The 144,179-nt window shown below is 40.5% G+C and overlaps 5 protein-coding genes and 1 non-coding gene across 7 annotated transcripts; all 6 read left to right on the top strand.

Moving 5' to 3' along the window:
- The first annotated feature begins 20,186 nt into the window (after window positions 1–20,186).
- LOC143850646 (uncharacterized) lies at window positions 20,187–21,760 on the top strand. The gene is made up of 2 exons (XM_077359866.1): window positions 20,187–20,697; window positions 21,753–21,760. The coding sequence occupies exons 1-2, from the start codon at window positions 20,187–20,189 to the stop codon at window positions 21,758–21,760; spliced, it is 519 nt and encodes a 172-aa protein (XP_077215981.1).
- A 7,646-nt stretch (window positions 21,761–29,406) lies between these two features.
- On the top strand, window positions 29,407–31,780 carry LOC143851772 (uncharacterized). The gene is made up of 2 exons (XM_077361256.1): window positions 29,407–30,941; window positions 31,064–31,780. Exons 1-2 carry the CDS (start codon window positions 30,641–30,643, stop codon window positions 31,405–31,407), a joined length of 645 nt encoding a protein of 214 aa, XP_077217371.1. The 5' UTR covers window positions 29,407–30,640; the 3' UTR covers window positions 31,408–31,780.
- A 6,943-nt stretch (window positions 31,781–38,723) lies between these two features.
- LOC143851956 (transmembrane family 220 helix protein) lies at window positions 38,724–40,978 on the top strand. The gene is made up of 3 exons (XM_077361470.1): window positions 38,724–38,894; window positions 38,982–39,302; window positions 40,845–40,978. The coding sequence occupies exons 1-3, from the start codon at window positions 38,795–38,797 to the stop codon at window positions 40,913–40,915; spliced, it is 492 nt and encodes a 163-aa protein (XP_077217585.1). The 5' UTR covers window positions 38,724–38,794; the 3' UTR covers window positions 40,916–40,978.
- A 3,565-nt stretch (window positions 40,979–44,543) lies between these two features.
- On the top strand, window positions 44,544–98,710 carry LOC143850645 (uncharacterized). Its single transcript, XM_077359865.1, has 10 exons — window positions 44,544–44,768; window positions 46,240–46,401; window positions 48,697–48,840; window positions 86,057–86,212; window positions 86,484–86,645; window positions 86,962–87,084; window positions 94,038–94,184; window positions 95,328–95,726; window positions 95,840–96,598; window positions 97,181–98,710. The coding sequence occupies exons 1-10, from the start codon at window positions 44,544–44,546 to the stop codon at window positions 98,708–98,710; spliced, it is 3,807 nt and encodes a 1,268-aa protein (XP_077215980.1).
- Window positions 98,711–106,695: 7,985 nt separating this feature from the next.
- TRNAE-UUC (transfer RNA glutamic acid (anticodon UUC)) lies at window positions 106,696–106,769 on the top strand. Its single transcript has one exon. It is a non-coding gene; the product is annotated as a tRNA-Glu (tRNA).
- Window positions 106,770–107,686: 917 nt separating this feature from the next.
- LOC143849992 (S-adenosyl-L-methionine-dependent methyltransferases superfamily protein) lies at window positions 107,687–123,118 on the top strand. Of its 2 annotated transcripts, XM_077359326.1 has the most exons (7): window positions 107,689–107,847; window positions 107,966–108,062; window positions 109,955–110,093; window positions 118,018–118,100; window positions 118,715–118,849; window positions 118,918–119,022; window positions 122,780–123,118. In XM_077359326.1, the coding sequence occupies exons 1-7, from the start codon at window positions 107,771–107,773 to the stop codon at window positions 122,906–122,908; spliced, it is 765 nt and encodes a 254-aa protein (XP_077215441.1). In that variant the 5' UTR covers window positions 107,689–107,770; the 3' UTR covers window positions 122,909–123,118. The 2 variants fall into 2 exon arrangements, with proteins under 2 accessions (XP_077215442.1, XP_077215441.1); XM_077359327.1 differs by lacking the exon at window positions 118,715–118,849 and having other exon boundaries at window positions 107,687–107,847.
- The last annotated feature ends 21,061 nt before the right edge of the window (window positions 123,119–144,179 follow it).

The following is a 144,179-nucleotide window of genomic DNA, read 5'->3' as shown; positions in this document are numbered from 1 at the left end:
GCAGATGAAAGGGGCAGCTGAAATGGTGGCAAGAGGGCGGAAGTGGTGGCTGATGGTGGAGGTGTGGTGGCTGATGGTGGTGGGGTTTAGATCAGGTAAAAATGGGTTTGATGTAGGAAAATGGTGGCTGAGATGGGGATCATGGTGGCTGGCCTGAGAAGATGAGGCGAAGGTGGAGGTGGCTGCACTTCCTTCTCCTCTCTCTATCTCCTTCTCTCTTGGCTGCAAATGAGGTCCTCCCTGTTGGGAGAGAAAAATGAAGAAGACCTCTACAAAGCCCTAATCGATGGGTTTTTAAGAGAGAAATGATATACTCATACCCCCCTCGTCTTCCTAGGGACAACCACCTCTTAGTGCATTTGTGACTATCCTTTTGCAAAACAGGGTTGTCTAGGTTAGAAAAGGGAAATGATATATTTTTGCCCCATTTTTGCCTAGGACAGCCCCCATGTAAAATATCTTGTCCTTTTTCATTGCTAATGGGGTGTCTAGGGAGAAGATGGGGTGAGACAAATACTCTTCCTTTTTGAAATGCTAATAGCCCCACCATGTTTTGATAAGTGCACCAACTTGCCCATCTTTTCTTCTATGTAAGCTCGAAAGGGTACTTTGAGAACAAAATAGTATTTTAATGACTCTTAAAGCAAACCAATAGGCAGGATGGGTTAGTGAAATTATCAAAACAGGATTGTACGGGTAAGCCACGGAGTTTGGGGACCGCAATAGGGGAGTGCCAATACCAATGCTCAGGGGTATTTTTGTATTTTTTTTTAAATTTTTGTAAAAATGAAAGAGAAGGTCGGGGCAATTGAGTGGAGAAAATCAATAACATTCGGGGTACACTAGGGCTTTTAGAATATTTTGAGAAAAAAATGGTTTTCAAACAGGCACTTCCGAATTTTTCGGGTTCTTTTTACAATTGGACCTCGATTTTTGGAAATTACGGGACTCAGTTTTCGGGGCGCTTCGGGAATTAATTCTATTTTGGGAAATTTGGTTAGGTCAAAATGGGGTGTCTGCACCCGCCCTTAATGGTCTCTACTTTTTTATTTTCAAATTTCATAGCGTCGCGGTCAACCGACCCATGGCGATCACCTGGCGAGGGCTACCTATTTGAATTAAAAATTGAGCTCAAACACAATCCGCGGTCGACCGGCCCTATGGCGGTCGCTCGCCCAAACCATGCTAGATTATTTCTGCTTTGACAGAAATATATCGGCAGTCGCCCGGGACGCCTCGGTTGACCGGCCCCCTCTGTTTAGGCAAGTGCTGGATTTCCAGCCACATTTGCCGCAGTTGCCCGGGACACCCCAGTCGACCGGCCCTGTATAAAATTCCATTTTAACTTATAAAAATCAAGGGCTTTGGGCCATGGTCTTTAGGATTTAGTCCAAGGTTTTCAAACACAATGTTGGGTGTGTGGATGGTTTCCAAAGATATAAAAATTAATTATGAAAACCATTTGAAAAACCTTTTGAAAGTGCAATCTACATAAAATCAAGAGGACTCTAAATACAATCTAAAAAAGTAAACCTTGAGTCTTCTTGGATTGTATTGGCTCCTTGGCACTTTCTTGGACTTGTTCAACTTGCGAGTGACCTTCTTCAGCTTGATCTGGTTCTTGTGACTTCCTCCAATCTTCAATACATGTTGAAAGGTACATGAGGTGTCACCAAGGCAGGTTCATCTCCAAGCTTCTACTTGACACTTTGCTAGGCAGCTTGTGGGATCTTCATCTTGAGCTTCTTGACTTGAACATCTTCAAATGATGATGTCTTCACAGTGTGTGCAAGCCCTTTGATCATTGTGTGTATGGATCTGTAAGCCATGTGTTGTGATGAGTTGTGTAATGGCAATATGATATGTAAATTTCCTATCTAAGGCACAACACTACCAAGCAACACATTAGTCCATAAAAGCTAACCAATATTGGTTTGCTAGCATCAAAACAAGAAGGTAAGGTGAATGATTGAACCCATGGGAACCCTTAGACTTACATTATGATCGGCTCCAAATCTTACGATCGTGAGATTGAAAACTTACTATTTGAATGTTAACATTGATTGCCAGATCTTACGACCGTAAGTTTTAAAACCTATGATTAATGGTCAAATCTTTTTTTTTTATTGGTAAGCTAGGATCGAACCTGAGACCTCAAGGTTGAGAAACAAAGCCCCCACCATTGAGCTACAGGCACAACCCCTATTAATGTCAAATCTTACAATCGTAAGATTTGAAACTTACTATTAAGTGCCAAATCTTACTATTGTAAAATTTGAAATTTACTATTGGTCACAAAAGTTACAACCGTAAGATTAGCAATAACATTGTAAGCTGAGCAAATTTGTGTTGTTACTGGGTTTTTAAATTGGATTTTTCTGAGTTCTGAACGAGTATGTACTGGGGTTGATCTGGGTGAGTTGTAAGGTTCACAAAGTATGGAATTCCACCACTTTTGGCTTCTACAAAGAACTGTTAGTCAACTTCTTCAGGCACCGAAACTTTTCCGGACTCCTCATTGGAACCATCCTCGCGGCAACCTTTAATTAGTCTAAACTTGGAAAAATGGGGTGTCTACACAAGGTTGAACCCTTTACCGCCTATTCAATCACCCACAACTCTAATCAACACCATGTACTATCGATTGCCCATCATAAAGTAGGAAACTCGGGAAAGACAAGCAAAATACCCTCTTTATGCACCCCGATCAATCTAAACTACCATAGATTGAATAAAACACTTTTTTTAAATAAAAAAAAGACAATTAGATAATAAGTACCTCGTTGCGAAACTCCACCTCAAACGAAAATCTCCCAAACAAGCATTCTACCTTCTATTGTTCTTCTTCATTAGATTGACCAACGGAGATCTTATACTATTTGTAGAAAAATTTGACGGGCAAAAACAGATCTGATCAGACGCAAATTAATAGAAAGGAACAAACAGAAAGATGTACACACTAAGATTTTATTTGGTTCGGCCAAGATGCCTATGCCCACAGGTGAGACCACAATCTTCGGCCATGAGAAATAAATAAAAAGATTACAATGGGATTGAACCATAGCCCACAAACCGCAACCCATTTACTTTGTCTTCTCAACCAAGAGCTTACACAAGAACAATGAGAAAAGAAGATCCCCTCTCGATTTCTCACCACAAGAGAAAACCCCTAGAATAAATCTCTCCTCCCACTCACATTCTCCCTGTCACCAAACTCTTTTCTATATATATGTATATATCGTTCGTGCGTGCGTGCGTGCGTAATTTCTCCAAGGCCAAGACCTAGTTCTAGTCTAACTAGGAGACCCATAGACGAACTCCTCTTTCTTTCGTGGTCCAACTGGACACTATGCTCTAGAACAATCCTAGTTACACTAGGTAACTAGCACAAGGAGAAACCCACATAGAGTGGGAAACAAGGCAAAAAACTCAACATATGGAATCCTTACCTCAGAGAAACATAGACAGAGAAAATTATTTATGTAATTAAAGAACATTCTGAAAGAAAATTATGAGAAATGTTACTTGAAATTTTCGGTATTAGAATTCAGTAAAGATGACCCACATTGTAACTTGTACTGTAAGTGCTACTTCTCATGTTATATTTGAATTTTTATCACTGAGAGTGACTATTCTACCCCACATGTGTTTGTGGCTCCATGCTCCCTTCTATAGATGGCACCCCTTTTGATGTCACGATCCCTTAAACAACTGCCCACATAGAAACAGTCAAACACAAACTTACATACCTCAAAGGAACCATTGTCATGTGACAAACTTACCGTGGCCGAACCCACGCTGTCTTTGAGGGAGGGTGTTAGATGACATAAAAACCTTAATCTTCTGAATCCTCAATCAAATCTCAGTCCATATATGGTCAATCTGTTTCAGATAAAGCAGGAACATCTACTGCATATCTGTCTATGATTTATATCCCTTGGTCTCTCTTGGTTCTTCTATTACACATGTATATAAAATGAGAGAACATCCAATTTATAGCATATACACTGGACAAGGTAATATGACAATGGGGATTAGCATTGGCAGTGCCTTTAAGTTGCAACTGATTTACTAACCACCAATTGAATTTGAGGTCTCTATCTTTTGCCCATGGAATGGTTTGTATTCAATAGCCATGATAAGAACTCAGGAAAAAAAATCAATGTGAAGATAAGTTTCAAGAACAATGGACAGCTTCAGCTCAAATACAGAGTAAATAATTCCATGAATTTAACTTCTTGGTTAGAGAAACATACCTTCAACACACTTTAGAAATTCTCAAAAAATGCCAAACAAGAAGCATATCTATTATGAAGCAACACATTACCTTTGCACATTAGTAGTCACCAAAAGGAACCCACCACCCTCAATTTCCATCTTTTAGACAAATCTGTCATCATTGTAATAGAAATTTCCTATAGTCATTAGATTTGCATATTAGTTGTCCTTCACAAAATGCTTTACTATGATAAAATTACATACCCTTTATTTCTTTCTACCTCGATATCATTTCACTATCTGGTTGTAGTAGGTTTCTCCACTGTTCTACATAGGGCTTTATGAAAGTCCTCCTCCACCAGACCTCGAAGGCTCTCTGAAGATTTGGACACTTGTCACCAACCTTCAAGAAACTACCCTACCACGAGAGCAAAATACTCTGGTTTCAGTGAGATGGAGTCAGAATTGTCTAACCAATCCCTTCCTCCGCCAAATTTTTGTCAAATGTTCTACACCCATGCTGTAACCATCTATAGTCATCAATCAGTGGCTGCAACCATGTCTGTAACAACAACTTCCGAGTGTCCTTCGACGGAATTATGTATATTTTCATTGTAAATGTCCATAGAACCAATGTTTAGGAGATTGTTTCCCCTTAGTAGCTTCAATACTAAGGATTCATCTCACGGAGGCTTCGCTCCTCGTTGCTTTTCAGAATTGTTGAAGACTGTTGTAAGGTAGTTTAGTCATTACATGTATGTCTGAGGCATATTATAGTCATTGTACCTTGTTGCCTTAGTTCGGCCTATATATATATCATACTACATGGGAGCTCCCTAGTGGAGACTCTCCATTCCTCTTCTTCTTCCTCTCTTACCCTAATCTCCACACTTTCTAACATGGTATCAGATCAAATATCCTAGGGAAAGGAAGAAGGAAAGAAGATTCATCTCTCCTCACACCATCCATCTCACGCATCTCTCTCCATGCGCGTTTGCACATTTTCTCATTTTGGGTTTACGGCGTCTGTTTTTCCTCTTTTGCGCATTTGCGCATCTCAGCATTCTTGAAAATCTCTCTCTCAAATTTCTCGAATCTCTCTTCCTATACTCTCTCTCTCTCTCTCGCAAACTTTCTCCCTCTCGTATTTGTGTTTTTGCGCAAATATGCAAATCCCTAAAATCACACCTCAAAGATTGCGCAAACCCATTTTGGGGGTTACCTTAAATCCATTCATCCCAAATCTCTCTAAAATCTCTCTCTTATTCTCTCCCTATATTTCTCTCTTTTTATTTCTTTTCTGACAATCTCTCCATCTCTTTGTTCTGCATTAGCGCAAACCCCTTCTTGGGTTTTCCGTAACCCCCCAAAGGAAAAACAAAAAAAAATAAAAAAGAACTCTTACCTCTCTCTCCCTCTCTCCCTCTCTCCCTCTCTCTCTCTCTCTAAGGCCATAACCAAACCTTTCCCTTTGCCATAAAAAAAAAAAAAACAACAATAAAAATCTCAGATTCCTTTTGGGTTTGCCGTATCTTCCTCCGTTTTTATTCACCCATTTATTCCCCATCTCTCCATCCATCTCCAAAACTCCACCCGAAACCTTTATTTTCTCTTTTCTATATTTTTTTTTTGGCTTGTATGGCCTTTGTCTTAATCTCCAAGGTGTTTGGAGAAATGTCTAAGAGAGGTGTTGTACCTTGATTGTCTTCATTTCGTTGAAAGTTGAAGGCCTTATCCCTCAACTCGTGGGGCAGTGTTGAAGACATCATATAGTTCCATGGATGGAGTATTGTCTTGTTGTCTTGTTGTTTGCCTCACTTGTTGTTGTATTCTTGTTGTCTTTGGGTTGATGTAGTTTCGCCCTCTTGTTGGAGTCTTGTGTTATTGTCATGTCTACACGATGTGGTTTTGTCTTCCTTGTTGGTTGGTTGGTTGGTTCTTTTTGTTGCTTGTTGTCTCCTTCTGCTTGGTGTTTTATGTTCTTCACCATTCTTTGTTCGTAGTTTGTAGGATTGGTTGGTTCCTTCTTCGTATTCTCTGTTGGCTCCGTGCACGCCTGGTGTTTCATGTTAGTGGCTTCTTCGCATTGTTAGTTCTTCTCGCTGTTAGATGTTCCTTCTTATTATTATTGGTTGGTTCCTTCTACATGTGTGTAGTTCTCTTGCGTAGTTTACAAATTCATCGTGGTTTGAGTTGTAATCCACTTGTTATTGGCTTGCTATATGCCCGGTCGTTAGTGTTGCTTTTGTCCTTATCTGCCCCGGGTGATGATGTCCCGCGTCGTTGGTATGTGTTCTCTTTAGGCGACGGTGTCCCCCTTTGGCCTTGTCTCTCCGGGCGACGGTGTCCCCCGTCGTTGGTCAGTTGTCTCTCTAGGCGAAAGTATCCCCCGTTGGCCTTGTCTCTCCAGGCGACAGTGTCCCCCGTCGTTGGTTGGTTGTGTCTCTGGACGAGAGTGTCCCCCATCGTTGGTCAGTTGTCTCTCCAGGCGACAATGTCCCATGTTGGCCTTGTTTCTCTAGGCGAGAGTGTCACCCGTCATTGGTCAGTTGTCTTTCCAGGCGACGGTGTCCCTCGTCGTTGGTCGGTTATCTCTCCAGGCGACGGCGTCCCCTGTTGGCCTTGTCTCTCCGGGTGACAGTGCTCCTTTTCGTTGGTCGGTTGTCTCTCCAGATGACGTTGTCCCCCATTGTTAATTAGTTATCTCTCTCCAGGCAAAATTGTCTCCCTTCGTTGGTTGGTTCTCTCACCCTTCTGGTGGTGGGAGTTCTTCCTCTATTGGCATAGTGCTACTCAGCTGATGTCTCTGCTGATGCTACTTTGTCATTGTTCGTAGTGAGCTCCTTGGGCGTTCTTATTTTGTTCGAGGCTCGTTGTTGTCCCTGCCGAGGCGTCTCCGTTCGATCGTTGGTGTCTAGATTTGTCGGTCGTGCTCTGATTCAGGGGGAGGCCCTGTTGTGATAGCTCTCATTATCATAAAGATTCAAGGGGAGTTGTTGTTTTTTTATGGCTATTGATCTCGTTGCTGCACTCACTTTGGTCATTGCTATTTTTATTATGTTTTTCATTATGTATTCACCACACCAGCTTGATTATATTTTGTGTGTCGGTGTTCTCTCCAAGCTTGTTGTGTATGAGAAGATTATCTTTTTTGTTGTATGGGTATTTTAGTTGTTGTAGTTTTCTTTGTAGCAAGCTGTAGTTCCATAGTATTGTTGGGTATTCGATCCTCACCGCGCCTCCACAAGTATATACACTCCAGCTTGAGGGGGAGTGATGAAGAGTGTTGTAGGGTAGTTTAGTCATTACATGTATGTGTACGGGGTATTATAGTCGTTGTATCATGTTGCCTGAGTTGAGCTTATATATATATTACATGGGAGCTCCCTAGTGGAGACTTTCCATCCTCTCCATTCCTCTTCTTCTTCCTCCCTTACCCTAATCTCCACACTTTCTAACAAGAAACAAATGCATTATGTGGGCAAGTGTATCATTGGGAGGGTTGGAAATATCACAAGATATGTGTTTCAACATTGGGCTAACTCGTTTGCCATCACTCCTGGTGAAGAGTGTGTTAGAGGGTATTTTAGTCATTACATGTATGTCAAGGGATACTGCAGTTTTTGTAAAAGGTTGCCCAACTTTGGGCCTATATATACATTATTTACATGGGAGAACTCCTCAGTGGAGAATCCTCACTTTCTCCCTCACTCTTCTCCTTCTTCTCCTCTCATACTTATCTCTTAACTTGGCATCAGAGAAAAGATTCTGAAGGAGGAAAGAAAGGAAGAAGAGTCCACTCCCTCACGTCATTCTCCCTCTCCCATCTCATCTTTTTTTTCTTTTTTTCCAATAGCTGATCCCTAGTGTGTGTGTGCACCCCATCCCAAAAACAAAAACCCATTTCTGCAATCGACTCTCTCTCTCTCTCTCTCTCTCTCTCTCTCTCTCTCTCTCTCTCTCTCTCTCTCTCTCTCTCTCTCTCTTCATAAATGTAGGGAACTCGGCTTTCACATAACACTCTCAACCCCATCCTCTCCATCCCTTGCGCGATCCCCTTAATTCTTTTTTTCTTTTTCCGTAATGCGACCACCCTATTCTTGCGGCACTACCAACCCTTGCCTTAGCCCTTTTTCCCCTCTCTAGTGTCGTAAACCCTGTTGAGAGTCATCATTGACTCTATACATGATGCAAGAGGGGACGGGCCGACACGGTGCACCGAGGACCGATGTGAGGCCTAGGTAATTGAGTCCTAGTCACACTAGGAGATTAGTTAGGAATCTCATTTGAATAAGTTACTAATTTGTGTTTATGAATCCCAGTTAATCTAGGAGTTCTGATAGCTTCAGGACTTTTGGTTAATAGCTATTTCAGATTTTTTTTAGAAGTTTAGTTATAATTGGAGGAGTTAGACGTATGGTGTTTTACTTCTAATAGGCTTTGGGTTTAGTTTTGCCTATAAATAGAGGAGTGGGCAAAACATGAATGAAAAATTGCAGAGAGAGTCTCAAAAGTGTTGTGTCATAATTGAGAGTGAGGGTGTACGGCTTTGTGCCTCTATTATTATATTGCGAAATTTCTCTTTCTCTCTCTCTGTCCATCTATTCTCCTTTGATGAATTGTTGTGGGTTTTGTTATTTTTGCTTCTTGCTTTGTTCTTTGATTAAACAGGTGATATCAAAAGCTTTGTGCTTTGATCCTTGTTTTCTACAAGTGGTATCAGAGCTACCGGTCTAGGAGTGGTGTACAGACATCGAATTCATATGTGAGGGGCGGTGAACAATCGTTGAAGAAGCCACTAGTCTGGGACTAGTGAAAGATAGCCAAATGAAGGAAGATAAAGCTTCCAGGGACAAGATACAACACATCTGCGCTCAAGGATCAGACGTAGAAGTTGTAGATCTGGGATCCGACTTCAAGTTTATCACTTGTCAAAAGTTTCTCACTGCTAGTGGTTATTCAATAGCGTTGTCGGATTGTAGTTTGTTTGGGAAGTTCACATACAATAAAATTTTGGATGAAGGAACCAGGAGAGTTCAGTCACTTTCTTCGTCTTGAGATGGATCGAACAGAGAAAGGGATATTTATAAGCAGAAATATGTCGGAGATCTACTCAAGCAGTTCGGGATGGCCAAGTGCAATCCAATTGCCACTCCGATGGAGATTAATGCAAAGCTTCGAGTAGAGGAAGGAGAAGAACTTAAAAGTCAAAGTATCTATCTCCAGCTAGTGGGAAGTTTTATTTATTTAACTATCTCTAGACCCGATATACCACAATCGGTCATTATCGCAAGCCGATTCATGCAGAAGCCGAGGAAACCACACCTTGATGCAGTTCCTCGAATACTGAGGTATGTAAAAGGCACAATGGATTTTGGTATTCTATGAAAAAGGTGGTGAATATGAAGTTGTGGGATTTTGTGATGCGGATTACGTCGGAGATCTTTCCGCACGGAGATCTACTGCGGGGTATGCTTTTAGCTTGGGATCGAGAGTCATTTCAAGGTGTAGTAAACGACAACCAACTATGGCGTCACAAGAGAGCGTATGTTTAATGCAACTGATGGAAGACCAACACCTAGATATCGATTATACCGTAGGATTGTATTGTGACAATGAGAGTGCGATCAAGCTTGCGGAAAATCCAGTGTTTCATGCCAGACCGAAGCACGTGAAAGTACATCACTTCATCAGAGAGAAGGTGCTTCGTGGAGAAATTTCCCTTATGTTTGTTCGTTCAGATGATCAAGTTGCGACAGGTCGGCATGGCGCTATGCGGACCGACATGACGCCGAGGAAATTGAATCCTAGTCAAAGTAGGATATTACTTAGGAATCTCATTTGAATAAGTTACTAATTTGTGTTTATGAATCCTAGTTAATCTAGGAGTTCTGATAGCTTTAGGACTTTTGGTTAATAGCTATTTTAGATTTTTTTTAAAAGTCTTGTTATAATTGGAGGAGTTAGAAGTATGGTGTTTTACTTCTGATAGGCTTTGGGTTTTGTTTTGCCTATAAATAGATGAGTGGGCAAAGCATGAATAAAGAATTGCAGAGAGTCTCAAAAATGTTGTGTGGTAATTGAGAGAGGGTGTACGAATTTGTGCCTCTATTATTTTATTGAAAAATTTCTCTCTCTCTCTCTCTCTCTCTCTCTCTCTCTCTCTCTCTCTTTCTCTCTTCTCCTTTGGTGAGTTGTTTTTGTGAGTTTTGTTATTTTTGCTTCTTGCTTTGTTCTTTGATTAAACAAGTGGTATCAAAAGTTTATACTTTGATCCTTGTTTTCTTCAACCCCCCCTCCCCTTCACCCCATATGGTTTGTCGTAAACTCTCCTCTCCCCTCAATCTTGCTGTAATATCCAAATCCCACTTTGTCGTACACTCTCTTATCCCCCAAATCCCTATCCAAAATCCCAAATCTAAACCCCAAGTCCTCCTCTACCACATATTTTCCCATGTTCTCCATTAAAAACCCCCAATCCCTCCATCCACAACCTAAATCTTCCTTTCTTTCTCATTTGAATTCCCATTTGAGGAAGAAATCTTCTTCCCAAATCCCATTTGGCATCCCAAACCCTAAGTCCCTAAAACCCTAACACTTCTTATGAGTCTATTTCGCTTCGTCTTCCGGGAGGGATCCCTTGCAAATCCTACCCCCCCCCCCCCCCCCCCCCTCCACATGAACAGCTTCTGTTGGAATATGAGGGGTCTCAACCGACCCTCAATCCACCATGAAATAAAAGATATGTTATCTTCCCTCAAAAAGGTGGCTCATGCTTTACGTTCGAAGGTTGAAGCTGTTCATCGCCGAGTTGTGGCTTGAGCGGCATGAGACATGGGATTGACCTACTAATGCTACTGGAAATGATAGGGTTTTACCATATTCTCCATCCAAAACCCCAAATCCCTCCATCCACAACCTAAATGTTCCTTTCTTTCTGTTTTGAATTCCCATTTGAGGAAGAAATCTTCTTCCCAAATCCCTTTTGGCATCCCAAACCCTAAGTCCCTAAAATCCTAACACTTCTTATGAGTCTCTAATCCAAACCCGTTTTGTAATTACCATTTGTAGATCCATGATCCATCCATCTTCCAAAAAAAACAAAAAAAATAAAGAAAAAGATCCCTTCTTTGGCTATTCTTTTCTTTCTTTTCTCATTCCATTGCCCTCTTTCTTGTTCTGTTCTTGATCTTATCCTTTTCTTTTCTGGTTCTGTCACCATAAATATCATTTACAACCCATACCCCTCTCATTTTAAGTATCAAATTACCTAGAAGATCCACCGAATTTACGAAGCATGCCATCGAGCCCTAGAAAATGATATTTTCATTCTCTTTTACACATTTTCCTTCAAAAAACAATGCCAGTACCTAATTTCTCTACAAACCACGCCCTAAATATACACGAAATCCTTCCTTCTATGGTTAGAATCCTAGATCTTGCCTTTTGGACCTCCCTTTCACAAAAAAAAACCCAATTTTTCCCTCTCAAAGTCTTTCCAAATAAACCCAAATCAATCCAAAATCCCTAATCCCTACCTAAACATTCCTTTACCACACAAAAATATTCCCAACCAACCCATTTTACTATGACTTCATTCCAAAAGTTTGCCCAAATCCAATTCAATTAGATTTTAAAAAAATCCTAATTGAATCTCTAAAGAGGGCATTATTTTTCTTCATTTCACCTATAAATACTCTCCTTTGCTACTTCTTCTAGACACGAAATTCACAAGAGCAAAGCCTTACACAAAGCTTTCAAGCTCTCAAACCATCCTTCTTCCTCAAGCTTTCTACATTTTCTTCACTTTATTTCTGTATTTTCTCTATTTTACACTCTTTCACATTTTTTTCTTCATCATTTACACTGGGGCAGCGGCTTTAACGCCGTCTTAACGGCCTTCAAACATCCCCTATACAAGAGTCGATACAATCTTCTTGTCTATTCCAACCCGGATTCAAGACACGGGCCTCGAAGGTCATCTCTGCAAACAGGGAAGGATTAAACCCCATTATCTTGGTTCATTTATTTTATTTGTTGAGACCTTGCTCAATTACTATCATTTTATATCTGTGTGAAATTTATGCTCCCATAATCCTGCTTCTCTGCAAATTATCCCTACTAAGAGGCACCCAAGTTTTAGCCCCCAGGTTTACTTGCACCAAACTCCACGTAGCATATACTTGAATTTGTTTTTCACCTCAAAATTAATATTAGGGACCTGCACATCTTGACTTTCAATCAAAGATTTGTTCCTTACGTTGTTTATAGCACAATATTTGCATGATCTAATCACATAATTTTATCTCGGCCTAATAGTACTGAATTTGCATGATATGATCTCAGCCCGCTCATAGTACTAAATTGTATCTCAGCTTAGTAAATCTCCTGGTATATTTATCTTTTGCTGAATTTAAGAACATCAAGATCCCAATTCCAGATTGTACTTTTCTCATAATCACATATCTTTTGTTTACTGACATGCTTTTATTCTTTTCAATCTGTTATATCATTATTGTTTATATGTCTTGATGTTGACGCATCTTGTGCAATTTTGCAACTCAAAACGCCTATTGTTACATAGATCAGTTTCTTGCACTTTGAATATCATAGCCTGAAATATCATTTTGCTGAAATTATCACTGTTATCTAGACAAATATAATTTCTTGGTTGTATAGTTGTACCTACCAGATCCTGTAGCACTTTGATACTCAAAACATATTACAAGACTTATCCAAACAGCTAACAAACATCGCTATCACCGTCTATCTCTTCGAAGCATACTGTAATTCGCACCTTGGAACTTGCAACAAGCAGCGCGACCAAGTGCTACACTGCTAGGACAGCCAAACAAAACAAAAATCGCTCCGCTATTGTACATCGGCCTTGCAGCTCGCTGATCAAACAAAGCTCTCCGCAAGAGGTTAGTAGCTTAAAACCTGCTCGCATTTAAGCAATTTAAACAAATTGCTTTAAACAAATTGTGAACCTCACCAATAAGCCACATCCTCCTATATCTGTTCCAAAATTTAGGTCCTAATCTTAAGCCTTGAAACCTTCTCTCACCCAACTTAAGTTACAAACGTTTACTTGCTTTCAAGATTAAAATCCCAAACTTCAAAATTCTTCAGTTACTAGTTTCAAAGTTTCCAAATTTCAAACTTATTTAATCTTTTAAACTCCTTTGTTTTCAGCTTGCTCTATACAAACTAATATGTTCCTTCAAAATCACATGTATTGTATTCAAATTCAAAACCAGGGATCTAGAACTCAAATCCACCTGCTCTTCCTCTGATATAACGAACTGTATAATCACAGAATAACATAAAATAATGTAGAAAAAAGCATTTAAAGTCACAATAGGTAACCTAAAATTTAAAACCTAAGCTTGATCTACAGAAACTAATATGTTCGTTCAAAATCACATCTACGGTGTTCAAATTCAGAACCAGGGCTCTAGCCACTTACTCTTCGTCTGATATAACAAACTAGGTCTATCATATAATCACAGAATAGCATAAAAAATGTAGAGAAAAGCATTTACAGTCGCAATAAGGAACCTAAAATTCAAAACCATTCACTCTTCCCCTGCAACAGTGAACTGGGATTTCTGTGGGAGATTAGAGGACTCCAACTTTCAGACTAAAAACTGGATGAGATTTCAAAAACCAGCAACCATAAACACAAATCCTCTATTTCAAAAACAACTTTTACTTTCCCCTATGTAACCATGAAATGGGTTAAAGATAAAATCTCAGAAAGTAAAATGCATTCAAATCCAAATCAACCGTGCAATGTGTCTTTCCAAGTCCACTTATGAAATGGGTCTTTTTTTCTGGGTCCATTTACTCATCTTTAACCGTGAACTAAATTTTCTTCAACATTCATTTGGAACAATTCTTTTTTCTTCTCCACTAGCTGTTTCTAATGATTGAAACAAACTTTGATGCCGAGCATCAAGGAAACCAAAGATGAGAATTTACAGTAGATTGATGGGTGTTTGGGGTGGTTTTTAAGAGGAAAAACAGAAAAGAATGTGGTTTTGGGATTTTTTAACTTTACCAGATGGGAATGTTATTGCTTTATGGCGTGGGTCCGAGGCAAATGATATATTCGTCCCTTTTTCTTACTTAGTACAGCCCCTCTTTGTGTAAAAGAGTAGTCATAAACAAGGTTTAAAATTTGGGTTTCGGGGGTAATTTTGGTCCACACCAAAACCGAAATTTTATCTGAAATTCGGTAGACGCACTCAAAATGTCATTTTCTTGGGCCAAAATTACCGAAATTTTGTAAAGGAATTAAAATGGCAAATGATAAATGCGCTCCTTTTCATCACTTGGGACACCCAGCATCAGTGTATCAATGACTGCAGAGTGGCTGATGTACTTCACATCAGAAGGATTCAACAAATTTGATTGCCACGTACACTGCAGTTGGGTGTTAGATGAAAAGGGGCGCATTTATCTTTTCCCATAGAAAATTGATATTTTATCAAGAATTTTGCCAAAATTTCTGAACTTTCGACTGAAATTTGGTAAATTTCGACAATTTCAGTTTCGGAACGTTTCAGTTTCGGTCCTCACCGAAATTTAAAACCTGGGTCATAAATAATTAAATACAATGGAGGGGGCAGTTCCAAGTAAGATCAGGGAGCCAATATATCCCTTAACTAAAAAGAAGGGAAATGATATCAGACAAACCAAGTTTTGATATTTGCACTAAACTATCTTGTCTTTTATTACTTAAAGAGATGTCAATGGTTATTAGAGTTCCCGAAAAGCCCACAAGCCTATTAAAAAAGAAAAGACGAGATGGGTTTATGTAATTATTAAAACATGGTAGTGCTGATATTAAAAAAGAAAAGTAGGCTCTAGACATTTGCTTGCGACCCCTGGAAAGTGATATATTTTCCCCCTTTTCTTCCCCAGCCAACCCCCTCTAGTGTATTTATGATTACTCTTTTAAGAGTGAAGGGGTGGCCAACGAAAGAAAAGGGGGCAAATATATCATTTCCCTTGTCAATAGTCAAGTAACCTTTGTGAAAAAAATATGCATTTCTCTAAGAAGATCTCCAAGCTTCCTATCTAAATTGAATAAACAGATTGGAGTCTAAAAGCACTTTCACACGCGGCTATTTCATAGTGTTGGGGGTAAAAAATCGGCATTCACAGTACCGACCCTCAAACCCCTTCTCCATTACTCAACTGGATCAATACAACCCCCGCAGCAACACTCAGTAACGAACATTGATTGGGCTTCCTTGATACTTCTCCCTTGAACGGTACCGAGTTACAAGGGTAATCAAACACAATCGTGGGGATCTCGCCCCCAAAAGACTAATCCGGACAGCCGTTACACGTAAGGCGCAGGTTTTTAATTCAAAACATCCCGCCTAAGTCACAATCCACGATCTCCGCCTAGAATCATCGGAAGTCATATTTCCACGATTTTATTCTCCAGTCATCACGCTCCACGTGGGCTAAATCAAAGGTATGATTGATATCCCCACGATTTTATTCTCCAGCCATCCCGCTCCACGTGGGCTAAATCAAATGTACGATTGATATCTCCAAGATCGTGGAGTCCCTTATAAAAAAGGGGGCTACACACTCAAGCAAAGGGATTCAACTCTCCCCCTCTCCTCTTTTGGTCTGGTAACTTGGCTTAGCCCTCTCCCATTCCCCGTCCATTGTCTGTGATTGCCCATCCCTGACTTGAGTATCGAAGTGGCCGTCCGGAGCCACAACTTTGGGCCCACTGATGCTTTTTCTGTGAGCGCAGGATTATAGGTTCTGCGAAACTAGTTCGTGCAGTCAAATTTTGGGCGTCATCAGATTGGCGCCATCCGTGGGACCGACTATGCCAAAGTCGAAAGCTACCTCCCAACCTAACGGTGGAATGGTTACGAGAAGCCAAGCAAGTCAACGAGACCGCGAGCCACCGGAAGAGACGGGAGAGATGGTTACTTCCGGTGACACTCTGGTAACAATGACCGTCTTCGACCAACTCACACAGCAACTGGGAAGCGTCGCCGCCGCCCTCCAACAAGTACTCCAAAGGATCCCTCCCCAACCGGCAGCGCCACCTCCGCCTGCAAACCCGCCGGACAAAGGAATTCTTCCTGTCGAGATTTCAGAGGAGCAGGGATCCTCAGAAGGATGGAATCCTCAAAGTCAAAGACCCCGCCAACGTCAACAAGGGTCTGCCTCAATCACCAGCTCGCCACCCGACCATCGTCGTGATGATCGGCATCGAAGGGGTGACAACTAGATGATGGAACCAGCTAATCTAGCCCATCGAAACGAAAATCAGATACCACCGCAAATAAGAAGCCCGGCGAAAAACATCCAAGCAGAAGAAAACCCCACCATCATGGCTGACCTCCAGCGTCAGATAAAAGAACTTCAACAACAAATGAAGGCACAATGTGATCCGGACCTCCTGGTGGAATGGGATAGCAAGATCGCTTCCCCGTTCACCCCAAGAATCGCCAATGCCATCATCGCTACGAATTCAGATATGCCTCGGTTGGACCTCTATGACGGGTCATCTGACCCTCTTGAGTTTCTCCCAACCTATCGTCGTGCGATGGTAATCAGGAATGCTTCAAATGCCACGATGTGCAAAGCCTTTTCCGCCTACCTAAAGAAAGACACCAGCAATTGGTACAACCGATTAAGGCCCAACTCCATCGATTCATTTCACAAACTAGGAATGGAGTTTGTCACTTACTTCATTAACAGTCGGCCCCAAAAGAAATCGGCCGAAAGCTCTTCTGGCTCTACGGCAAAGAAAGGACGAAACATTACGGAAGTTCATCGGTCGGTTCCAAGTGCAACTACACCAAATTAACGAACCGAACTTCGATATGGTTCGCGCCGCACTCCGCCATGCCATCCGAGATAGAGACATGAAAGTCGCCTTGAATGTGAATCCCCCTCACAACCTCCAAGAACTCATGGCCACTGCGGACAGATACATCAATAATGAGGAATCATTTGCCATGGAAAGGGAATTGGAGAACACCCGAGGAACGGAAAAATGAAAAGACGACTCTAGGATGCTGCCGAGTCATAAGCAGACGAGACATAACGACCGACAGATTCGTCGCGCCCCAAATCCCCAGTTTGATAGGGTCAACTACACTCCATTGAACAACACCATCTCAAATATCATGTATGAAATCGGTGATAGAGAACCCATACACTAGCCCGAAAGAATGAGAAATTCAGGAAAAGGTAAAAGCTCTAAAAAATATTGTCGTTTTCACCAAGATCATGGGCACACCACCGACAATTGCTATCATCTGAAGAATGAAATCGAAACACTCGCAGGACCGGGGCAGATTGACCGTTACCTTCAAAATCCCCCAAGGAGCCAGCAACGACTCCGATCCAAAATACACCGGCCGGAGGAACATCGTTGCTCGCCAAACCACCGTGCAGAAAGCAGTAGGCAAAGAGCTTCGGATCAGGAGGAAGCACCTAAGATTACCAGAAATATCGACACAATCTATGGAGGTCCGGCGTCCGGAGGAGTGACCGATGAAGGACGCGCTCTTTATGTGGGACAAATCAACTCCATAGGAAATCCCTCCAAGAAGTCAAGAACGGATCCAAGTACCAGTGTGCCTATCACCTTTACCAAGGCAAATTATGGAACGATAGATCAGCAGCATGATGACGCTGTAGTAGTCCGACTCACTATCGCCAACTTTAACGTGGGGTGAATCTTGATAGACACTGGGAGCTCAGTCAATGTCCTCCATCAGGATGCCTTCACCAAAATGGACATCAATGGTGATAGGCTGGAGCCTGTTGACTGGTCCATCTTCGGATTCTCCGGTGGAGAAGTCAAGGTAGGCTGGAGCCTGTTGACTGGTGATAGGCTGGAGCCTGTTGAATGGTGATAGGCTGGAGCCTGTTGACTGGTCCATCTCCGGTGGAGAAGTCAAGGTACGAAGGAAAATCAAACTCCTTGTAACATTTGGTGCTCACCCGATCCAAAGCACCATCATGCAAACCTTTGTAATAGTTAGCGTCTCTTCCACTTATAATGGAATCATCGAAAGGCCAGCGATGAATGAACTGGGGGCAGTGGTTTCCACTGCCCACTTGAAAATAAAGTTTCCTACAAAACTCGGTGTGGGAGAGGTTATCAGCGAAATCACTGCCCACTTGAAAATAAAGTTTCCTACAAAACTCGGCGTGGGAGAGGTTATCAGCGACCAAGAGAAAGCCCGCGAGTGCTACGCCGCTTTGTTGAAAAAGAAAAAGGCCGCAAAAGAAACCTTCTCCATAGGCGGTACCGACCCTCGAGTTGAGGTAAAGCAAGGAGAACAGGTCGAGGAACTCACGAAAATTCCCCTGTTCCCCGGTGCTGACGAACAAACCGTCCAAATAGGGAATTCCCTCCGATGTAGCGGTCCACAAACTGAATGTAGACCCAAATTCCAAGCCGGTCAAGCAAAAGAAACGTAATTTCGCCGTCGAAAGACAAAAGCACATCAAGGAAGAAGTAGATAAACTCCTCGATGCCAAATTCATCAAAGAGATTCGCTACCCCGAGTGGCTTGCCAACGTTGTGATGGTCAGGAAATCCAACGACAAGTGGCGAATATGCATAGATTTCACGGATCTCAACAAAGCATGTCCCAAAGATTGTTACCCGTTATCGAGGATCGATCACCTCATTGATGCCATCGCCGGGCATGAGATGCTAAGCTTCATGGATGCCTTCTCCGGGTACAACCAGATTCAGATGTACGGTCCCGACATTCCAAAAACTTCCTTCGTCACCGACCAAGGATTGTTTTGTTACGAAGTCATGCCTTTCGGCCTCAAAAACGCTAGCGCCACGTACCAACGTCTCGTCAATAAGATTTTTGCCGAACAAATTGGGAAGAACATGGAAGTATATGTCGACGACATGCTCGTTAAAAGCCTCAAAGCACAGAACCATATCGCCAACCTTGAAGAGGCCTTCACCGTACTCCGACGAAACCGAATGAAGTTGAACACCACCAAGTGTGCTTTTGGGGTTACCTCCAAAAAATTCCTAGGCTTCATGGTTAGCCAGCGAGGAATTGAGGCCAATCCCGAAAAAATAAAAGCACTTTTAGAAATGACAGCACCGAAGGAAGTCAAAGATGTACAAAGACTCACCGTCAGAATCGTGGCCCTCAGTAGGTTTATGTCTAAATCTGCCAAAAGGTGTCTGCCCTTCTTTAAAACTCTCCGAAGCGTGAAAGACTTTCGATGGACAGAGGAATGTCAGACGGCCTTCGGCCAACTAAAGGCATATCGCAAAGCACTTCCGTTACTTTCAAAGCCGGTACCGGGGGAGGATTTGTACCTGTACCTAGCAGTCGGGCCCGCCGGGGTAAGTTCTATACTTGTTTGGCAGGAAGGAAAAACGGAACAACCTATTTACTATGTTAGTAGAGTGCTCCATGACGCCGAAATCCGATACCATGAGATCAAAAGATTCGCCTTCGCTATCGTCATATCTGCGAGAAAACTCCGTCCATATTTTCAGGCTCATCCTGTTACCGTACTCACTGACCAACCCCTCCGGAAGATATTGCAGAAGCCCGACACTTTGGGATCTCTGATTAATTGGGCGGTTGAATTGGGCGAATTCGACATCCAAATAAAGCCCCGTCCAGCGATCAAGTCCCAGGTGCTGGCGGATTTTATTGTGGAGCGTACGGTACCGATAGAGGAATCCGAAGAACCGACTCTGAGCCAGTAGAGCCAAAATCCAATATGGATGTTGTACGTGGATGGCTCCTCCAATGGCTGGGGCAGTGGTGCCAGCCTGGTATTAACAGGACCGGACAATTTTATTGCTGAGTACGCCCTACGCCTAGATTTCAAAGCATCCAATAACGAGGCGGAAAACGAAGCTTTGATCGCGGGAATAGCTCTCACCACCGAATTACGAGTCAATCGGATCAGAGTCCACAATGATTCCCAATTGGTGGTCAGCCAGCGAAGCTAAAGAAGAGCGGATGATCAAATATCTAGAAAAGGTGAGAAAGGAAATCTCCACCTTTGAAGAATTCCAGATAGTACAGATTTCCCGGACTTTAAATACCCGCGCTGACATTCTCTTCAAGATGGCCTCGTCCGGAATGTTCGAAACAGGAAACATCTATACTGAGATCCTCCCTCAGCGTAGTGTTGAGAGAGAAGAAGTCCTACAACTCAACGAGGAACCTAGTTGGATGGATCCTATAGTACGATACTTAAAAGATGGTGTCGTACCCTCGGATAGAAAGGAAGCTCGACGCCCGGTTGCCAAGGCCGCCCATTACATCTTCGATGGACAGGAGCTGTACAAGCGGTCCTTTTCATGGCCTTTATTGAAATATCTCCGACCCTCCGCTGCTAAACTCACCATGAGAGAAGTCCACGAAGGACTCTGTGGCGATCACTCAGACAGGAAGGTATTGGCTCATAAGATCCTCCGCCAAGGTTTTTTCTGGCCAACCCTCCAGCAAGACGCATCTAATTTCATCAGAAAATGCGAACAATGCGAGAAGTTCGCTACCGTACCTCATCTCCCTGCAGTTCCCTACAAACTCATCTCCAATCCAGTCCCGTTTGCTATGTGGGAATGGATTTGTTAGGGCATTTTCCTAACTCGGTCAAGGGACACCGAATGATGTACGTTGCCATTGACTACTTCACCAAATGGGTCGAGGCCAAGGCAGTGAAGAAAATTACTTCAAAAGAAACGGAAAACTTCTTCTATCATGATATCATTTGCAGGTTCGGTATTCCGCGGGTCCTTATGACTGACAACGGAACCCAATTTGCTAGCCGACGGTTCAAAGATTTTTCCAGAAAACTCGGTATCGATCAACGGTTTACCTCAGTCGGTCATCCACAAGCTAACGGACAAGTGGAAGTAACCAATTGAACTCTCTTACAGGGGTTGAAAAAATGCGCAGAAAACGCCCTGGACTTATGGGTGGACGAATTACCAAATCTCCTCTGGGCCTATCGAACTACCCCCAGAACTGCAACAGGAGAATCGCCATTCAGTCTCGCCTTTGGGGCAGACGCGGTCATACCCGTTGAGATTGGGGCCCACTCTCGAGGCTTGAAGCATACAATGAAAGGGCCAATCCCAACCACCTAAGGAGCAGTCTCAACCTCGTCGAAGAAACTAGAGAAAAAGCCAGAGTCAGAATGGCCGCGTATCAACACAGAGTCGCCCGATACTACAACTCTAGGATGAAGGAAAGAGCAATAAGGACGGGCGACTTGGTACTACTACGATCCGAAGTCTCCAACCCTCGCAACTCGGGAAAATTGGCTCCCACCTGGGAGGGACCCTACCGCGTATCCCGCACTCTCCAGCCAGGGTCGTACCAACTGGAAGACTTAGAAGGCAATCCCATTCCCCGCACTTGGCACATTTTGAATCTGAAGAAATTCTACCAGTAGGCAAGAATGTAATTCGTTTTCATTTCCTTATTTCCAATAAATCTATGTGTTTGTTCTTTGTCTTTGTGATATTGCAGACATGTAATCATTCTCCCCAAGTAATAAAATCTCCTTCTCGATTCTCCATCCGCAAGAGCAATTACTTCCCAACATCGACAAATCTCCAAACTAAACAAGCTACAAACGAAGGATCAAGGATACGACCCATAAACCGGTGCCCAAAGAGGCCCGGTAGAGAGTCTATCTACTTGAAAGATACGACCCATAAACCGATGCCCCAAGAGGCTCGGCAGAGAGTCTATCTACTTAAGAGATACGACCCATAAACCGGTGCCCGAAGAGGATCGGTAGAGAGTCTATCTACTTAAAATATACAACCCATAAACCGGTGCCCAAAGAGGCCCGGTAGAGAGTCTATCTACTTAAAAGATATGACCCATAAACCGATGCCCCAAGAGGCTCGGTAGAGAGTCTATCTACTTAAAAAATACGACCCATAAAATGGTGCCCGAAGAGGCTCGGTAGAGAGTTTATCTACTTAAAAGATACAACCCATAAACCGATGCCCCAAGAGGCTCGGTAGAGTCTGTCTACTTAAAAGATATGACCCATAAACTGATGCCCCAAGAGGCTCGGTAGAAAGTCTGTCTACTTAAAAGATATGACCCATAAACCGATGCCCCAAGAGGCTCGGTAGAGAGTCTGTCTACTTAAAAGATAAGACCCATAAACCAGTGCCTCGAAAAGCACGGTAGGGAGTCTATCTATTTCAAAGAAATACACCAATATTCTACGAGGTTTAATAGAAAACTCACCATCACCAATAAGGGGTAAAAACATTTTAGTTACATCACCATAAAGAAAGGATTGCCTCGAAAGGCACCTTCCACCCATATCAAAATAAGATTAAGTCTTTTACAGAACAAATTTATAAGAGAAGTGAAAAGAAAAACACTGGGTCCCGACCCTTAGACATCTTTTTCCGAGTTTCCTTCTGCATGACGATCAGACACAGGCGGCACAGAGGATTCCACTCCCAGAGAGGCAACCGTAGGATCTGCCACGTTCGCTTCAGTCACCTCAGAATCCTCTCCCTCGGAAAGTTCGGTCCCCGGTGGTCCCTCCAACCTGTCGACGGGAAATATGGAGTTTATGGCCTTAACCTGGTTCCGGTAGTCAATGAACCCCTTCGCCTCAAACTCCAGGACGTAAAGTGCCATATCCGTTTGATACTCTTCAGACTGACGAAACTCGGCGACCGTCCGAGACCGAATCTCTTCCTCTCGTTGCGCAACCTCGTCCCGCACCTTTTCGAGGTTAGCACGGATCTACTTTTCACAGTTAAGCTCATCCTTAACCCTCTGTAGCTCAGCCTGGTATTCTGCGTGGAGCTTTTTCGCATCTACCAAGGATTCCTCGAACACTTTCCTATCGATCGCCCTCGAATCCGCGTGATTCTTCACCTCCTTGGATGCGTGAGCATAGAGAGATTGGTACTTATCAATGCGCCGTGAAGCATGGGAACAAATATCTGACAACTGTAGGCAAAAAGAGAAAAGATAAATATTTGCAAAGCCTAAAGGACATTCGGAGAATTAAAAATAAAAGTGCGCACCTTCTTCGCCAAAGCGACCATGTCTCGGCCCAAGGCGTAGTGCGAACACTTCTCCATCTCCACCGAGTCCTTTGGTAAGACACTTGTCATCGCCATTTCTACAGCCACCCTAGGGTTACGAAGGGCAGAATCGTTGGTACCAACCTTCCAGTTAGGCTCGAAATAAGACCCATGTTGGGTCGCTTGATCCTTTAGAAGGGTCACCGGCCGAAAACGAGCCTGCATCCCATCGCAACATTGATGGGCAGGGTCTCCTCAGTCACAATTGGGTCTTTACCTTTAAGACCCTCCCCCTCTGCCTACTTGTCCTTCTTACTAGGGCTCTTCCCCTGCAAATTCGCTTGTCGCTTGCCATGAACGGGCCTCTCCGGAGATGCAACATCCTTGGACCCTACGGTCAGAGCCGGCCCTTTTCCAGCCTTAGCCGCCTGGTGCTTCAAGGCTCTCTCATGTTTTTGCCAAGCTACTTCCTCGGGTTTCAGTCTTCTCACCTCCTCCATCACCGAAGCAGAAATATTAGCGCCCGAACCTTGCGCCGCCATTTCTATGATAAAACCAGGAAACAAGTCACGACACGATAAAAGGGAAGCAAACAAAATCACGGAAAAGAATATCGGAAGAGGGAATCACCAGACTGACTCTCGTCAACGCTCGTTTCATATTCCTCCCCCCTTCCTCACCTTCGTCCCGAGCCTCATCCTCCGAATCTACCACAACGTTGCTTAGACCAAATTTGACCAATACTCGTTTGGACTTGAAATCCCGAACATCAAACCTCTCTTTTCCTGCTTCCACACCCCTACCTACAACATCGTTGAAAACCAGCTGACTTAAGGTTCCTAAGGAAAACTTCAATCCCATTTTCTCTTCATTGGGCTCTCTCCAATCGAAGGGGAATCACCACTCGGCTGCTTGAAGTGGCTTCACAAAAAAGAACTCGTTCTTCCACCGTTTAATGGAAGATGGAGCTCCGCCCATGATCATCAGCGTCCGCCGCTGGGCCACATCTACCCAGTCCCCTTTCATCTTCATAAGAAAACATTTCTGAATAACATCCAAGGATAGTGGGGCCTAGTGGTGTAAATGGATATTCGAAAATTCGATTATCGTCTGCATCCGAATCCGTTTACAGCGAATATTATCCGGATCCGTTTCAAGCGGATATTATCCGAATCCGTTTATGAGATATCCGGCTCTTAGCAGATGCGAATCTGGTAAATGGTATATCTGATCCGTTTAACATCCGAATCCGAGAAGTAAATCGTTTTTATTTATTATTAATAATATCATTAATATTTATTTTTAGTAATTACACACTATCTTTTGTTTCTAAAAGAAAAGTGAATTTTCTTTTTAGAAAAAAACAAAAACAAAAAGTCTTTTGGGTAGGAACTGAAGTAATCTCTCATTTTAAGGGCATTCTTGGAGTTTGACGTGGCTTTATAATGTGGGTTGTAGGATGAAAGAGACAAATGGATGATGGTGATTGAAAGAAGATGTCATAGTTTCTAGAGAATTCTAGAGCAAAAAGGACAGTCATTGATGGTAAATGGACGGCTCAGATCAATTTTCCAACTTAGGGTTATATAAAAACCCAAAATGCAATTAAAAGAGGGGATTTCTAAGGTTTGCAAGGAGAAGCAAGAGAGAGGAGAAAGGAGGAGGCTGAGACACCATCTTAGGCATTCCTTGGTGCCTTCAATCCCACTAAAATCCCACCGCCGCCCCTCTCCACCTTCTCACAGCCACCTCCATCACCGCCAGTCACCTCCATCTCTAACTCAACCCCCATCTCCATCCCCATTTCTCTTCATCTTACACAATCAGCACTCCCACTTCCCATGTTCAAAATAGCCCAAACCCATTCCATCTATACATAAAAAAATAAAAATAAAAAAACCCCAAAGACCACTACCAACACCATCATCCATCCCCACCGCTTCTCTCTCTCTCTGCCTTTGTTTTAAAAGGAAAAAGAGGATCTCATATATTTTAGGGTTTGAGAGTTAATTTTGTGAAGAGAAGGTAGAGGTCTAGTTTTAGGGTTTTGAAAATTTATTCGAGGAGTAAGAATGAGAAGAAAGATAAAGTGCTGCAATAAAATGTTCGAATTTATTGGATAAACGGATACGGATAATATACGAATTCCAAAAATATCCGACGGATACGAATTCGGTAATAGATATTAAATATCCGTCAAATTCGAATCCGAATCCGAATTCGGATAGTGTATACTGTAATCGAATTCGGATATAGCCATATCCAATTCGAATTCGATCCGTTTACACCCCTAGTGGGGCCCTCACCATTTTACTTTTTACTATATACGCCAAAAGACCTCTCCACCCATTTGGAAAAATCTGGGACGGTGCCAGGCCAAAAAAATAAAAAAAGTCTCAGAATCGGGTGGAGAGGGAAGCGAACACCAGCCTCAATAACCTCTTTGTAGAAGGCAGTCTCTCCCTCCACAATGCTGCTACACGCCCGCTCGTTGGAAGCAGGGAGCCGAACTTCATACTCATCCTGAATATGATATTTCTCCCGCAACGCCAAAGATCCGAAGTTTGGAGAATGCCCGTTGAGTTCATGGCGACTTCAGGACGATATGCCCCACCAGGAGGCACGTACGGCTTATGAAGCTCCACCGACTCCCTAGCAAGACACCTAATCTGGACATCCATCGGTGCTGAACATGAATCACTCCTATCCTCAACCAACGCAGCAATCACGGGAGCATCACTCGGCACTGATTCTGCCGCACCTGAGGGTTCGAGGGGAAGAATCGGATCTACCTCATTTCTTGGACGTGGCGCTATCCTCTTCCGAGACCCTCCACTCCTCTCAATCATCGTGCCACCACCTACTTTCTGGGCCCTAATTTTACGTCTCTTCGCCGACGGTTGCTCCGGTATGCTCTCCACTTCCATCTCCGACGAGACCTGGGGAGAAGAGGATGATTCCTCCATTCCCACGGGCTCAATCGACCGATTCTGTGAATCCGTGTTCTCCGACATTACTATTTTAAAGAAATGAAATGAAATGATTGGGTTGAGAAACGTACCGGTGAAATTGGAGGGAAAAGCTATGAAGCTCGTCGGAAAAGACGAACCAGTGCCTTGAAAAAAGGGAGAAATCGGATCGGAAAACTTGAAATCTTGCGGATCCTCGGCCAACACGGGAGAACAAAGTAAAATGGAAGACCACGACAGAAAAAGGGAAATGATCCACCAGAAAAAGGAAACCTTACACCGGAAAACCCGTGAGGTTCTCGCCGGAATGAAGGAAGAAAAGAAAGAGGGAGAAAATAGAAGAAAAGTGAAAAATGGGTGGACTTTTATAGACCTTCGCGGGGGAAAACCCAAAAGTCACGTCCCTCTGACGTTACACGCCATGTGGCACTCTCTAACCCGCACACGACTTTTAAGGGCATTAAATACGCTGTTTCCTCATCATTATTTAAAGCGCCAAAAACCGCCGTTACCCAAGAGTCACAACCGTCACATGTGTCTCTTCGAGGTACCCTTCAAGACACGTCAACAAGCACTCAGAAAGCAAAGCTTCCCCTGGTGCCGAATATCGTTTGATAAAATTAATCACGCAATACAATCAAGTTGTGTGATATCTACGCCAAGATCAAGGTTCACTCGGGACCGAACGTTCACGCTTGTGCCGTGAGCGTAACTCCAGCGATGCACCCTCGCATGGTGATGCATAAGTTGTAATATTCGACTCCGATTATTATTAAACAATATATTTACCATACATCTACGTACTACTTGCAGTATTGAATAAAAAGCGTGACTAGGAAACATCGGAAATAACAAAGATCCTTTTATTCACAAGTAAAAGAACCTTTACAAAAGGAGGGCTTCTAGGCCAAATGCGAAAAAAGAAAATACACTCGGGACCGTGCTGAACTATGGCTAACTACAAAAGACAGAAAGAAACTATGAAGAGTCGACACCAGGAGCTTCAGTATCATACGGCTGGTGAACCACCTAGCGTCGGACCTCACCATCGCCACGGCACCCACTTGGCACAATCTTCTTTACCCCAGAAGGGAGCTCAATTATGACAGAGCCAAGGTCATGGCCGAGGATGAGGTCATTCTGCCAGATTCTCCTCCGGCTCCTCCTCAGGGTCCTCAGGATCCTCCTCTGGCGAATCCTCCTCTAGATGAGGCTCGAGACCAGGGGATACATATCCGACCCTCGCATCGCCTTCTGTCACCCCTTGTAACATCGCCTTCAGAGCTTCGTTCTCCATCTCCAATTCTCCAACCCTGGCTCTCAACCGGTGAACCTCCGTGCCCTTTGAAGAAGCTGGTCCACCACCTCGTGCTCTCTCTCCATCGCGTGCTTCAGTGACCGCTTGTAATTAGCGACGAAACTCGGAATATCACTAGGAGGAAGGCAATTCCCAGCGAGCAAAAAATTCGAACCACTACCAGGTTCAGCCTTCCGCTTCTTCTTGCTTTGTGAACCATGGTCCACCCCTTCCATTCCGGCCATAGGAGAAGCCACAGGAGAAACCTTCACCACGTTAGTTACCATTTCCGGTGAACTAGGTTCTATCGCTAGTGAGCCTTTCAGCCTTTACGACCTCCTTGTTCTACGGACCACCGGTTCTCTATTGACGGGATGGTTCCCGTCATCTCCGTCCGAGAGCGACTCCACTTCCACCACCGGGGCTATCGCCCCTAGTTGTTCTTCGCCCGCAAACTCCTGAGACATTTTCCAAACAAATAAAGCACAAAAAAGAAAAATGTGAAAGGAAGCAGAGAAGAAAGAAGAGGAAGCGACGAAGGATCCCTCCCCCGCTCCCTCATTTATAGGAGCGACTGGGCGGGAAAATCAAGCGAGATTAAATGATCCAGCCGATTTTTTGAAAACACAGTTAGAGGGGAAATCGAATAGTCCCGCCAATTTTTTAAGTAGTTTGAGAAAACCCAGGCGGAAATTTAATTCGCCCACCGCTTCTCGAAAACACATAATGGTGGGCACGAGTAGGAAAATGTGCATCATCATGAACCATCTCATCAAGGTCCGTGACTATCGAGTGATGTGACGCACCAGATTCACTCACCAAAGTCCTGCCAGAGACACTTCAACTCCATCATCTTTAGAAAATCGGCACCGGCTCACCGCTTGAAAATTTAGGTACTTCCTCGACCATTAGAAAGGGACAAGAAAGTAGGGGGGCAGTATGTTGGGGGTAAAAATTGGCATTCACGGTACCGACCCTCAAACCCCTTCTCCATTACTCAACTGGATCAATACAACCCCCGTAGCAACACTCAGTAATGAACATTGATTGGGCCTCCTTGATACTTCTCCCTTGAACGGTACTGAGTTACCAGGGAAATCAAACACAATCGCGGGGATCTCGCCCCCAAACGACTAATTCGGATGGCCGTCACACGTAAGGCGCGGTTTTTTAATTCAAAACATCCCGCCTAAGTCACCATCCACGATCTCCGCCCAGAATCATCGGAAGTCATATCTCCACGATTTTATTCTCCAGCCATCACGCTCCACTTGGGCTAAATCAAAGGTATGATTGATATCTCCCCGATTTTATTCTCTAGCCATCACGCTCCACGTGGGCTAAATCAAAGGTACGATTGATATCTCCAAGATTGTGGATCTCCTCCCCTATAAAAAAGGGGACTACGCACTCAAGCAAAGGGATTCAACTCTCCCCCTCTCCTCTTTTGTTCTGGTAACTTGGCTTAGCCCTCTCCCATTCCCCGTCCATTATCTGTGATTGCCCATCCCTGACTTGAGTGTCGAAGTGGCCGTCCGGAGCCACAACTCCGGGCCCACTGACGCTTTTTCTGTGAGCGCAAGATTACAGGTTCTACGAAGCTAGTTCGTGCAGTCAGATTTTGGGCGTCATCACATAGCATGCTTTTGCAAATCACTAACAACACAACTTTTCAAACAAACATTTAGCCTCTTTTATTAGGGTTTTTATATAGTGCCCGAGCGTCAAGTATCATCAAAGCGGTACCACCCTTGATATTTGATCCAACAGAAGCCCACTTTTTAACAGGTTGTTGTTGGATCAAATATCAAGGGTGGTCAGTTTGACGTACCGCCTTCACAGGACTTGACGCTCGGTCACCATATAATTTCTCCTTTTGTTAAAGCATCACAATAATCAAGATCATTTTATTAATCCCACAAGGACATTGGAATCAGATCTACATGGCAAAGCCCACACCCCATGGAAATCCCTGTTTGCAAGCAAAGAAGCCATGAAAGTCTCCACCAATCTCAGTTTTATTCGTCCAGAGGAGGAGAAAGAAAACATGGAATTGCTTTTTCAGGATGAAGAAACTCAAGCTTCAGGCAAATGGCCTAGTCGGCTACTTCTTGGGTAGAAAGCCCTACTTCCTCTCGCTTAGAGAAAGCCTAAGTCGCGAATGGAACCTATGTGGAGATCTCCAACTATTCACCCTTGAAAACGGATTTTTCCTTTTTAAGTCTTCAAATTCGGATGATTGTGCCTGTGTTCTGGAAGATCCTAGCCACAACTATGGTCGTAGGCCACTTATTCTCAAACGCTGGGATCCTGATCTTATTCTAGACATCGATTTCCTATCCGAAATTCCGATATAGATTCGACTTCCAAGGCTCCATCTTAAGTTTTGGTCACCCCACTGCTTGAGCCAGACTGCTAGCTTAATCGGGAAACCGTTGTAAATGGACAGAGGCGACCAGACTTAACTACGCTAGAATGTGTCACGCTCCAAACCCCACCCTGGGCGTAGGATGTGGCAGGGCCGTACACCTGCAAGACGAATCCCACAAATGTACAAGGCTACAAAGCAATAACAAAATAACCTGACAATTCATAACTGAAATATCAAAGTTCAATTAATTCGGACCCATTAAAGTCAAATCAAATCTCATCTCTCTCCAAAGAGTCAAAGAGGAAATAAATAATATGGTCTTTACATCTTATTCAAAGTACTCACTTCCTAATGAACTGAAAACAAATAAGCTAATCTCTGAATCAAAATCCAAATTCCAAAACTAAGCGTCCTGTTCCTCGTTAACCTCACGAGGGTCAAAACCTGAAAATATTTTATAATCACAGTCAGCTGAAAAGCTCAGTACATAATAAAATACTACTCTAAGTACAGTCTAAGCATGCCAAGGTTTAATATGGTTCAGATATTAGAGTCAAAGCAGAAGACTGATTTCACAGCTGAATAATAGGCACAAGGTAAATATGTGTGCATGTCAAATATGGTTCTGAATTAAAGTGCAATAAGCAATTCAAAGTCTAAGTTCTGATCAAAGTCAAAGGTTTTCAGAATTCAAATGCTATGGTCAAAGCCATATGGTGTTCAGAGTTCAAATATACTTCAGAATCATCGGCATGGCCAGAAGACATGTTATTGTTTATCCACCGACAATCAACGGTGTCAGAAGACATGTTATTGCTTATCCACCGACAGTCCACGGTGTCAGAACTAGTTCTTTAAATTCAGATACAAGTCGACAGGGCCAGTGTTTTATCTCACTGACGGGCCAGAAGTTCCAGTGTACTATCCCTACGGTGGGTCCACTGTTGCCAAATGTTTTACCCCCATATGGCAGGGTCCAGAAATCATCCAAGCCTCCACAGAAGTGTTCAAAAGGTAACAAGGGTTCATGTTCAAATAACTTTAATTATTCAAATGGTTCCAATGATTCAAAGTTCTAAACAGTAGCTTCGAAGGTTCAAAATTCAGAACATATATTCATAATGGTTATTTCAAAGATTCAGGATTCAGAACAGTTATTCCAAAGGTTCAGAGTTCAGAACAGTTATTTCAGAAGTTCAGAGGTCAGAACAATTATTCCAAAGGTTCAGAGTTCAGAACAGTTATTTCAGAGGTTCAGAAGTCAGAACAGTTATTTCAGAGGTTCAGAGGTCAGAACAGTTATTCCAAAGGTTCAGAGTTCAGAACAGTTATTCCAGAGGTTCAGAAGTCAGAACAATTATTTACGAGATTCAGAGGTCGGAACAGTTATTCCAAAGGTTCAAAGTTCAGAACAGTTATTTCAGAGGTTCAGATACTTCTAAATATTCGAATAGTTCTAAAGATACAAAATTCAAAATGATGGTTCCAAATGATGGTTCCAAAGGTCTAAAGTCCAGACAGATATTCATACAGTTGTTTCAAATGTTCTAAAGTAGCAGTGGGTCAAACAAAACGGCATGCTAGACTTAAAGCAAATTCTGAGGTTCAAAGGCATCAATACAAGTTTCCAAAGTCAATACCGGTTCAAATGAGAAGGGTTTATAATACCCAAAGTAGTACGTTATTACGTACCTCAAAGATGTTCGATTCCTTTCTTAATTCGGATTACGATTCAATTTCCTGAACAAGACATAAGTAACAAATAAGGGCCCTTAAAAAGTAACCCATTCTATGGCTGTTTTTAGTATTTTGGTGATATCATCATTGTAACATTTTCAAAACTTATTGAAACTATTTTTAACAGAAAGATGACGTTTACGGCATACCCGTAGAGTACAAGAACGTCAAAAACGGACAAAAAACGAATAAGTTACGAATTTTCGAAGTTTTGGAAATATTGTCGCGCCGGCCGTCCGAAAGTGACGGACGTCCAGGATTACGGACGTTCGAGAATTGCGGACATCCAAAGTTCTACTGTCGCCAAATGTGGTAATCACGGACGTCCGCCATTTTCCGGACGTCCGCCCCACGCACAAACCCAGATTTCTCAAAAACGCAATTTTTCACCTTTTTTTACTAAAACGGCCATAACTCCTTCGTTTGACATCCGATTCGCGCGTGGTTGGATCTGTTGGACTCATATCAACAAGAGGAATCCATCTAATCCAATTCCATGCTCGAAAATTCTCAAATAACAAGGGTTCTATGGATACAAACAAATTGATCTTGAGTTCTTTGGGGGGTTCAACACGAAACGAATCCCATGGAATCCAAGATCTACCATGGAGTTTGCCATAGACTAAAACCAAGGCTCTAATCACACATCTTTTCACATCAAACCCCAGTTTAGGGTTCTTTTCATTCGTTTAACCATTAAAGATTAATAATCTTACCTTGGTTTGCGATCACTTTTCTTAAATCGCCTCTTCCTTTTTTCTCCACGAAGATCTTTTCTTAGGGCTGCAAAGATGGTTTAGGATTTCTTAATCTCTCATAAGATGTATTTATAGGCTTTATTAGGAAGCCCTAATCTGAGTTAACATGAATAGACAAAAATGCCCCTCTTTTAAAGAGGGTGACGAAAATTTAAGTGAGGGGTATTTTTGGGTATTTACATTCTACCCTCCTTACAAAAATTTCATCCTCGAAATTTACTTATCACGTACCTAAGTTCTCAAGCAGAAACAGATATTTCGATTTCATTTTCTCTTCCAACTCCCAGGTGGCTTCACGTTCTGAGTGTTTCCGCCATTGAACTTTCACATATAGAATAGTCCTTCACCTGAGAACTTGGTCCTTACGATCCACAATATGAACAGGCTGTTCTTCAAATAACAGATATTCTTTCAGATTCAGAGGTTCTAATTCAATCACATGATTCGGATTCGATATGTACTTTCGTAACATAGACACATGAAACACATTGTGCACTCCAGACAATGATGGAGGTAAAGCCAATCGATAGGCTACTTTTCCAATCTTTTCTAATGTTTCATGTGGTCCCACAAATCTTGGGCTAAGTTTTCCTCTAACTCCAAACCGCATCACTCCCGTGGTGGGTGACACTTTCAAAAGTACCTTATCTCCGATCTGAAATTCCAATTCTCTTCGTCTGACATCAGCATAACTCTTTTGTCGGCTCTGCGCCATGCGAAGATGCTCTCTAATCAAATGGATTTTGTCCACTGCTTGCTGAACCAAATCCGGGCCTAAGAGTTTTCTTTCACCCACATCAACCCAGCATATGGGTGATCTGCACTTCCTTCCATAAAGGGCCCCAAAAGGTGCCATCTTAATACTGGCCTGATAACTGTTATTGTAGGAGAATTCAATCAAGGGAAGATGGTCATCCCAAGATCCTTTCAAATTCATAACACTAGCCCTGAGCATATCTTCTAAAATCTGAACAATTCTTTCAGATTGCCCATCTGTCTGAGGGTGGAAAGATGTACTGAATTTAAGGGAAGATCCCATTGCTGAATGTAAGCTATTCCAAAACTGAGATACAAAACGAGTGTCTCTATCTGATACAATGGTTTAAGGCACACCATGATACTTCACTATCTAATCCACATATAACCGGGCCAACCTTTCAGATGTCAAGCAAGTTCTAATAGGTATGAAATGAGTTGTCTTTGTCAATCTGTCCACAATTACCCATGCGGAATCATTGCATGAGGGAGTACGAGGTAGAGTTGACACAAAATCCATTGTAATCTCCTCCCACTTCCATTCTGGGATGGGAAGTGGTTGCAATGTTCCGGGTGGTCTCTCATTGTTCTGCCTTAATCACCTGACAAGTCAGGCATTGAGATACATACTGAGCTATTTCTCTTTTCATATTATTCCACCAGAAATTTCCTTTCAAGTCCTTATACATTTTTGTACCTTCAGGGTGTACAGAGTAATGCGAACTGTGCGCTTCCTTCAAATTTTATATTTCAAAATAGAGTCATTCGGAACACAAATGCGGTTACTATACATCAAGATACCGTCATTGTGAGTTCGAAATTCAGATTCAGATCCATTTTATAACTTATTTCTGATTTTACAAAGTTCTTGGTCAGATTCTTGAGCTATTTTGATTCTTTCTTGCAATGTGGGCCATACTTGGAGTGCTGACATCCGTACCCCAAAGTTTGGACCACAAATTTTTATTTCTGATCTTCGGAGGTCTTCTAAAATATACTTCTGAAAAGTGACTAAAGTTGCCAAATTCACGGACGACTTCCGCTTATGGTTAAGTCGTAGTCTTTCAACAGTTCTAGCCAACGCCTCTGTCTCATGTTCAATTCTTTCTGCTTAAAGATATACTTTAGACTCTTATGATCAGTAAAGATTTCACACGGTTCTCCATACAGATAATGCCTCCAGATTTTTAAGGCAAACAACGGCTGCCAATTTCAAATCATGAGTTGGATAATTCTCTTCATAAAGTTTCAACTGACGTGAAGCATACGCAATCACTTTGCCATTCTGCTTCAACACACATCCTAAGCCTTTCTTCAAGGCATCACTGTAAATCACAAATCCCATTGCGCCAACAGGCAAAGTTAGGATGAGAGCGGAAACTAGTCTCTTTTTCAATTCCTGAAAGCTCTTTTCACAATCTTCAGACCAAACAAATTTTGTCCCTTTCCGTATCAAATGGGTCAAAGGGGTAGCCAAACGTGAAAAGTCCTGAACGAAACGGCAGTAGTATCCTGCCAATCCCAGAAGACTACAAATTTCAGGAACATTATTTGGCCTATTCCATAATGTTACTGCCTCAATCTTCTTTGGGTCTACTGAGACACTGTCTTTAGATACCAGATTGAGTCAAGCCAGAATTCACATCTCTTCACTTTTCCATAAAGCTTCTCTTTTCTTAAGGTTTCTAAGACAACTCTCAAATGATGCTCGTGGTCGGATTGACTTCTAGAATATATCAGAATGTCGTCAATGAACACAACCACGAACTGGTCTAATAATGGTTTGAATATCCTATTCATTAGATCCATAAAAGCTGCCGGGGCATTGGTTAAATCTAATGGCATAACAAGAATAACACTGGTTGGATCCATTGGACTCAGATTTCTCCAAAACGCGATTTTTCACCGTTTTTTCACTAAAACGGCCATAACTCCTTCGTTTGACATCCGATTCGCGTGTGGTTGGATCCATTGGACTCATATCAACTAGAGGAATCTATCTAATCCAATTACACTCTCGAAAATCCTCAAATAATAAGGTTTCTATGGATACAAACAAATTGATCTTGAGTTCTTTGGGGGTTCAACACGAAACGAATCTTAAGGAATCCAAGATCTACCATGGAGTTTGCCATAGACTAAAACCAAGGCTCTAATCACACATCTTTTCACATCAAACCCCAGTTTAGGGTTCTTTTCATTAGTTTAACCATTAAAGATTAATAATCTTACCTTGGTTTGCGATATCTTTTCTTGAATCACGCTCTTCCTCTTTTTCTCCAAGAAGATCTCTTCTTAGGGCTGCAAAGATGGTTTAGGGTTTCTAATCTCTGATAAGATGTATTTATAGGCTTTATTAGGAAGCTTTAATCTGAGTTAACATGAATAGACAAAAATGCCCCTCTTTTAAAGAGGGGAAGTGAGGGATATTTTTGGGTATTTACAGAATGTGCATCCAAGTCAGTGCAAACCAGCAGCTTCCCGATTTGATCAAGCTCAACTCATCTAGTGGAGAAATAATTCAAAGAATTGTTTATGACTGGAAGTCTAAAGCGTGTTTGAAATGCAATGATTTCAACCACTCCCTTGAGGACTGTAAGATCCCCCAAAGTCAGCCTTCCCAACCCAGGAAAGAGTTGAGGCCGGTGCAAAAAATTCAAGAAGATCAAGAGGTATTACATGATAATGAATGTAAGTCATTTCAAGTAGACATCAAGAATTCCCCAGAGCAGAAATCAGTGCATCCAAAGACTTCATAATCTCGAAATATTTACCCTCACACAAACTGTTTTGAGGTCCTTGATGGAATAGAGAATGGTCAATCTGCCGTTGAAGCTCACATGCAAGAGGATTCTACCCAAATCATGACACAAAGTCTCTCCATCGGGCGATGGTTGGCAAAAGGTTCGAAAAAAGAAAGGAAAATCCTCTCCCATTGACTTTAGGCCGGCCCCTCTCGGCATTCTTCAGTCCCTATCTAAGCTTTCCCAATTTGGGAAAATCGCCTAACTTGGGGTATTTTTTGGTTTGGTGATATCTCCTTTAGAGATAATTTGTGTTTTCATGATGGTGTAGCGGCTTGCACCCCCTATTTTGTGTTTTATTTGTTTTCCCTATCCTGTTTAGGATTTGTTTCTCGGTTCTTATTGTTGTATCCTTTTGTTTTATCTTAATAAATCTGGTAGGGGTCTTGCCTGACCCCAGCTTTCCCATCAAAAAATCATTTTATTACGTTTAGGTGGAATTGTACTTTGTGCTTTCTATTTGATAGTATGCATTTTCTTAAATATTGGAAGTAAGTCCCTTTTATATAGTACTTTTTCGAAAATCCATTCCATATACTTAATAGACTAAGCTTATTCTAGTTTCTATTCCAAAATTAGCCGCATTTATGTTGGTGTGTGAGAGAATATGCTCTAAATTGCCAATGTCTAGCTGTCTTTTTTCCTGTTGTGTGTAGGCATAACAAAATGCTGTCGTTACCTATGCTTCTAAAAACACTGATGTTTAGGAAGACTTAACCCACAACCACTTGCTCTACTTGAACACGAAATGATGCACTTGTCACTAGGGAGATGGAGTGAGCATAGTTAGCAAAACTCCGTTTTAAGCGCCGTTTTTTTCGTTTTATTGGTGTGTTGTTTAAAACTCTGTTTAAAACTTTCACAACAAATAAAACTCCGTTTTTTTTAGGCAAACGTTTTAAACACGTTTTAAAAAAATGTGTTTTGTTAGTGTGTTGTTTAAAACTCCGTTTAAAACTTTCACAACGAATAAAACTCTGTTTTTTTAGGGAAACGTTTTAAACACGTTTAAAATGCGTTTTAAACGTTTTAAACACATGGGCCAACTTTCCAATTTTACCCACACCATATTTTGTAAATGACAAAATTCTAAACTTCCGTTTTTTGGTTAAACAAATACCGTATTAAACTCGAATTTTTACCGTCTCGTTTTTTTGGTTTTGCTTACTATGGGAGTGAACAGACAAAACCAAGCATTGGACTTTGGATGGCATACTTTCCCATCTCCTTTTGACTTCTTTTTGCATTATTTCAAGCTCTTGGACAGGGACCATGAACCCCATATTGAAATATAGTATTTTAGCCCTAACGTCAACTCTTACTTCTTCATAAAAACTCAAAACTAAGTCTTAATGATCATTGTCGTTATCTAATGGACTACATCCATTTAAACTGAACTTTTTATTGTTGGACCTAGGACGGTTCAATTCAATTGAATCATGACCCATGTACCGCAAGCATGAGCCGAGAAATCTTCCTCATCGTGACCTAGACATGAATAGATACAATCCAAAGCGTACCAAAAATTCAGGGAAAATTACATTTACGCCCCCTCTAGTTTCTGACACATCCACTTCCACCCCTATAGTTTAAAACGTGACAACTACACCCATTGTAGTTTCAATTTGTATGTGGTAGGCCCCTCAGTTGACGGTTTGTCCACAGATTAAAGGGTTAGGATGATCCGATGGAGCTGATTTTTGGGGCACACTCTATCTATGTCAGGGCCCATCAAATGAACGCTTTCGATCATCCAAACAATGTGGGCCCTTACCAAAAACACAGTAGGCTCACATTGTTTGGATGATCCAAAGCGTTCATTTGATGGGCCCTGACATAGATAGGGTGTGCCCAAAAAATCAGCTCCATCGAATCATCCTAACCCTTCCTGTGGGCGAACCGTCAACTCAGGGGCCTACCTTATACAAATTGAAACTACAGGGGGTGTAGTTGTCACATTTTAAACTATATGGGTAGAAGTAGATGTGTAAGAAACTAGAGGGGGTGTAAATGTAATTTTCCCAAAAGTTTATTATGTTCTTTTTGTTCAAATAATATATATTTATGGTAAAATAGAGTTAAGAAAAACAAATCTCTCTATTATAAACAGGTCCATTTTGTAAGTTTGTGATGAATCACATTAAAAAAAGACAAACAAAAGGGTGAAAATGATGATGGGTCACAACGTAAGCCCAAAAAATCAATTCCATAGGTTGATCCTAGCCCTACGATCTATAGAGAAATGGCATATAATGAAAACCTCTGTAGATCGAATGGTTGGGATCATCCTATGGAAATGATTTTTGGGGCACAATGTATTTGGCCCATCAAATCGACGGTTTGGATCATCCTATGGTGTAAGCCGTACAATACTTTTTTGAAAAATACTGACCGGCTTACACCTAGGGGTGGCAATGGTTCGGTTTCAGTTCGGTTTGACCCCCAAACCGAACCAAACCGAAATTTGAATCGGTTTGGTTTTACCAAACCAAAACCGAACCAAAACTGAATTTTTGGTTCGGTTTCGGTTCGGTTCCGCCAATTTTGCCACCCTTTACTCATAATAATTGCAGTATCAAACCGAACCAAACCGAAATTTGAATCGGTTTGACCAAACCGAAACTGAATTTTCGGTTCGGTTTCGGCTCGGTTCCGGTTCGGTTCGGCCAATTTTGCCACCCCTACTTACACCATATAAAACCTCTCTCTCTCTCTCTCTCTCTCTCTCTGGCAACGTTGACTATTGCCTTCTTCTCCTTATTGCCATTTCATTCTGGTCATTCGTTCATTTTTAAAACTCTGAAGAGAAACAATGGCAATACCCTCAAATCGATCTTATCTATTCACTTCATTTTCTATATTAATGGTCTCTCTCTTTGCTTATTCTGCAACTGTTCAGTTAAATGACCCAGGTATTCCATTTAAACCATTTCCCAATTTCTCATTAGATTCTAAGATTCAAATCTCTAACTTGTGTTTTTTTGTTTTTTATTGCTTAGATTGGTACTTGTGGTTTCCTCTTTATTCTATTGGTTCTGCTGTTAATCTCCTCAATATCAGCTTCCCATCTAAAACAAGCAATCAAATGGCCAAACTAGCTTTTGGGGTGGGAATTCTTTTGTTTTTGAAGGTTGTGATTGAAGGCTATATGTATGGATTAGCTGGGATTTGGTCATTGGATATGGGTGAGAGAGTAGTGAGAGAAAAAACGGGAAGTGGGCTTGTTGTGGCCTCCATGTTTCTTCAACTGAAAGCTTCTGCAATTACAAAGGACCCCAATAGGAGAAAGAGAGATGAAATTGGAAGATATTTGGAATGTGGTAAGCTTTTTTCATTTTAGTTTTCTCTTTTATCTTTTTATAATCTCACTTTGCCTCTTTTGAAAGATTGGAAACAATATCCTTGAATAAATAGTGCCACTCCTTGCAAGATTTGCGTAGGGGCTGTACTGGCTCAAAAGATTAGGGGGGGTCAATGGACCCAGATGGTCCGATGGACTATCCGAATCCGAACTTAAACAGACAGAATTTAGATATATTATAAGGACACATTTCGGGACCCTATCTTAGGATCCTAAATTATTATTGATCCGATCCAGACAACTGAGCATGGTTTTATATTTTGACCGAAATCAGAAATTTTGGAATTTCGGATTTTGATCGAGACCGACACCAAAACCACCCAAAACCGAAATGGTCGTTTATTTAGGCTGAAATTTCGGAATTTCGGCCGAAATTTCATTTTTTCTGAAATTTGACCCAAATTAATTTAATATTTCACCAAAATTTCAGTAATTTCGGCCGAAATTTAATAATGAATAAAATATTGCTTTCGATTTTTGTACCAAATTTCGACCGAAACTTCAAAATTTCAAGGGTCGAAACCGGTACCGAAACCGAAATTTTAAACCTTGCAACTGACAAAAGCCTTTGGGACAGTCCTAAATCCAATTGTATTATTCTATTTACAAAAACATCCTCTAATTTTTTTATAACTTTAATTGTTATTTTAGGGGTATTTTAGTAAAAAAAAGTCGCGCATCTTTTGAACGATTCCTATTTTTATTAATTTTTCATTCATCTCTCTCAAGTTTCGAGTCACCCTCCTTTCTTCCTTCTCTAACCATTGACCCTAAGTCCCTAGTGCACTGCATTGACCCTAAGTCCCTAGCACAGCTGCAATATTACAGCTGCGACTCACCCTCGCTGTTTCCACTCGCCTTCTGAGAATTTTAACTTTGTAAAATGTAAGCATGACTTACTAGTGCACCTTCGATTTGTAGGAAGTACGATCCAAAGATCACTTTGAATCCTATATGACCGACCAATAAGAGATTTGAATGTATTGTGACTAAGAAAAAGGTGGTTCCTATATGACTGATAAATGGATCTGTTGACACTCTTACAAAAGATCAATGGTGTTTTCTGATTTTTTTTACGGGCATTTCACGATTTTTCAAAACTAAATGACATTCAAATTAGGGGTGCCCATACCCGAATCCAATAAAAAACACAGTGGGCCCAATTGTTTGGATGATCCAAAGCGTTCATTTGATGGGCCTTGACATAGATAGGGTGTGCTCAAAAACTCAGCTCCATCGGATCATCCTAACCCTTCAATCTGTGGACGAACCGTCAACTGAGGGGGCGTACCTTATACAAATTGAAACTACAGCAGTGTAGTTGTCACGTTTTAAACTATAGGGGTAGAAATGGATGTGTCAGAAACTAGAGGGGGTGTAAATGTAATTTTCCCTTCTTTTCTTTTTTTTTTGGATATTTTGATGTTTAATATACATAGGGGAAATGGTGTATGTAGTTGTTGATTCCCTTTTATTTGTTTTGGATGATGATTGTGTTTAGGGATGGCACTGCTGCTGGTTGTGAGCTTTGGGCTCTCCTTGGCCTTTTTTGTATTAGTAAAGGAGATATAAAGCATATGCTGTCGTTCTTTGTAATGATTTGTAATGAATGGAAAATGAAAAGGTCACAATGCCAATCCTCAAGAATCTTATTTTTATCATCACCAGGCATAAAAGCTTTAGTGAATCAAGAGGCTGCTGTTTGGTATATATGGTATAGGACTGTGAATAGGGGCAAATCAGGTTGGGTTGGGTTGGGTTGGGTTGGGTCGGATCGAAGCCAACCCGCACCAAACCTGAACCTGACCTGACCCGACTCTCAACCTGATGAAGTCTAATCCGTCTCCACCCGAAAAATTAATATCTCAACCTGAACCCGACCCAATATCCCAATTCAGGTCGGGTTGAATTGGTTTGACCCGGCTATGGTGGTATCTTTCCCCTTTAGGTTTTTATGTTTTAAAAAAACAAAACAAAAAAATGATGTTTTTTTTTAAATGTCGGGTTTTGATGTGGGTTTGGTCAACTGAACACGGCCCGACTCAGGTTCAACTTCCTCACCCCGAACCCAACTCAAACACAACCCATGCTGTAACTTTTTTGGTTGAACCCGACCCAAATTGCACCCCTAGTTACTGCTACGTTGGTCCCTTTTTCTATTCGGAGTATTTTGTTGATTCCACATGTTTAAAAAGAGGGGTCTTTTACGGGCTTTGTGCTCACTTCTCCGTTTGTCGATTGACACCTACTAAAGGATCATCCGGTCGGATGAGATACCAAAGTGCTACTCCGACATATGATGCTCCTAAGCTTGGATGGGAAATTGAGTGAACGGAAAAAAGGTTGCCCTTTTTTAGAATATATGGGGAGAGCAACCTCAATGTTGAACCCATTTGGAAGAGCGCGCGTGCCTGCTCACTCTTGTTGGAGCCTTCTTCTCCAAAGATACAAACCCCTAGCCCCCAGAGAATCCCAACAAGAATCCAATGGAGTTCAACTAGAGTCGCCACCTAGGATGAAGCGCTTATGGCCCATGCATGACACTGAATCTATTGTCTGCATCCCAATAAAGACCGGTCTCTAAATGTCTTGGTCCTTGGTGAGTTTAAGAGTCTCCATGGGTTCAAGTAGTTTTAGGTCCTTCAAACCAATTTTCTATCAAATTTGCTTGTCCTTATATTAGGATAAGTCACTTCAACAAACAGATTTCCAAGCAAAAAATAAATAAACGTTTTGCATTATTACCCTTCGAATGGGTAGTTTTTGTTTTAGATAGATATTGTATCTTGAAATCTGTTAAGGTTTCTGTATAACATGAAGAATTTCTAATTGAAAATGTAATACTTGGCCCACCCACACACAATTAGTAGAATTTGGTGTCATTATCAAAACCATTTTATGAGATATTTTTATAATAGGGTGTCATTATCAAAAACCAATTTATGATTTATTCTTAGACTGAGGCTCCATTATATCAAATAAGTTGTGATTAATTCTTAGAATGGGTTGTCTTTATCAAAAATCAAGTTGTTGGTTATTTCCTTAAAAGGTCCTTATCATTATTAAATCAAAGTTTGGGTTGGACGGTTTTCACAATCAGTATGTTGTGAGTATGAGAGACAGAGAGAGTGAAAGATATTTTAGGATATCTCCCATAAGGTCATAACCGAACAACACCCCACTCCCACTCTCCCTCTCCCTCTCCCATAACTCTCACAACCGATCACCCATTCCTACTTACTCTTCATATTCCATTTAAAGATCCCACCCCATCTCCATCTAGTTCTCTGCCTAATTCTCTTATAACATACCCTCATTCCCATCTTTTACTCTTCTTCCCTATCCAACACTCTCTCTTCAACCCAAGAGACAACCGATCACAGCCACACCCCATATTTCCATCTCCCTAGTCCTCTCATCTAATCTCAATCGGACACCCATTCCCACCTGTTAGACCTAAAATCGGTAACAGGTACAGCAGTGGCGTAAGAACTGAGAGCGAGTGACGAGGGAGGTTGAGTATGAGTCCTGTGGTGAGTGCTTAGTCCTGCACAAGGCAAGCGAGGTCAGAAGACCAGACCGGGTTTTACTCCGGACAGGCCCTTCGACACTCAAGTCAGTATGAGCAGGAGTGAAGGGGAGATGTCTAAGAGTTTAGGGAGAGAAGGGATTTTCGTATTACCCATTAGTCTGAGCTTTAGTCCCCTATTTATAAGGAAAATCTGTTGAGGTGTCCTGGACAGGTGTCCAGGACAGGTGGCGGCCTGTGAGAGGCTGGATCTCACCTACTCTGAACAGGTGGCAGCCTGTGAGAGGCTGAGTCTCACCTACTCTGGGACAGGTGGCAGCCTGTGAGAGGCTGGGTCTCACCTACTCTGGGACAGGTGGCAGCCTGTGAGAGGCTGGGTCTCACCTACCCTGGGACAGGTGGCAGCCTGTGAAAGGCTGGTGTTTTCACACCCCATCAGTTGCCCCCCAGTTTTCCAAGTCATTGAAGGACTTGGGAAAGTGTGATCACTCGTTTTTCTGGATGGGGAGACGTTGTTCGGGGGTGAATTGAAGAATTTAGCACGGAGTCCGGAGTTCGCAGTCCGGAGTACGGAGTTCGCAGTTCGGAGTACGGCTTCAACCGGACTGGCTCCTGGCGCATTACAGAATACATTATATCCAGTCCGGAGTTCGCAGTCCGGCGTCCGCAGTCCGCAGTCCGGAGTACGGCTTCAACCGGACTGGCTCCTGGCGCTTTACAGAATACATTATATTCAGTCCGGAGTTCGCAGTTCGGAGTCCGGAGTTGGGAGTCCGGAGTACGGCTTCAACCGGACTGGCTCCTGGCGCATTACAGAATACATTATATCCAGTCCGGAGTTCGCAGTCCGGCGTCCGCAGTCCGGAGTACGGCTTCAACCGGACTGGCTCCTGGCGCTTTACAGAATACATTATATTCAGTCCGGAGTTCGCAGTTCGGAGTCCGGAGTTGGGAGTCCGGAGTACGGCTTCAACCGGACTGGGTTCTGATGCTTCATAGAACGCGTTATATCCAGTACGGTTTTTTCCGGACTGAATTTTGTCTTCTAGCGGCCAGTTCGGTGCGGACCGGACTGATTTTTGTCGTCTTGTGAGAACGCGTTATATCCAGTACGGTTTTTTCCGGACTGAATTTTGTCTTCTAGTGGCCAGTTCGGTGCGGACCGGACTGATTTTTGTCGTCTTGTGAGAACGCGTTATATCCAGTACGGTTTTTTCCGGACTGATTTTTGTCGTCTAGCGAGAACGCGTTATATCCAGTACGGTTTTTTCCGGACTAAATGCGGAGTGCGGAGTGCGGAGTGCGGAGTGCGGAGATCCATCCTTGGGACGTGAATGTTTACGCGCGTGCTTGATCGTATTGATGGTGGGAGAATGTGTCCGTCATAAATAGGGGACACGTGGCGCAATCCGGATGGCCTCGAGATGCGTGCATCGCATTTATTGCCCCACCGCCTCTGAAAAACTATATAAGGAGGTTTACCCCCCTTCACTTTTTACTTTTTACTTTTCATCCTTTTCCTCTTCTTGCTCTGGGAGTTTCCACTTCTCAGTTCGCAGCTCGCAGTCCACAGATTGCAGATCGCAGTTCGCAGCTCGTAGCTCGCAGTCGCGTTCCAAGATCTTTTAAGAGCTCCACTCACCGGTATTCCTCTCAGCCCTTCCTTTTACTATGTCTGGTAGTACTTCCAATTCCGAGTCCGGTACGGGGTCCTCCACTAGCAGTATTTCGGAGTTTAGGATGCCTCAGGAGCCTGTAGTGGCTAGTCCGTCTGATAGGATAGACCTTGTAGATAGTGACGACGGAGGGGATAGGGATGAAGTGTTCTTAGATCTGAATGCCACTCCACCCTTGACTGGCAGTCTCCCGCAAGCAGGAGGGAGTGTTGAGAGCGACGTTAATGAAGCGTCCACAACATTCCTTCCTGGCCGGGCGGTGGAGGTGATCGCTAGAGCGCGGATGGATGCCGATCCAAAATACAACTTGCGAGCTCTAGTCGAGGAGAACTACCTCACCAGGTCTATGCTGGGAGATATCAGGGATAAATACTGTGTGCCCCCGAGATTTGAACTGAGGGCAGCTATAGAGGGAGACAGAGCCTGCAACGAGAGCCAGGATCTCTGTATTTATGAAGAGTCACTGAGGGCAGGACTCCGATTTCCGTTGCACCCCTTTTTCTCAGCGGTGCTATGATACTACGGACTAGCCCCGGCCCAGGTAGCTCCGAACTCATGGAGATTATTAGTTGGGTTTTTATACCTCGTCCACGGTCGGTTAGAGAGGAGTGTGACTTTGTCACTGTTCCGTGCTTGTGCACACCTGAAGAAGCATAAAGAAGGGGGCTAGATCTACATTAGCCAGCGCCCTGAACGGAAGATAATCACTGGCATTCCTTCGTCGATTCACTCGTGGAAGAATAGATTCTTCTATGTTGTGGATCAGGAGGCCAGTGAGCCCTGGTCCGTCCCTCTAGTGTGGGACACTCCAGATACCTCAAAACTGAGTCGAAAGCCGCTCCTCGAAGGTGAGGACAGGATAACATTCGCCTTGATGCGGAAGGAGATCGAGCAATCGGGCCTCATCCGTTGTAAGGAGTTTTCTGAAGAGGCAATTCTGGTCGGGCTGGGCGTGAGTGCCGCGACTCCAGAACGTATGTAGCTAGACTTGTCTATGCAATCTGTTTATTTTTTATATACTTGCTTCTGACCGTTGGCTGCTCATTTGTCTTGCAGAGATGAAGAAACAATCAACCGTCGAGAAAATCAGGCAGGGAGCTCAACCGCGGGCACAAGAAGGTGCTCAACAGGCACAGCAGGAGCGCCAGAAGAGAAAGGCGACTGTACTGGGGAGTCCGGCCCCGTCACAGGGCACTCCTCCCCCATCCCAGAGGCCCAAGACTAAGGTGAAGCTAATAGGCCCCTTTGCTCAGGGCGGTGGCTCTTCTAAGTCCGGTGGTGCTTCTACCGGAGCCGGTTCTGGGGCTCGTCCTCCTACGGGGATTAGTGAGCACGTCTTTCGACCCAATTGGGCCGTTCTGAAGGATGACACTGCCCTAGGCGAGAGCCGAGTAGCAGCAGAGCTCATGAGCAAGTGTTTGCTGCAGAAGGACAAGCAACAGGTCCTTTACGAGCCGCCAGCTACAGGAGAGGAGGCTGTGTTATCCTCAGCTTACCAGGTAAGGAAGTGGTGCTTCGATTTGCTAACTTTCTGCCCATTTCTTCCTTTCACCATACTGATGCCTGTTTCTTTCTGTTTCTTTCTTCAGATCTTGCTCTACTATAATGACTTCAAGGAGAAGAGTAAGAGTTTCTCCCAAGCCATTACTGCATCTGAAGAGGTGAACGGAAAGTTGGCCGCTGAGGTGCAGGAGCTTCAAACGAGCATCGGGCGAATAGAGGAGGAGAGGAGGTTGTTAAAAGAGGATCTGGCCGCAGAGAAGAGGAAACTGGCCAAGGCTGCTGAAGCCATGGAGGCTCAAAGAGGAAGAGCTACTGACAGGCAGGAGAAGGCAGTGAAAGAGGCCACAGAGGCAAAGGAGGCTGAACTTTTCAGCCTGTCGAGCGAGGCTTATAGTCTTGGATACTACGACTGCCTCTAGGAGCTCCAGGCCTGCAATCCAAACCTATTGATGCAGAACATGACTCTTCCTGCCAAGCCGAAGATTACTGATGAGGAGCCAGATACTCCTGCTGATGCTCCTGCTGACATCACCTCTCTTCCAGATGCTTAGAATTTTTTTTTTTTTTTGTTTTGACCTCTTTTTGTAATGGTCCTTGAGACCCTACAGCTCTTACCAGCATTTTTAAAGTGAATTTTGTAATGGCCCTCGAGGCCCCACATATTCTGATCAATGAAATCACATTTGTCTGTCTCTGATACTTCTCAACTGAGTGATTTGCTTGACTTTGTCTTTTTAATTTTGATAACCTGTGAATGAGGCTGTTGATAGTCGAATTGTGACGAACTGGTCTTTTAACAAGTACCCAAGTTTTGTGAACTGGGTTTCTAGTGAGTACCCAAGTTTTGTGAACTGGGTTTCCAGCGAGTACCCAAGTTTAAGAACTGGGTTTCCAGTGAGTACCCAAGTTTTGTGAACTGGGTTTCCAGTGAGTACCCAAGTTTTGTGAACTGGGTTTCCAGCGAGTACCCAAGTTTAAGAACTGGGTTTCCAGTGAGTACCCAAGTTTTGTGAACTGGGTTTCCAGTGAGTACCCAAGTTTTGTGAACTGGGTTTCCAGTGCGTACCCAAGTTTTGTGAACTGGGTTTCCAGTGAGTACCCAAGTTTAAGAACTGGGTTTCCAGTGAGTACCCAAGTTTTGTGAACTGGGTTTCCAGTGCGTACCCAAGTTTAAGAACTGGGTTTCCAGTGAGTACCCAAGTTTTGTGAACTGGGTTTCCAGTGAGTACCCAAGTTTTGTGAACTGGGTTTCCAGATATAAAAGTGACACTGAATTTGCAAGAAGATTATTTATTCATAACAACAAATATACAAATTTACAAGATCACCTTTTCACGCCGGATAATTCGACTACTGATAATATTTCCTGAGTTTTTGGAGTTCCATGCGTGGGGTAATAGGTGCTCCTCCAGTGTCTCTAGCTTGTAGCTTCCTGGCCGGATAACTTCCTTCACTCGATAGGGTCCCTCCCAAGTTGGGGAAAGTTTCCCTACTTTCGTCGGCTGGGAGACGGCTGCCTTTCTCAGGACCAGATCCCCTGTCCTGAATTCTCTGGGGCGAATTTTGGAGTCGTGATAATTCGACACCTTCTGCTTATAAGCGGCGACCCGGATTCGAGATTCCTCCCGGATTTCTTCTAGTAAGTCGAGATTGGCGCGGAGTCCGTCGCTGTTCAGTTGCTCATGGAAACTGATGACTCTGGGAGATGGGGTGCCTATATCAACAGGTATCACGGCTTCGGTTCCAAAAGAGAGGTTGAATGGTGATTCACCAGTCGTCGTGCGAGGAGTGGTGCGGTAAGCCCACAGAACATGGTAGAGCTCATCTGCCCATCGGCCAGCTTTTTCATCCAGCCTCTTCTTTATCCCTTGAAGCAAGATCCTATTAGTTACTTCCGTTTGCCCATTGGTCTGGGGGTGAGCAACCGAAGTGAATCTCTGTTCAATCTTTAGGTCAGAGCAGAACTTCCGAAAGTTCCGGCAGTCGAACTGTTTGCCGTTATCTGTGATTAAGGCACGGGGAATCCCAAATCTGCAGACCACTGCCTTCCAGAAGAAATTCTGTATATTCTGCTCAGTGATCTGGGCTAGAGGTTCTGCCTCCACCCACTTGGTGAAGTAGTCGATTGCCACTACTACGAATATGCGCTTTCCGGAAGCCGGTGGAAAAGGACCCAAGATGTCCATCCCCCATACTGCAAAGGGGAGTGGACTGATAATTGGGGCCATCGCCACAGCAGGCTGGTGGATGGTGGGGGAGAATTTCTGGCACCTCTCGCACTTTTTAACCAGATTCAGCGCGTCTTGTCGTATGGTGGGCCAATACAATCCTCTGAGGAGTACCTTGATCGCCAGGGCTTTGCCCCCCAGATGTTCTCCACAGATTCCTTCATGAGTCTCTTGCAATGCGTACGCGGCGTTACTTGGTCCCAGACACTTCAGGTACGGGAGAGTGTAGGACCTTTTATACAAAATGTCACTGCTGAGAGAGAATCGGGCGGCTCTCTGTATCACCTTACGGGCTTCCTTCTTATCTTCGGGAAGTTTCGCGTCCCGTAAGTAATGAATGATCTCATCCATCCAGCACGGCTCGTTCTCCACCTGCATTATATCTGCGGCTTCTCTTTCGATGCTAGATCTTTGTAGGAATTCCATACGTATGCTTCCAAGAGTGGTGTATCCAGAAGCAGCCAGCTTCGACAGTACATCTGCTTTGGCATTTTCTGTTCGTGGTACTCTGATGACCTCGAAACTGGCAAACCGGCTGGAGATTTGATGAACCTTGGCAAGGTACTTAACCATACGCTCATCTCGTGCTTCGTAGACCCCTTGGATCTGATTTGCTACCAGCTGTGAGTCGCAGTATGCTTTTAATTTCCGGGCGCCGGTCTGAATTGCTAGGTTCATTCCGGCAAGGAGGGCTTCATATTCTGCCTCATTGTTGGACGCACGGAATCCGAATCTCAGAGCATAATCCGCAGTGAACCCCTCAGGCCCAGTGAGGATGAGGCCTGCTCCACAGCCGTTTTTATTTGAAGAACCGTCGACATATACTTCCCAAGTTGGTGTGCTGGTCATGGAGTCCTGCTCTGCCGGCGGTTGCAAGATTTCTGTCTGAGTTTCTGCTATGCATTCGTCAGGAACCGCTTTCTCTGCAATTGGGAGTAGTGCCGTTTCAGGGTCGGCGACTTGCTGGGGGATGGTGCACTCTGCTACAAAGTCTGCCAGTACTTGGGCCTTGATGGCTGGCCTTGGAGCGTACTGGATGTCGAACTCGCTCAGCTCTACGGCCCATTTCACAAGTCGTCCGGAGATATCTGGTCGATGGAGTACTTGCCGAAGCGGCTGGTCAGTCAAGACCTTTACAGTGTGAGCTTGAAAGTACGGTCTTAATTTTCTTGCAGCCATTACCAGCGCGTAAGCCAATTTCTCGACCCGCTGGTACCTTGTTTCTGCGTCGTGAAGAACCTTGCTGACATAATAGATTGGTTTTTGCTGGCGGTGCTCTTCGCGGACGAGGACAGCTGCCAGTGCCGTGGAGCTAACGGAGAGATATAGAAATAACTCCTCACCTGGCTCCGGCTTTGTTAATAATGGCGGGGAGGACAGATACCTTTTTAGCTCGTCGAAGGCAATCTGGCATTCTTCCGTCCAGGGCGCAGTTTTGAGGCCCTTAACCGCACTGAAAAAAGGCAGGCATCTCTCCGCCGATTTGGAGATGAAGTGACCCAACGCCGCTATCATTCCCGTGAGCCGCTGAACTTCTCTGATGGTTCTTGGGGCGGTAAGCTCTATCACAGCTCTGATCTTCTCGGGATTTGCTTCTATCCCTCGCTGACTCACCATGAATCCCAAGAACTTCCCCGAACTGACACCAAAAGTGCACTTGGTGGGGTTGAGTTTCATGTTGTGCTTCTTGAGGACCTGAAATGTTTCTCTGAGATCAGACACGTGGTCCTGTGCGCTTCGACTTTTGACCAGCATATCATCCACATACACTTCCATATTTCGGCCGATCTGGTTCTGAAAAAGTCTGTTCACCAGCCTTTGGTAAGTAGCTCCGGCGTTTTTGAGGCCGAAGGGCATGACTCGGTAGCAATAAGTCCCTTGATCTGTGACGAATGAGGTCTTTGGTATATCCGATTCGTACATCCTGATCTGGTTATATCCGGAGAAGGCGTCCATGAAGCTCAACAGTTCATGACCCGCTGTGGCGTCGATGAGCTGATCGATCTTCGGGAGCGGATAACTGTCCTTGGGACAAGCCTTATTCAGATCAGTAAAATCGACGCAGGTTCTCCACTTTCCATTAGTCTTCTTGACTAGGACTACGTTTGCTAGCCAGTCCGGATATCGAATCTCGCGAATGAAGTCAGCCTTCAGAAGCCTCTCCACTTCTTCTTTTATTGCCTGTCGCCTTTCAAAAGCAAAGTGTCTCCTTTTCTGTTTCACCGGTCTGCAGGTTGAATCGACACCAAGCCTATGAGTGCTGATCTCTGGATCGATGCCGGGCATATCGGCAGGAACCCATGCAAAGACATCTGCATTGCCCTGGAGAAACTCGGTGAGTTGATGTTGAATGCTACTACTAAGGGAGGAACCGATCAGAGCGACTTTCTCACCGTCCTCCGGGCACAGTGGGATGGAGAGTAGGTCCTCAGCGGGTTGAGTACCCCTGAGTTCGTCCCTTACATCAAGCAGTTCGATTGGCAGTGATTCCACTGCGTTTTTTCCTTTCAGTGCCATTGCATAGCACTCCCTTGATTGAGGCTGATCTCCGCAAACTTCCCCCACGCCATTAGGGGTTATGAATTTCATTTTTTGGTGGTAGGCTGAGGCGACTGCTCGGATCAGATTCTGGCCAGGCCGTCCCAAGATAGCATTATAGACCGAGGTGGCCTTCACTACCAGGAAGTTAACCATGGCGAACGCTTGACATGGTGAATCTCCGACAAGAACAGGGAGCTCGATCTGTCCTACCACTTTTACGACCTCTCCGGAGAAGCCAAACAAATCTGAGTTCGCCGGCCTTAGACGGTCGTCGCCTATCATCATTTTCTCGAAGGCATGGTAGTATAGAATATCCGCTGAGCTCCCGTTGTCCACAAGAATTTTCTTTACCTCCCAGTTAGCAACGAGCATGGTTAACACCAATGCATCGTCGTGGGGCAAAATAAGGCTGTCCAGATCTGCGTCCAAGAAGGAGATCTCATTCTCCCTTCTTGACTTTTTGCTGGTTGTGTGAACGGCGTTAACTTGCCGTGCATATGCTTTTCGAGCAGCAGAGGAGGTGCCCCCAGCGGCTGGTCCGCCCATGATTGTATTGATAACCCCCCTTGGTTGAGATCGGGGTGCCTCAGGCTGCGCGTCGGTGACCTGAGAAGTCTTATCCTGAGGAGGGGGCTGCTGTGATCTTCGAGGGCTACGGCCCTGGGGACTCTTTCCTTTGCGCTCTTGGGTGCGGCCGTCATTCTGGATGTATTTTTTCAAATAACCCCGGCTGATCAGCTGCTCAATTTCTCCCTTGAGCTGCCAGCAATCCTCTGTGTCATGGCCGTGGTCCTTGTGAAACCGACAGTACTTTGAAGGATCTCTTCTGTTTCCCTTGGAGATCATTCTAGGCGGCCACTTCACAAACTCCTCCTCACTGATCGCCGCCAGTATGTGCTTTCTAGAGGTATTGAGAGGTGTGAAGTTCTCTTCTCTTCTCTGAGGGGGTGGAGACTTCTCTTTCCTGGGAGGTTTATCCTCCCTACGCTGTTTAGGCAGATTCTTCTCTTCAGAGGTTATCCTCCGGTTTGAATTAAGAGCTGCCAGTGTTTCTTCCACTGTTATGTACTCTTCTGCCCCGGCCATGAGATCCGCCAGTGAGTGCGGATTTTGCCGAGCCACCGCTCGACGAAAATCATCAGATCTTGCACCGGTGAGGAGTGCGTTCATAGCCGCTGAGGGATCTAAATTGGGCACCTGTAGTGCCTCCCTGTTGAAGCGGCGGACGAACACCTTCAGGGGTTCATTATCATCCTGTCGCAAGGCCATCAGGGATGCAGTCGTTTTCTTCGGCCTACGTCTACTCATGAAATGGCGGACCAGATCCTCTCCAAAATCATCGAAATTGTTGATGGAGTTTGGTTTGATCCTGGAGTACCAGTCTCTTGCCGCGCCAGTGAGCGTCGTTGGGAAGGCTCTGCAGATGAAGCCGTGGAGGAGCATCATTGTTCTAAATGTCTCCAAATGATCCACGGGATCGGTAGTGCCGTCGTACTGAGGGACAGCAGGCATTTTAAATCCTCTGGGTGCTGGAGCACTCAGGACATCACTAGTGAACGGCGTTCTGCTTGAGAACGCTCTGGAGGCGGGCCGGCTCTGATCCTTCGCCAATTCCTCTATTCGGTGGTTCATCTCCTCCATTCTCTGTAGCAGCGGATCCGTTCTGCGGTCTGGGGACCTGATTCTTCCCACAAATGGGCTTGCCGCAGAACCGGACTGACTTTCCGGACTCCTACGACGAGGCCGAGATTTTGCCGGTGGCAAACGATCTTCGTGAGGCCGGCGCCTCTGCGTGGAGCGAGACCGCGATCTTTCGCGGTGATGAGGTTCTGTCTGGGCGTGCCTCACTATGGGGCGATAAACTTGTCTAGCGGAGTGATGAGTTCTGCCCTCCCCATGACGTGATGACTCTCCCCTGTGGACTCCTTGGGCAGATCGCGGGGCCTCTGGAGGAGGTGGAGGGGGTGCTTGAAGTAGTTGTTGGTACTGACCAACAAGGGCCGTCATCTGCTGGAAGAGGGCTTGGACTTGCTCCGAGGTGGGCACGGGATTGTGATGCTCCGAGCGAGAAAGGCTTTGGTCGGCAGAAGCTGCCACTACCATCGAGGCGATTCGACCGCTCCGGGTCCTACGAGGTAGCGCGGCTTGGTCGTTCTGCGCAGAAGCTAACCGCGCACTCTTGCGCCCTGCCATTTTGTAAGTGAGATGTAAGAACAGCTTTTAGTTCTTTGTCCCACGGATGGCGCCAATCTGTTAGACCTAAAATCGGTAACAGGTACAGCAGTGGCGTAAGAACTGAGAGCGAGTGACGAGGGAGGTTGAGTATGAGTCCTGTGGTGAGTGCTTAGTCCTGCACAAGGCAAGCGAGGTCAGAAGACCAGACCGGGTTTTACTCCGGACAGGCCCTTCGACACTCAAGTCAGTATGAGCAGGAGTGAAGGGGAGATGTCTAAGAGTTTAGGGAGAGAAGGGATTTTCGTATTACCCATTAGTCTGAGCTTTAGTCCCCTATTTATAAGGAAAATCTGTTGAGGCGTCCTGGACAGGTGTCCAGGACAGGTGGCGGCCTGTGAGAGGCTGGATCTCACCTACTCTGAACAGGTGGCAGCCTGTGAGAGGCTGAGTCTCACCTACTCTGGGACAGGTGGCAGCCTGTGAGAGGCTGGGTCTCACCTACTCTGGGACAGGTGGCAGCCTGTGAGAGGCTGGGTCTCACCTACCCTGGGACAGGTGGCAGCCTATGAAAGGCTGGTGTTTTCACACCCCATCACCACCCATCTTCATCTCTTCTCCCACAAGAGAACATCTCCACCCCATTTCTCCAAGAAGCTAGAAATCAAGGGCATCTTTGATCATGTGCAAAATATCATAGCTGAAAGGTTTTCTCCATTCAAAATTTCCGCAATACATGTCGTTTTACATCTATCTCCAGCAAGTTAGTGTTGTTATGGAGAATTTATCCTACTTTAGTGTTGCAAAAAACTGATTTAGTGGTTGGACAGAAATGAGAAGAAGATAAGGAGATGCTTCAAGGCGCATAAACGGTTTCCTTAAGACGATATTCGCCCCCACCAATAGTGTGCATAGGGGACCATGAACTCCCCTCTAAGATAGAATGAAGCCCGGTTCCAAACCGATTGCTTGATGATGTTCTGCACTGAACCGAACCAAGCCTGAATCACCATTGAATTTTTCAAGTATTTGAGAAGTGAGACCCAAGAGGATTTCTAAAATAGTAAAGACAGGAACTTTGTAGGGGATTAAAGAGAGTGTAATTGAGTGAGAATTTTTTCTGGAATCAGTAATTCTTCTCTTTTTATAGAGCTTCTGGTGGCTTTTCATGTTGAAAACACCCTTTTTGGACATCCTTTCAGTGGGTTTGAATTCTGACCGTTAGATTGCGTCCTGATTTGGATGTTTTCTGCTCTATTTATAGAGTGCTTCTGGTGACTGTTGGCTCATGTAAAAACCCCTTCAACTCCATAACAGCTAGATCTGGACAAACTCCTTCAACTCCGTAACCGTTAGATCTGGACATCCTTTCAGTGGGTTTGAATTCTAACCGTTAGATCGCGTCCCATCGGGACTCTACGGTCCAGATCAATCTTATAGCCCATTACCCACGCCGTGCGCTCGCGTTGCACCGTCCCACGAGTCCACCCATTGGCTATAACCTATTATGCATTAAAGGTTATGCACTTTTTTCCAAAGCAATACTGGACTATCTTTTCTTCAAAAAATTACACCGTCTTGTAAAAAACAACTTTTTCAGAAGAAAAGTTTTTCTTTTCCAAAACATCTTAAGAAAACTTTTTCCAAAACTCTATTTTGACTCAAAATTCATGATTTCGAAAATCAAAATCTAACACTTAGTATAGAATTTCTAGTATAATATAATTGATGATTGAACATTGAAGATTATTTTGCATTTTACCCTTTTGATTCCAATGGAATCATGACCAATCCTTTCCATAATTTGTTTCCACCTTTTAATGATTTGAAAACATCAATGGAAATCTACCTCTAATGAAGTCTACAAGACACAAATCAGTTACAGTTATTTCAGTCCAAATCATCTGTTCTTAATCTATAAATGTTCCTTTTTGTCCTGCCATCTTTGGTCCAATTTTTTTTTTTTATCTCATTAGCTTCACATTGAATCTGACGGTACACAGAATCTCACAGAGATTGAGCTCATCATCCTCTTCCAAGAACATCTGTGAACCTTGTTAGTTTCACCCGCAAAAATTCTGCATTTTAAGCCCACCAGATTAGTCATTATCCTCGGACCCATATAGACATGATCACTATTTACTTGTTCTTGGTGGATGAGATTAGTTCCATAGGTCCAAATGTACACAAGCATGACCCATTTCCTTGCACCCAACCTCCATGCTAAATAATCCCAACCACATCTTAAGAGCAAGGTCCTACCAATTAGACTAATATATGTGGGAAATGGGAAGGAATTTAGCCAGTTGTATCCTGAACTTACATAAACCTATGTCAGGATTAGGGCTGCAACTCGGGTCAGGCGGGTCGGGTTTTGGAGAACCCAACCCTACCCGAGAAATATCTCGGGTCGAGTCGTGTTTTTTTTCGGAAAACCCACGATTCCCAAACCTGGCCCTACCCATGATAAATCTCGGGTCGGGTCGGGTTTTTTCACGTTGAGGCAATTTTTTAAGGAAAATTCTTGTTTGGCAAGGCAACTCAACTCATAGAAGCAGAAATTACACTCACATTACACTTGAATCAAACAATGATGTAATTACACTCACATTACACTTGAATCAAACAATGATGTAATCAAACAATGTTGTAATTACAATCAAACAATGCTGAATCAAACACTTGAATCAACTCAACTCATAGAAGCAGAAATTACACTCGCATACAATAACAGTGGGTGCGTGGGTTTTCACTTTTAACTTTTAACTAACAATAGAAAAAATATACATACTATAACTTATGTAACTCGGGTCAAGTCGGGTCGGGCCCCTTCAAACCCGGCTCGACCCGAGATTCATGCGGGCTTTTGAATGCTCAACCCGGCTCGACCCGAAACCCATGAAACCTAAACCCAACCCAGGCTATTTTCGGGTCGGGTCGATGCGGGTTGGGTAAAACCCGGCTCGAGTTGCAGCCCTAGTCAGGATTGTCTATTCTTATGTAGAATTGTATAATGTTCCTGAGCAACTAATATCCACTGGTTCGTTTTTTTTTTTTGAAACTTATCTACTACTATATAGCTAGAGAAAAAAGGAATTTCTTTTCTTTTTATCGATTTACACGTCAGCATTACTCTTTTACCATTATCCCCTTTGCTGATATCTAAGATCTATCTCTATGAGAAATTATTTGAGGGTAAAATCGTAATCTACATACGTAAAGTACCGACACAGGGTACCTGTCTATGACAATTACGGGAAAAAAACTACCAAGAAGAGGTAAAGACATATGACAATGACGAAAGAACTACTTAGTATTACTCATGTAGGACACTTGCAAAATATTGACGGATTCCGGGCACCTGAAGAGGAACAACAATTATGGAAACCTCTATCGATTGGAAGGCTAGGATCAGCCTATATCGATTGGAGGGCTTGGATCAACCAATGGAAATGATTTTACAGGCAGAACCGATTGATGTTGTGTTCCATCACATGGACGATTTGGATCAACCTATAACCCTCTATAGATCTGAGGGTTCGGATCAACCTATGAAAATTATTTTTGGAGCACAACCTATGTGGGCAGTGGCCCATCTAATTGACGGTTTGGATCATCCTTTGGTACGGGCCATACCGTACATTTTAATAAAGTGAGGAGTGCGATCATCAAAATACGGTGAGTAGTGCCATTATAAAATATGGTAGTGAGGACATTAGTACTATATATAATTTGAAACCATCGTTGTTACTTGGATGTTCCCACGCGGGTCGGGTTCAACCCGAATTTGAAATCGGGTCGGGTCGGGTTGGGTTGTCGGGCAACCAAACCCGAATTTGGGTTCCATCTGAAGAAGTTCTGTATATGTGTTTTTCTTTTTCAACATTGAAATAGTCTCCACAGTCCACAATGGACGGTTTGGATAATCCTATGGTGCGGGCCATACCGTACTTTAATAAAGTGAGGAGTGTGATCATCAAAATATAGTAGTGCGGATAACATTTCCCTTTGTTAATTGTTAGTCCCTGTTTGGTTTGGATTTTATTGTGAGTTAAAAACTGATTACTGGTGACTCACTATTGGTTCTCAATATCCAAAACAACTCGGCTTGAGTTGAGATGGTCAACAATTGGTACCATATCAAATCGGGTCAACCCGACCCAACCTAACCCGAATTGGAAATTGGGTTGGGTTAGGTTGAGGTAATTGCAAATCGGGTTGGGTCGGGTTGAACCCAGTCGGGTTGGAAATTGGGAACTATTTTTCCTTATTCACTATGTGCCGGTCAAATTACGGAAAGTTTGATATTACGAATGCAAGACACCTGTAAAAATATTGACGAATTCTGCGCACCTTAAGAGGGACAACAACTATGGAAACCTCTACAGATTGGAGGGCTAGGATCAGCCTATGAAAATTATTTTACGGGCACAACCTATTTATGTTGTGTTCCATCACATGGACAGTTTAGATCAACCTATGATGTGGTCTGTACAATTCTTTGTCGGCCCGTGCATCGCAAGGGGTTTTTTGCTAGTAGTATATTAAACTAAGAAAAGCAACAAATATGCAACTAGAAGTGCAACTGGTGAGAATGAAGTCTCCATGCCATTCCATAAATTTATTTTGTAAGGATGCTTGCAACCACCTTTGTACTACCCGCTTTATTTATGTAGCCTCTACCATGAACTCGACAAAATATCTTCAACTTGTATTTGTCCATTTTCATGATCACCCAAATTTTGGTATTTCCACCCATATAAAAAAACCCAAAACCCAAAACCCATAAGAGGGTTTTCTTATCAGTCGATTACGTCCACTTGTCACTCTTAAATTCATTCACTAACTGGGGTTCGGGGCTTTTTCACTTGTTTTCGCGTCAATACTTTGGGCCTCGCTCCATCTAGTCTTGTCTAATCCTTGGGAGATTCCGTCGGAGCTCCAACAACGCGGAGTGTGGATTTGCGTAAGGTGGTAGATGATGCACCCATGTTCTTTATAACATTATAAAATGTACTTTAAAAAACCCATTTATGCCAGTATAAAGTGTACTGACATAACCCGAGCTCTGGTGGGGGAAAAGGTTTATGTCATAGCCGAGGATGATACTATCATCCAGGGGTATCTTTGGCATCTTGTTGTTGATTATTTTGATGACATTGTTATTGCCGTTGTTAACATAATCTTTATCATCTCTGAGAACTGCAATGAAGATATGGAGATAAGCATCCGTAATGTATGCGAGCAAGCCAGATTTCTAGCCTTGACTTATCAACAGTAAATTTCTAGCCTTGACTTATCAACAGTAAGGCCCGCTCTCTCACACTGATTCCTCTTCCTCCTCTTCCGCTGAAGCGGATTCCTCCCCGGAGGAATTTTAACAACACTTACATGTAGAAGAAATGCACACAGAGGGGTTTTTGCCGTGTATCCTTTGACTGGTGTATCCGTAGTTTTAAAGAAACACTATAAAGTTTATTTAAGAAAAACTGTTTTGGGCTATTATGAAATGTTGTAAGCCCAATGGTTCTCATGGGTTAATCATTCATCTTACCTTCTTGTTTTGATGCTAGCAAACCAAATTTATTAGCATTTATGGACTAATGTGTTGCTTTGAGGTGTTATGTTGTATACAGGAATTTCATGTCATAATCGTCATTACACAACTCTTCACAATACATGACTTGTTGATTAAGGATCAAAGGAACCAAGAGCTTGCACCTACATTGGAGTCATCCTCATTTGAAGATGCTCAAGTAAAGTAGCTCAACATGAAGATCCCACAAGTTCCTAAGCAAGTGTTAAGAAGGAGCTTGGAGCTGAACATACCGTTGGTGACACCTCATGCACCTCACTACATGCAGTGAAGATTGGAGGATGTCATAAGAGCGAAGACAAGGTCAAGATATTCACCCAAGCCGAAGAAGTCCAAGAAAGTGCAAAGGAGCCAAGACATTCCAAGAAGACTCAAGGTTCTTATTTTTAAAATGTATTTGGAGTCCTCTTGATTTTATGTTTAAATGCACTTTCAAAAGGTTTTCAAAAGATTTTTATACTTGACATTTTACATCTTTGAAAACCATCCACACACCCAAAAATGTGTTTGAAAACCTTAGACTTTAGCCCAAAGACCATAGCCCAAAATCCCCTTATCTCTAAAGTAAAAATGAAATTTTATACAGGGCCCGTCGACCGGGGTATGCCGGGCGACCGCAGGATGGAACCTGGAAATCCATGCCATCTCGAATTTTATCGAGCCAGCGAATGTGCTTCTGCTTCAAACTGAACAATCCAATTTGGTCTAGGGCGGGCAACCGCCGTGGGTCGGTCGACCGAGATAGGTTTTTTAGCCAAATGTTTTGAGCTAACAGTAAGCCCTAGCCGGACGACCGCCATGTGGCCGGTCGACCGTCGCGGTCGAGCAAACTAGTCGTTAGGGCATTTTCTGCTTGACTTTTACAAGCCAATAATTTACAGTTTTACCCCAAACGGTCATATTTCCAAGTACTCTATATATACATGATTAAAACCTGTCTCTATAAGCTTTTGAACATTTGACAAAGATCAAATACCATTTCTCTTTGAGCTTCAACATTTTATTTTAAAAGCTAAAAACCTCTTTTATCTTCCATTTCTACATGTTATCAAGAGACACTCCATAGGGCTTTACATTTGTATATTCTTGGAATGAATGTGCGCTATCAATGTTGTAATCCGCCTATTAAGAGGCAAGAGAGTTTTTTTTTTTTTGTTCTTCATGTGAGGGTCTCCTCTTCGGCCCGTAAAGAAAGGTGAAGAAAAGGGTCTCCGATTCGGCCCGTGAAGAAAGGTGAATCATGTGAAAGGGTTTGATTCCCTTGTCAAGGCTTCATGCGAGGGGCTTCGCTTTGGCCCTTGACAATGGAAAAGCAAGGGTTTGTTCCCTTTGGAGATGAAGGAGTCGGGTGTACGGCTTCATCATTTTAGTGGAGATCCCAATGGGGTAAACTTAGAAGAGTGGAATAGGTCAAGTTGTTACCGAACCACTACAAATCTTGTACCTTGTGGATGCTTGCTCTTTTCTCTCTCTCTCTCTCTCTCTCTCTCTCTCTCTCCCATGTGTGGTGATTGGTAATCTCTAACCTTACTTATGTTTATGCTTTAATTGAATAAGGGTTAGTGAATGCACTTAAGATAAATGTCTAAACCCTAAATTGCATTATAATATCCATTTGAACAAGGGTTAGCTAAATGTGCATGATTAGAAAGTTTAATCCCTAGAGTTTATTGATATACCTATTTGAACAAGGGTTAAACTAATTAGTGCTTAGTTAGAAGATTAATTTTTAATCTCCTTTAATTAAGCCTAAAATTTCTAATTGACCAATTCACCCCGCCTCTTGGATTGTCACACCTGTATTTCATTTGGTATCAAAGCCTAGGCTTTTAAAGAGATTTTTAAATCTTAAAAATCTACAAGAGAAAAAATATGTGACAATCCCTATGGATTTTGAGAAAGGCCGATCCACCATAATTCCTCCATTATTTGATGGAACGAATTATGGAGCTTGGAAAGCACAAATGCAAGCCTATCTCAAATTCACATATAATAACATTTTAGATGTCATTAAATAGGTATTTCTTTTTCAAGAAAATGCACTGAAGGTGACATAAAATTATTTTCCTTGAACTCAAAGGTTATGATTTTATTGTGTTGTGGTTTAACTCCAAACATTTTTAACAATATTTCAAATTGCATCAATGCAAAAGATATTTGGACTTCATTAGAAAACACTTTTGAGAAAAATGGTTGTCTCTTTTCAAATGATACAATTTCTAGACAAAGAAAAATATTTTGCAAATGAAGTTTCTTTCAAACATTTAATTTCTGATTTGGAAATTCAAATTGGAAATTCAAATTGGAAATTTAAAATTGGAAATAAATGAATATTTGAAAAGAAATGAAAAATTAAGTCAATTGAGCATATTTTTTATAAATAAAAATGTTGACTTATTTCAAAGATGCAATGCCTTTGAGAAAGAAATTAAAAGCCTTGAAATCACAAACATTGAACTTATTGAAAAATATAAACATGTTTGTAAAAATGAAGAACAATTAAATGAAAAACTCTCTAATAAGGATCAAAGACTTCAAGAAGAAAAAGATAAACACACTTCTAAGTCTTATGATTCTAATTGCTCCTCATCTACCAATCATAATTATTGTAGTAGAGTTGAGCATCACAATTCTGAGTGTAAGCTTGGAATTATGAAATCTAACAAGTTTGTTTGGATAAGAAAAGGTACACTCCCACAAACAAACTTGGATAGAACCAAAAGGATTTGGGTTCCAAAAGAGTCTCTCTAATCTAATTTATGAATGAGTTAGTTTATGGGCTATTTTTAATTGTTATATCATTCACATTCATGCTAGATGCTTTAAATTCATTGAATATATTTTGTATCTAGTTTTCTTGAGCTTAATGATATATCTTTTTAATTCTGAGCTTAAATGATTATATCTTTTTTTATTTTTGTGCTTTATTGAGTATCTTTCTTGATTAAGCCTATCTAAGTGCAAATCACATCACTTGTGCACTTAGCATCCACAAAGTAAATCCACAATAGAAAATTTAATGTGAAAACCATATATGTGCTTCCATGAATATTAACCATCCTTTTTGCCCTTGAGTTCAAATTGATCTTTCAAGTTCATTCCAATCATTCTTGAACTCTTTATAGGATAATTCTGGCATTTGCTAGATCTTGGTATATTCAACTTACGTAGAATATCATTTCTAGCAAAATTGTGTATTAAAGTCTTGTCTAAGGTAATCCACTCAAATCCTTTCTTAGACATCTCTTGCCCTAGGTGAGTAAATATGTTTATTACTATACACCTAGTTGTCCTTTAAACCCATTATTATGTGCTTAATGATTATCATTAAATGCATAAGAAATCTTGATGGGTTAAATTGATGTATTCTAAAAATGCCTAAAATGAATATCCTCTCATGACTAAGATAAATTTATCTAGTCATAGTAGTTCTTTTTGGAATACATGTCTCCAAGGTGTTCATCACTTGACATTCTCTAGAAGTCCTTGGATTATTCTCTACAGTCCTGCATGAATATTTTTGTTTGTGTAGAGAATTAAAAATGAGTCTAGATTCGTTGTATGAAACTCAATTAAGTAAAACTGAAAGTGTCATAGGAATCTAGTACCATTGTTGGGCAGTTTCTCATTGTTATGGTTATCATGTAACACATTGTGATGGGAACACTTGTTTCCCACACATCTTGGTTTTTCATGGGCCTTTTGCACTTTGTGCTTAAATGTCCTATTTTTATATGGTGGTTTGTGGATATAGGCATAGATGTTTAGACCATGATTCGTGTGTCCAAACATGGTAGACTATCCATGAATGCTCTCATTGGATGAGCCATGGATGTCTCTCTTAGATATGGGATTCTATTGATGCCATTATATTTTATAATGTCTAAGTTCTATAAAATTGTTCTTAATTGATATTATATATATTCTATAGTTTTCCCCTTGTATGCTACTGGGTAAATGGTAAATATGGTAAATTTAAACTTAAAAATCACTTAATTTGTACTCTTAATCCTCTTACCCTGTAAGATGGAGAGTGTACACTCATCTTTAATTAAAACATCAATTACTTTGGCTTTTAGCCAGCATCTTAACCATAAAAAGCCATATGTGCCTTGTGTGATATATAAATATATATATATATATATATATTATTTGCACATATTTAGGGGGAGCATGGTTTGCTAGGTTGTCATCTCTTTTGGTATCATATAACTACCTATAGCAATCATGCTTTAGTGGCCCAAGGGTGGTTTGAAAATCATTCACCTTTAAATCCCTTGGTGTCTATGTGGTTGGACAGTCCTTTAAATTCATACATTGTACGAGTCACTTACAAAGGGAGAGCTATACATGCTCAATGTCTGTCCATCCACCTTATCATATGATGTGTGATGTGCATCACATATGATAAGTACACTCATGTGGAGCCACATTGCTCCATGTGTGTTGTAGTTGGGTTGTGTCCTATTATTTAAATTTGAGATCATCTCTCATCTTTTGACAGGATCCCTTTGCCTGTACCTCAGTGCCATATCTTCTCAGACATTATACTTATCTTGGATAGACTTATATGTTTCTATCTCTGCCAATGATAAGTATCTTTTTCTAGAATTTGAAAAATATCTAGAACTCTTCTTCATGGAATAGTGATTGAGATGATCATCCTATCTCCTATGAAGTAGTCTCTTATCATGTGCTCTTAAAGACAAGAACATCTTTAATCATGATAAGTTCCAATGGCTGTGCTTGTGCATTCTTATCTGTAGCCATTGTATATTGTCAGGCCTTGCATTATAAGAATTATCTAAGGCCAATGATAATTTCTTGGAAGAGGGATGATTAAAAATATTTTTGAGTTTGTCAAGTCCCATAATCTCTTCCAAGATTCTAGCTTTGGAGGACTCCACTCAAATCATATGTCCTTCGTAGCTTGTCTAAGGTACTTGTCTCCTTCTATCGTGCCAGATGTAATAAGATGGTAGATGTACTCAATTCTCCTTTGTCCATCTCTACTTTCTTCCACAGTGAAGGATGAACAGAGACTAAGGAAATTGAAGACTCTGTCTAAAGGCTGGCATGTGTACTTCATGATCATCCTCTCAAGGATGACCCTTTGATGAAGGAGAAGAGTTAAAACAAGTACCCTATCTCTCAATCCGGAAAGAACTTCTAAAGATGCTCCCTTACATGGAAGAAATGGTCAAGCATTGATCTAAGCTCTTCTAAACATTCATCAGTAGAAGAATGCCGGATAGAATAAAAGAAGTTCAGTTTTACTTCTTTGGAGAGATTTTCAAATACCACTTTTATCATTTCTTGAAGTGATAAAAGAAATGTGGTATTAATCTTCCATTTTGATCATGTATATTGAGCTTTATGATTCTCATCTATTTATACATAATCTTTTGATTGCCATGGATATTCACCTCATTGATTTCATTCTCTTATCCATGTGTTTATTAGACCATCTGCCTTAAACTCATATCCTCTGTCTAACAATTATCCATTCATATTCAAAGTGTGATTGGTTTATGAATGGAGCAATCCGAATGGTTAAAGGTGATTAATTGAATCAAGGGCCTATGTGCTTGGAACTTTAATATTTAGATTAGATGCACAAAGATAGGGAGCTTTCACTTTGATATGTGTAAATCTCTATAAGCAAGAAACAAGTAATACCAAAAAGTTATATTATAACTCAGAGCATATCAATGCTCTGGAAGAGACTTATCTGCTTATTGTTAAGAAATTCCCTACGTGATGCAACCTGTGAACTTGAAAGGTTAAGTCATAGATCTGAGCATATCCTTGCTCAGGTAGATACTTATCTGCTTCAAGAGTTGCAAATGAAGCCCAAGTATTCAAATCATTCACCTGCTTAACCATTTTGTCTGTCATGCCCTTTCACATAGGTTTCATCTAGGGCTAATGACAAATAAACAGGGGAAGAGCCAAATGGTTGCTTTTTCATGATTATATAGACCATTGTGATATGCTCACATAGTCTATTGCCGCCATAATTGTGCTTAACTTACATATCTTTTCAAAAAAAAATCTGCTTATCATGCGCTTTACATTGTTTTACTTTTTGACAAGCATCATATGAGCTTCACTGACACATCATATACACTTTGAATAACTCTTATGAGTTATTCTTCATCTTGACACCCCACTTGCACTTTCACTTCCATATCCCTACCTTTTTACTGTTGTCAAAAGAGGGAGAGTTTTTGGGAACTGATTAGGTAGTCCAATTATACATGGATCATATGCTTTACATTCATATATTACACTTGTGCATATAGTGAGTGGGAGCATTGCTTAAATTGTTTATTGTATTTAATACTCATTCATATATTTGTTTAATATCTTCTGCGTCCCTAATCAATTTGTTTGCCATCATCAAAAAGTGGGAGAATGTAAGCCCAATGGTTCCCATGGGTTAATCATTCATCTTACCTTCTTGTTTTGATGCTAGCAAACCAAATTGAGTAGCATTTATAGACTAATGTGTTGCTTTGAGGTGTTGTGTTGTATACAGGAATTTCATGGCATAATCGCCATTACACAACTCTTCACAATACATGACTTGTGGATTAAGGATCAAAGGAACCAAGAGCTTGCACCTACATTGGAGTCATCCTCATTTGAAGATGCTCAAGTAAAGTAGCTCAACATGAAGATCCCACAAGTTCCTAAGCAAGTGTCAAGAAGGAGCTTGTAGCTGAACATACCATTGGTGACAACTCATGCACCTCACTACATGCAGTGAAGATTGGAGGATGTCACAAGAGCCAAGACAAGGTCAAGATGTTCACCCAAGCCGAAGAAGTCCAAGAAATTGCAAAGGAGCCAAGACATTCCAAGAAGACTCAAGGTTCTTATTTTTATAATGTATTTGGAGTCCTCTTGATTTTATGTTTAAATGCACTTTCAAAAGGTTTTCAAATGTTTTTATACTTAACATTTTACATCTTTGAAAACCATCCACACACCCAAAAATGTGATTGAAAACCTTGGACTTTAGCCCAAAGACCATAGCCCAAAAGCCCCTGATCTTTAAAGTAAATATGGAATTTTATACAAGGTCGGTCGACCAGGCTATGCCGGGCGACCGCGGGATGGAACCTGGAAATCCAGGTCATCTCGAATTTTATCGGGCCGGTCGACCAGGTTAAGCCGGGCGACCGCGGATGCGCTCTGCTTCAAACAGGACACTCCAATTTGGTCTAAGGCAGGCGACCGCCTTGGGTCGGTCGACCGAGATAGGTTTTTGAGCCAAATTTTTTGAGCAAACAGTAAGCCCTCGCCGAGTGACCGCCATTTGGCCGGTCGACCGCGACGGTAAGAAATTTAAAAATAGAAGAGGGCACCCGATAGGGGCGGGCGACCGCCGTAGCCCAGTCGACCGCCGCGGTCGAGCAAACTAGCCGTTGGAGCGTTTTTTGCTTGACTTTTTCAAGCCAATAATTTACAGTTTTACCCCAAACGGTCATATTTCCAAGTACTCTATATATACATGATTAAAACCTATCTCTACAAGCTTTTGAACATTTGACAAAGATCAAATCCCATTTCTCTTTGAGCTTCAACATTTTATTTCAAAAGCTAAAAACCTCTTTGAGCTTCCATTTCTACATGTTATCAAGAGGCACTCCATAAGGCTTTACATTTGTATATTCTTGGAGTGAATGTGAGCTATCAATGTTGTAATCCGCCTATTAAGAGGCAAGAGAGTTTATTTTTTCTTTGTTCTTCATGTGAGGGTCTCCTCTTCGGCTCATACAGAAAGGTGAAGAAAAGGGTCTCTGATTCGGCTCATAAAGAAAGGTGAATCATGTGCAAGGGTTTGATTCCCTTGTCAAGGCTTCGCGCGAGGGGCTTCGCTTTGGCCCTTGACAATGGAAAAGCAAGGGTTTGTTCCCTTTGGAGATGAAGAAGTTGGGTGTACGACTTCATCATTTTAGTAGAGATCCCAAAGAGGTAAACTTGGAAGAGTGGAGTAGGTCAAGTTGTGACTGAACCACTATAAATCTTGTGCCTTGTGGATGCTTGCTCTTCTCTCTCTCTCTCTCTCTCTCTCTCTCTCTCTCTCTCTCTCTCTCTCTCTCGCACATGTGGTGATTGGTAATCTCTAACCTTACTTATGTTTATGCTTTAATTGAACAAGGGTTAGTAAATGCACTTAAGATAAATGTCTAAACCCTAAATTGCATTATAATATTTATTTGAACAAGGGTTAGGTAAATATGCATGATTAGAAAGTTTAATCCCTAGAGTTTATTGATATACCTATTTGAACAAGGGTTAAATTAATTAGTGCTTAATTAGAAGATTAATTTTTAATCTCCTTTAATTAAGCCTAAAATTTTTAATTGACCAATTCACCCCGCCTCTTGGATTGTCACACCTGTTTTTCAAGTGTATTGACATAACCCGAGCTCTGGAGGGGAAAAAGGTTTATGTCATAACCGAAGATTGTGGGACCCGATCCCGCGAGAGGTGTGAGGCGCGAGCCGCCACGCTCTCTCTTGGTCTCTCGTACCCACGCGAATGGCGTGTGCTTTTTATTATTGATTTTAATTACCCAACCAAGTGTGGACCCCGATCCGAGGACGGTGCCGAGGGACGCGAGATCCCTCCTGCAATCCTCAAAGATCTCCACAACGTGAAGGAGAGCTCTACCAGGGAACTCTCGAAACTGTTGCCACCCTCACATCATAGCATGAGTGGCGATATAAAAAGAAAGAGATACATCCGGATCCGGAGCCAGGGCTCAAAACCAAGATGTACCTAAAAATAACTCAAAGTCGCCATCCATGGACATGCCATGGAACCAAAACAAATGCTCTGTTTGCAATGGATAACCAGAGATACAAAAGGTCCGTGCCTGATGACGAATGGAGAAGGTCCGAAGAGCGCCCCCAATTCGCCCGAATGCAAACACTTGGTCTCTTATACCATTTATTATTAACCTTGAAGAGTTTCAAGCGAAATCATATGAAATGGGAACACGCATTTCCGAGAAAACGTCTATCTAATCATGCATGTCTCGGAGATGAAAATAAGCACACACAAAAGAACCGAAATAAATGTCACCTAATGATAACTAGGTTATAAGTGACATGCCTAATAGGTGTCTAAGTTCTGATGTGCGAACACATGCAAGCTACATCTAAAGGTATATGATCAGTACAAAAAAAGTAAGAAAACATATCAAATCATACAATAACTACACAACAATTCCTAAGACTCTAAATTATTAGCCCGAGTCCTCGGATGGTCTGGTATTCATCCAAAGAAGCCTACGTATCCCCGCCTCCACGAGAATCAAGGCGCCTATTCTAAGCTATGATGCCTAAGACACCTAGCCCTCTATCCTAGACTCAATCTAAAAGACCGGACCAGTTATTAAAGTTTCTTGTACGATTATTTAAATTCCAGTGAATTGTGAATCTTAGAACACCCTATATGCCCTAGCTAAATGCAGGTTAGCCCTAAGCTAATGCAGGTGGTTCCTACAACCTACGTGTAACTAGGCTGTATGCCCTAAGGAAAACAATAGGTTCGCTAACGTATCCAAGACCTAGTCATCAGTCGGCGATGTGAATCGCCAACTGACCGGACGGAGGCGCTCCTAGCTAGGACGAATTCCTAACTCTAACACAAACACACAACAAAAGACAAACTCCTAACTCTAAAACTCTCTATCTAGGACAAAGTCCTAACTCTAGAGGAAGATCTTTTCGAAAAACAATATTTTGGAAGATTTTTATATTTTTTAAAAGGGTTAAAAGATTTATTTACAAAGTTTGGCTGGACCTGGGATAAGAATCCCAAGCTGCACTACGTACCTCGTGGAAGAGGATCAAGCCAACGTAGTTCGAAACGAACTCTCAAACTACACTTCTAAAAGAAACACTAACAGTTCAGATTTTTTTTAACGTTTTTTTTATATTTTCAAATGTTTTTTATATTAAAGTTTTTCAAATATTTTTGAGTTTTAAATTTCTAATGTTTTTGGATTTTAAAGCTTTTCCAATGCTCTAAACCTTTAAATGCTTTCAATCTTAAAGGGAACACGCAAGAACAACCACAAACTAGGGCAAAGCCCTAAATCCAAAAGGGGAAACCCCGAACAAGCAACTAACGCCTCAAAGAGACGATCCACAACAAGTAACTGGTGCCCCAAGAAAAATGAAAACGATCTAAGATCCCTAGCACTGAAGGCTCTAATACGACTGAGTTAGTCTCAAACGAGGATGAATGACAACAACTCTAAAGGCGGACTCGCTCTAAAAGAGGAGGTCACTCTAACATGAGGCTAGGTAAGCCTCCTAAAGGGGGAACTCTCTATATGAGACAAGGCTTGTCTCCGAGACACAAATGACGTAAACAAAGGTTCTGATGAGACTGGGCAAGTCTCCTAACATACAAAGGAGGGGTATGCTACTTGGACTGAGCAGGTCTCCTAAGGATGGGCTTGGGCTAGCGCCTTCATCGCCCTTTTACCCTCTGCTCTTCGAGATGCCAAAATCAAAGTAGAAGACTCTGTAAAGTTAGACTCAAAGACTAGACCCCATACTTCTATTTGAACGCCAACTCAATCATGGAATACAACCAAAGGGAGCGAACTCTCTAAAAAAAATGAAATTCAAGAGAGATCAAGACAACACAATGTGCAAGAAGCCTTACCCCAAGCACTCAAGTTCTAGGATATAAATGTTAAAAATCATAAATAAACTTTAATGAACCTGGAAGGAATACTTGAAAGAAGAGGATATTAACTGTGACCATGAAAAGTGTTATGGCAAATGACAAGTAGCTATTCCAAAAATGCATGAGCACATTAATCTTCAAATAAACATTACCAAATGACAACTTAGCATGCACGGACAGGGTAATACTTAACTCAAAAATTAAAATGTGCTACACTTGGAGTTAACTACTATAAAATCAGCAGAAGAACAAAGATATAGACAATGACATTGATATCTTAACCACTGCACATTATTCAATTTATCCGTCATTTCAACATAATCATTACTCCTCATCACAAATGAAAGACCATATCAATTCAAGGTTTAACCCGTTACGGAAACTAAAATAGCATTTGGATACGCAACCAAAAGAAATCACGTATTGGAGGTTAATAATCCAAATCATAACAGAACCGAGAACCTTGGTTATGAGACCTTTGTAACTATTTTCTTCATTCTAATGACATTCAAATCAGAGTGAAAATTGATCCAGAGAAGAGTAGAAAAGTCAAATTGATATACTAAAAGACCAGAGAAGAAATGAAAAATTAATCACATCATGGAATCAAAATGCAATAAATCGATCTCGTCCCAAGAAACCACACTGATTTAGAGATCTTGCAAAATGAAAGAGTAAAGAAGAATCAATACCTGGCTGAGAATTGGTTAGTCCTCCGTCCTTTGAATCGCCCTTAAAAAAAAATCTAGACCTATCTCCCTCTCTTCTACTCGGATCCCTCGATTTCTCTTCATTTCTCTTTCTCGGATCTCTCTTCTCCCTACTCTTTGCAATGAATAAAACCCCAAGGTCTCATCCTTTTCTTTCTTTTTTTCTTTTTTTTTTGGTTTGTGTAACCCAAAAGCCAGCAAACCCTTTAGATCGATCTCTCTCTCTCTATTGATTTCTTTCTTCCTTCTTGGATTTTCTCTCTGAAAATCCGCAAACCCCTTTGAGAAAATGGCTGAGTAATAAAGGGGATGATGGTGGCTGATTTAGGTAGATATGATGGCAAATGGAAGTTAAACGGAGGAAGAAGAAGGGGGTATGGGTGAAAACGGTGGTGGTGAAGAGGGATATGATCGGAGAGGTGTTTGGGCTGGAGAGAACGGGTTTGGGATTCGCCGGAGCTAGGGTTTGGATTAGGGAAATGTGTTTCGAGTGGCGGTGGATGTGGAAGTGAGGAGATGGCTGGCCGGAGGTAGAGGTTATGGTGGTGGTGGTCGGAGAAAATGGTGTCCGAATTTTGAAGTGGGTTTGGAAGGAGGATGAAGAGGGTTATCGGAGATGGGGGTCGGAAAAAATGGTGGTTGGTCGAATTCTGGGTTGAAGGTGGTGATTTGCAGAGGAAAGGGTGACCGGATTCCGGCGGTACGGCCGGAGAAGATGAAGGGTTGGGTCTAAATCTAACAAATCGGGAGTAGACCTAGGACTAGTTCGAAGTAGAAGATGGTGGTTGGGAGGAGGAGGTGAAGATGGTGGTAGATGAAGTGAGCAGGATGGAGAAAGGGTCGGATTCCGGTGAAATTGCCGGAATCAATGGAGATGGGAAATGGAAAAGGGTGATGGTGGTGGAGATAATAGTGGTGGGTTGTAGAGGCTAGAAACAAGGTGGGGTCGAGCGGCAATGGGGGTGGAGAAGTGGCTGCGAAGCTCTTCTCTCCCTCCCTTCCTTCTCTGTCTTGTGGCCAGAAACGAGGCCCCTGTTGGGAAGAAAAAAAAATGAAGAAACTCTCCCCCCTGCCCTAATCGGTTTGCTCTTTATATATATATATATATATATATATATAAAGCACATTTTGCCAACCCCTCTTCCTTCAATGGACAGCCCTCCTCTTTTGTGATATTTGGCCTCCCCTTCCCCTCTTTGGACAGCCAAATTTAAGGTGATTCACCCCCTTGGAATAGAAAAAATGAGATCGCTCCCTACCCCACAGACCCTAATTTTATGGCCTTTTGTAAAGGCAAGATGGTATATTCACCCCCTGCTTTCCTCCTTGGACAGCCCATAGCAATTAGCTTATTTTGAATTTTTATTGTCCATAGGGGTGGTCCAAATAAAAGAACCCCATCTATAAATGATATATTCACTCTTTTTCCTCTTTTGGCTACCCCTTTGCATTGTAATTATGACTATTCTACTACAAGATGATCTGAGCAAGAAAGGAAGGGTAAAAACATCTTTCAATTTTGAATTTCTAGGAAAATGATATTAACACCACCTTGTTTTTTTTTTCTTTTTTCGGCACCATCACTTTTCTTGTTTAATGAGACTGATATCAGCTCACCCGGATTTGATATTTGCACTAGTTCAGCCATCTTTCCTTCTTTACTTGGACGAGAAATGCAATAACCCTTTAACAACCATTCAACATTAAAACACAAGATAGGACAGTGAAAATATCAAGACGCGGTCGTGCCGGTATCTCCATAACATAAAGATTCAATTAGAGGTCCCCATATCACAGCTCACGGGTATCATTTTAGTAATCATTTTTTTTCTGTAAAAATAAAGGAACCGATTGAGACAACTAATCGAGGGTCTCAATAGGAGGTTGGGTACTGTTCAGGCTTCGAGAGATTTTCAAAAAAATATTTGTGAATGGATGCTTTCTGGGTTTCTCAGGTTCGTTCTTCTGCACTAACAGCTTGACTTTCGAAGATTTCAAGATCGGTTTCAGAACGTTATTTGATCTCGGGAATTCAAGAATTTTATTTGATTTCAAGGTTCTTATTTAATTTTGGGGAGTTTAGGGCCCGGTCAAAATGGGGTGTCTACAGATGCCCCTCTTTGGCAGAGTGTGCCTGTCACACGAATGGCAAAGCTGACAAGACAACACATTTTGGCCGGCCCGAAAATAAGGAAAAGCAAATTTTTTTTGGGTTTTGATTTTAAAATGGTACTCACAAAGGTAAAATAACAAAGTAACACTATGAGACTCAAAGACTGAAAGCAAATGGGAGATAACCTCTCACCGACTCTTAACTCAGTGCTTGCATTGAAGAATGAAGATTTTGATTGACAATTTAAACCAAGAATCACTTGGCTAATTATCGGGAGCTAAAACGGGTAAAGAATACTTGAGAAGACTCAAAACGGGATTATGAAATTACCAAAACAGGTAAAGAAGTATTTGAGAAAACTCAACTTTCCATACCGGACTGCAAGACGGGTAGAGAATGTTTGAAGAGACTCAAACTATCAATATCAGAATACAAGACAGGTAGAGAGTGTTTGAGAAGACTCAAACTATCAATACCGGAATACAAGACGGGTAGAGAACGTTTGAGGAGACTCAAACTATCAATACCGGAATACAAAACGGGTAGAGAGCGTTTGAGGAGACTCAAACTATCAATACCGGAATACAAGACGGGTAGAGAACGTTTGAGGAGACTCAAACTATCAATACCGGAATACAAGACGGGTAGAGAACGTTTGAGGAGACTCAAACTATCAATACTGGAATACAAGACGGGTAGAGAATGTTTGAGGAAACTCAAACTTTCAATACCGGAAGGATGATGATACATCGAGTTTTTATCCTGGAATCGAGAGCCAGATCATTCAAAACGGGTAAAGAATGTTTGAGAAGACTCAAACTTTCGATACCGGATTACAAAACGGGTAGAGAATGTTTGAGAAGACTCAAACTTTCAATACCGGATTACAAAACGGGTAGAGAATGTTTGAGAAGACTCAAACTTTCAATACCGGATTACAAGACGGGTAGAGAATATTTGAGAAGACTCAAATTTTCAATACCGGATACATCGAGTTTTTATCCTGGAATCGAGAGCCAGATCATTTAAAACGGGTAAAGAATATTTGAGAAGACTCAAACTTTCGATACCGGATTACAAAACGGGTAGAGAATGTTTGAGAAGACTCAAACTATCAATACCGGATACATCGAGTTTTTATCCTGGAATCGAGAGCCAGATCATTCAAAACGGGTAAAGAATATTTGAGAAGACTCAAACTTTCAATACCGGATTACAAGACAAGTAGAGAATGTTTAAGAAGACTCAAACTTTCAATACCGGATTACAAAACGGGTAGAGAATGCTTGAGAAGACTCAAACTTTCAATACCGGATTACAAAACGGGTAATGAATGTTTGAGAAGAATCAAACTTTCAATACCAGATACAAAACGGGTAAAGAACATTTGAGAAGACTCAAACTATCAATACCGAATACAAAATGGGTAAAGAATGTTTGAGAAGACTCAAACTTTCAATACCGGATACAAAACGGGTAGAGAACGTTTGAGAAGACTCAAACTATCAATACCGGATACAAAACAGGTAAAGAATGTTTGAGAAGACTCAAACTATCAATACCGGATTTAAAAACAAATAAACCAAAAACTCCGCTTATATTTTGAAGATTGTAAAACTGAATTCCAAATTCCAATGATTGGATTTTATTTTATTTTTTTATTATATATTTTTTTTTTGAAAAGAAACTGGAAATCGAGGGTCCATAGTAATATCCATGGAGAGCCTAGCAATAAATCTGAGGTCCATGGTAATTAGCCACGAAGAGCCCAATAGAAACAAAGATAAGTAATGGAAATGAATGGAATGATCATGGATAGTGGGTCCATGATATACCTTAAAGGATATGTCACAAAGAGCCACTCATAGAGCAAGGGTCCATGGTGTACCTGACTGGTAGACCATGAAGAGCCAAGAATGAACAAGGATAATGGCAAGCAATGGAGATGAATAGAATGAGTATGGATAGTGGGTCCATGATACAACTTGAAGGGCAGATCACGAAGAGCCACTAATGCATAAGACTTACACAGATGACTTACTGATTGGAGAATTGATTTTTCTGGGATTAAATGTCTCTTGCCGAGAAAAATGGGAGTACGAGCTCCTTGCTGAGGATCGGACTCAAGTAACTTGCAGGGATTTGGATATTGACCCTTCTTTAACAGATGAAAAATATTCTGCTGAGGTTTGAAGCTGCGAGAGGAAATTCTAAACTCCGCTGGGGAAATTGATTTTCTTTGGAAATTGACTCTTTTAAAAAGATGGCTCACTTGAAGAGTTCAGAGATTTGGCTCAAGACGTGCTCGCATCTGTCTTACTTCAACTTGTTGCAAACACTGACATTGATTGCCTTTGTATGCTTGATATCTTTTATGACGCAAGTCATAAAAGATGCCCCTAGTGTATTGTACTTCCATGACAAGAGTCTCAAGGAAAGTAGAACAAGGATAGATAAAGAAATTTTGGATTTGCATGGGTTCTTTCTTTGGAATAAAGATGGGAAAATGGCTAAGCTCAAAGACTTCTCCTTTCATTGACCACTATTTGAGGTTCGTTCTTTCCGACACCAACTGCTTGAAACTTGACATATTCAGCCTGTCCGAACAGGATACCTAAACCAGGGTCTTTCATTTTGGAAGGTATACACCCATTCCTTTCAGTGCCGGATAACTTAGACCTTGAAAGAAAACAAATATAAATGAAGGACAAACTCACAAGAACTCTATCCAAGAAGATGTACATTATTCAAAGAACTCAACTCACTTTTGATTCACCTTTAGATAAAATGGGTTATTTTTAAATGGTAAGGTCAGCCACCGTCGGAGTAATCTCGAAAACCACGTCAAGAGGCTCTAATTTCCTCCATCGGAATTTCCGTCATGGTTATAACCCCTTTCAGATTGCTCAGTTTTAACACCTCCTAGTTTAAAAAGATATCAAAGTAAGTCTTGTCGATACTACCCGGATTCCGGGATCCTGCCCTGTTTGAGAATGCTTCTTCGTTTCCTTGATTTCTCTCTTCAAAAGAAGTCACAACTTAAACTTGGAAATTCTGCATAACTGAAAAATTCCTTCTGTATCTCATCCATTCTCTCTTCATGAAAATTCTTTGACTCTGACTAGATTGCCTCTTCAAATTTTCAATCCAGCAGACCGCTACCCTTGCCTTTGCATAAGCCAACTTCTTTGGTTATTGACTTAGCAAGCACATGATTTCATTTAGGCCGCCCTTTCGGGTTTTCAACCTAGTGGGTCGTCAAACTCTTATTTTTCTCATTTTTCTATTTTTGTTTTCAATTGCCTTGAACCTTTGCTTGTTTCACCAGAAGGACTTTCTAGGTGGGCTCGGGTTCAAAAAGGTTAGATATCAAAAGTTCAAACGATTTGAACCGAATCTGGTCTAGCCAGACTACCTACGTACCCCAAAAATGGAGGATCAGGTCCACGTAGTTCGCCATGGTTTAACAAAGAATGGTTTAGCTTTTTAGCTTCAAAATTTTGAAATGGGGATGATTTAGCTTTTATCCCCTAGGTTGACCGAATCTGAATTAATCAAACGCCTACGTACCCCTAAAGAGGTGGGAATCAGGTCATAACGTAGTTCAAACTCTCTAAAAAAATATGCCCCTGGTTTATATTGTGGCTAGAAAGAAATGGTTTGATTTGACTTTTGGCCCAAAGGGTTCACAAAAAGATTACAAAATGTTAAGATTTTGGCTATAAAGGCTCAAACGTCCAAGGATGGCCTCCTGGTGTTTTAACTTGCAAGCTCTTACATGCTAAGGTTCAAAGACTATGAAAATTTGGCGAAGAGTCTGGCAATTTTTCAGGCAAGACTTCAACCATAATGCTCCATCTCTTGTCTTGAAAATCTCGAATCCATGTCTAGGATTCCACAACTCTTATGAGTCTCCAAATGTTGAAGACAATTATCATATTCAGTTTATCTCAGTGACTCCATCATCTGGGTCCTTGATATTTCTAAGGAGTTGTCTTAGAGACTCATTCACTTTTTTTTTTTACATTAGAAATGTCCATACGCTTAAGATGTTGCAACTCAGAATCCCATTGAATACACGTAGACCAAGTGTTTCTTTTCTTTAGGGCTCAAATCTGCGACTTCATTTTATGAAAGTCTTCTCTCAATATCTTATCAGCTCCATTGGATGTCTGATGCTTCACTCTCCAAATTTTTCACTTTCAACTTGATGTCTAGAGATGATGGAGCCTTGTCTTGCATCACACAAGGGCATTCACCTGGTTTATCCTTGTAGGATCAAACAAGACTTCCTTGAACCCTTCTAAATAGGTTTATCAATTCTTCACGCTCCTCGGGAGATAAAGTTTTGCCAATCCATCTTTCCCGGGTTTTGGATTTTGATACCACTATCGATAGCTTCGATTTCTTCTTTAAGTGGCTATGCTAGACGCTTTTCCTCTCGTTTGACCTTTTCAGATCTCGAGGGGAATTTCGTCTGCAATCCCATCCAAGAGGGTGTCTTTAGTTATTTAAACATTAGATCTAAGAGTGAATCACAGAACATCAAAGATTCGAAACCAACAACTTTATTGAATTGAAAACTCTTAAGTACATCAGTAACTCTTTTTTTTTTTTATCCACCTCAATGGGCTCTACATTGAACTTGACAAGGGACGTAAACTACAGACTCTGAATGAACACGACTTTTGGATTTTGATACCACTATTCTAAGCTATGATGCCTAAGACACCTAGCCCTCTATCCTAGACTCAATCTAAAAGACCGGACCAGTTATTAAAGTTTCTTGTACGATTATTTAAATTCCAGTGAATTGTGAATCTTAGGACACCCTATATGCCCTAGCTAAATGCAGGTTAGCCCTAAGCTAATGCAGGTTAGCCCTAAGCTAATGCAGGTGGTTCCTACAACCTACGTGTAACTAGGCTGTATGCCCTAAGGAAAACAATAGGTTCGCTAACGTATCCAAGACCTAGTCATCAGTCGGCGATGTGAATCGCCAACTGACAGAACGGAGGCGCTCCTAGCTAGGACAAACTCCTAACTCTAACACAAACACACAACAAGCACACAACAAAAGACAAACTCCTAACTCTAAAACTCTCTATCTAGGACAAAGTCCTAACTCTAGAGGAAGATCTTTTCGAAAAATAATATTTTGGAAGATTTTTATATTTTTTAAAAGGGTTAAAAGATTTATTTACAAAGTTTGGCTGGACCTGGGATAAGAATCCCAAGCTGCACTACGTACCTCGTGGAAGAGGATCAAGCCAACGTAGTTCGAAACGAACTCTCAAACTACACTTCTAAAAGAAACACTAACAGTTCAGATTTTTTTTAACGTTTTTTTTATATTTTCAAATGTTTTTTATATTAAAGTTTTTCAAATGTTTTTGAGTTTTAAATTTCTAATGTTTTTGGATTTTAAAGCTTTTCCAATGCTCTAAACCTTTAAATGCTTTCAATCTTAAAGGGAACACGCGAGAACAACCACAAACTAGGGCAAAGCCCTAAATCCAAAAGGGGAAACCCCGAACAAGCAACTAACGCCTCAAAGAGACGATCCACAACAAGTAACTGGTGCCCCAAGAAAAATGAAAACGATCTAAGATCCCTAGCACTGAAGGCTCTAATACGACTGAGTTAGTCTCAAACGAGGATGAATGACAACAACTCTAAAGGCGGACTCGCTCTAAAAGAGGAGGCCACTCTAACATGAGGCTAGGTAAGCCTCCTAAAGGGGGAACTCTCTATATGAGACAAGGCTTGTCTCCGAGACACAAATGACGTAAACAAAGGTTCTGATGAGACTAGGCAAGTCTCCTAATATACAAAGGAGGGGTATGCTACTTGGACTGAGCAGGTCTCCTAAGGATGGGCTTGGGCTAGCGCCTTCATCGCCCTTTTACCCTCTGCTCTTCGAGAAGCCAAAATCAAAGTAGAAGACTCTGTAAAGTTAGACTCAAAGACTAGACCCCATACTTCTATTTGAACGCCAACTCAATCATGGAATACAACCAAAGGGAGTGAACTCTCTAAAAAAAATGAAATTCAAGAGAGATCAAGACAACACAATGTGCAAGAAGCCTGACCCCAAGCTCTCAAGTTCTAGGATATAAGTGTTAAAAATTAGAAATAAACTTTAATGAACCTGGAAGGAATACTTGAAAGAAGAGGATATTAACTGTGACCATGAAAAGTGTTATGGCAAATGACAAGTAGCTATTCCAAAAATGCATGAGCACGTTAATCTTCAAATAAACATTACCAAATGACAACTTAGCATGCACGGACAGGGTAATACTTAACTCAAAAATTAAAATGTGCTACACTTGGAGTTAACTACTATAAAATCAGCAGAAGAACAAAGATATAGACAATGACATTGATATCTTAACCACTGCACATTATTCAATTTATCCGTCATTTCAACATAACCATTACTCCTCATCACAAATGAAAGACCATATCAATTCAAGGTTTAACCCGTTACGGAAACTGAAATAGCATTTGGACACGCAACCAAAAGAAATCACGTATTGGAGGTTAATAATCCAAATCATAACAGAACCGAGAACTTTGGTTATGAGACTTTTGTAACTATTTTCCTCATTCTAATGACATTCAAATCAGAGTGAAAATTGATCCAGAGAAGAGTAGAAAAGTCAAATTGATATACTAAAAGACCAGAGAAGAAATGAAAAATTAATCACATCATGGAATCAAAATGCAATAAATCGATCTCGTCCCAAGAAACCACACTGATTTAGAGATCTTGCAAAATGAAAGAGTAAAGAAGAATCAAATTCTGGCTGAGAATTGGTTAGTCCTCCGTCCTTTGAATCGCCCTTAAAAAAAAAATCTAGACCTATCTCCCTCTCTTCTACTCGGATCCCTCGATTTCTCTTCATTTCTCTTTCTCGGATCTCTCTTCTCCCTACTCTCTGCAATGAATAAAACCCCAAGGTCTCCTCCTTTTCTTTCTTTTTTTCTTTTTTTTTTGTTTGTGTAACCCAAAAGCCAGCAAACCCTTTAGAGCGATCTCTCTCTCTCTATTGATTTCTTTCTTCCTTCTTGGATTTTCTCTCTGAAAATCCGCAAACCCCTTTGAGAAAATGGCTGAGTAATAAAGGGGATGATGGTGGCTGATTTAGGTAGATATGATGGCAAATGGAAGTTAAACGGAGGAAGAAGAAGGGGGTATGGGTGAAAACGGTGGTGGTGAAGAGGGATATGATCGGAGAGGTGTTTGGGCTGGAGAGAACGGGTTTGGGGTTCGCCGGAGCTAGGGTTTGGGTTAGGGAAATGGGTTTCAAGTGGCGGTGGATGTGGAAGTGAGGAGATGGCTGGCCGAAGGTAGAGGTTATGGTGGTGGTGGTCGGAGAAAATGGTGTCCGAGTTTTGAAGTGGGTTTGGAAGGAGGATGAAGAGGGTTATCGGAGATGGGGGTCGGAAAAAATGGTGGTTGGTCGAATTCTGGGTTAAAGGTGGTGATTTGCAGAGGAAAGGGTGACCGGATTCCGGCGGTACGGCCGGAGAAGATGAAGGGTTGGGTCTAAATCTAACAAATCGGGAGTAGACCTAGGACTAGTTCAAGGTAGAAGATGGTGGTTGGGAGGAGGAGGTGAAGATGGTGGTAGATGAAGTGAGGAGGATGGAGAAAGGGTCGGATTCCGGCGAAATTGCCGGAATCAATGGAGATGGGAAATGGAAAAGGGTGATGGTGGTGGAGATAGTAGTGGTGGGTTGTACAGGCTGGAAACAAGGTGGGGTCGAGCGGCAATGGGGGTGGAGAAGTGGCTGCGAAGCTCTTCTCTCCCTCCCTTCCTTCTCTGTCTTGTGGCCAGAAACGAGGCCCCTATTGGGAAGAAAAAAAATGAAGAAACTCTCCCCCCTGCCCTAATCGGTTTGCTCTTTATATATATATATATATATATATATATATATATATATATATATATATATATATATATATATATATATATATATATATATATATATATATATAAATGGTGGTGGAGATAGTAGTGGTGGGTTGTAGAGGCTGGAAACAAGGTGGGGTCGAGCGGCAATGGGGGTGGAGAAGTGGCTGCGAAGCTCTTCTCTCCCTCCCTTCCTTCTCTGTCTTGTGGCCAGAAACGAGGCCCCTAGTGGGAAGAAAAAAAAATGAAGAAACTCTCCCCCCTGCCCTAATCGGTTTGCTCTTTATATATATATATATATATATATATATATATATATATATATATAGCACATTTTGCCAACCCCTCTTCCTTAAATGCACAGCCCTCCTCTTTTGTGATATTTGGCCTCCCCTTCCCCTCTTTGGACAGCCAACTTTAAGGTGATTCACCCCCTTGGAATAGAAAAAATGAGATCGCTCCCTACCCCACAGACCCTAATTTTATGGCCTTTTGTAAAGGCAATATGGTATATTCACCCCCTGCTTTCCTCCCTGGAAAGCCCATAGCAATTAGCTTATTTTGAATTTTTATTGTCCATAGGGGTGGTCCAAATAAAAGAACCCCATCTATAAATGATATATTTACTCTTTTCCTCTTTTGGCTACCCCTTTGCATTGTAATTATGACTATTTTACTACAAGATGATCCGAGCAAGAAAGGAAGGGTAAAAACATCTTTCAATTTTGCATTTCTAGGAAAATGATATTAACACCACCTTGTTTTTTTTTCTTTTTTCGGCACCATCACTTTTCTTGTTTAATGAGACTGATATCAGCTCACCCGGATTTGATATTTGCACTAGTTCAACCATCTTTCCTTCTTTACTTGGACGAGAAATGCAATAACCCTTTAACAACCATTCAACATTAAAACACAAAATAGGACAGTGAAAATATCAAGACGCGGTCGTGCCGGTATCTCCAGAACATAAAGATTCAATTAGAGGTCCCCATATCACAGCTCACGGGTATCATTTTAGTAATCATTTTTTTTTTCTGTAAAAATAAAGGAACCGATTGAGACAACTAATCGAGGCTCTCAATAGGAGCTTGGGTACTGTTCAGGCTTCGAGAGATTTTCAAAAAAAAAATTGTGAATGGATGCTTTCAGGGTTTCTCAGGTTCGTTATTCTGCACTAACAGCTTGACTTTCGAAGATTTCAAGATCGGTTTCAGAACGGTATTTGATCTCGGGAATTCAAGAATTTTATTTGATTTCAAGGTTCTTATTTAATTTTGGGGAGTTTAGGGCTCGGTCAAAATGGGGTGTCTACACCAAGCAGGCAGCAACCAAGCCATAGGGTGCAAACAAACGTGCAACCCAGTACCCATAAGGGCAGGGGTAAGCCGCCGAGCCTAGCGAGGTGTGATTTAATTCATCTTTTTCGTGAACTTGGGATCACTAAGGCAATCCGAATTCCACGCAAAAGAGAGTAACAGAGTCGCCACCTAGATGAGGGATCTAGGACCCATAATTGATCAGATATCTAGACTCGTTACCTGGTTACGAGAATGGAAGGTATGGGGAGTTACCACCACATGCACCATTCCTGCCCGATAATCGGTCTTCAATTCCAAAAGTTAACTCTTTTGAATTTCTTTTAAATGGCTCATTTAACTCTATATTAATGTGCGAACTATGTGACATACATCCTAAGATCTAATTTTAATGTAATTCCTAAATGTGTATTTTGATTTTTTTAATTTGTTTGAATTCAATCTAAGTGAAAGTTCTCCTAAAATGCTAATTTGAGGGAAATCCTACATATTTTAATTAAGAATTTATAGAAAAACTAATATACAAAACCCCACCACTTATGTAAGGGGCCGACTCGTGATTGGTATGCCATCAACCATCCAAGCTGCCTACGTACCCAAGCCTCACTGGGATCATAGTCGACGTAGTTCGGTGCACCTGAACTAAGCTACTTATGCCTAACTCATCTAGGACACCGATCTAGACTGGATTGACTGTTTTACAGTTTAAGAGAAATTATTTAGTTCAAGTTGAGTAGATTTTATTATCCTAGGACTCCATCTAAGATGTTATATGGTTTTATCTAAGTGCAAGACATCCCTTTGACTAATGCAGGTGAACCTACATCCTAGGTAACTAGGCTTGTCCTATGAGAAAAGTGAGGTGACTAGTGTAACTAGATCTATGGCACGGTTGCTATCCATAGCAAACGCCCGTGATGAGGATGGACTCCTAACTCTAGGACTCCCTAAAACCTAGGACACAACGAGACATAAGTGTTCCTAAGGGGTCCTAAAGGTTCCTACGATAGGAGACCGTAATCCAACAGCTCCTAAGACGCGGATCGAGTTAATTCGATTTATTAAACTTAATAATTTTCGATTTTTGAGGATTTTCGATTCTTAAACATCTAAGGAATACCAAAGGCTCTATGGTTCACAAGTTTCGGCCTCGACTAGCAACCATGGAAGCGAATCGTGCTCTCAACCCTTGTATAATTTAGCACGTAAGTTATAGTATCTTATTGCCTGGCATATTTCTCAGGATTTCCGTGGACAGTGGACCTCGGAGCCAATAACATACTATAATTTACGCACTCCAATTATGCAGGATTAATCGCAATTAGTATACGATTACGGTTGCGATCTCGACAGTTGGACTATCGCGGTATAGCGAATTTACAATGGAGATCTATGAACCCTAAGGTTTCTGTTTCAAACAATTTAGGGATTAAATTTATAATGTAAATTTAAGATTTGTTGGAAGCTTTTACTGACTTTTGTGTTGATTTGCTATTAAATTATGATTTATTAACATTAAGACCAGATTGCTATGATTACACAGAAACCCTAAGCAGTCAAACTCCAAATCAGCTGAAACTTTTCCAGTAACAAGATATAGATGATTGTGGCTTACTTGGAAAATTTCATGAATTATCATTAGGATTTGATATTAATTTCTGATTTTCCAAAATTTAAATCAGATTATAAATTAACACAACAACTTGTAGCATATCAATTTCAAATTAATCCAAACTTTTACAGAATAAAGATAATCATGAGATTAGACTACTGTAGGAATTTCATGAACTTGTATTACGATTTCATACCAATTGAAATTCACACAAAAATCAGATGAAACCAAAGAATTACTTAAAAAGCAAACCTAATAGTATCCTAAAATCAAATAAAAAATTTCAGTAGATATATAATAGATTATAAAATTTTCTATCAAAATTTCAAAACTTAAAAATTAAATATCCTCCATAAAATTGATATTTAAATAGAAAAGGAGAATTTGTTTCCTAGAAATTGAAACCCATTTATTAAAATAAATTACAAAACCATATTAAAACTTTGCAAAACCAATTTAAAATTTTTATCTAATATTTCAGTAACCTAAGTTACTGGTTTGTAAAGAAAAATTTCAAAAATTTACTAATTTAATACGAAAAAGAATTACGGCACGTAAAACGAAAAGCAATTAGAAAACAAATAAAAAAACCTTTTTTCAAAAAACAATTTCATGAAGAATTCAATTTAATATTGAAAATTAATTCTGGAGATTTTCATCAATTTTTAAAATATTTTGATATTTATTAAAAATGGCCGAAATTTAAAATAATTTAAAACCAGATTAAAAAAATTCAAAAAAATCCGAAAATTTTTGGGTATTCTGGAAATCAAAACATTAGTTTGGAAATAAGATTTCACAAATTTTGGACATTGTTTGATATACTTTTAGATTCGTTCATCAAGAAATAACCCTTTTCGGGGTTATTCTTTGAAAAATAGAATGAAAAATAAAACGACCGAATCGCAGTTGGAAATTAAGTTTCCAGAAGTATTTTATTTTATAGAAATCCTAAAAAATATCAGTTTTTAAATAAACCCACGTTTCTAACACTTGCTTTGATAATCCAATTTAAATCCATATTGAATAAAAAAACGAAAGAAAATCATTATTAAATGGAGGAAATTTATTTTTTTGGTAAAATTTTGAATTTTGAAAAATTATAATCTATATTATAACATACTGAAATTTCAAGGAAAAATTCATTAATTTGATCTATCAAAAGTAAAACCCTAGCATGCTTTTCTACTTTTGATATTACAAAGATAAAGATCCTACCGTTGATCGCGCTCCTTGTCTCTAGGGTGCGTAGATCCGAGGTATAAGCTTTGTCGCACCCTTTTATATGACGAAGAAGACCCAAAGAACACCCCAAAGATCCTTGATATGTAATTTGTTGAAGAAGAAAAGGAATTTCAAGAATCCCTTTTGTGAAGAACCCTTGAGAGATATGAACACACTTCAAGAGAGAAGAAGTTTTTTTTTTTTTTTTGGAGAGAGAAAAAGGACGAATTTGGATTTTTTTCAATCTTTTCTAGGATTGTTTGCTTTGATTTTTATATAAAAAAGCTAGGGTTAAGAGATAAATAGTAGTTTCCAATGTGAGAGCTCTCTTTTTGGCTTGTTTCCAATTTTCCCCTCTTGCTTTCTTTCTTTCTTGTTTCCAAATTGGATTTGATTCCAATCTTAATTTCTTGTCAATCAAGACATGCTATTCTTTATTCCACATTGCTTCTTTGGAAGAAAACATTTTTTAAGCAATCATTCCTCTTTTCCTTCTTTTCTTCTTTTCTTTTTTTTATTCTTTTTATTTTTCTTTTAACAAATATGATGTCATCATTGTGACATCATCAATGTTGGGTGCTCAACTCATGTGGGTCAGCCATGTGGGGCGCCCACCATGGTGGTCGACCCATATGAGTGAACCCACATGAGCTCCATCTTTGTGGGCTTTAGCCCAATGGGCCATTTCACACGGGTTTCGGGTTTTTCCATAAAAATTCAATAAAATCTTTCTAAATTCAACATTCTATATATGGACCCAACCCATTTGACATTTATGGTGCATCCCTCACACATGATCGAACCATATTTTTTGGAAAAATAATTTTTCAGACCAAAATGCCCCTATTTGACAATTACACATCCAAATGTGACCAAAATAACCTTAAATTGGTTCACCCCTAAAGGAAAAAGTTAAAAATGGAAAGTCGTTGTGATCAAACTTCAAAAATAGAAACTTTTAAAGTTGGGTCCTTGTGATGAGCAATATCAAACAGGATCATTTGGTACCCCCTGAAAATACCCAAAATGCCCTTTACACATAAAATTTCCAAGTCAAGCGAAACCCCTGAGAAATTCTAAATTTAGCAGGTTTTCCAAAATTCAGGAAATCATTCATAATCTCTCAGACATATTTCGGAGATCAAAAGAATTACACAGGAAAAGACCAAATTACCCTGAGGTGCTAGAATTTGGCGAGACTAGGGAAAACCCTGAGAAATTCCAAATATAGCAGATTTTTGAAAATTTATGAACGGACTCAAGATTTCTTAGACACAACTTAGGGACCAAATATGATATGTTGAAAATGTCTAAAATACCCCCGAACTGCAAGACTAAGAGAAAATCTTAAGAGATCTAAATTTAGCAGGTTTCCCAAATCTTACGAAATTACTCCTAATCCATCAACCGTACCCTCAAGGTGGTTTTGGATATATGAGAAATTGTTGAAATATTCATAATATGATGAAAATGTGGAAGCCTCATGAGTTTCTAAAAATAGCAGCTTTTTCAAAATTTGTAAAATCACTCAAGATTTCTCAAATATAACTCGGGGGTCAGAGAAGACACATCGGGAATGACCAAAATACCCCTGCAGTGCAAAATAGGCAAAAATGAGGGAAACCCTGAAAATTTTAAAAATAGCAGGTTTTTCATTTGCTTGGAAACTTGAACTTTCATCTTTCAGAGGCCAAAGGAACCCCCTAGAGACCTTCAGGATCGCGAATCAACTTCAAAACTCCCATAATGAAATGAAATCTACCCTAAAATGCAAAGATGCCTAATCCTAGATGGAATACGGACTCGAAACTTGACAAACTACCAAATCTTTTGCTTTTCTAAAGTCTAGCAAAATGGGAGTGTCTGCAAAGATGATACTACCGTACAGGGGTATCTTGGGCATCTTGTTGTTGATTATTTTGATGACAATGTTAATGCCCTTGACAACATAATTTTTGTCATCTCTGAGAACTGCAACGAAGATATGAACATAAGCATCCGTAATGTATGCTAGCAAGCTGGATTTCTAGCCTTAACTTATCAACAGTATAAGCCGCTCCCTCAAACAGATTCCACTCCTTCTCTTCCGTTGAGGCGGATTCCTCCCCCAAGGAATTTTAACAACACTTACATGTGGAAGAAATGCGCACACAGAGATTTTGCCCATATCCTTTGACAGGTGTATCCGTTGTTTTAAAAAAACCCATTTTGAAGTGTATTTAAAAAAAACCATTTGGTCTAGTATAAAGTGTATTGAGATAACCCGAGCTCTGAAGGGGAATAAGGTTTATGTCATAACCGAGGATGATACTACCGTACAAGGGTATCTTGGGCATCTTGTTATTGTTTATTTTGATGACTGTGTTATTGCTGTTGACAACATAATCTTTGTCATCTCTAAGAAATGCAACGAAGATATGAACATAAGCATCCGTAATGTATGCGAGCAAGCTGAATGTTTAGCCTTGACCTATCAACAGTTCGAGCCGCTCCCTTAGACAAATTCCTCTTTGTCCTCTTCCGTTGAGGCAGATTCGTCCCCCGAGGAATTTTAACAACACTTACATGTGGAAGAAATGCACACGGAGAGATTTTGCCCCATATCCTTTGATAGGTGTATCCGTAGTTTTAAAAAACCATTATAAAGTGTGTTTAAAAACAACCATTTGGGCCAGTATAAAGTGTATTGAGATAACCCAAGCTCTGAATGGGAATAAAGTTTATGTCATAACCGAGGATGATACTACCGTACAGGGGTATCTTGGGCATCTTGTTGTTGATTATTTTGATGACTTTGTTACTATCGTTGACAATATTATCTTTGTCATCTCTGAGAACTACAACAAAGATATGGAGATAAGCATCCGTAATGTGCGTGTAAGACGGATTTATATCCTTGACTTATCAACAGTATCAGGCGCTCCCTCAGATAGATTCCTCTTCCTTCTCTTCCGCTGAGGCGGATTCCTCCCCCAAGGAATTTTAACATCACTTACATGTGGAAGAAATGCACACGAAGGGATTTTTGCCGTGTATTCTTTGACGGGTGTATCCGTAGTTTTAAAAAAACCAGTATAAAATTTATTTTTAAAAAAAAAACCTATTTGGGCCAGTATAAAGTGTATTGACATAACTGGAGCTCTAGAGGGGAAAAAGGTTTATGTCATAGCCGAAGATGATACTACCGTCTAAGGGTATCTTGGGCATATTGTTGATTATTTTGATGACATTATTACTGCAGTTGACAACATAATCTTTGTCAACTCTAAGAACTGTAACGAAGATACAGAGATAAGCATCCGTAATGTATGCGAGCAAGCTAGATTTCTTGCCTTGACTTATCAACAGTACGAGGCGCTCCCTTAGACGGATTTCTCTTCCTCTTCGGGTGATCTTCATTAGTCCTATTTCAGGTGTAAAGCCTCTTCAATAATGACCTCTTTCTCTCTTTCTTTTCTTTCTCCCCCATTTTTCATTTTGTTTCCTCCCCCGAGGAATTTTAATAACACTTACATGTGGAAGAAATGCAAACGGATGGATTTTTGCCGTGTATCCTTTAACTGGTGTATCCGTTGAATGGTTGTTTTTGTGAGTTGAGATTCTTTTCAACATAAAAAGGCCTGCCCATAAAATATGGGAAATGATAAATGCGCCCATTTTTATCACTCGGGACACCCAGCTGCAGTGTATTTATGACTGCAAAGAGGCTAATGTACTTCACATTTGAAGGAATGAAGTGACATGATTGCCTCATAGAATGCAGTTGGGTGCCCCAAGTGATGAAAATTGGCGCATTTATCATTTCCCTATACTATTCTCCGTAGGATGATCCTAATCCTCCAATCTGTAGACAGACAACATCATATATATACCTCTAAGATCGGAGAGTTAGGATAATCCTACTGAGATTATTTTTTGGGAAATGCGTATTTACATTGGGCTCAATAAATGAACAGTTTGGATCTTCAAAAGTGGTGGGCTCCAATGAATGTTCTAATAAATATGTGTTATGTGAGGTCTGTACATATGTGCATGTAATTTTTTTAAAATAAAGTGGGCCCACATTGTTCAAACCTATACCAATAAAATCATCTCCAAAGAATGATCCTAACCTTCCCATATGTAGAGACATGATGTCATAGGATATGGGTTTGATCGAAGCATGTCGCCAGTCTGGTCGCATACTGTGACCTCTTGGTGACACTCAGTTTGGTCGCAGCTTGGTCACATGGTGCGACCATGTGGTTGCAAGGTGCAATCTTGGGACCAGCTGCACTCGGTTTTTCTCCAAATTTGCCTGGTTTTCGATTTTCTTTGGGGATTTGATTGAAATCATGGTTTTATAAATCTAAAACAATTCAGGCATAATTTTGAAAATTAAATTCTGAACTCGAAAATTCCTCAAAATCTTTGCCGTTTTGGCAGTTTTGCAAAATCGGCCACCGATAGGGCTAATGCAACACACAGATCGCATTCACCCCTATTGGCTGCTCAAAATATATTAATGATTCTCAAACCTCTAAACATTCAAATCATATGAGGATACTGGAAGGGTGGTAATGAGACTCCCATCCCATTTTCCATGTAAAATTCATAAATTTTGGGGGATTTTTCCTCCAAATCTCATGAGATGAGGTACGTGAGAGGATAACCTCATTCTCAGCCGTTCCAAGTTGAGACATGAACATGGAAAACAACTTCTTAGAGAGAAGAGAGAGGGGTGGAATTTTGGGGTATTTTCCTCATTTTTATGAAAAATCAATGAAATTGTGTAAAGTCCTCTAAAATCCCAAAAATGCCGAGAGAGATGAGAATAACAGACAATCAAGGTCTCATTACAGAGAATTAGAATAGGGAAAAACGTTGGTTTTCTCCCCAATTAGTTGGTAAATTTTCCCAAATTTTAATGAAAAATCCAAGTGATTTGAGAGACGGCTTTCACCTAAATTTCCATTCGACCAGTGTGGCCGCACCATGCGACCACCCCGATCGAACCATGCGACTAGTGTAGTTGCATCATGCGACCTGGTAATGGGTGGAATTTCTAGGGATAACCCGAGAATCGCTCTTTTTAGGCCCCAATCCGTGTGGCAGCATGGTGCGACCAGGCGGGCATCGGGGTTGCTTGTTTATGGGTTTTCTAACTCATTTAAAAGGATTTTGAGACGGGGGTTTTCTACAGTAATTTACTAACAACTGAAGAAACAATTTGAAACTAATTTAGGTCTGGTATGGGTTCTGGGAATTCTCGAGATTTTCCGGTTCTCTGTCGTGATTTTATAGGATTTTCTTATTTTTACCCATAGTGCACCCAGGGCTTACTAGAGGTGCTGAAAATTGAAAGAAAGTCTGCAAAACATGTCTGTAGGGTTTTGGATAGTGACTGAGCGCTTCTTAGGAGTGTGAGGTTTCCAGAAATTTCCGGGTGTAACCCGGGAATTTCTAGGGGTATTTTCTAGGATTTTTTAGGGTTTTCCTAAGGCTAAACTATGGCTATTTGGGTAGTTTTTAGGGTAATGTGAGATCTGAAACACATCGGGAATCGCTCTTTTATGTTCATAAAGAAGCCATTAACCTTTTTGTTTCATATGGCGAATCAAAGCCTAATTGAACATCATCGGAACCTCATTGCGGACAACCTATTGTCAGTCTGGGTACAGTCAAAATGGGGTGTCTACAATTGGTGGTTTATTTATTTTTAATCCTTCTGAAATAGCGATTCTGTTCAAAAGTAAGAATTGAAAATGGCTAAGAATGTTCAACAACAAAATATCGACATACATGCATAAAAATAAAGCAAATAAACAAGATAAAGTCGATATTTTTACCGTGAAAAATCCGACAAAGTGTAGGAAAAACCATGAGGCCGGTCTAATAAAATCTTTCAAAATTCAATAGCAAAATATCAACTTACTTCAATTTGCTAAATGTAAAACAAAAGAATGGCAGTAAAAGGGGAAAAAGTTTAAGGAATCAACTGCAAATTATATGTTTAGGAGCAGTGCTTGAAAAATAGCAGCAATGCTTGAAAAATCTTTAATTTTGATTTCATAGAGGTCATGTTCGTAGCCAAAGAAAAACTCGAAAAACGGGCGCCTTAGCAAGAATGAGTTGATGTGTGTCCGATATCCCAAGAATCATAGCAATTTTAAGATCACTGAAGTTTGTGTAATGGAGATTTGGAGTGTGGATTTTAAGATGAGTTACACCATCAATGTCCACAAGTGTCAAATCTCTCAAGAAATGGCAATTGTAAATCAACCTTTCCAATGCATCTTTGGCAATGGTAACTACTTTAAAATTGAGAGTTGTCAGATTAATAAAGCCCTTGAATGTAGAAGGATTTTTGAAAATGCATACAGATAACTCCAAATATCTCAACTCATGAACCGAGAAGAGAGAAGGAACCTCATAATACTCATCTCAATCAATATTGAGGACAAATTCCCTAATCTCAGTCCTTAACAAAAAAATTTTATCCATTTATCAATATTAGAGTGACATGGTATCAATAATATTGATACCATGATAAATTCTAGAGATTTCACTAAACTTGGATGCATTTACAAGAGGATCAATGTGTGCTTTTATAGAGCACTTACATGATAAACATGAAATAGAATCAAGATAATTCTAAAAGGAAATAATCATAATCAAATCTAGTTTCCTAATCTCTATTGCTTGCCTCTTCTAATCCACTTGCCTAATTTATCTGGTTGCCTCATTTACCCAACTTACCTAATCTACCTCCAAGATGATCCAACAGTGAGATCTTAACCCAATCTAACCGTTGGATCCCACATATTCTAACATAACTGGTACTCTCAAACCTTTGAAGTGAACCTTCATGATGTAAGAAAATTTTATCCACAAAACTCACCAACTCAGTGAGCGTATGGTTTGAAATGGTTTCTTTACATTTCTTATCAAATATAAGTTGAGAGATCCAAAATGGCATGTGCCTAGATCCAACTATTAAACCCGCCAGCACACATCTGAATGGATTTTGTCAATGGCATGCTAATAAGTATAGCGTCTATAACTTTCTCATGCAAGTTATCTATGATATTTGAGTTTAGATCAGGCTCCATCTCCATTTTACAGAAGGAAATTACTTTTAATTTTCTCCTGAAATCAAACCAACCAAATTTTAGTCATGGCTAAGTTGCACCAAACCAATCATAGTGAAGAGAATTGGAGTAGAGAATGCTATATGAAGATGCATAATTATATGAAGTCCGAATACTATAAATAAAAAAGGTAGAGGACAGAACTTTTTATTATTAGACAGTCGAGACAATTTACTAAAGCTTAAATTTGTAAGACATTGTATCAAATATTTAGAAGGGTCTCTTGGGAGTTGGGGTCGGGTTTTCAAGAACCCAACAATAACACATGTCCCACACCTTGGGTTGGTTGTGCAGGTGCATGATAGCTGATTGAAGGCCATATATTTCACAATGGTAATTAGATTGATTAGATTACAAAAATTAAGGGTCCAAAGTAGTAGATCTGTGACTGGATCGCTTTAGACCCTTGGATCAATTATAGGACAATTCAGATAGGTGGCCGGGCCAAGATTATAGTAGACAAGAACTACCAAAGGCCGAACATCTTAAGGTGGCCAGGAGATCATGGTGGGTTCAAGATTGATGACCGTGTCAAATTTCTCTTGCCAAGGGAGAATGAAAAGTACTAGGTGGCTAATAGGGGGTTCTGCATCTTAGTTGATAGATGGCCACACATCTAGATTAGCGATCAGTTTGATCGGAACTCACAGATCAAAGGTCGAAAGCTTCCGATCTATGATCTCACTGTTGAAACTTGTTCAAATCAACGATCAGACGATTAAATATTTTCAGATCAATGCTTGTGTCGAAGACTTGTTCGAAAGGCTATATAACATGGAAGGGACGATCGAAACCGTAAGATCATTTTTGGACATAGGTGCTATTATGGTTGTCCGGTTTCTTTGATGCAGAACCAATCTCAACCACAACTCAAGATCTATTGGTTTCCCATTTCGACGAGTTTTAATTATACAAGTTTCTATAATGGATGCTAAGACAAGTTTATAAAATGGATAACTAATTTCCAATAAGCATTGAATTATTTAGTTACTATTTTAAGTAATTTCTTTTGTAGCTTCCAGAGAACTAAGTTAGGAAGATGGGACATTGATGTCTTAATCATGTGCTTATTTAATAGTGATATAAATAACTAAGACATAAATTTGTATGGAGGAAGTCCAAACTGAAGGACACCCTTGCAAAACTGCACATCACCATCACGTTTGACACCCTTTAAAGCATGAAGGTGATGTGAATCGAATGGGGGGGCCTTTCACCTCCTTTCTGCATGGGCTCCCTTCAGTCTAGACTTCCTCATTTGTATGACATTGTATCTAAAATTCTGAAGTGTCCCTTAGAAGTTGGAAGTAAGGTTGCAATACATGTCGAGTAGTTCGGGTTTTTAATTAAGAACCCTTGTATAACACATGTCTCATCTTAGGTCGGTGGTGCAGACACATCTAAACCGATTGAAGGCCAGATATTTTATAATGGTAATTGGATTGATTAGATTACTCAAATTATAGGCCAGAAGTTATAGTTCCCGTGATCGGATCGCTCCATACACTCAAATCAGTGATCAGACAATTAAGATTGCTGATCGGGCCAGGATTATAATAGACAAGTACTACCAAAGGCCGAACATCCTAAGATGGCCAAGATATCAACATGGGTTAAAGATTGATGATCGCGTCGATTTTCTCATGCCAAGGGAGAATGAAAACTAAGTTGCTAATATGGGTTCTTGATGCAGGTGCATCTTAGTCGATTGACAGTCACATGTCGACACTAGCGATCAAATTGATCAGAGAGCTTAGATCAAAGGTCAAAAGCTTCATATCCATAATCTCACCGTTGAAATTTGTTTAGATCAAAGATCAAACCATTAAATATTTTTCGATATACGATCGGGTCAAAGTTTTGCTCGAAAGGCTATGGAACATTGAATGGGCCATTGAAGCCGTAAGATCATTTTTGGACATAGGTGTTATTATGGTTATCCACTTGCTTTGATCTAGAACTAATCCCAATTACATGTCAAGATCTATCGGTTTCCCATTCCGAGAGTTTTAATTAAGCAAGTTTCTAGAGCCAAGTAAATAAATTGGTGAGTAATTTCCAATAAGTAGACCTTAAATAGGTTTGTAACCGATAGTAGTTTTGCGGACCTTGAATTATTCATCTATACTTTAAGAAATTTCGTTTGTAGCTTCAAAAGCACTGAGTTATAAAGTTTCTATAGTAATTCCATGTGGTAGTAGTTAGCATGGGATCTAAGATAGTGGCTTTCGTTAATTGTTTGCTATAAGTTTCATTTTGTGTAAAGTCCTCAATGGAAAAGGAACATAAGTTGGATGTGTAAAAGAGAATTACAGAATTTGGTTTGGAAGGTAAGGTGGAGTTGGTTATAAAAGTTTGGAAAAGGAATTTTTCCCTCACGAAAAACGAATTCCCCCCACCTGCCTGATTAAAATGCAGGCAGGGAATTCCCCAATCTTGTATACCGATTGAGATGTCAAAAGGGATTCCCCTACTCTTGTAGGTAGGGTGATGTAGTGCCAACTTGGCAGCCATGTCACGTGCCGTGTCACGCCTAGGTGGCTTGGGTGATGTGTCCAAGGTTGTTTTGTAAAGAATGCTTGGCAACAAACATGTCCAAGTTCAGGATCTGAAGGGCTTCCCGATTAAAATGACCAATGAAATCCTTCGGTGATTCATCTTTATCCTGTTTTAGCGTGATTTATCTTTCTCATGTTTTAGCGCCATCAATTATGCGGCTGTTCTTCTATGTCTGCTACTACTGAGGAAGTGGTGAACGAGGCAATTTCCAAATTATTCGAAGGAGTTTATGGAGCAGTGCTAAAGTCCAGAGTATCAATCATGCGCAGCTCCCACAAGAGTGGTAGGGTATGTTCTACACATAAATCCATTAGATACTCCGTGCAACATCATCATGGTTTTGAATGTCTCGAGGTGGTTGACTGGATCTATTGCTCTGTCGTTTTGGGGCAGCTGTAGCATTTAAAATCCACAATATTAGGAAATCAAGCCTTTTGCCAACAAGCCTTTTGGCAAGTAGCTGATTGTAATATGTACAGCCTTTTGGCAAGTAGCTGCCATCTTGGAAATCCTTGGTCAATGCATTCCGATGCAATCTTCCTAATATGTACAACATCCCCTCCATCATGGGATTACAACCGTTGTAAATTTATTCTCTTCCCTATTTGGGGCACACTCTGTATCTCTATATATTGAATACATTTGCATCAATAAAATACACACATATTGGAAACGATTCTGTTTCTTATCATGGTATCAGAACATCAATGAGAGCTCTTGAAGTCTTTCTCCCTTATTAGTTTTTCACGGCTACAACCACAGTTGGTGCAGCCATTTCATTCTCTTTATTTGATCGACTCTTTGCCATTCCGCTACTAGCAGTCGAACAGATCTCCCTACACTTTGATCACCATTGACGGTCATTGCATCGATCATCTTCTTCGGTGATCGCTTCAATCATTCAATTCCAACAACCAAATTCACATCAACAAAAATGGCTCAAGAGACAAATCCGAAGGCTACTCCTGAGACGGGTAAGACCGAAGATCCCTTTAGCCCATTTTCCTTACATCATTCCGATAATCCAGGAACAGTGTTTGTATCCCAGCCCCTAAGGGGTGAGAATTACAACACTTGGAATAGAGCCATGATTATGGCCTTGAAAGGAAAAAATAAAATAGGTTTCATTGACGGCTCACATCCAAAGCCATCCAATACTACTGGTACGGATTATGTTCAATGGACCCGTTGCAATAACATGGTTTTTTCATGGCTATTGAATTCATTATCAAAAGAAATTGCCACGAGTGTCATTTACACTGATTCGGCTCATGAAGTGTGGCAAGATCTTAAGGAGCGTTTCTCTCAAGTGAATGCTCCGAGAATATTCCAAATACAACGAGATATTTTATCCGTTACTCAAGAGCAACGGTCAGTAGCAAATTACTTTACCAAACTAAAGGGATATTGGGACGAGCTCTCCATTTATAGGACACCACCTACTTGTTCATGGATTATCAACAAGAAGATATAGTAATACATTTCTTGATGGGACTTAATGATTCTTATACTGCTGTTCGAGGGCAAATTCTTCTTATGGATCCTGTGCCTTCGATTAATCGAGTGCTCTCCCTTGTACTCCAAGAGGAACGACAACGTGAAGTTGCAGCTTTTGGTCTCCAATCCACAGAAGCTGCAGCCTTACTCGTAAAGGAAAATCCAATAACAAAGCCATTAGATATGATGATCGTGATAATCGGGACAGAGGGAAGAAATCTCAAGGATCCAAAGGTGACCGAAAGTGTGATCATTGTGGCTGGGTCGGACACACCATTGAAAAATGTTATAAGATTTATGGGTATCCACCAGGCCATCGACTTCACAAGGAAGGTAATTTACCCTCTTCCAATCAAGCGGCAATTGTGTCTAATAACAAGCAGAATATGCTTCCTTTCACCACTGAAGAATGCCGCCAACTTTTGGATATGCTTCATACTCATCAGCTTAATGCTCATCAGCCCATGGCTCACCTAGCAGGTACTTCACAACCAGGAACAAATCTTTCAGGTACATCTCTTAGCTTGGCCTCATTTAAAAATTCTACACCATGGATACTTGATACCGAAGCCACTGACCATATGGTTAGCTGTGTTTCACTTTTGTCCTCCATTACTTGCATCGGAACCAACCCTGTTAAACTTCCTAATGGGAATCTTGCATTAGTTTCACATATTGGGACTGTGTCATTGTCACCATCTCTTGTATTAAAAGATGTGCTTTGTGTTCCATCTTTTAATTTCAATCTTATATCTGTTAGCAAGCTTACCCAATATTCTAATTGCTCCATAACCTTCTTCTCTGATTCTTGTGTTATTCAGGACCGGTCCTTGAGGACGATGATTGGAGCGGGTAAGGAGATGAACGGCCTTTACCATTTCTTCCTCCCAAAGCAGTCAGAATCTTATTCAGCAGCACTTGCTTCTTCCTTTGATTTATGGCACAAGAGGATGGAACATCTTTCTAATAATCACTTGAATTTTTTAGCTAAATATGTTTCAGATATTTCTATTTCGCATCCTACACATTACGATGTTTGTCCCCTTGCTAAGCAAACTCGACTTACTTTTCCTTTGAGTACTATTTCTACTGTTGAACAATTTCAATTGATTCATTGTGATATTTGGGGTAGTTATCGAGTGGCTTCTCTTAATGATGCACACTACTTCTTAACCATTGTTGATGACTTTACTAGGTGCACGTGGGTTTTTTTAATGCGGCATAAAACCGAAACCCGTCATTTAATTCAATCATTTTTTGCCTTGGTTGAAACTCAATTTGGTTGTAAAATGAAGCTGATCTGAAGTGATAATGGACCTGAGTTTGACATGCATTCTTTCTACCAAGAAAAAGGAATTATTCATCAACGAAGTTGTGTTGCCACTCCATAACAAAGCAGAGTTGTTGAACGAAAACATAGACAACTCTTAGAAGTTGCTCGCGCCTTGAGATTTCAAGCCAATTTACCACTTCGTTTTTGGGGGGAATGTGTTCTCACAGCTACTTACCTCATTAACCGCACCCCTACACCCATCCTCTCTGGAAGAACACCATACGAGGCCCTATTTAATGTTAAACCCTCCTACTCCCACTTGTGCATTTTTGGGTGTCTATGTTATGTTGGCTCTCTTGCTTCAAATTGTTCTAAATTTGATCCCCGTGCACGAAAATGTGTCTTTCTTGGATATCCACATGGTAAAAAAGGGTATAAATTTTTTGATCTCGACACTCAAACCCTTTTTACCTCAAGGGATGTTGTTTTTCATGAAGATATATTTCCTTTTCAGTCTCACCACCTAGAACCACCAGCACTGGTTCTACCTCTTCCATCACCAAATCAGGTTGACAATTCCGATTCACCAGATCAGGTTGACCATTTAGATTGTCATTCTCTCCCACTAGAGACGGCTCCTCCGCCTAATGAACCATTGGAATCAACTCCTGCACCTCATAATTCTGGACGTCCAACACGGGATCGACATCGTCCTAATTACTTGCAGGCTTATCATTGTGAGCTTGCCGTTCATCCCTCACCCAATTCGTCACTCCCCTCAATAGTAGGACCTACAGTAAGTACTCATCACCTAATCTCTCATTTCCTTTCTTATGATAAACTCTCCCCATCTCACCGAGTCTTCTCTGTAGCTATCTCTTCCATTATAGAACCAATGTCCTTTCGGGAAGTTGTTAAAGATCCAAAATGGTGTGAAGCCATGGCTCTTGAAATTCAAGCCTTGGAAGCTAACAACACTTGGACACTCTCTTCCTTGCCAACTAACAAGGAACCCATTGAATGCAAATGGGTGTACAAGGTCAAATACAATTCAGATGGGTCCGTTGAACGCTACAAGGCCCGCTTGGTAGCAAAGGGATACAATCAAAAAGAAGGATTGGATTATAAAGAAACATTTGCCCCTGTTGTTAAACTTGTCACCATTCGATGCTTATTAGCTGTTGTAGCAATTAACAATTGGCATCTTCACCAGTTAGATGTTAACAATGCATTTTTACATGGGGACCTCAATGAGGAAGTATACATGGAGATTCCTCCTGGTTTTGCCCGAAAGGGGGAGACTCGGGTCTGTCGTCTCAACAAATCCTTATATAGGTTGAAGCAAGCCTCTCGACAATGGTTTGCAAAATTTTCAGCAGCCCTTCTCGCCGCTTGTTATAAGCAATCAACAGCCGACTACTCCTTGTTCACTCGGTTCATTGGGACTTCCTTCACCGCATTACTCGTATATGTAGACGACATCATTCTTGCGGGAAATGATTTGAGTTCAATTACTGCTCTAAAAAATTTCCTTCATACCCGCTTCAAGATCAAGGACCTTGGTCGACTTAAATTCTTCTTGGGTATTGAAGTTGCTCGCTCTCGCAAAGGTATCTATCTCTCACAACGGAAATATGCTTTGGAAATCCTGGGTGAAGCTGGTCTTCTTGGATCACGTCTTGCAACATTTCCCATGGAGCAGAATCTCAAGCTCACAAAAGATGAAGGCGCGCTTCTTTCAAACCCATCTCGCTATCGCCGTCTCATAGGCCGTCTCATTTATCTCACTATCACACGGCCAGATATTGTTTATTTTGTCCAAATTCTTAGCCAATTCATGGAGAAGCCACGCCAACCACATCTAGATGCTGCCCATCGAGTTCTTCGTTATCTCAAACAAACGCCCGGACAGGGCATCTTGATGTCATCCTCTAGCTCGCTTCAACTTACTGCCTTATGCGACTCCGATTGGGCTCGTTGTACAGAGTCTCGACGCTCCATTACTGGCTACTGTGTTATGTTGGGTGCTTCTCCAATTTCCTAGAACTCCAAGAAGCAATCTACTGTTTCACGCTCATCTGCTGAAGCCGAATATCGAGCCATGGCAAGTACTTGATGCGAGATTACATGGCTACTCCATTTATTGCACGATCTTCAAATTCATCACCCACAACCAGTTGTTCTATTTTGTGATAATAAAACAACCTTACACATAGCAGCCAATCCCGTTTTTCATGAACGGACGAAACACATTGAAATTGACTACCACATTATTGATGCGAAAGTCCAGTTAGGCTTGATCCGCACAGCTTACATCTCCACAGCCCATCAACCCGTGGATATATTTACCAAGCCCCTCGGTGCATCTCAATTTCATCATCTCATTCGCAAGTTGGGCATTCACAATATCCATACCCAACTTGAGGGGGAGTATTAGGAAATCAAGCTTATTAGGAAATCAAGCCTTTTGCCAACAAGACTTTTGGCAAGTAGCTGATTGTAATATGTACAGCCTTTTGGCAAGTAGCTGCCATCTTGGAAATCCTTGGTCAATGCATTCCGATGCAATCTTCCTAATATGTACATGTGGACCCCGATCTTGAGGATGATGAGGAAACGAGTCCCTACATCCTCTAGATTTCCACATGAAAGAGAGCTCTGCCAAGGAACTCTCGAAACGGTGCCACCCTCATAGCATAGCACGAGTGGCGATATAAAAAGAAAGAGATACCTCTTGATCCGGAGCCAAAGCTGGAAACCAAGACGCACCTAAAATAACTCAGAGTCGCCATCCATGGATAGGCCATGGAACCCCAAAATCAAATCCTTTGTGCAATGGATAACTAGAAATATATATGGGCTCGTGCCTGATTACGAATGGAGAATGTCCGAAGAGCACCCCCAATTCGTTCGAGTGCAAGCACTTGGGCTCTTATGCCATTTTCATTAACTCCAAAGAATTTTGGGCAAAATCATGTGAAATGGGAACAAAATATCCCCGGAAGACATCTACCTAATCATACATGACCAGGGTATAAAATAATAAGCACACACAAAATAAAAATAAAAGATGTGTCACCTAATGACAACTAGGTTATGAGTGACATGCCTAACTGGTGTCTAAGTTCTGGTGGACAAACACACGCATGCTACAGCTAAAGGTATAAAGTCTGTACAAGAAAGTAAGAAAACACAACAAAACATATAATATGACAAAACAACAAATCATAAGACTCTAAACGATTTAACCCGAGTCTTTGGATGGTCTGATGTTCATCCAAAGAAGCCTACTTATCCCTGCCTCCACAAGAATCAGAGTCACGTTGTTCTTCGCACCAATTCTAAACTATGATGCCTAAGACATCTAGACCTCTATCCTAGACTCGATCTAAAAGACCAGACAAGTTATTAAAGCTTTTTATGCAATTATTTAAATTCCAATGGATTGTGGATTTTAGGACACCCTATATGCCCTAACTAAATGCAGGTTAGCCCCAAGCTAATGCAGGTGGTTCATACAACCTATGTGTAACTAGGCTGTGTTTCCTAAGGAAAACAAAGGGTAGACTAGCGCATCTTATTCTAGTCATCAGTCGGCGATGTGGGTCACCAACTGACCAGACGAAGGCGTTCCTATAACTCTAGGACAAACCCCTAACTCTAAAGCAAACAATCAACAAATCAAAGACAAACTCCTAACTCTAAAACTTTCTATCTAAAACACTCCTAACTCTAGAGGAAGAGCTTTTCAAAAACATGTTGTATAAAAGATTTTTTGTATTTTTAAAAGGTTTGAATGATTTATTTTTACAAAATTTGGCTGGACTTGGGATACAGATCCCAAGCTACACTACGTACCTCGTGGAAGAGGATCAAGCCAACGTAGTTCGAAACAAACTCTCCTAATACGCTATAAAACTCAACACTGTAGATTTTTTTAAAAAAATTTCAAATGTTTTTGATATTTTAAATTTCTAATGTTTTAGAATTTTCAAATATGCCAATATTTTTTTACCTTTAAATGTTTTCACTCTTAAAAGGAAAACGCAAGTAACACCACAAACTAGGGCAAAGCCCTAAATCCAAAGAGGAAACCCCGAACAAGCAACTAACGCCTCAAAGAGACGATCCACAACAAGTAACTGGTGCCTAAGAACAATGAAAATGATCTAAGATCCCTAGCAGGTAAATGCATCTTAAAGGATAAACTCATATCTAATAGACGAACCAAAAGGCTACGGGGCGAACTCCTAACATATAGGATAACCAACTTTAAATGGGAAGCCAATGAGTCCAAGACTCTCTATTGCTCTATAAAGGAGGGCAAATGAGTCAAAGACTTGCTCTAGAAAGGAGGGCTCTAACATGAGGCTAGGTAAGCCTTCTAAAGGGGAAACTCTCTAAATGAGACAAGACTTGTCTCCAAAAAAGGAAAACATTCTAAGGAGACAAAGTGTGTCCCCTAAAGTGAGACTCATGGAATTTGGAAGGTATGGACATGCTTCGGAACTGATCCTAGAAGTTTAGATGTCTAGGTTGACATATAGCACGGGTTCCACTCATTTAGCATAAAAAAAAAAAACATTGAAAGTACTCTACACAATAGGCAATTTTCGCAAATAAGGCTCTAAAATATAAATTAAATCGTAAAAATTGATCAATATATGATTTGTGACTTGCTAGCATGCTCATCATATCCCAATACAAGCATTAGAATCAATATAGGCTCAAAACAATCTAAAAAAAAAAGAAATTTCCACCCAACATGTAATTTTCACCAAAAAGGGTAAAAAATGTCAAACACTTCATGGAAATGATTCCATATATGGTTTGAAACTTGCTACCAAGCTCAAAACATCCAAAACAATCATTAAAATTGAATAGAGCTCAAGTTGTCGGTGATTTTCAAGAAATAGCACAATTATGACATATAGTGTGAAAAATGCAACTTTGCACTGACTTTTGGACCCTTCAAACATCAAAACCATCAAAAACTCTACTAATAAAAATTGTAGATCACAGCATAAGAGACATTCTCTCAGTTGACCACTTTGTTTGGATCTGGCCAGAAGTGGTCAGAAAATGGCCTCTTCCGATCCATCGCCATTAAAAGACATATTAGTGTTTTAACTGAAAGTTTGGGCTCAGTTTTGACACTCAAAACATCGTTTCTGAAAATATTTGCTCAAGGATAAAGTATTAGAAAATCTTGTGAAGAACATTTTTCCCTTCTACGACTTCGGACGAAACAGACCTGACATCGCCCAAAAATGGCCAAAAAGCTGTTGTTGCAGAAATGACATTCTTTTCACAAAAACTGAAGCTTGTAAGTAGTTTTGCAATATTAAAAAGCATTTATGGAAATATTTGCTCAATAAGACAGTTTTAGGAAATATTACAACGAACACTTTTCCAGATGACAGCTTCGAACAATTCTGACCAGAAGCCACCCAAAATTTACTCGACACGATAATTTCTAAAAAACTTCACAAAAACAACGTTATGGGCTGAAAACTTTAAACGGGCGTAACTCTCTCGTCTTTTGGCCAAATTTGGGCCACCATATGTCGAACTGACCGGCTCGACGAGATCTACAAGATTGATGATGTTTGTTTTTAAAATTTTTTAGCGTTTGAGGTCGAAAATGAGCAAATTCAAAACAGGACAGCAAGCATGTACAGTAGTTTTTTTTTTTTTTTTTTTTTTTTTTTTTTTTTTTTTAAATATATCATCCAAGGCTTCCATGAGCTATTGATTCCATAAAAACGAAATAGTGAACATATATTTGAGTGGAAAATATTGATCAAATTGTATTTAAAACATAATGATGAGAAAGAACATCAATGTGTGCAAGGGCTTCCATTAGTTGAAACTCAAACATCTCTCTCATTCTCACATGTCAATCAAAAGGATGGAAGAGAAAGAGGAGCGCATGAATCATCAAAATGTGGTTATACAGATATTCCAAAGTAGGGGCTAAAACGGGGGCTGAACCTATGTAAGACAGGGCTGAAATGAGGGCTAAACTTGTTACAACAAGGCGGGGGCTGCACATGTTAAAACAAGGTGGGGCTGCGCATGCCAAAACAAGGTGGGGGCTGCACATGTTAAACAAGGCGGGACAGCACATGTTAAAACAATGTGGGGCTGCGCATGCCAAAACAAGGTGGGGGCTGCACATGTTAAACAAGGCGGGGCAGCACATGTTAAAACAATGTGGGGCTGCGCATGCCAAAACAAGGTGGGGCTGCCATTGTAAAGGGCCATGGGCTGTTAGCATCAAGAGTGTAAGTGCTGCCATTACCAAAATGAAGAAGTGACTGCCATGGATATCATCATGCTCAGCCGACAAAATGAGGGCTGAATTGGTGAAATAACTTGTGCCAAACAGGGGGCAGATTTGGTGGACAGAAATTGTGCTAAACAGGGACAGATTCTACTCCAAAACAGGGACAGATTTTGTGGACAGAATTGTGCCAAACAGAGGACAGATTTGGTGGACAGAATTGTGTTAACAGTGGCGGAACCATGGGCTCACATTGTGCCAAAACATGAGGCTAACCTTTGGCTGAATTGTGAGTAGCTGAGCTGACAGAGAACTTGGACTAAATTGCAACTAAATTGGTTGATTTTAGAATGCTAAAATCACGGTTGAGCTAGATCTGCAGCATGAAAAATCATTTCCTCTAGGAGATATACCAAATGAGCACACAATAGTCTCGTAATCATCATTCATAATTCAGAGAGGTAAGAGACCACAATGAGTTTTCATATACTCACACGAATTGACCTGGAAATGAAATGCTCAATGTAGTAAATTGAAAATAACGATCTAAAGTTTGTGCTAAAAAACAAAGATCATCAGCATGCATATAGAATACCTTACCACTCATCACTCATTTAGTATCTCATCGCTCTCTCCACCTTATTCTACTTAAATACATTTTTAAAAAAAATCAGAGGAGAAAATCAGGATCAATACAATCAAAATTTATGCTAATGTCAGCCAAAACAATTTAAAAAAGAATACCTCAATTCATGCTCAAGGTTCAAAAATTCCTCTCAACTACAACATAGGCATTAGTAAGAACAGAACTGATATATTTCCTTTATGAGATTCACGCGAAGACAAAGCTGAACTTTCAGCAGGAACTAAAAATCAATTTCAAAGATGATCCAGTTGTAATAGAACATGTTTCAAAATTTAAGGAATTTCATACAAACTGGTTCCAAAACTTGGAACGATAAGAAGAATTGAACAGAACAATCTCATTCAACTTCATCTACGTGAGAGAATCGATAAATTCTACAAATACCATCTTAAGACCATAATTTCTTAGATTATTCGATTGAAGATGATTCTTATGTGCTGAAAAAAATAACAAATGCACCTTAAAGTTTCTGAGTATCCTTGCTTTTTGTACAAATTTGCAAATTCTCGAAATCTGAGATTTATTTTTGCTTACCTTCCTCTTCTTGCAATAGATCTGAAATTTTCAATAGCTATGAAGAGGCTTTGGCTTTCAGACTCCTTTGGTATGATTCTTTGATATAACTCATTTAGGAGCCACCGATTCCTTCTTTCAACATATTTAGAAAATTGAATGAAATAGATGATCAACCTACGATCTCTGGATAAGAAAATCACAGATATGAAAAATTACGTAATATATCCACAATTTTGCAAGGGTCAGACAACAAATCGAGGATTTCTTGAGCGAAAGGAGGGAGAGATTTAAGATTTGTGTAAGAAAATGAAGAAAATAGATGGATCTAGGGTTTTGATTTAGGGTTTGATGAAGAAAAACAGTGGTACAAGGAGAAGGCAAGATCAAATGAGGCTTAGAAGAAAAGAGAATAAAAAATGATCAATTGCAAACCGAAGCTTCGGCGAGATCGTCGGAGAAGACGACCGGAGTTGTAAAATCCCTAACTTCTCTCTCTCTCTCTCTCTCTCTCTCATTTAGATTAGAAAAACCTAATTCCCCCTGAGAAATGAAGATTAAACTGTTATTTATAGGCAAAGGCTAGTGCAGATATTGGCACTACTATTTTGATAGGCGCGCGGTTCGCGCAAAAATTTGATGGGCGCACGAAGAAATCGTGTCTTTTCTGCCCCAGGCCGCGTCCTTTCTAGGATAAATTCGCCCCTTTTCTGGTTTACACTACGACACCGCCTCGGCTCAATCGCTAGGCAAACGCGCTCAGATTCTGACGAAATTTTGCAGGGACCTAGATGAGACCCTAACCTAACTTAGGGTGAAGTTGGGGACCCCCTAATTCATTCATTTGATGGGGTTTTGCATAAAATTAGAAGGTGAAGGGCACAGTCAAAATGGGGTGTCTACAGTACAACATCCCCTCCATCATGGGATATTGAGATTACAACCGTTGTAAATTTATTCTCTTCTCTATTTGGGGTACACTCTGTATCTCTGTATATTGAATACATTTGCATCAATAAAATACACACATATTGGAAACGATTTTGTTTCTTATCACACAAGGTGCTGATGCGTGAAGGACTTGTATGGTAAAAGGAGGTTTATTGGCGAATGGTCGTCGATCAATAGAGTATGTCCCTTTCATGAGCTCCCCTACACGGTGATCCATCTCGTCGATCTGCGCTGCATACGGGCGGTTTTGCCATCTGTTTTCCCAATCTTCTTAGGTACATATGCTTGCAGGGGGCTTGAGGCGGAATCCAAGTGGCTCCCTATACTTCTTCTGTGGCGGCGATGACCATCTGATGACCTCGATCGATTTCTTCGACGACAAGGATGGCGTTCTAAAGACACTAAACGATCTGTGGTGGGTCGAGCATATCAGTCAGATGAAATCGGGAGGTACTAATGGTGTGGGGGTGAATCTCCCTGCTCTGTCACTACTCTCTCCTGCTATGCTAATCTACCAGGGCCGTTGAATTGTTCCACTGTTGGGGGTGACTGTTTTTATCTTAGGATCTTGTAGGATAGGTGGTTGTCCCTCGAGTAGGGGAGGAGGAACGATGATCTGGGTAACTATACATTGTCCTTGGTGACTGTTTCTAGGGGCAGATCAGGTGCCCCTAGCTGAGTTCATGGAGGCACTTTTCCTATATGCCATGTGGAGATATGTATAGGCTTTTTTAACACACCCCACGGATGGCGCCAATCTGTTGCGATGAAAATTTGGAATCTGCTGAGGTGGACTTCGATCGGATAAAGAGTTGCCTGCGCACATGAACAAATATTTAGAAGACCTACTTGGAGTTTGTTCTCTGGGAAGGCCCTCCGATGCTTAAGTTGGCAACCAACAACAGATAATAAAGTTTTACACCATAATAGTAAGTCTTTGGGAATTGAACCCTTACCATTGAGCCTTCAAAGGCTATTTATAGACAGCGGCCTTGATTACATTTGGGTTTGCAGGAATGACATTACTATTCTGCCCTCATATACACGGCAACGTATGATTGGTCAATCATTTCCTCTAAGTTTTCCATGAGGAGTGAAATTACCCCATTTACCCTGTATGCGTGGCAGCCCGTGATTGGGTCGCTAATTTTAACCCCATCAGAGACCAACAAATGAATGGCTTACATCATCTAAATTGATGGCCCCACTTTATTTTTTTTGTAGGTGTGTATTTACATTGATCTACAGACCAAAGTATCGTATATCATCTCCTATGCTATCTCAAAATTAATGATCTAATCCGTTCATTTGTTAGTCTCCTTGGTAAGTTCTTGCCCAGAAAATCTTCTTCATAGGATGATGATAACAGCCTCTGATACATTTCATGTAAAGGTTCAAAAAATGACAAGAAATTAAACTCTCCAAATACAAGGATTAGGGTCATTCTACATAGATTTTTTTTTTAGGCTTGCAATGGTTTCACCCCTTGAATGTTGGTTGTTGACATCAGCAAACCATGATCAAGCTTCCGGATCCAAAATAATCCGCATATGACCCATCAACTCCATGGATTACTATATGCTTTGACTTAAAAATTAGATATATTAAAACACTTAACAAACTTAACGTATAATCCATTGTAGTCCAGCCCGGTCAGGATACCTGGCTTTCACCCAGGCGACCCGGGTTCAAATCCCGGCAATGGAATTTTTAACGTTTTTTTGAGATTTCCGCACGGCTTGTTTTTGTTAACGGCACTACTTGTAACACTTTTTAGCCTTTTGCGTCTCTTATCATTCCCTATTTATTTTGGGAATTGGGAAATGATACCAGGGCAACCATGTTTTAATATTTGCACAAACCCATGTTGTCTTTTCTCTTTTAATTGGCTTATGAGAGATTTTTTGGAATTGTAATAACCTTTGACAGTTCTTTATGTGATAAAACACAAGATGACTTAGTATCAATATCAAATAAGGGTTGTGCTGATATCACCACCCTTTCTTCTGCTTTAATTACTGTTTCCTTCGGCAGTGGGCCCACAGACCCAAAATTAAAGCGATCGAATGATCCTGGCCTTGCGATCTGTTCTTTGTGACTATCCAAACCATTCATTTATTCAGGCCCAACTGAAATTTCTCATGCCCAGAAAATCACCTTCAAAGAATGATCCAAACCGTCCGATCTGTTGAGGGATTACACTACACAAAAACCTCGTTAAATCGGAGGGTTAAGATCATCCTATGGAAATTACATCAAAAGCAAAACCATCCAGAGGACCCAACAAATGAATGGTTTGGATGATCCAACCATGTGGGGGACCCACTATACTCTTTAAAAAAGTACATGCAAACACCTGCCGACATTATACAATGGCTGTCTATATTGGCACTACCAAGTTTTAATAATTGCACAAACTCAACTTGTCTTTTCTTATTTAATCCGTGTCTGATAGCTTTGCGTTAATGTAAATTTGTAATAACCTTTGACAGCTGTTTAAATAATAAAAGAAGAGACGATTTAGTGTAATTATCAAAACATGGTAGTGCCAATATCAATAGCCTGGTGGCCCACAAATCAACGATCTCAATCAACTTGTAGGGCTCCTGTTTGTTTTGGATTTTGAGAATCGATTCTATTATAAACACTGAACTCAGAATTTAGGGTTTTTTCTGGTTCCAAATCTCTCTGCTCCTCATTTTTTCTCAATGGATCGGAGCAAGATCGAATCTCAAGAGAGTACTACTCCCTCTACTGCTCTGGCTTACCTTGATCCTCACTATTGGTAAGATTTTTAACTGTAGATCTTACTGGTTGTTTCACAATGCTAATTGACTTTGATTGCAACATATAGTAGCTTCTTTGAAAATATGAATGGTTCTTTTATCAATTGGATTCTTCAGGGATCAGCGTTTTTCTTCCGAGGAACATTATGAATGGTTCAAGGATTATTCTCATTTCCAGCATCTTATCCAAGATCATGTGAAATCTACTGATTCTGTATGTACAAATTTACTTGATAACTGCATTATTTGAATATCCATTGTTCCGTGTTTGCTATCGTTGTTATCCGTTGCTTTCGTGAAAATGTGTGATTACTAAATGCTGATGAGAACTATTTTGCAGTTTCCTTATCTGTGCTATTGCAAATTCATTTCTTCATGGCATTTTTATTTTTTTTGTGGATCATTCAAAGATAAATCTTATAATGCTCTCAATTTTGGCTAAATTAGAAACATTAAACTAGACCTCTTCATTCCTCTTAGGATGTATTGTGGATCATTTGTAAAGTGGCAACTGTGAAAATAGGTTAGTTTCACGGTCTCAAGGGAGACAGTTTATACTACTTGACTCCATAAATTTCAAGGTTCCAAGCAACAAAATTACGTTGTTCTATGTGCTTTGATGGTATTGTACTGCTGTCACTTATTGCCTATAAGCAGTGTTGCATGGATTCGGATTCGCGTGTCGGATTTGGCAAACCCCCAAAAGTAGGATTTGGATTCGGTAATTTTTAAATAAAATAAAATTTTTAAAATTTAAAATTTAAATATATATGTCTATGCATATATATTCATGAAAACATTGAGGGTAGAAGGTTAAGGCGAGTTTTGTATTAAGAGAGTTGGAGGAGGAAGGGGGTCGATGTTCGAGGGTCTAGGCGCTAGGGTTTTTATTAAAAGTGTACGGGTTGTGCTTTCATATAAAAAAATCAAGAAGAAAATACGTTTAAAGGGAAAATATACAGGATTCGCATTTCAAAAGAGACAACGATGAATCAGATTCGCAAGAAAAAACAGGATTCGTGCGGGACACGGCTACGACAAGAATCCGGGTGTGTCCCACGTGAATCCATGTCCGATTCGGATGCGGACACGTGTCGACACGGATTCGGCATAGGGGGGCAACATGCAACGTAGCCTATAAGCCTGTGAATTGAGCTTCAAAACCATTGAGGTATGCGTATCTATCAACTGAGTCTGAATTGCAATGCTTTAATTCTCACCTAGAAATTTTGTAGTCCTCTGCAGGCTGCTCTCGCTAAGCTCATTCCTCTGTACAAGTGACATAAGGCCTATTGAAATGAACTCCAATTTTCTGCCACACTATTCGGCTGTGATTCATATACTCATAGTTGCATGTCTGCACTGGAACAATTACTGAACACCTTGAGCTAAAATTCTATTCTGTTGAAACTGTTCATTGGTGCATCAATTACATTAACATAGGTGATTGAAGATTGTTTAGTATTTTTAAAATTTTAAATTTTATCTTTCTTTTCTCTTCTTAGTTGCCTGAAACAACATATTAAGTGCCATCCTCATTAGGAATACAGGAAGCATTCAGCTTCGACGCTAGGAATTGTTTAAAAAGATTCTCTGTAACTGTGATAAAAAGGATGTATGAGTGTGTGTAGAAAGATTGTGATAAAGATGATATTGAAACCGGGAAGGTTCTTTAAATATTTTTTTTGAACTGTTTTATTTTTTATCACCATATTAACATTTTCTCGGCATCATGTCTATATGATTTGATGTAATTCAAAGTTCAAACACTCCACAACAGGTTTTAACATCTGTTTTTTTTTTTTCCCGAAACTGATTGCCAATTTTATTGATAAAAGTAAAAGACCGAGGTGGTCATACACAGAAGTAGAAGCAAAATCTAGCAAAAAACAAACTGGAAATCCAGAATAAATCCGCCTCAGTCAATTTATTCAATTTATTAATTGATAAATTTTAATTATTATATTTTAAAGAAAGGATGCTATTCCTCTTATCATCAGAATAAATCCACCTTAGACAATTATCATGAGTTTAGGCCTCTTTCTGTATATATTAAGCTTGATTCATCAACCCATAAGTTGGTTATGATTAACAACTGCAATACAGGTGTTGGAACTTGGCTGTGGAAACTCACAATTTTGTGAAGAATTGTACAAAGACGGGATTACCAAAATAACATGTATTGATCTTTCAGCAGTTGCTGTGGAAAACATGCAGAAGCGACTACTTGCCAAGGGACATAAAGGTGTGTGTTTGGGGATCGTTATTATATTTACCCTCTAAGTACATTTTTCGTTAGATCTTTATTTTCTTTGCAAGGATTTTCATTAAGCAGTAAGTTCCCTGTCCCCCATAGTGATTCTAGCCATTAATTGTGAAGGTTTATATAATGGAATCTTTTAGACAAAAAATGGCTCGATATTTTGGAAATAGCAAAAATACTGAAAATTTCAAATATGTCAAGTCAATGCTGTTATTTATATATTACCGGGATGCAAGCATTTCATGTTCTATAGCCTGTCTACTAGGGGTGTCAGTGGACTCATATGGTCAAATGGGACCTCCGAATCCAAACTTTAATAGAAAGGATCTAGGCATATCAGCAGGATCCATGGACATATTTTGGATCCCCATTATAGGATTTGAATTTTTTTTGGATCGGACCAAGGCATGCAACAAAAATCGGTCGGATAATCACAATCTGAAGTAATTTCCCAAAAATATCCTCAAAATGTTTGTAATTGTAAGTGTTATCTGAGGGGTATTTCCGTAAACATAACCCTTATAATCTCTTCACTCTCCTGCCTTTTCCAAGGACATCTCCTCTTCCTCCTTTCTTCCCATAACCCTAACCCACCCATTCCATTCACGTCTTCGCCTCGTCGGCCGTTGGTCGCGAGTTGCCACTCACCTTCGCCCTCGCAACCTCACCCTCAGCGCAACCTCACCGTTGCTGCAGCCACACTGCCACCACAACTTTGCCCTCACCATATCCAAGCAATAAGCAAGGAACAACTCTCATGCTTGAACATTTTTTTATCTCCTCTTTTCATGATACATTTTTTCACTATTTTCAGCAGGGTTTTGAAGTTGATTGCTGGTTTTCGTATTGGTTTCCTTGTTTGGTGTGGTCCTTCGGTCTTTTTCTGTTTATGTTTCGGTGGTATTTAAAGCCCTGGTTATTTTTTATTATGAAAACCGAAAGTGAGTCCTGATTATTCATAATTTTGAGTACAGTAATCAGGACTCACATTTGTTTCTCAAAGTCCAAAACAAGCAGGGCCTTACTGTCTCCATAATTGATTCATCATTATAAGCTAAATCTTCTTCTACTAAAGAGGACGCATATGCTCCATTTCCATAGCCTGTCCACAGTCCACCTTAATTTTCAGCGTAATTGGAAAACAGGATCTTCTCTTTGTGGGGGACACAGTTAGGTCCTGTTTGTTTTCGATTTTGGACTCATCAGCCAAGGTCCTGGTAAGTTCCTCACAAAATGTCAAATAAATACCGTTTCTGAATTACTTATTTCACTTCTCTTCTTTTTCTTTTTTTTTAAGACTCTTCCAGAAATAAGAAAACCACAAGCAATGGAGTGTTGATCAGCTAGCCTATGGAGTCTTTCCTTAACATTTTCTACATGCTAGCATACAAATTCAATAGACCCAAAAAAACTCGAAACCTTGAAAAATGAAGCAAAATATGTTTCTCGAAAAAAAAATATATATAAGGCAGAAAGTCACTGCCGAGATCAATGCTAAATGGCAATTTTGGGGTCCCACAATGCGAAATGTATGTGAAATCAAGACCACTGATCTTATAGAACGTCATTAGGCAACCCAATTGTTCTTTATCCTTTGCAAAACAGACATCTCATGCATGGTCAATTTGTGAATTTTACTTGTTTTGGTAGAGGAATTCAATCTCCTAATATCTCATGCCACTGTTTTTTACATTGATCTGATTTGTAGAAAGTGTTTAGGTATTTAAACCTACTTCATGTTCAACATCAAAGGAAGAGGAACTGTCAATTGGATGTTGGATATTGGATAAAAAATTTCTCATCTCAGATGAAACCTTCTTGAAAAGTAGCTTGAATATTGGAGTTCTATTCAACAATAAAATCTCATTCTTCATCTAAATCAAGGCCTGCAAGGCTATTATATATAGTGATTAATTATTTTCCGAATTGAGGATATATTGTGTTCTACAGTTTTCTGTACTTTCGCACTTTTAGATGGAAGAAGAATTCGATCAAATTTGCAGTTTGTTGAGTGCTGTGTTTCTTCTTCCTGCTTCTTTGTGATTGGAACCTATTCCTAGACGTTGGAGTTCTATTGCATTTTACACTATTTTTGCAAATGCATCAACATCATCGTAGGAAGTTTTGGAGTTCATTTCAATGGAAAAACTGAGAACTTTTTTTTTTGCATAGACTATATGATGCAGCACCGTGAAGGAAAATTGAGGAAAGGGAAGAGAAATAGACGAAAGGAGATAGAAATAGAAGAATAGGAGAAGAAGAGACGAAAATAACCTGAAGAGGAGACGGATTTAGGGAGAGAAGAGATGAAATTAGAGGGAGGAGAAGAAACCTTTAGGGGGAGAAGCCAATCAATCTTTATTAATCATCAAAAGTTAATAATAAAGTTGTAAAGAGGCCTATATATAGACAAATAAGCAACCTAAGAAATAGAAACCTTCTAAAATAAGAATTCCCTAAAAGACTAAACTTCCTAATTCTAAATAACATAGAAAATAAAATCCTAGAAACTAATAACATAGAAATAAAAATACTAGAAACTAAATAATACGAAAATAAATCCTAATATCTGCATCATTCTACCCCTCTTGAAAAGAACTCGCCCTCGAGTTCTAATCCGCCTTGATCAAATACGTAGACGACCCACTCAAGTAGCATGAGTCGCAATCCTCCGAACTCTGGAATGCTGGACCACGCTCATAATGACTGGGAAAGTGGTAGGGAACACGAGCGTAGTAATACAGAAGAAATCATCCATGCAGAATCATAAAGACGCGAACCTCGCTTGACAATCAAATAAGTTGAGAAGATGGCAACGTACTCTTCTTGGATCGGTGGGATCGGCATAACAGCTAGGGGCAGTACCAATCCATGACTAGCCGCAATAAAGATATCACCTGCTGGTATCAAATCCTGCTCAATGGAATTAGCAATAAAATCATCAGCTAAAATCGTATCTGGCATAGTGATATCAGGCGGGCAATCCTCCTGATCAATCTGCGTAATAAGCGCCTCTTTGTCAGCACAAATCTAGACAATCTGCTCAACCGGCTCAAAAATACAATCCTCAACAATATGCTCTCGAACATCCATCTCAAGTAATGCCTCAACAGTCAGGTCACTCGGCTCGGACTCAAGCAATGGATCAGCCTCACGTGGATCTGCCACAATATCTGCCACAGAAGAGTGAAGCTCACTCTCTAGATGATCGGCAATCGGTGCGGCAGAAATCTCAGAAGCATCATGCTCAACGATGTCAATATCAGCAATCAACTGAGTCTCTACCTCTGGATCGTCCATCTCAGAGTCTAAATCTGATGGAATTAAAGGCTCAACATCAAGTATCTCATCAATACTAGCATCTAGACCCGTAAGAATATCAGAGAAGGGTAAGACGGATGAAGTAGCAGAGTGGCTCTGCAAATCTGACTCACGCATGCGACAATCGAAATATCGGCTGCAATTTCATCGTCTCGTGCACGACGTGCTGCAGCTAGTCGTTCACGGCGAGCTGCTTCTCATCGAGCGGCTTCTTCATGCATCAATCTTTGTTCATACGTTGCTCGCTCACGTTTCAGTCTCTGTTGATTCTGATAGTGGTATGTAAACTCATAACGAACATCCTCCCATTGACGAAACGGAGGCTTACAAAACTCACTACGCTCGATAACGAAGAAATTTCATTTCGACTTGGCTTCACCGCACACTGTATCCGTGACTTTGCGAATTGTTATTTGATGATCATAACCACAGTACCTATGGTATGCATTAAGTGCATGGATCTAGTCTAAACACGCATCCTTGACATCTCCATAGGGATAGGTGCAGTCATCATAACCATAGAAATATGGAACCTGTGGTGCAGAAGAATATCGAGGATCATATCTATCACAATATGGAGCAGCTGGCGGAGCCATAGGGGTCTGTAGTGAAAATTGAAATCAACCGTCTGATCTGGATGCCATGTCGAAAGAAACACAATGTCTATTGTGGATCTGAAATCGGATGAGTGAAAGCTGATGATCGAAAAACTGGCGTGATAAACGGCTGAGATGGCTCCTGAAATTGTGCTGAAGACTGCTGTCTGCTGCTGAAATTAGGCTGGATGTGCTCTAAAAGTTGTCACGAACAACTTTCGTGTTGATGGCGAAACCCAATTTTGAGCAAAAATTGTCCGAGTGAAGAGAGAGAAAATAGTTGGAAAGAGGAGAGAGACACTAGAGAGGGAAGAAAAGATTTTCTTTTTCTCTGTTTTTTTTTCTTTTGATTTTTTTTTTTGGGTGCCTAGAGGTAAAAAGAGGGGTATAATTTCAATAACTAATGAAGGGGGTGTCCGGGAATAAAAGGGGTTAAATATGACTTAAAGAGGTGTGGGGTGCACTAAGGTAAATCAAGGGGGCTGATATACCTTAAGTGATAAGGTATTTAATACTTATAAAGGGGATTGCCCAAGGGGAAAGTGGGGGGAATATTTCCTTTCTCTTTCTACCTAAGAGAGAAGATTCTAGTTCCGTAAAAGTAACACAAAGAATACTTTCTTTACTTTATGAAAAATAGAAAGCAAGGTGGAGGGGTACTTGGCAAGTTACTTTTGAGGACAAGCAAGTTACTATTCACAACAGTTGATGTGACATGTAAGTATGTAACTTTAATTCTAAAAAGCAACCACCTGTAAAAGTAACTTTCTTTGTTTATGAGTACTGCAGCCAAAACAAGTAACCTTTACTTTTCTAAAAAGTAACTTTTCTATAAAAAAATGGCCAACGGTTTACCTAGAAGCAAACTTGTCTTTCTTTCTAAAATTACCAAAGATAGGTAGCTTTTCTTGAAAATACCCAAAAAAGAACCTTTCCTTGCCAAGTTACCAAGTAACGAGGTAACTTATGTTCAAGTTACCAGCAACTACAACCATTTATTTTTCTGACGTAACTCAGTGCAGTACCTTGTTGTGCAAACATCCTCCTTTAACTTGCCGTTTCTTCCTTTTGAATGACACGCGTACAGATAAAGCCTTACCTCAAATAAAGTAGTTGTTCTTTCTAAAACCTTTATTTCTCTCCTTTTAGTCTGAGATAGGAAAACTTATCTTGCAAGTAAGCAACACCCACACGTTATGTGCTTCTTCCTTAGGGTACGAAAAGTTCTCTGATATTTAGGTTTCATAAGAAGCCCAGAAGACATAGGAAACTTATCATGCGTCTATTTTGTAGGAGTTATTGGGCAATAATTTAGGAGGAAAACAGCAGGGTTTTAATGGTTGAGGGAGTATTCGGATGGGTAAAAAGATGGTAGTATTAGGTTCTTGAAGGTGGGTTGGAAAAAACAAAAAAGGGCTTGAAATTGTGGTTAAAGTTTCCTACAGGTTTGGGGCTGAGATTAAGAGAAAAAAAAGGTACCTTGATTCGCAATTCGGTCTTCGAAGACTTGGATCTTTTGCTTTGATACCAAATTGATGCAGCACAGCGAAGGGAAATTGAGGAAAGGGGAGAGAAATAGACGAAAGGGGATAAAAATAGAAGAATAGGGGAAGAAGAGACGAAAATAACCTGAAGAGGAGAAGAATTTAGGGAGAGAAGAGAATAGACGAAGAGAGAAAAGAAGAGACAAAATTAGAGGGAGGAGAAGAAACCTTTAGGGGGAGAAGCCAATCAATCTTTATTAATCATCAAAAGTTAATAATAAAGCTGTCAATAAGCCTATATATAGGCAAATAAGCAACCTAAGAAATAGAAACCTTCTAAAATAAGAATTCCCTAAAAGACTAAACTTCTTAATTCTGAATAACATAGAAAATAAAATCCTAGAAACTAATAACATGGAAATAAAAAGAGAAAACGGTTCCTACACACATGTGTAGATAAGTTATCTACACACTAGCTTAAAATACAGTGGGGGCCACATTATTTGGGTGATCCAAACCATTCATTTTTAAGGCCCTCTCATAGATAGGGTGTCCACAAAAAATCAGATCCATAGGATCATCCTAACCATTCGAACATTGGAGGCAAAAAATGAACTAATTTGTGAAGGTTTAAAGACATCCATTTTACGTCCACAAATCGTAGGGTTGGGATGATCCTATGGATTTGATTTTTTGTAGACACCCTATCTATGTGAGGGCCTTTAAAATGGATGGCTTGGATCACCCAAACAATGTGGGCCCCCACTGTATTTTAAGCTAGTGTGTAGAGAACTCTCTACACATATGTGTAGGAACCGTTTTCTCATACTAGAAACTAAATAATACGAAAATAAATCATAATATCTGCATCACTATACTCTCTCTCTCTCTCTCATGGTTGCATATTCTTGTATGTAATTTAGACTAGTTTTATCGTTTATAACATTATTTTACTCATTTAGAAGTTTAGATTAGTCATAGATAAATGATTAATTTATTTGAATAAACTGCATTGACACACACTAGTAGTGGACTGAACACTAAATTTTTTTAAATTTTTTTTAACAGTGTACAATGTAAATAGGACCTACTAGGACACTCGATGGACGGTCCGATTTGAAATCGATCACGACCCCGACATGCGAAGTAGGATCTGAAGATCACTCTGAATCCGATCTGACTGACAAGGGATTTGAATGAATTGTGACTAAGACATAGGTGGATCCGATCCAAAGTGAATCCGTTAACACCCCTTCTATCGACAAACTGTGTTGCATGGATTCAGATTCGTGCGTCGAGATCTAACACGGATTCAAAGTGTCGGATTAAGTAAGCCCCAAAAAGTAGGATTCATGGATTCGGTAGTTTTTATTAAATAAAATAAAAAATAAATTTAAATTTAATATATATATTCATGAAAATTTTGAGGGTGGAGGGTCGAGACTTCAGAGTTTTTATTAAGAGAGTCTAAGAAGAAGGGGAATGGAGGTTTATGTTCGAGGGTGGAGGGTCGAGGCTCTAGGGTTTTATGAAGAGAAGACGGGATGTGTTTTTTAGTTAAAAAAAAGTTAAGAACAAAACGCATTTAAAGGGAAAATATGCAGGATTTACATTTTAAAAGAGACAACGCTGTATCAGATTAGCCAGAAAAAGTAGGATTTGTGCGGGACACGGCTATGACAAGTATCCGGATGTGTCCCACGAGAATCCATGTCCAATTTGCATGTTGAAATGTGTCAACACATATTCAGCATAGGGATCAAAGAATCCATGCAACACAGTCGACAAACTAATTTAACAAAATACCCCAATAATGCTAATGAATGAATTGATTACCACCACATACCAGAATTATCTTGATTATTTTTAAAATTTCTGTCTTATTCAATCCTTTGGTAGGCTTTCTTAAGCAGAGCAAAGTAATTATGTAATATGATTTAAAAAATGTGTAGTTTTAATTTTATACATTTGTTTGTTGTCAACTACTATAAAAATTTCAGCTATGTTTTCCAGCTTTTGAAAAATGTTTCGTCTGCTATTACATGGGACAAAATCTCTGGCCTCCTGTTTATTATTATTATTATTAGAGCAATGATAGATACAAGGGAGCCCTTGCATAAAGAGCCACAAAAGGGCTCTTGATTGGATCCACGCCATTTTCAGTATCACTTTAAAACCGTTTGAAAAAGTAAAATCAGTTACATTTGATGACGTGGATCCAATCAAGAGCCTTTTTTTGGCCCTTTATGCAAGGGCGCCCTTGTATCTATCATTCCTCTTATTATTATTATTATTATTATTATTTGTATCTTTTCTTTTGCTTGGTAAGATCTCTAATTCAAAAAAAAAAAAAGTAGAGGTTTATACTGAAGATCTGTGAAACTGATTATTCCAAAAAAAAAAAAAAGATCTGTGAAACCAATTTCATGTTCATAACATGGCAAGATAAATTTCAAATTTTCAATTTAGTACTTATAATCCATTTGTTGCTTCAAAAATTTTCAGATATCAAAGTGCTGGAGGCTGACATGCTGGACTTGCCCTTTGAAGATGAATGTTTTGATGTCATTATCGAAAAAGGAACCATGGTAAGCATAAACGAAGATGAAAACTCCTCTTATTCTGTCCATGTTACAATTACTACTTAAAGAAAATTACTTTGATTCCATCCAAGTTACAGATGCTGACTGCTCTTAATTAGTTTCAAGGTTTATTTTTAGAGAAAACGGTTCCTACACATATGTGTAGAGAGTTCTCTACACACTAGCTTAAAATACAGTGGGGGCCCACATTGTTTGGGTGATCCAAGCCATCCATTTTAAAGGCCCTCACATAGATAGGGTGTCTACAAAAAATCAGATCCATAGGATCATCCCAACCCTACGATTTGTGGAGGTAAAATGGATGTCTTTAAACCTTCACAAATTAGTCCATGTTTTGCATCCACAGTTCGAATGGTTAGGATGATCCTATGGATCTGATTTTTTGTGGACACCCTATTTATGTGAGGGCCTTAAAAATGAATGGTTTGGATCACCCAAATAATGTGTGCTCCACTGTATTTTAAGCTAGTGTGTAGATAACTTATCTACACATGTGTGTAGGAACCGTTTTCTCTTATTTTTATCTATTGAATGATGACTTGCTTTACAAATCTAATATTTTTATTGAACCGAGCATGAGAAATATTTTGAACATGAAGGATGTACTCTTCGTGGACAGTGGTGATCCATGGAACCCAAACCCTGCTACGGTAAAGAAAGTGATGGCAATGCTTGAAGGTGTTCATAGGGTTTTGAAATCGGATGGAACTTTCATTTCAATTTCTTTTGGACAGGTATAGCCGAGCATACCACTTTCTCTTATGTTTTCTCATTTCCAAGCTTTAATCTGCATCTTCTACAGCCACACTTTAGGCGTCCATTGTTTGAAGCACCAAAGTTCACCTGGTCCATGAAGTGGAGCACTTTCGGGGATGGATTCCACTATTTCTTCTATACCTTGAAGAAGGTTTGTATATTTACTGACTGCACATTATCTTTTCAACATTTATCACCGTTATGTTTATATGTTGTGGGTTTTTGCTAAAATGCTTCTTGATCAAATATTTGAGCAATTTCTTCTGGGTGCATTTTGGGTTTCCTTATCCAACTTTTACCTTTGATAGAAACTAGGATTTGGCTCTTATAGTTTAAATTTTTTTCAAATAATTCTTCAGACGGGGCCTGCTTATGCGTATGCTTCTTTTACTACATTTTACTTCCTAGAGAGAGTTTCGATAGGTTGAAGAAATATGAACCGGAGACTGAATCTTGATGTCCCCCCCCCCCCCCCCCCCCACACACACACACACACACACACATATATATATATATATATATATATATATATATATATGAGGAAATGGTTTGTGAGCAACTTTCTCAGATAAGCTTATCTGAGCAGGAGCTCACAAACACATGTGGGCCCACATTTTTGACGGGGTCCAAAGCATTCATTTGGAAGGCCTTTCCATGGATAGGGTGTGTACCAAAAATCAGCCCTATAGGATCTTCCTAACCCTGCCATTTGTGGAGGGAAAAATTGGGCAGAAACATGGACACAGTGTCTGTCCATTTTCCCCTCCACCTTTGATTGGGTTAGAATGATCCTATTGATCTGAATTTTGGTACACACCCTATCCATGGAAGGGCCTTGCAAATGAATCCTTTGGATCCCCCCAAAAATGTGCCCCCCTACATCTCTACTCATACAACCCGCCTTCTTCCATTAAAATCGCACGAGAAGAAATCTTCGACTTCTTCGTTGATTCGTATTATCTCTACTCTCTCTATTTCTTTGTTTTAGGGTTTGTTTAAGGCTTTAATATGGCTTTTGTGGTGAAATTAGACCAAAAAAAAACTGAGTGAGAATGCAAATAAACTAAGGAATTAGATAATAATATGATAGATTCAAACAAAAAATCACCAGATTTTTCACGAAAAAAAAAAAACCATAGCTTTCAACAATCAGACGACCCAAAACCCTTGTGGATGGATTCTTATGGAGAAGGAAAGGAGAGAGCGAGAGAACCAACATGTGAGAGAGAGAAGTAGCGAGTGAGATTGACGAACCATAGACTAAAAAACCCTAGAGAGAGAGAGAGAGAGAGAGAGAGAGAGAGAGAACTCCAAAGGACTCGACTGTAATTTCCATTTAGTTTCAAACAAAGCAAAGGTCTCGCTGTCATTTGAAAAATATGTTTTAACTCTTTCTAGCGTACGGGACCCACATCCAACAGCATATGGGAAACGGCCTCTACACTCGGGCTATATATATATATATATGGGGAAAGTGATTGTGAGCGGCCCCTCATATAAGCTTTTATGAGGTGACCTCTAAAAACATGGTGGGTCCCACATTTTTGGGGTGATCCGAACCGGTCATTTGATAGGCCCTGACATAGATAGGGGGTGCCCAAAAAATCAGCTCCATAGGATCATCCCCACCCTTCGTACTGTAGAGGTGAAAGAGGGAAAATTGGAGGGGTAAGTGGGCAAATTTATACCCGTCCATTTCCCCCTCTTTCACCTCCATAGTTCTAAGGGTTGGGATGATCCTATGGAGCTGATTTTTTGGGCACCCCCTATCTATGTCAGGGCCTATCAAATGACCGGTTCGGATCACCCCAAAAATGTGGGCCCACCATGTTTTTAGCGGTCATCTCATATAAGCTTATATGAGGGGCCGCTCACAATCACTTTCCCCTATATATATATATATATATATATATATATATATATATATATATAAGGGAAATGTTATCAGCACTACTGTATTTTGATGAGGGCACTCCTCACTTTATTAAAAGTATGGTATGGCCCGCACCATAGGATGATCCAAACCGTCCATTAGTTGGGCCACAGACTAAATAGGTTGTGCCACAAAAATTATTTCCGTAGGTTGATCCTGACCCTCCGATCTGAATAGTAACCTATGGAAACATTCAGATCAGAGGGTCAGGATCAACCTATGGAAATAATTTTTGGGGCACAACCTATTTAGTCTGTGGCCCAACTAATGGACGGTTTGGATCATCCTATGGTGCGGGCCATACCGTACTTTTAATGAAGTGAGGAGTGCCCTCATCAAAATACAGTAGTGATGATAACATTTCCCTTTACATACATACAAATATAACATTCAGATCGGAGGGTCAGGATCAACCTTTTGAAATATTTTTTGGGGCTCAACCTATTTAGTCTGTGGTCCAACTAATGTACGGTTTGAATCATCCTATGGTGCGCGCCATACCGTACTTTTAATAAAGTGAGGAGTGCCCTCATCAAAATACAGTAGTGCTGATAACATTTCCATATATATATATATATATATATATATATATATATATAGAGAGAGAGAGAGAGAGAGAGAGAGACCCACTAGTAAACGAAACCCGTGCGATGCACAGGCCGACAAAGAACTGTACGGACCACATCATAGGTTGATCCAAACTGTCCATGTGATGGAACACAACATCAATAGGTTGTGCCCGTAAAATTATTTCCATAGGCTGATCCTAGCCCTCCAATCTATAGAGGTTTCCATAATTTAAAAAGCATAAAGGAGGGGGTAGGATTGAAATTATGTGGCTTTAATGGGTGCATTTGTTAAAAAGCATAAAGGAGCGGGTAGGATTGAAAATATGTGGGTTGAATGGGTGCCTATGTTAAAAAAAGTCAAAAAAATTGATGTGTAATTCTCGTAGAATTTTGGGAGAAATTCAAATAATTCTCTCCTTTTCTCTTCTGCTATATATATACACTAGTAATAAACCTCGTGCGATGCACAGGCCGACAAAGAACTGTACGGACCACATTATAGGTTGATCCAAACCGTCCATGTGATGGAACACAACATAAATAGGTTGTGCCTGTAAAATCATTTCCATAGGCTGATCCTAGCCCTCCAGTCTATAGAGGTTTCCATAACTGTTGTTCCTCTGAAGGTGCCCGCAATTCGTCAATATTTGTAAAGGTGTCTGGAAGTCGAAATATTATGTAATATGTTCACAAAAATCCGTAGTATTATGTAATATAAGCACCCAATCCGTATTTTTGCAAAAAAAAAAAACGAGACTTTGTCCATTTTTTTTATTACAAAAGCATAAAAGAAGGGGGTAGGATGGAAATTATGTGGGTTGAATGGGTGCCTTTCTTAAAAAAAGTCATGTGTAATTCTCTTAGAATTTTGGAAGAAATTCAAATAATTCTCTCATTTTCTCTTCTGCTATATAGTATATTATTATGTAAATTATGTAATATGTTTCCAAAAATCCGTAGTATTATACATATGCACCCAATCTCTATTTTTGCAAAGAAAAAAAGTGACTTTGTCCAATTTTTTTATTACAAAAGCATAAAGGAAGGGGGTAGGATTGAAATTATGTGGCCTTAAGGGGTGCCTTTCTTAAAAAGCATAAAGGAGGGCTAGGATTGAAAATATGTGGGTTGAATGGGCGCCTTTGTTAAAAAAAGTCCAAAAAAGTGATGCGTAATTCTCTTAGAATTTTGGGAGAAATTCAAATAATTCTCTTATCACTAGATGTATTGGTTTCTGCGGAACAGTTAGATCCTTGACATTATGAATCTGATTTTTTAATATGTTTTGAATTCTCATTCCTATTTTCTCCCCTTCTTGCAAACATCATTGTTAAATGATTACAATATTTTCCTCTCGAAAAATGATTTCAATATATTTCATTCGTGTTTCTGCTGTTTATTTTCAGGGAAGCAGATCATTGGATTGTAAGGAAAGCAGTGAGAGTTTCAACGGGCCATCGATTTGTTTGTTACAGGAGGAGTTGGATGATGAGGATTATATTTTCCGAACCAATGTTGATGAGTTGGATACTTGAGCGATCATTTTCTCATCATTTTATGGAAGTACAGTACTTTGGCCCTGTTTCTTTTGGATTTTGAATACTAATTTTATGTCCAAAACTGATTATTGAAATCCAAATTACTTCTAGGCCCTGTTTGTTTTGGATTTTGAGAACCGATTGTGAGTACAAAACTGGTTATTGGACTCAAATTTACTTTTAGGCCCTGTTTGTTTCGGATCTTGAGATCTGATTGCGCATATTATTAGACTCATTTACACACTCTCCCTGTTTATCGTGGAATTGTGAGTCCAAAAACTGATGATCAGTTTCCTTAGGCCTGTTTGCTTTGGATTTTGAGAGCCATTTGTGAGTCCAGAACTGATTAATTGACTCAATTTCATAATTTTGGGTCCAAAGTTTTCAAATTTTAAGATCGAACAGGTTAGGAATGCCTCAAAGGAGTATTCATGTTCTGGCCATTTACAAGTCAGAGGCCTTATAGATGAAGGACCCAGACGATGTTGAGATTTGTGGTTGGGCCCGTGTCAAATTTTGATGAACCACTACAAATTTTAGTTTGCTTGGTCTAAATTACTCATAGGAACTAAATATATTAAAAAGGGAAAATGACCAAATTGAAGGGGTTTCTACTGACTATGACATGTGAAGAGGGGTGTTTTCTAAATCACCAATCAAGAGTGCATATGACTAAAATGCCCTTGATTCTCTCTCTCTCTCTCCCTATCAAATTACCTTTTTTGAAATGATTACATTTAGAATACAAATCCCAAAACCCACCTTTTTCCCTCTTCTTCTTCTTCCTCCCACCTACCAAAAAAAAAAACGTACGTATGAAAAATCCAAAAACCTCCATTTTTGAAACCCAAAAACCTCCATTGTTAGATGCCAAAAGCTCCATCCTATTGCTGAAAACCTCATTTTTAGATGTGAAAGCCTTCCTAACCCTTCATTGCATTGTACAACGCCTTCATTTACAACAACTATTGCAAAAAAAACGTTATTGGATTCCGAAATTGCAAAAATCTTCACTAGAAACCACCATTCCATTGTACAAAGCCTCCATTGAATGGAAATGTGTGTATTTCTAGCCCTCTCCCTTCTCTTTCCATTATAAGGCATGTTTATAAACTTGAATGAAAGTTTTCCATGTTAAACTACTGTCTTCCATTGTACAAAGCCTTCAATCACTATTTTATCATATTTAAATTACTTTAAACACTTTATAATCATTGTTATTTTACCGTAAACCACTAATTTCTTAAGTTAAACCACTATTTCACTACGATAAACCACTGCTGAAGTGGGTGTTTATAAGTGGTTTATATAGCTTGTTTGGTTAAGAATCCTCAGTAGTGGTTTATAATCCTAAGTAGTGGTTTATTAAGGCTTACCCGTGGTTTAGAGTGTTTATAATTGGTTTATAAGGATTAACAATGGTTTAAAGTGTTTATAAGTGATTTATACAGGGTGAGCAGTAGTTTATAGTGTTTATAAGTGGTTTATATATGCTTATCAGTGGTTTAGAGTGTTTACAACTGGTTTATATAAGGTAAACAGTGGTTTATCTAAGCCTATCAGTGATTTAGAGTGTTTATAAGTGGTTTATATAGGCTTATCAGTGGTTTAGAGTGTTTATACATGGTTTATACAGGATAAGAAGTAGTTTATAGTGTTTATAAGTGGTTTATATAGGCTTATCAGTGGTTTAGAGTGTTTACAACTGGTTTATATAGGGTAAACAGTGGTTTATCTAAGCCTATTAGTGGTTTAGAGTGTTTATAAGTGGTTTATATAGGCTTATCAGTGGTTTAAAGTGTTTATACATGGTTTATACAGGGTAAACAGTGGTTTAGAGTGTTCATAAGTATTTATATAAGCCTAACAGTGGTTTAGAGTGTTTATAGAGTTTTCTAAACTGATTTTCCAAAATATACGGTTTTCTCAACTAATTTGGGAAAATATAGGGTTTTCTAAACTGAATTTCTAAACCAAACTTGGAGGTTTAAATCAATAGTCTGTGAAAAATTTGGGGAAAATTAAGGGTTTAAACCAAACTTTAGAGCTTTAAACCATAGATTTCTAAAAAAATTAGGGGTTTAAACAACTGAGAGGGAGAGACTACCAACTTGTGAGAGAGGTGCACGAACCTGCGGGGCATTGTGACCCTCTAATGGACGGTTGGGATCATCCCATGAGAGAGAGAGGGGTATTGTGACCCTCTAATAGACGGTTGGGATCATCCCATGAGAGAGATGGGGGCATTGTGGCCCTTTAATGGACGGTTGGGATCATCCCATGAGAGAGAGGGGGGGCATTGGGGCCCTCTAATGGACGGTTGGGATCATCCCACGAGAGAGAGAGAGAGAGAGAGAGAGAGAGAGAGAGAGAGAGAGAGAGAGAGAGAGAGAGGGGCATTGTGGCCCTCTAATGGACTGTTGGGATCATCCCATGAGAGAGAGAGAGAGGAATTGTGGCCCTCTAATTGATGGTTGGGATCATCCCATGAGAGAGAGAGAGAGAGGTGACGATATTTTAAAAATGAGGGTATTTTTGTCCTAAACCCTTGCAAACCAGTCACCATCATTGGTTATTTCCAAGTCTCCCCTCATCACATGTCATAGTCAGTAGAAAGCGCTTTCATTTGGTCATTTTCCCTATTAAAAACCTTCTAAGACCTGATAACCAATCCAATCCATTGTAGTCTAGCCTATAGTTACACGAAACTTCGTACATGGATGTGAAGCTCGCTTTGAGGCAAAGTTCTTGCTTCTCAAATTTAAGGGCAGTGTAAACGCTTCCCATAAGCTTCTTAGTCTCCTCCTAAGGAGTTTGGCTAAGCAACCCTCTCAACTAGGAGTGCCCACCAAAAGTGCTCTTAGCGAGTACCCTGAAGAATTCAATGATGGCCCAAAATGCCGTGACATGAAGCACTCACGAAGACTAGGTTGCCCTCGACTGTTTCCCGCAACACATGGCATGTCGCCATGTGTAATTTCGGCCGAAATTTCGGGATAATATTAAATAGTATATCAAAAATCAAGATTTTTATGTGAAATCCCTTGAATTTTAGATGAAATTTCAGGATAAATGAAAATTTGACCAATATTTCCAAATTTCAGACGAAATAAACTATGGTTTCGGGTATTTCTGATTCCAGTTTCGTTCTCGACCGACACTCCGAATTTCGGTTGAAATTTAATGCCATGGTTCTCACCATTGATAAGGTTGTAAACGAGAGCGTTTCCTGGGTTATTAGAGGGGTGAAGATAAAAGGGATTGTTGGAGTTAACCGCGGAACCGGAGTCAATAGTAGAAGAGGAATCAGATCCATGAGATTCACTCTGACATCACTCTTCTTTCTGGTGTCTGCCATGGTGAGTGAAGATATAGAAAATGAGAAACATATAGTAATCTTCGGTGTGTTTCGAATTTTCTATTCACACAAAGAAGCATAAATATATAGATGTTACAAGAGAATCTGATCCCAAAATTATGGGATTTGTAGACAGATAAATAAGGTGAAGAATCCTCAAATACATAGCAGGCACAGGTAACATTCTAATTCAGCAGATCAGATGCCAATATTTTCTCAATGGCTCTATTCACTTGTTTTCCCGGGAAAGGAAAAGACAAGGTTTCCCGGGAATCTGACGTGGCATTAGGAAAAGAAATTCAAGGAAACTATGTAGGAAAAGGTTTCCCGCGCCTATTCACGTGCGCAGGAACTGTGCAGGAAAAGGTTTCCCGAGAAGCTGCTTACCCACCTTTTTTCACTAGTTTTCCCGGGAAAGCAAATCCGACCAAAATAGTGGGATTTGGTTTCCCACACTTGTGACAAAAGAGACATTTCCACATCATTTTTGGCAATTTCCATGTCATTATTTGACATTTTCCACCTAGGCTTGTTACTTTCTCAGGAAAGCAAGTGAACACCATAATTCTGTCTTGTAAAGGTCTTGTCAAGGAAAAAAGAGGTTGTTTTCCAGGGATTTGCTTTCCCAGGAATGCAAGTGAACAGAGCCAATGGGAAAGTGGTATATGGTTCCCATTTCACACGGTTACAGCTTGTATAAGGAAATAATAATATGCAGATACCACAATATATAATACGTGGGTCAGGCTCTACTGGTCCTCGGCTTCTCAATCTCTTTCTTTACTCGAAGAGCGGCAAACTTTAGACTGTGATTAGGCAGGGACAGGATCCGAACCTGCAGTCGTCATGAGCCTGATCAGTCGACCAATTCCTCTACCCCGCTTCTTCCCCTTACCTTACCTCGCATATTTTTTTAATGAGAAATTATATGGTGGCCACCCTTATAGCATGGTCTATTTAATATTATCCTACACCAGGTAGAAAACTTCATAGATATGAAGGTTAGGATCATCCTATGGAGATGATTTTTGAGGAATGGCCAAATTACTTTGGGGCCAAACAAGTTAGTGGTTGATAAAAGTGGGCCGCTCTTTATTTTTTCAAAATTACGTGCACCTCTACATACAACCCCATATAAATATAAGGTGTATTATTAGAAAATTCATTGGGGCCCATTGTTTAAATATCTAAACCATTCATCTGTTGGATAGAGCGGAGGTGGTTTAATATTACCGAGATGATTTTGTCGGCAAGGCCTATTTATGCTAGAACGCTAAGTTAATTCCATTATATTTTTTTGAAGATTTTATATGGTGTAAGTCCTTATAGTCCAGTATTTTTCAAAAAAGTACACCTTATATTTAGGTTGTGCCCCTAAAATCATTTCTATAGGATGATCCTAGCCCTTCGATCTATAGAGGTCTCGATAATATGCAGTTCCTCTATAGATCAGAGGGCTGGGATCATCCCATAGAAATGATTTTTCGGGCATAATCTATTTACATTGTGGCCTGTCACATGAACGGTTTGGATCATCCTATAGTGTGGCCGGTACAATACTTTTTGAAAATACGTGACTATAAGGGCCTACACCATATAAAATCTCCACTTTTAGGGCTCCACTTGTCGAAGATGGATTTGCAAAAAAAAAACCTTACAGGATAATTCACACCCCTCGAAAGGAGGAATATGTGGCAGACTCTAACCCTTTTTTAAAATCCAAGTGGTGCGAATTATCCTACAGCAGGTGCGAATTTATCATCGCCCTAAAAAAATATACGGAGGCATTGGTTATCTTGGGCCCCACCAGAGAGAAAGAGAGTGTGTGCAGAGTGCAGACTTGCGCCCTTTTTATCGGCTCCAGCTTAAAACGAAACGAAAAAATCTCGTTTCTGTTGAGATATAAAATCCCTCGCGTCTCTCATCTCGATCAAAATCTCACTTCTCTCTCAAAACCCTTTCTCATCTCTCTCAAAACCTTTTCTCCCCAGATGAAATCTCTTCGTCAGAGTACAAAACAGGTCCTCTCTCTCTCTCTCATCCTAAGCAACATTTTTTGCATTGATTACATATGTTGGGTTTCTCTTTTATTACTTGCTTTCTCTTTGAATGCTTCCTAAACTTCCCCATACTCTTTTGTATTTTTCTATTTGAAAGAATAAGCTATTGTTTCATGGTTGGAACACTGCAATGTAATGGGATGGATACTGTCTCATCTTATGGCCATGAACCATGCTAATACCTAACAGTTTTTTTGACAAAATTAGGATTTCACTAAAACCTGGATGCTATTACAAAAGAATCAAGTAGTGCTTATATAGAGCACTTAGATGATAAACATGGAAATAAATAAAAACCATTGAAAGAGATAAGTGCAGAATATTCTAATCTAACCTAATTACTAATCCAATCTAGTTGCCTAATCTAGCTAGGTTGCCTCACTTAACCAACTTGCCCAATTTACCACAAGTGAATCCAATGGTGAGATCTACAGACAATCCACCGGTCGGATCTCACATATTCTAGCATCCCCCACCTCCCCGCCCCCCCCCCCCAAAAAAAAAAAAAAAAAAAAAAACGTATTTGTGTTTAAAAATTGACATACGTTCGATTACAATAAAATTCCCAAAATATGAAAATAGATTTTTCCGCTAGAATTCCCTATAAGAAAATAGAATCCTCTAATTTGAAGCGCACTCTCAAATTTTGATGAAAAATATCTCCTGATGTTGTTGCCGAATGTTAGTTCATGAACTGATATTGATTACCGAAGAAGACACCGCTTATTGATGTGCCGTGAAGAGGACGTATAAAAGCCACTGAATCGTAACATATCATAGCCTCAATGGGGTTAGATGATACTTGAGCCTCAATGGGCGAGTTTTCATACACCAATTGATGCAGTGCCAACATGGCAGCCATGTCATGCCTAGGTGGCTTGGGTGGAGTTCCAATGTGCATTCCCACCATAATGATACATCTCGTTTCTTAACTTGATTTTTGAACTTCTAGATGACAGAATCTTGAAAAGTTGTAAACTAGAAAGTTGATGTAGGACATTAGGACTAGGTTTCCTATTCCTCTAGGATGCTAGGATTAGTAATATTAGGATTAGCAATATCTTCCGTTTTTTTCATAGGACTAGTATCTTATTGTTCTCATTAAGTCGATAGGAAGTTTTACTTTTTATAGCATTAGTTTCTTGTTAATGGTTCTCTTAAGTTGGCAAGAGTTATATTATTGATTTGGTAGGATTTAGTTTCTTTTTTTCCTATAAATATGAGAGCTTAATATTATCAAAGTTTTCCTCTCTTTATCATTCTCTTCTTCTCCTTCTTCTTTCCTAGTGGATTCTAGGGTTCTTCTTCCTAGTAGATTCTTGGACAATTTTCAGATCGTATGGTTCGGCTGCAATTCCCGTTTGAAATGGGGATAGGGAAGAGAAGGAAAAGAAGAAGAGTGAGGGAGAAAATGGTGAGATTCTCCACTAAGGAGCTCTCCCATAATGATGTATATATAGAGCCCAAAATAGGGCAACATAGTATAAAGACTACAATAACCTCACTTATACACGTAATGACCAAAATGACCTTACACTCTTCAACACTCCCCCTCACGCTGGAGTGTATATATTATGGAACTCCAGTTTGCTACAATGACCATACAACAAAAAAAGACCATACAACAAAAAATGTACAATAAGCTCATACACAAAGCCAACTTGGTGTAACACTCCCCTCAAGCTAGTGTGGTGAATACATAATGAAATACATAACAAAAAAAGAATAGCAACTGCCACATTGAATAGAATGGCATGCTCAATGGCCATCAAAGATAGCAGCTCCCCCAGAATCAGCACGACGGCGAGAGCGATCACAACGGGGCCTCCCCCTGAATCAAAGCACGCGAACAAATCTGCATACCAATGAGCAATGGAGGCGCCTCGACAGGAAACAGCAACGATCCTCGAACAAAATAAGCATGCCAAAGGCACGCACATGAGCAACGGCAAAGCACCATGAGTAGATATCAGCTGAACAACACATCGTCATGAGAAGAACCACCAACCAATCAACGACGATCAACCAACCAATAGGGCGATATAAAGATCAGCCCACCACAACAAGCAACCAACGACGGTCACACATCACGTCGCCTGGAAGAAACAACAACAAGGCCGAAAGCAACACTAACAACCGGGCATACAGCCCCAACAACGACAAGGCCGAGAGCAAAGCTAGCGACCGGGCATGTAGCCCCAACAACGACAAGGCCGGGAGCAACGCTAGCGACAGGGCCGAAAGCAATGCTAACAACCTGGCATATAGCCCAAACAAAGTGGTTTGCAATACAAACCACTACAACCACAACAAAGGCGTGAAACTACGCCTAGCAACTACACTCACTATGTAGAAGCACCAACAACGTGGATTGCAATGCGAACCACTACAACAACAACAACAACAATAAAGGCGTCAAATTACGCCGAGCAACTACACTCACTATGTAGAAGCATCAACAACATGACTCGCAAAGTGAGTCCACCAACAACCAAGAACAAACCAACAAACCCAACCAAGAACCAACCGAGAACCAACAACCAACTACAACCAACAAACACCAACCAAACACTAACCAATCACCAACAACAAGCCAACCAATGATGATCACAAACCGACCACAACTAACCAACCAACCAACCAACAAACCCACAACTAAACAAACCACTATGATCTCAACCACGATCAATCCATTCGACAAACCGACCACAAACACAACCAACGAACATTCAACACACACCAACAACCAACCGAACGACTAACCACAACCAACCAACCAACCAAACAACCCTTGTCCACCAACAACCAAACAACCAACTAAAAGACTACCAACAAAGACAACACCAAAACTACAAGACAATAGCAAGACAACACTAATACAAGATAGCACCAACAACTACATACTAATACCACTACATGATAACACTCCCCTCAAGTTGCAACGAGAAAAAAAGGACTTTCAATGCACGACACCTCTCTTAGACATCTTGCCAAACACTTGGTGTGCGCCTTTGACATCAACACAAAAGGCATAGAAGACTATGGAAAGAATAAGACAACAATAAAACAAGGATACAACACACTCCATCCATGGAACTACATGAGGGCCTCAACACTCCCCCTCAAGTTGAGGCCGAAGGCCTTCAAGTTGCAATGAAAAGACGACCTTCAATACACATTATCCCTCTTGGAGATTTTAACAAACACTTGGTGTGCACCTTTGAGATCAACCCAAACGCCATAAGAAACAACGAATATAGAGGGATAGAATAAGAATTGGGATGGAGTAGAAGGGGGGATGAGACTCAAAACACGAAAGAATGAGAGATAGAAAAGATTTAAACCATATAGAAAGGGTTAGAAAACTAGAAAGAAACCGATAATGGATTAAGATGTAGAAAAAAAAAGATTTATGGATTTAGAACAAAAGAAAAAACAAGAAAGGGATTTATGGAAGGAGAAAAGAGAACAAAAGAATATACAAGAGGGGACTTTTGTGTTTTTTTTGTTTGAAAAAATGGTGGATTTACAAATGGTAAAGGGGTTTGGGTTTATGGGTTCACAAGATGGAGGTTAGGTTGTGAGGGTTATGGTGTTAGGATTTAGAGAGGAGAAACCCAAAAAATGAGGAGGGAGTCTCGTCTCGTCTCGTCACGTCTTCAGGATACTATGTTGATGAGAATGAGATGGAAAGATGGAGTGGAAAGGACTCTTCTTTCCTCTTTCTTTCCCTTAGGATCTTTGCTCTGATACCAGTTAGAAATGGGGATAAGGAAGAGACGAAGAAGAAGAAGAGTGAGGGAGAAGATGGTGAGATTCTCCATTAAGGAGCTCTCCCATGTAATGATGTATATATAGAGCCCAAAATAGGGTAACATAGTACAAAGACTACAATACCCTCACTTATACATGTAATGGCCAAAATGACCTTACACTCTTCAACATCCTATAAATATGAGAGCTTAATATTATCAAAGTTTTCCTCTCTTTATCATTCTCTTCTTCCCCCTCTTCTTTCTTAGTGGATTCTAGGGTTCTTCTTCCTAGTAGATTATAGGACAATTTCCAGATCGTATGGTTCAGCTGCAATTCCCGTTTGATCCGCTGTGTTAAAAGTTGTAGGTATTTTTGTGTTGTTTCCAACGAGTATAAGAGCTCAGAAAACAGACAAGTTGTTGGAGAGATGGCAATTTTAGTGGACTGTGTCTGTGGGTTCCCAATCTAGTCAAGTTTTATGAGTTTGAATGCAATTTATGATATGTAAGTCCCTAAGCTAGTTAACTGTAGAAGGGGATTTTAGATTTTGATAAACTTATGTAATTGATTTTATATCAATTGGGTTGAGCATTGTCCCCATTTTCTTCTTCTCATAGATGTGTCTTTGTGTTCTAATTTCTTATTCTTCCCTCTTAAGCACCCGCATTATCTAATATCAGAGCCAACATTACTCTCTTGGGCTAGCCTCGATTTGTTTTCTTTCATGATGGCATGAAGACGTAGAGGAAGGAATGATAAACAAATGATCGAAGATTTGAGAGATGAAAGAGGTGATGAACTTCAAGCTCTTCGAAGAAAGGCTTAGTGCCATTGAGATGTTCTTTGATTATAAGGAGATACCCGAAAGACAATGTGTGAAGCTTGTGGCTACAAGGTTTCGTGTCTACACTTCAATATGGTTGAACAAAGTTCAAGAAATGATGATTTGTAAAGGAAAACATAAGATTTCTCCTTGGGAGAAAAATGGAGTCAAGGCTTAAGGAGAAATTTCTTCCATTGGATTTTTCTCAAATTATATTTTCTCAATTCAACAACCTACTCCAAGAATCCAAGACTGAATTGGACTGTACCGATGAGTTCTACAAACTCATGGCTTGTAAGGATATTCAAGAGAGTGAAGATTAACTTGTGGCAAGGAATGTTGGTGTTTGAAGTTTTATATTCGTGATGAGGTGGAAATGACCAATCATTGAGTGTCAATGATGCATATCAACTAGCCTTTAAGTTGGAGGCTGAGCTTGCTCATCTTGGTCCTATGAAGTATGTGGATGTTCGTAGCCTCTATCCTTCTTCCAAAGGTGAATCTTCACATGGAGGTGCAAATTCAAAATCCTAACATTTCAATAAAACTTCAACAAGATCAGCCCCTACAAATAATGTTGGAAATCCGCCAAATCGTTCCAACAATCCAAGTGCTTTTTTCAAGTGTGGTAAAGTTGGTCATCCTTACAACTTACAAAGATTGTCCAAAGAGGCAAGTACTGGCCTTTGGTGATGCAGACAATAATGAGGATCTTGTTGATAATTCAAATCAACCCATATATGATGAGGAAGGTGATATAAAATATGAGGAAATTGAACCCGAAGAAGGGAAAGATTGGTGATCCAAAGAGCACTTGCTGCACCAAAGATTGATTCCGATGATGATTGGCTTCGTTAATATTTTCAAGACTCGATACAAATCTTATGACAAGGTTTGCACCATTGTGATCGACGGTGAGAGTTGTGAGAACATTGTATCTCATGAAATGGTGAACAAGCTCAAGCTTAAAACTGAACAACATTCAAAGCTCTATGGGATTGCATGGCCCAAAAAGGATAATAAGGTAAAAGTTACTAAGAGATATTTAGTTTCATTTTCTATGGGAAATAATTATCCTGATAAGTTGGTGTTATATAGTTCCTATGGATGTTTGTCACATAGTTACCAGCGTGGGAAACGGAAACGTGAAATGCATGAAAAAAAGTATAGGGAAAACAAGAAACGTGAAACAATAGAAAATGGTACGAAAAAACGTCTTAGGAAATGATGTGTTTTTTCCAAAATGATTTTCGTAAGTTCCACACATGTTTCCTACACGTTTCATATGCGTTTTCTACGAGTGTTGCATACGTTTATCACGCGTTTACACATTATTTACGTAAGTTTTCCATATGTTTCCCATGTATTTTAGAAATATTTCTCCAATTTTGTATCATATTTTGGAAACGTTTCCGAAACGTGTTTCCCTCATTTTAGGGAAAACGAGTTTCCCAACCACGAGAAACGCATTTTAGGGGAAACGGGTTTCCCACCCGCCCAAGGAGTTTCCACCAACTATGGTTTGTCACATACTCCTAGGTAGGCCATGGTAATATGGTAGACATATCACCCATGATGGCCGAAAAATACTTACACCAAAGTAGAGATTGTTCTTTTGCCTAGTTTAGAGGAAAAGACACCCAAATCTTTACAAGAGGAGGGTAGCAATTTTCTCACTTCATCAAAGTTTGCAAAAAAAAATTGACAGTAGCGGTATTGTGTATATGCTAGTGGCAAAAGAATTAGAAAAGTATTTCAATGTGCTCAGTGAGTTAGAACCTCTCTTAGAGGAATTCAAGGATGTCACATCCAATGAGTTGCCCAGTAGACTCTTTAAGAGACATTCAGCGTCAAATTGATTTGATTCCTGGTTCCAATCTTCCTAACAAAGCCCACTACCATATGAGTCCTAAAGAGCATGAAGAGTTGAATTGGCAAGTCGGGGAATTATTTAAGTGGTTACATCAGAGAAAGCATGAGCCCTTGTGCAGTGTTGGGCCTGTTGGCCTTACTAACTCCAAAGAAAGATGGAACATGGCATATGTATGTGGATAGGCGTGCCATAAATTGAATCACTATCAAATACGGATTTCCCATTCCAAGAATTGATGAAATGTTTGGCATGCTTACCGGTGCAAAGATATTTTCCAAGATTGATCTTAAAAGTGACTACAATCAAATTCGAATCAAGCTGGGTGATGAATGGAAGACCACTCTTAAGACATGCGAAGACTTGTATGAGTGGCTTATTTCTTGAAAGAAGACTATGGATGCTTCCTATGTTGCTAATCTTTATTTCAATGAGGTGGTTAAGCATCATGATATTCCCAAGTTCATTATTTCGAATAGGGATACTAAATTCCTTAGTCATTTTTTGAGGTGCTTGTGGAAAAGGATTAGTACTATCTTGCTCTATAGTAGTGCTTATCACCCTCAAACTGATGGACAAACCGAAGTGGTGAATTAAACTTTGGAAAATTTGCTTAGGAGTTTGGTGGCAAAGAGGCCTAAGCAATGGGATATGATGAAGAGTGTTAAAGGGTACTTTGGTCTTTATATGTATGTTGGAGGGTATTATAATCTTTGTACTTGTAGCCCTATTTGGGCTCCTATATATACATTATATTACATGGGAGCTTCCTAGTGGAGACTCATCATCTTCTCCCTTCACTTTTCTTCTTCTTCCTTCTCTTCCTTATCATCCTGAAGATGGTATCAGAGCACGGATCCAATCCATCAATCAGAAAAAAAAAGAAAAAGTAAAAGAGGAAGAGCCCATTCCAACAGATCTCTCTTCCAGCCACATCTCTCTCTCTCTCTCTCTCTCTCTCTCTCTCTCTCTCTCTCTCTCTCTCGCGCAACCCCTCTCCCTTGCGCTATCCCTTTCTCACACCATACCCTTGCTGTAAAAGCCCCCCTCACCCTCTCGCCTCTCCATGCCGTAAAACCGCACACCCTCCCACAAACCCTTATCCATTCCCACCCCTTGCCGTATCTCACACACCTCATACTTGTCGGATCCCTCTCTCCCTTTTATCTATCCCTCACGAGTAGCCACTGCCCTCTTTCCAACCCCATCTCCATAACAGGAAAAAACACCTCATCCCACCCCCACCATTTCCGTACACCCTCTCCACCTTGCGCAGTCCACCCCCACTAATCCCTCACTACCGTAGGCCCTTCTTTCCTCTGCCACCCTTCCTCCATATTTTCTCGTCATCATCCCATTGGAAGAAGAAACCTTAATCCCAAATCCCTTTTCCATCCCTTAACCCTAAATCTCCATCCAAAGCTCCAAATCCCTAATCCAAACCTGTAAATCTCTAAACACCAACCCTTTTGTAAGTGCTGTTTGTAAATCCGTCCATCAAAAAAAAATCCCCTTTTGTATATTCTTTCCCTTTTTTCTCCATCAGTAACTTCCTTTCTTATTCTTTTTTTTATTCTAAATCCACAAATCCCTTCTTTTCTAAACCTTAGACCTTTGTTGGGTTCTTTCTAGTTCCCTAAACCCCTTTCTTTATGTTTTGAAACCCCTCCCCATCCAATCCATCCTAATCTGGTCTTCTCTTTCTTCATTCAAGTTGTGTTCTATGGTGTTTGTGTTGATATCCAAGGTGCACGCCAAGTGTTAGATGAAATGTCTTAGAGAGGTGTGGTGCCTTGAAATTGTTCTTTCCGCTGCAAGTTGCAGGCATTAAGCCTGCTGTAGTTCTATGAATGGAGTGTTGTATCATTGGCGGCTCCGGGTTGATGTAGGTGCGCCCCTTTTTGTAGGTAGTTTGTTGGTCAGTTGGTTGCTTCTTCGCATTGTTAGCTGTTCCTTCCGCTTGGTGTTGTTGATGGAGTCGTGTTCGTTGGTGCTTCTACACGTGTAGTTTCCTTGCATAGTTTTACGCATTCATTGTGGTTTGCATTGCAATCCACCTTGTTGTTGTCTATGGCTATATGCTAGTTAGCGTTGCTTTTGGCCTTGTGAGTATCTGAGGCTATATGCCGGTCATTAGCGTTGCTTTCATCCTTGACTCTCCAGGCGGCGTGCTGTCCACCGTTGTTAGTTTGTTATTTCTCCAGACGACGTGTTGTTCGCCATCGTTGGTTGGTAGTCTCCAGACGACATGCTATCCACCGTTGTTGCTTGGTTGTCTCCCCATGCAACGTGCTGTCCGCCGTCGTTGGTTGGTTGTCATGCGCTCTTTTGTTGAGCGCCTTGTTTGCTGGTTGTTGTTTATTATTGTGATGGGCTAATTTTCTATTGCCCTGCTTGTTGGAGTTCTTCTCTTGGCGAAGTGCAATTTGTCTACTCGTGGTGCTTCACCGTTGGTCGTTGTGCGCGCTTTTGATGTGCTTATTTTGTTCGTGGTTCTTTGCTGTTTCCCTGCTAAGGCATCTCCGTTTGATCGTTGTTGATATGCAAATTAGTTGGCCATTGCTCTGATTCAGGGGGAGTCTTTGTGGTAATCCCTCTCGCGGTAGTGCTGATTTAGGGAGAGGCCGTTGTTCTTCTAGCCTTTGATCACGCCGTTGTACTGATTGTGTCCGTTGCCTTTTTTGTTATGTTTTTCACTATGTATTCACCACACCGTCTTGAGGGGGAGTGTTCTACAGAGCTAGTGTGTGTATGAGATTATTGCTTTTTGTTGATGGGTATTATAGTTGTTTTTTTGTTGAATGGTATTGCAGATTTCTTTGTTACAAGCTGGAGTTGTGTTATACGTTATATACACTCCAAGCTTAAGGGGGAGTTTTGAAGAGTGTTGAAAGGTACTTTGGTCTTTATATGTATGTTGGGGGGTATTATAGTCTTTGTACATATAGCCGTAATGTAACCCCATTTGTGCTCCTATAGTGGTCTTTATATGTATGATGGGAGATCCCTAGTGGAGACTCATCATTTTCTCCATTCACTCTTCTTCTTCTCCATTCTCTTCCTTATCCTCTTCAACAGGATATGGTGCTTCTTCAAACAGAGTTTTCTTATAATTATGTGGTGAATTGTTCTACCGGTAAGAGCCCATTTGAAGTGATCTATGGAAAACTCCAAATCGCTATCTTGATCTTGCACCCATTCCTATTCCATCATTGTCCAACAAGAAGGCGGGAGATTTTGCTACCATCATGATAAGGATTCATGAAGAAGTGAAGTAGAATCTTGAAGAAAGTACCGAGAGTACAAGCAAGCGGCCAATACTCATCGCCGAACAAAAATCTTCAATTAAAGTGATCTTGTATGGGTTTATTTGAAGTAGGAACGATTTCTCTCCTGTTCCTATAACAAGCTCATGGAGAAGAAAATTGGTCCATGTCGCAAGATTGAGCTCCTTCCAAATAATAATACTCACCCAACTTTCAATGTTAAAGACTCGACAACTTATCATCAGAGAGAGTTTGATAAGAACTAGTGGGAGAGTTCTTTCTCACCCATAGATGATGATGCAGTGCCAACATGGCAGCCATGTCATGCTAAGGTGGCTTAGGTGGAGTTCCAATGTGCATTCCCGCCATAATGATGTAGCCCGTTTTTAACCTGATTTTGACTTCTAGATGGAAGAATATTGAAAAGTGGTAGACTAGAAAGTTGCAGGTATTTTTCTGCTATTTCCAACGAATATTAGAGCTCGAAAATTAAACAAGTGGTTTGTAAGATATGGTAGTTTTAGTGGTCTGTGTCCGTGGGTTCCCAAGCTAGTCAAGTTTTATGATTTCCAATGATATGTAAGTCCCTAAGCTAGTTAGTGGATGATCTTGCACAAATTTTCTCATGTTGTTTTTCATTTAAAAGGATAGAAACCAGCTTTAGAAGGGGATTTTGGATTTTTATAAACTTATGTAATTGATTTTATATCAATTGGCTTGAGCATCACCCCCATTTTCTCCTTCTTCTCTTAGTTGTGTGTTTGTGTTCTAATTTCTTCTTCCCTCTTAAGCACTCGCATTACCAATTTTGGATATTAATCTTATTAGAAATGGGGATTAGGTTAAAGAGGAAGAAGAGGAATGGTGGGATGGGGTATCAATTGGGTTGGGCATCGTCCCCATTTTCTCCTTCTCATAGTTGTGTCTTTGCATTCTAATTTCTTCTTCTTCCCTCTTAAGCACTCGCATTACCAATTTTGGATATTAATCTTGTTAGAAATGGGGATTAGGTTAAAGAGGAAGAAGAAGAGGAATGGTGGGATGTAGTTTCTCAACTAAGGGAGCTCCTCATGTAAATGATATTATAGACACCCCATTTTGACCGAACCCTAATAGCGTCGTTAGATTAGAAATCCTGCTAAATCAGCATTTTAGAGTCCCAAATTTTACCCCAAGGTAGGTTTGGATCCCAGGTAGGTCCCTTTAAATTTTCGTTTGAATCCGTTGAGGTTTGCTTAGTGAACGAACGAAATTTTGTAGTGTGGTGTAGTGTAGGAATAAGGGTGGCGATTTAGCCAGAAAGGGGGTGCGCTTGAGCTTGAAAAACCAGTTTGAAATGCTGCAACGGGCTGTCCGGGAGGATGTATGGGTGTGCAGATTAATATGCAGCATGATTAGGGGGTGCATTATCCAAGAGCAGGGCAGTTTGGTAAATAGGGAAGATTCTTTTCTTCCTTTTCAAGTCTAATTAGGCCTAATCATGAGCTAATGATGTTTAAGGCTAGGATTAGTTGAGAGAGAATATTAGGAAGCTTCCTAGGTGGTTAAGTTTTCTTTGATCTTAACCCTTGAATAAAAAGGTGATTTGAAGGGTTAAGATCAAAGGAGGAGAAGATATTTTTGCACAAATTTTCTTCCCCTTGTTTTCTACTTGGTCCCCCCTTGCTGGTATAAAAAGTAGTTATAAATACACTAGGGTTGGTTGTCCATGGAAGGAGGGGAGGTCAAATACATTTTACTTTTGCTTGGGTTTGTCTTACGCGAGGCACCCCCCTATAGAACAAAAGATTAGTCACAAATACACTACATAGGGCTGTCCAGGTAGGGAGGAGGGGGTTCGGATATACCATTTCCCTTTATATAAAAAAAGCAAGAGCCATCACAGGAGGAGTGGAGGATTTTTTCATTGTTCCAGCAGAGAGAGAGAGAGAGAGAGAGAGAGAGAGAGAGAGGAGAATCCGATCCCCTCTACCCATCTTCTCCGGTGGGTTCCTCACCGGAATCCGGCCACTTCCCCAATCACCACCACCCCTACCCAAATCAACCCAATAAAACCCACTTCTTCTTCCTCTTCTTCCTCTGCACCTCCGATCACCTAATCTACGACCACCTTGTTGCCGCCGGCCGAATCCCACCACCATCCCCTCTTTTCCGGCCATAACCTCCATGATTTCCAGATTCCATCATCCACCAAACCCATTTCATTTCCCTTTCTAGCCACTTCAAAAGCCCATCTCTACCCCTCTACATCAGCCACCATTTTCTTCCCCAAACCCATTTCAAAGCACCATTAAATCCAATCTTCTTCCACCTCCACTCCCAAACCCCCCATCTCCTCCAACCTCATTTCTAACCCCTCTTATTCCATTTAGAACCCACCTCCAACAGACCCATCCCACCACCGGTACAAACCTCATCTTCCACCTTCGTCAAAATCAAGACCCTCCTCAGATTTCACCTCCGATTGCCTAACCGCCACGTCATTTCACCTCCATCCTCATTCCATCTCCTAAACCCCTTTCATACCCTCATTGCCGACACCTCCTACCTCCATTAGCCACCATCTTCTCCTTGCAACCACCACCATTTTACCACCAAACTCATTTCCAAATCCCCTTATCCCCAACCCATATCTCATCTTCTCCGAGAAGCCCACCCAAATTCCGACCACCATCTTCAACCTCTAAACACCACCCCCATCATTTTCATCATTTTCGCCCTTTCTAACACCCATGTTAGTATTTATAAATCAAAATTTAGAGGGAAGATTCAAATTAAAGTTTTCCCTCTCTTATTTGGAAGGCAAAAGTCTTTTGCTTGAATGGGGACTTGAACCCAAGACCTCGATGTGTGTTTGAACATTGTGCTCTCTAAACCAAGGCAAAATAAATAGTCCCACATGGGAGCTTGAGAGAATTTTTCTCATCCATATAAGATAGAGAGTTGGAGAAAGGCTTGAGCCTTCAAGGGGCTTTAGAATTTGTTGGGTCTTGGGCTTTTAGAAGAGCAAAAGCCCATGTTTAAAAAACACACACGCGTGCGCGCCTCGCCTCGCCTCGCCGGGCCGTGGGCCGAGGTCCGGGTTTGGGTTTGGGTTTAAATGAAAAGGTTATTTTTATTGCAAAAAAAAAAAAAAACCGTTTTGATTTTTACCCTTTGGTTTTGATTTGGACACACCACCTTAATTGCAAAGAACCGTTTAGAATCTCAACGGTCACAAAAATGACTGTTGGGAGAAAAAACGTTTCTGGCCTTTAAGGGTGCGTTTTAATGGTGGCTCTCCCCAACATACACTTTCAGGTCTATAAAAGGGGACGAGACAGATTGTTTTACACACAAAAAAATACACAGACGTTTTTGCACTCAAGGTTTTCTGTTCTTCTTCCTCCTTCGTTCCGTTCTTTCTGAGCACAGTTCTGTTGGTGATTCTGGGTGGGCCAGTCAGCGAGTGCACGTGGACTGGGGCCAATTTCGGCTGTTTTATCTTGGAGCGTCGGTTCGCAAATCCTGGTTGCACCGGTAGGGGGCGGATACGATTCTTAAGGAGAGTGACCAGTGGCACGACTCAGCCTTATTCTTTTCAATCCAATTTCCTAAGGGTTTTCAACCAAACAGATAAGTTCTATTTTATTTCTGATTTCCAAACAGAAAGAGTTTTTCATTTCAAGTTGCAGATTTTTTTGGGTTCGAATAAACCATAGATCAGATCCATACTCTAACTTTTCCAACAGTCTTAAGAATCATATTAAAACAGATCTGATCTTATGGCTTCTGATCATCAAAACCCAATTTCTGTTCTTCCCATCTCTGGTGAGAATTCGAATCCAAATTCTGTCGTTCGAACACCTGTTGGGAACAGAATTCTCAATACTGTTCCTGATTTTTCAAAAATCGAACGACTAACTGGTTTGAATTACAAAAGGTGGAAACAACAGATCTTGTTTGCTTTGCAACAAATTGGTGTTGCTTTTGTCCTTACCCAACCAAAACCAAATGAAGAAACTGCTGAATGGGATAATGCAGATTATATCTGCAAAAATCATTTGTTGAATGGTTTGTCAAATGAACTTTATAATATCTATTATTCCTATGAGCATGCTGCTGATCTTTGGAATGCCATAGTAACTAAATATGAATTAGAGGATGCTGGAAATAGGAAATATGTGATAGGAAATTTTTTAGACTTTACTATGGAAGATGTGAAACCTATTTCTGCCCAAATAGATGAGTATCAGTTTATTATTGGTGAATTAGCTAAGGAAGGTATGAAATTACCTGATACATTCGTGGCTGGTTCTCTCATTGAGAAATTGCCTTTGTCTTGGAAAGATTTTAAAATCAGAATGAAACACAAGACAAAAGAATGGACCTTAGACCAAGTGGTTGTTCGGGTTAAAATTGAAGAGAAAAACAGACTTAAGAATAAGCAACTAAAGGCCAAAGAGTACACCTCTAGGGCAAACATTGTTGAAACCAAGAATGATGGATCTAAGAATCTGAAACCGAAGAAAGATAAGAACTTCAAGAAATCTGGACCTAAGAAGAAAGGAGTCTGTTTTGAATGTGGGAAACCCGGACACTACAAGAAGGATTGTCGACACTGAAAGACTGGTTCACCAGTGCTAAGGTTAATCTAACCGAGGCAGATATGATTGCAGCAGTTGTGCTGAGGTGAACTTGGTGGAAAATCCAAAAGAGTGGGTGCTGGATACAGGTGCTACCAAGCACATATGTGGAGACCGAAGTTCCTTCTACAACTTCACTAAAGTTGATGGAGGAGATCAGGTCTATATGGGCAACTCACAGACCTCGAAAGTCATGGGCAAAGGCAAGGTCCTTCTGAAGTTAACTTCAGGAAAGATACTTGCATTGCAAGAAGTGCTGTATGTGCCGGATATACGGCGGAACCTGGTGTCTGGCGCGCTCCTCAACAAAAATGGACTGAAGCTCACTTTTGAAGCAGACAAGGCGATCCTTAGTAAAAGTAATGTATTTGTAGGAAAGGGCTATAATGCCAATGGTTTGTTTGTACTGAATGTACTTGAAATTATGAATGAAAAACCATCTTCTTCTGCTTACATAGTTGAATCTTTTGATATATGGCATGATAGACTAGGCCATAGAAGTGCACCTTATATTAAAAGACTTTGCAACTTAGGTTTAATAAATGAAAAGATTGAACCTAGTAAAGAAAAATGTGAAATTTGTGTTGAAGCAAAATTCACTAAGAAACCTCACTTTAGTGTTGAAAGAAAAACTGAACTATTAGAGCTAATTCATAGTTATCTAGCTGATTTTAGAAATCTTGAATCTAGAGGAGGTAAAATGTACTATGTAACCTTTATAGATGACTACTCTAGGTACACTAAAGTATACCTTCTTAGATCTAAAAATGAGGCTGAAGAAGCCTTTATCAAATATAAAAATGAAGTGAAAAATCAGTTAGATAAAAGAATTAAAAGACTTAGAACAGATAGAGGAACAGAATATTCTATAACTAAGTTCTGTGATGATAATGGTATTATCCATGAAACCACAGCCCCATACCAACTTGAATCAAATGGTATAGCAGAACGGATGAACAGAACCTTAAAGGATATGTTCAATGCTATGTTAATAAGTTCTTGTTTACCCTTAAACTTGTGGGGGGAAGCACTTTTGGCGGCGTGTTATATATAACAGGATACCTCCAAAGAAGAAGGGTCAAATACCATATGATTTATGGCATAACAATTATCTCACTTAAGAGTTTGGGGTTGCTTGGCTAAGGTTGGAATACCTGAACCTAAGAAAATAAAATTAGGACCTAAAACTTGTGACTGTGTATTCATAGGATATGCTCAAAATAGTACTGCCTATAGATTTCTGGTTTTGAAATCAGTTGAAAATATCCTAGAATATAACACTATAATTGAATCTAGGGATGTTGAGTTCTTTGAACATCACTTCCCTATGAAGAAAGAAATTCCTAAAGAACCTAGTAATGTTTCAAGAAATCAAACTGAAACTGAAAAGGAATTGGACTCTGAGTTTCAAGAACTTAGAAGAAGTAAAAGACAAAGGAAAGAAACAAATCTAGGAGATGAGATGTTCACCTATCTAATAGATAAAGATCCTGTAACTTATTCTGAAGCT

Source organism: Tasmannia lanceolata, unplaced genomic scaffold (genome assembly GCF_043159265.1).
Source record: "Tasmannia lanceolata isolate RefF3 unplaced genomic scaffold, GAP_Taslan_0.1 ptg000018l, whole genome shotgun sequence".
NCBI lineage: Eukaryota > Viridiplantae > Streptophyta > Magnoliopsida > Canellales > Winteraceae > Tasmannia > Tasmannia lanceolata.
Note: the sequence above shows the minus strand (reverse complement) of the source record. Positions and strands in the feature narration are given on the sequence as shown.

Excerpts from the sequence above, each read along its gene's own strand:
- LOC143850646 (XM_077359866.1), top strand. The coding sequence starts at position 20,187 with ATGATTCCCAATTGGTGGTCAGCCAGCGAAGCTAAAGAAGAGCGGATG.
- LOC143849992 (XM_077359326.1), top strand. The coding sequence starts at position 107,771 with ATGGATCGGAGCAAGATCGAATCTCAAGAGAGTACTACTCCCTCTACT. Across the intron at positions 110,094-118,017 it reads ACTTGCCAAGGGACATAAAG|ATATCAAAGTGCTGGAGGCT; the intron begins GTGTGTGTTTGG and ends AAAAATTTTCAG. Across the intron at positions 118,101-118,714 it reads TTATCGAAAAAGGAACCATG|GATGTACTCTTCGTGGACAG; the intron begins GTAAGCATAAAC and ends TTGAACATGAAG.
- LOC143851772 (XM_077361256.1), top strand. The coding sequence starts at position 30,641 with ATGGTGTTCAGAGTTCAAATATACTTCAGAATCATCGGCATGGCCAGA. Across the intron at positions 30,942-31,063 it reads TCCACAGAAGTGTTCAAAAG|ATTCAGGATTCAGAACAGTT; the intron begins GTAACAAGGGTT and ends GTTATTTCAAAG.
- LOC143851956 (XM_077361470.1), top strand. The coding sequence starts at position 38,795 with ATGGCAATACCCTCAAATCGATCTTATCTATTCACTTCATTTTCTATA. Across the intron at positions 38,895-38,981 it reads TGTTCAGTTAAATGACCCAG|ATTGGTACTTGTGGTTTCCT; the intron begins GTATTCCATTTA and ends TTTATTGCTTAG. Across the intron at positions 39,303-40,844 it reads TGGAAGATATTTGGAATGTG|GGATGGCACTGCTGCTGGTT; the intron begins GTAAGCTTTTTT and ends GATTGTGTTTAG.
- LOC143850645 (XM_077359865.1), top strand. The coding sequence starts at position 44,544 with ATGTCTGGTAGTACTTCCAATTCCGAGTCCGGTACGGGGTCCTCCACT. Across the intron at positions 46,402-48,696 it reads CAGTGAAAGAGGCCACAGAG|GAATTCCATACGTATGCTTC; the intron begins GCAAAGGAGGCT and ends AGATCTTTGTAG. Across the intron at positions 86,646-86,961 it reads TGAACATAAGCATCCGTAAT|GGGTATCTTGGGCATCTTGT; the intron begins GTATGCGAGCAA and ends ACTACCGTACAG.